At 32.1% G+C, this 144179-nt stretch overlaps 4 protein-coding genes across 15 annotated transcripts; 1 reads left to right on the top strand and 3 right to left on the bottom strand.

Annotated features, from left to right (window-relative positions):
* Positions 1-1900: 1900 nt before the first annotated feature.
* On the bottom strand, positions 1901-33173 carry LOC143228736 (embryonic polarity protein dorsal-like). Of its 6 annotated transcripts, none has more exons than XM_076460041.1 (11): positions 33035-33171; positions 17680-17771; positions 15783-15988; positions 13095-13249; positions 12416-12507; positions 12072-12215; positions 9115-9213; positions 7527-7757; positions 6798-6896; positions 6492-6563; positions 1901-4251 (listed from the first exon to the last, which is right to left on the bottom strand). In XM_076460041.1, the coding sequence occupies exons 2-11, from the start codon at positions 17732-17734 to the stop codon at positions 3641-3643; spliced, it is 1764 nt and encodes a 587-aa protein (XP_076316156.1). In that variant the 5' UTR covers positions 17735-17771; positions 33035-33171; the 3' UTR covers positions 1901-3640. The 6 variants fall into 6 exon arrangements, with proteins under 6 accessions (XP_076316156.1, XP_076316148.1, XP_076316172.1 ...); XM_076460033.1 differs by having other exon boundaries at positions 15783-15991; XM_076460057.1 differs by having other exon boundaries at positions 15783-15991; positions 17680-17721; positions 33035-33143.
* A 7550-nt stretch (positions 33174-40723) lies between these two features.
* lobo (coiled-coil domain-containing protein lost boys) lies at positions 40724-70305 on the bottom strand. Of its 4 annotated transcripts, none has more exons than XM_076460096.1 (14): positions 70165-70305; positions 68412-68566; positions 64290-64508; positions 59278-59385; positions 58531-58603; positions 57581-57709; positions 57022-57150; positions 56079-56299; positions 50686-50901; positions 49316-49426; positions 45615-45725; positions 45046-45240; positions 43629-43768; positions 40724-41083 (listed from the first exon to the last, which is right to left on the bottom strand). In XM_076460096.1, the coding sequence occupies exons 2-14, from the start codon at positions 68484-68486 to the stop codon at positions 41059-41061; spliced, it is 1752 nt and encodes a 583-aa protein (XP_076316211.1). In that variant the 5' UTR covers positions 68487-68566; positions 70165-70305; the 3' UTR covers positions 40724-41058. The 4 variants fall into 4 exon arrangements, with proteins under 4 accessions (XP_076316211.1, XP_076316202.1, XP_076316221.1 ...); XM_076460087.1 differs by having other exon boundaries at positions 40724-43037; XM_076460106.1 differs by lacking the exon at positions 49316-49426 and having other exon boundaries at positions 40724-43037.
* A 13208-nt stretch (positions 70306-83513) lies between these two features.
* On the bottom strand, positions 83514-85314 carry LOC143228776 (uncharacterized). The gene has a single exon (XM_076460129.1). It carries the CDS (start codon positions 85038-85040, stop codon positions 83856-83858), a length of 1185 nt encoding a protein of 394 aa, XP_076316244.1. The 5' UTR covers positions 85041-85314; the 3' UTR covers positions 83514-83855.
* A 3159-nt stretch (positions 85315-88473) lies between these two features.
* On the top strand, positions 88474-132164 carry Pli (E3 ubiquitin-protein ligase pellino). 4 transcript variants are annotated; one of them, XM_076460154.1, is made up of 12 exons: positions 89355-89450; positions 93612-93775; positions 99453-99525; positions 110206-110367; positions 112633-112762; positions 114452-114553; positions 115287-115481; positions 119157-119342; positions 121379-121477; positions 126310-126525; positions 130336-130451; positions 131107-132164. In XM_076460154.1, exons 3-12 carry the CDS (start codon positions 99506-99508, stop codon positions 131231-131233), a joined length of 1353 nt encoding a protein of 450 aa, XP_076316269.1. In that variant the 5' UTR covers positions 89355-89450; positions 93612-93775; positions 99453-99505; the 3' UTR covers positions 131234-132164. The 4 variants fall into 4 exon arrangements, with proteins under 4 accessions (XP_076316278.1, XP_076316261.1, XP_076316269.1 ...); XM_076460163.1 differs by lacking the exons at positions 89355-89450; positions 93612-93775 and adding an exon at positions 88474-88596; XM_076460146.1 differs by lacking the exon at positions 93612-93775 and having other exon boundaries at positions 89310-89450.
* The last annotated feature ends 12015 nt before the right edge of the window (positions 132165-144179 follow it).

The following is a 144179-nucleotide window of genomic DNA, read 5'->3' on the forward strand; positions in this document are numbered from 1 at the left end:
ACAATTTCTTATATGTTGAGGTTTGCACAGCTTTAATAGTTAAGTGAAATAACATTGTCTCTATAATTTAATTTACAATAAAAAAGTCATCTGAAAAAAATTTCTGTATGTATTTTTGATGCATAAAAACTAGTAAGCTCAATCATAGCCTACACTTATTTACTGAGACTAAACCACTACTGTATCAAACAATGATAAATTATAATTTATATATCTAACTACTCTCAGAGTTCTGTCCACTCATAAATACTAGATCATAAAAAAACGACAAAAAACAATTAAATTTGCATTTTTGTAAGTTAAGAAAAGTTAAACACTAACAAAAACAAAATATAAATGTAGTAAAAACTTATTTCAACAATAAATGAGCTGAACTTTATAACATGGTAATATAAATTTTATATACAGTATATTGTAACATACAACTTTTGTTCTTATGAGAATGTTATTCCAAGAAAGGGGACAACTTGTACAACAAATACAAAAATTGGAGGAAACTCTTCTTGATCAGCAATCTGGAGATGCCAAGAACACTCCTGAAACAGAGCCTTTCCTTGAAATTATATGAAATGACTTTATAAAGGTTGCAATGTGCTTTCCAGATGTTATTTTGGCAATATATTCAAACAGCTGAATGTCAAAATGCCTCCAAAACATACGAGATGCAAAGTAACTTGAGATACAAGAAATTTGCCAAAAAGATGAACTGTGCAGCAAGTGGGAAAATTGGCAAAAATAAAAAAATAGATTGATGAAAACAGATAGGGATGAATTCAAAGTGTGCTGCTTGGGGACTATAAACTGGTTTCTAGCCTGGACTGTAATCAGACCTCATGAAATGGATTGATAAAAACTGCAAGCCTGATCTGACTAACAAGAAATTAGAATATACTATAAGAAACAGCCAAAGAGGAGAAATATCTCTGACTTAACAGTAAATTTGAGTTGGTGTAGCCATTTCATGAAGCAGCAGAAATTGATCCTGCGAGAGAAAATGATGACTGTCCAATGAATTGGAATGATAATCCCATGAAGGAATACAATGTCCATGTGAATCCAGCAAATGAAAGTGATTCAATTAAGTTTTCGGCAATTCAGATTCTGATGAGAACTTCAGATTTTTTAAATTTTATTTTCAAAACTGTTTACAAATCTTCCTTTAGATATTCATCTGCCTTTAGAAATATATTTATAATATAGAGAGTTTGTATAATTTGAGGGTGGGGTAGACTTATACAAAGATCAAAGAGTTTTTTGGGCCTTGATTTAGATGGTTGACTTAAAAGAGTCTACTAATATGTTGCAACAGAGTAACATCAATATTATTATGACCTTGACACTTTTAATACACACCACAAAGTACATCAACTAGCATTATACATCTGGCTGAAATAAAAAAATGCAGCTGTATTTTTAGTTACAGGAAGAAAAAAAAAGAATCCAAATTTTTTCACTCGCAGTTAAATATTTTGAAAAACAAAGTGGGCAGAAGATTAAACAACAAACCTACTTGGAAACTGATAGCAAAAGAAAATATTGTAATTTTAGTAGCTAATGAAAAGGTATAAGTAATAAAGACTACCTGTCTAGAGGTGTGAACTTTCAAACACTGCAGTATTAAAATTATCTCCAATAACAACAACAAAAATCATGAATGATAAGTTAATGGATCGAACAAATTACTCAAATTTCCTCACTGAAAGTTTTTTTTTGAACGGCATTCCTGGAGAACATTTTATATTCAGAATAATATGCAAACTGATTTAGATTCACCTAACATTAACTATTTGTACTCCTGACCAGCCACTTTCATCACTGATGATTTAAGTCACACATCAGAGTGTTGATGACTGGAACAACTACAACAACTTCTGTGTCATGATAAAGAAATAATCAATGATTTCTACAATGAAACAAAAGCAAATGATATTTATTAATAACAAAAGCAAAGCAATAAGAAAAACCTATTCTGTTATTCATTTATATCCATTATATATTCATTTTCAATCTCACTCAAGATGATACATAAATGTTCACATAATAGCAAATATGATACTGAAATGCTTCACAATGTATGCAAGCCTTCAAGTTAGTAACTTCTTATAACATGAGAAAGTTTGTGAATCTCCACTGTACCACTTAAACAAATCAATCAGATCCCTTGTTCAGATCACTTAAGCAACATCTGATCATTTTAAAAATGAGGACAACTCAACTAAAGAACATTCAAATCACACAAGTACTTCTTTAAAACCAACCAACTGTACATCAGTAAAATTGTAAAATGTGCACAAATTTGAAGTAAACTGAAAAAAAAGGTACTAATACCCCACATGGATAATATTTTAAAAACATGTTATTTTGAAACTACACTTGAGCTTACCTGTATCATCAAGTCTTTTAGCATCATTTCTACAAATGATAAACATATTCCTCGTATGAATGTACTTTGAACATTTGCCATTTTATCAGTAAGAAAGATGATACTTATAATTACAAGTGACTTTAAATGGAGATTAAAGTATTTTTTACTAAATGAATATAATTCTAGTAAAGCATAACTAACAAAAGCTTTAAGCTTGAATATTACCAATTTTAATGTGAGCAAAACAATTTGTACATAAATCTACAATACAAAAAAAAACTTCATTTGTTTGAAACAGAAAAAGAATGTTATATCGAAGAGTTTTTTTAAAACAATTTTATTTCAAATATTACACACCATTCTAAACTTCAACTTAAGAGTAAAAAAAATGAACAATAATTAACTGAAGAAATCACATTTATTGACAATAGTTGTGACCTAATTAACTCTTGCATAAACTTAATACTCTATGAAATGCTATGAAGATCCAGGAAACAAAATTGCACAACTGTAACAGTTGTTAAAATCTTACAGCTTTCTTTGTTTTATTTATTTTTTTTTTTTTTATTAAGGAAAACAATACTTTAGTTATAAAGAAAATAAGTATAATATGAAGAAAACACAAAACAGTTAATGAATAGTTAGTTCACTTTGTGGAACATATTCCAAGTAACTAGGCACACTCGAGATTTGTGTGGAATGGAGTAAACGTTTTCATTTTATTATGAAAATATTTATTCAGTCACCATTTATAACCTTACTCGTGTAACTGTACAGAAGATTCTGATGCCATAAATGGTGTACATAATATACACAGTATTTAGTTGCAATTTGTATACCTTAGTCTATACAACTGTACACAACATTCTAATGGTATAAATGATGTACATACATACAATTTGTTCCATTGCAACCTGTATGCCTTACTTTATATAATTGTACAGAAGATTCCAATGCCATAAATGATGTACACACACAGTCTATTCAGTTGTAATTTGTATATCTTACTAAAGGTAACTGTACAGAAAATTCCAATTTAGTACATACATACATACACAATCTACAAAGTCTGCAACAACAGTAAGATTGTTCTAAACACACTTACTTAGTTTTTACTGCCTATATGCCAACCTGGAGGTAAACTTGTGCACCACTTGAGGCTGTTAAGCTAATAACTGCCTTAATGATAGCCCAATCAAATCACAGTTGTAGGAAGACTAGCTCCATGGCATCTAAAAAAAAATCCAAACATATTCTTCGAGCATCCAGTGGAGACTACGTTGATTCATTTGTCCTGGACTTGCACAGAACGTTCAACGTTTCCAATTCATTCTGCAAGAATGAGAAGCTGTTTGTTGAGGCATTCATATAATCTACACTGGTGGCCACTAGCATGTTACTTACAGGAAGATTATTTCCGCTATCAAATAGACTCTGTGAAAGATTGAGTGATATGTTTCCTGTTTCACCATAATCTAAAATGTTCTGTATGTCAAGTGGTTCTATCCCTAGATCAAGGCTATCCAGTTTTTCAGTAGTTTCCTCCAGAGACATTTCTGCACTCTGATGTCCTACAACACTTGATGGCTCAGACTTGGGAACAGAACTAACCTGCTTTGTAGCAATTGCCAAAATGTCCTGACTGCCAGCTGTAGCTAAAGTGGTGTTTGGATAAAAAGGTGAACAGAGACCAACTCTGTCCTGATGCTCAGCTACAGATGTAGCACTCAACCCTGAACAGGTAGTTAATGTAGATGTAACTCCTACTGTCAATACACCTCCACTTGTAGCACCTGCCCGCAGTTCTGGAGTGAAAACAGGAAGATGAGGCAACTGTGATGGTTGAAGAAACAGCTCAGGCATTGGATTACTTTTCCCTTCCAGTACTGAAATGAGAAGTAAAATAGAAAAAATAATGGTGCAATCTGATTATGTTTACAGAACTATGTAAATATTCCTCTAAGTATTTGCAAAACAATTAATTTCTGAAACCAATAGATTTTATTTATGTATCATTGGTACCATAAAATTACAAATTTAAACCCTAATTTATACACACAGACACAGGATCCCCATTATACATTGCAATGTTCTGTGTTGTTTCAATATTGGAGCAATCACCAATTGCTACCCATGTATCAAAAAATTATTGTTTTTTTTTTTTTTTTTACTATTAGAGCATTCTAACATTGTCAAATAATTTTCCAGGTGTAGCACTTACCATTTACTACCAATATTTTTCAAACAATGTTGCCTTGTTTCACTACTAGTGTGTTAAGACATTGTTGGACTTCTTTGTCAAGCTTATTGTTCACCAATTACTGTACTGTACTACTAACGTGTGTGTGTAAAGCAATGTTGTCGTGTTCCATTACTAGATTGTGCCAATGTTGCTGAACTAGTTTAGAGAGCAGTGTGATACATTGTCCACTGGACAAGATAGGGGAGGATGTATACACTTCACATATCCCATTGTCAGCTCCAGAAAACTTGCTTCCACCCTTCCAACATGGCTCCAAAGGAATTACCTAATGTAGTGGAAGTGCTCCTTGGCAGAAAGTCCAGTTAATTTTGGTACTAAACCATTTAATCCTGTAATGTTCTTAACATGCATATTTTGTATAGTACACTATAGTTAAAAAATATGTCATACCTTTTAAAGACCTTATTCCAGAGTGGAATAAATTTTTCAGGAATGCACCCTCTCTATTATATATGTAAAGATTGTGTTGCTTATTGACATTTCAGATGTACATCCTACTTTCCATGAATGCATCATGATATGTTGTGGGTATTCCCTGTACACATGTTACAAAAGTTCTTTTTCATCAAAGGGAAAATTGGAAACAGAATCTGTGGTGTAGAAGCCTAATGCATCCCTTTATTGAATGTACTCTCTGTTGCTATTTAAAGACTTAAGGGAATTTTGAGCCTTTGTTTTAATTCACCACACAATATAAAAGGCTTAATTGCATTTCTTTGGTCTACTAACCCAAGAAATGCTAAGTATTTAAATAGGCAAAACAGTCCACAGCAGAGTGTATAATCAATCAAGAAATGCTCTGCCTCTTTCCAATTTTACCTTTGGTAGAAAAGAAAACATAACTCACTTAACTGTTAGCCTGCTGTAAAATAAAGTTCATGAATTAGGCACAATGTTTTAACATCATTCACACACCTAAATGGATTCAAAACCCCCATAAAGAGCTCTAACTGATGGAAAATAAGAATGTCAGTCTCTTAATAATTATAAACTGAAAAGAAATGTAGAAATGACTTAATTTTGTTGTCTTTCTGCCAAATATTGCAGAATAAAAGAAACACATATCCATTATTTTTAAATGTTTAATGAATGGCTATTTGGAAGTATTTTTAAGACTTAAATTTCTGCACTGTCTATTTATTCTTGGCAATAGTTCTATATAAAGATGTCATTTATAATTTGTGTGTTTAGTGTTTTCCTTGTTCATTTTAATTTACTAAACATACTTTAGATATAAAACATTTGTCCTCTTTTGGTTTCGTCTTTGTTTTCTTGAGATACTTTGGTGTGATGGTTGTGGCCTGATGTGGCAATGTTTCATACTGGAACACATATACCTTTTATGTTGTGACTTATGGTTGATATTTTTTCTTGTTTTTACCCTTACTTTATATGTACCAACCAAGTTACCTGTTGTTTCTGCCTGTTTATTTTCAATTTCAAATATTGTGAGGATAGTGTCCTGACATGAAACTCCATTTCCTATGCTTTCTTGGATACACATTCTTGCTAGATTACTTTAATATCTATATCTTTCTGATGAAGCTAATATGGTTGTTCCAACACTTGAATGAACTAATTATTAGTATTATTTCTGAATTAAATGATATTTTACTCATCATCCCAAAAATATTTTGATTCTTCTTTAAGTAAAGCTCTTAAATTATAGCATTCTCAGGGTTGTTGTTACAATTTAACCCCAAAACAAATTTAAGATCGTGTAATGCTAAACCCACAAAATTCAAATAAAATATCTGAATATAATGGGTATGACTGTAATGATAGTGTGGGGTTAAAAACATGAACAATTTTGCCAAAACAGGAACTAGTGCCACTTATTTCAAATATTTTAAAATTTCTTACCAGTTTCTGGTTTCAAAACAGTTCTTGTTGCCTGCTTGATTGTTCTTGGAATGGTATGAGATGTCAGTGGACCTGTTTACAAAATATGTCCAGACAATTTAACAAAACTAAAAATTCATATTAACTGTAAATTTTAAGTATTTAGCAAGTGACCAAAATTCAATCAAAATGTGTTAATTGCTTTAATTATGAAATGCTTCATAAAAGATCAAATGTATAATTATACAAACAATTTGTTCTTCATGACCATTATTTCAATATCAAGTGAAATTACTTATTTAAAGAAACATTTGACTTCTTGCTCACCTCCTGCATCTCTAGCAGCACCAAAGATGTTTTCTTTCAGAAACCTGTCTAAACAGCCATCTTCTATTTTTTGACGTTTTCTGCTGAGACCTTCTGGATCTGAATTAATTTATTTCAATAATGAGCTAACTTCTCTTCACAATTTCAAGAACATCAACATCAAACAAATGCATTTTTAAAATTAGGTAATGTATGCTATGTAAGAATCAAAATAAGTGTTAATGCCAAGAGAAAATTCAAATAAATTTAAAGTTAGAAGAAAAAGTAAATAAACTTGACAATCTATCTAAAGTGGAGGAGGAGGGGGAGAGGGATATGTGAATAAACTTGACAATCTATCTAAAGTGGAGGAGGAGGGGGAGAGGGATATGTGAATAAACTTGACAATCTATCTAAAGTGGAGGAGGGGGAGAGGGATATGTGAATAAACTTGACAATCTATCTAAAGTGGAGGAGGGGGGGAGAGGGATATGTGAATAAACTTGACAATCTATCTAAAGTGGAGGAGGGGGGAGAGGGATATGTGAATAAACTTGACAATCTATCTAAAGTGGAGGAGGGGGGGAGAGGGATATGTGAATAAACTTGACAATCTATCTAAAGTGGAGGAGGGGGGGAGAGGGATATGTGAATAAACTTGACAATCTATCTAAAGTGGAGGAGGGGGGGAGGGATATGTGTTAAGCTGTTTCTAAAATTTGATTTTGAACTCGAGTAATTTCTTTTCACCTCTATTCACTGGTAGCAGCTGAAAAGGTCGAGGATCACTACTACTACCATCAGATGGCCTGTACAGCTGAATAAAGACAGGTATGGGCTGTTGAACATTTTCATCTCGATAGCGAGGAGTGCGAAAAGGAATTGCTACTTGCTTGTGTACTTCATTTGGATGGAACTCCCCAAAAGATTCCCATTCCACTCGTCCTGCTCTTTCTTCATAAAATCTTACTTTAATGTCATCTACGGTAAGAAAAGAAACAGACAGTGGCATATGAATTTTCAATCACGAGCTTAAAATGCTAAAATAAAAAAGTACACAAATGGTAATGAACAAAACACCCCAAGGCTGCAAAAATGTCGCAACAAAATCACCACAATACATGTTGAAAAATTTACCCAATAAACAGTTTCTCTCAAAAATGAAACCTAATTTTTTTTATTTTATTTTTTTAATACACACACACACACAAAATAATAATAAAAAAATCCTGAACTCAAATTAAGGCTTTGTAAAATAGTGTTCCCCTACTAAAATTTTTGTTTTGTTTTTGAATTTTGCACAAAGCTACTCGAGGGCTATCTGTGATAGCCGTCCCTAATTTAACAGTGTAAGACTAGAGGGAAGGCAGCTAGTCAACACCACCCACCGCCAACTCTTGGTCTACTCTTTTCCCAACGAATAGTGGGACTGACCGTCACATTATAACGCCCCCACGGCTGAAAGGGCGAGTATGTTTGGCGCAACGGAGATGCAAACCTGCGACCCTCAAATTACGAGTCGCACGCCTTAACACGCTTGGCCATGCCGGGTTCCCCTACTAAAATACAAGATGATTACCTCCAATCTTATATAAAACAAGATATTAACACCCTTTTGTGAAAAGAATATTTCTTAAGCTTTAAAATGCTTTATGCTCACCCATGTATAGGACCAGGTGGAAAAGTTTTTACATTTTATATTGGTTAGTTGAATAAAAACAAAACCTTTAATGCAGTGTTAGGGATTATCTTTGTTGAAACTCCAGTGGAGAAACTGTTATAAACTTGGTGATGACGAGAAAACCCACTTGTTAATAAATATAAATCAAACATTTAAGCATGCCCTCTACATTCCTACACTCAATTACACAACCCTCTTCAAACATGTGATCATGTGATGATGACCGAAGAAGGTCAAAACATTGTTCGCTCCTCTACATAAAAATTCTCAACCCAAACCAGCCATTTTTACATGCACATTGTTATAAACTTGAGTCTGTCATATTTGATCTTCAAATTTTTATGTATGTCACATTACACTTCATTAATTAACTAAAAGTTCCCTATAAAAACAATCATCAAAAATGTCTAGGGTTTCACATATCTTTTATCAGAATTATACCAGTGTTACTAGTTTTTGATTCTTTTAAGATCAACTTTAAACTGTGTATTTGAAATAACAAATAATGGAAAAATTCCTTTTTGAAGTGGAAATACTTCATATAATATAAATACAAAAGGTTTTACTTATAGAAAATTAACAGTGCTTTTCCTTTAAATACATATTTTTATATTACACTTCCTTAAAAACTGAAAAAATTTATTGAAAAGATTTTACCTTTAGCAACTTTATCACAAAGAAGAATGACTTCAGACCCTCCACAAACAGGTGCCGAGTAGTGACTCAACTTGTTTATTGTAAGTTCACAAATAGCTTCTAATAAGAAAACACAGATATACCAGTCAGCTGCAACTATTATTCTTAAAGACATTTAAAATTCTAAACAATTTTTTTCACAAGCAGAAATAACTACATATCAGCACATATATTTCAAATTATAAGATACCAACAGCAACATAAGATAACAGAAGTTCCATTTTAAGTAATCTATCGTAATCAGACTCTGGTTTTGTCTGTCCTAAAACATGCACTTTAATGCATGTTTAAGTATATTTGTTTCATACTAACAATAACATGGCTATCTCAAACACTGAATTGTAAAACATTACTTCAATGAAAACTACGTAACTTGTAATAGTTAAATAAATTTTGATGTATTGTATAAATAAACATCTTTCATTTTAGGAAAGAATATTTAAGAAATTGTATATGTTCAAACATGTTCCAATATATATTTTTCTGAAAGAGGTGAACTTAATCTGCCTCAGGCTACATGTTATTTTATTATTTTTCAACTCTACATAGTTCCAAATAATCATTTTTATGCTTACCAAAAGAAAGTTATAATTTACTGATTAACCCCAGGAATCAAGTAGCAAGAACAAAGATTATTTACAAGTTTTTCTACTGAAAAACAGCTTCAACACTCTGCAGCACAAGCACTTAATGTGATATAATTTTACATTTATAAGGAAAACAAATTAAATAATGAAATTACTTAGCCCTTAAACAGTGGGAATGTTGTAGGTCCTAGCATTGATTGACAATGTCTGCTGTTTGAGGGCTAAATACTAAATTTTGTCTATTGTACTGGACTTAAAGGTAACTTGGTTTTATATTACTGCATATACACAAGGTTGAGCTAACAAATGGAGCTCTCTGCAAAACATGATTATACTTAATCTACAATACAAATTATATATCCAACTTTTTGCATCTCAGAACAACTGTTATGGGTATTAACACTGTTATTGATAAGGAGAAAACAACGTTTTGACCTTCCTAGGTCATCTTCAGGTCAAAAAGAGAGAATTTGAATGTGACCATTGTCATACATCTTAAAGACGAGAATATAAATGAGTACTGGATTGTAAGAGGTGTTGCAGGTGGATGTTAGGTTATTACTTTATATTGGTTTAGTATTTATTTTAGTTGCTGTATTTATTTCCCTACTTAATATCTGGGTGTTTTTTATGGTTATGTTTATTTATTTGATTTGCAGTATTCAAAAACATGTGAAGGTGTTTTGGCCAGTTTTGATGTAATCTCTCTCTTCACAGAAGTCCCAACAACTGAAGCCTGTAAGATAGCTTTAGAACTTTATATCCAAGACCCCAACCCATTGATACACATCCTCAGCAACCAGTTAGCAACCCTCATAGAATTCACTACCACCAAAACCACCTACAAACAAATGGCCTAAGTATGGGGAATCCTGTGTTACCAGTTCTAGCCAACATTTTTATAACACAGATTGAATCACAAGCAATCAATTCAGCCTTATACCCATCATTGTACTGGTACAGGTTTGTTGATGATACAATTACTGGATTCACATGTACAGAACACACACTTTTTTTTCAATCATGTTAACTCGATACACCCAACATTAAGTTCACTTATGAACAGGAAAAACTAACCAAATAGCATTTATTAACCTCAAAATCACTAGAACTGATACACAATTCAAAACAGAAATCCAGATAAATTATATGCACACACCTTGACCAAGCAACAATAAATCCCAAGATACAACAAACTACAAAACCTCATACTGCTGCATATCTCATGTTGCCGACACCAGCAAAAAAAATAATCATCATTTGGAAAAAACTTAACACACAACATTCCAGTAAACACCAAATTTATTCAAAACCCAGGTACAAAACTAAAGTCCACACTATGTAAAAAACTACATTGACAAACACAACACCAACATGATTTATAAAATACAATACAACAACTGCCACAACTTCTATATTTGAGAAACAAGCAGAAAAATGGAAACTAGATCTAAAGAACACAAGAAAACACCTTTACACATTTTTGAATACTGCAAATCAAATAAACACAACATAATCATAGAAAACACCCAGATATTAAGTAGGGAAACAAATGCAAAATCAAAGAAGCCCTACTTATGCAACTAAAACCAAAATTAAACCAATATAAAGGAATACCTGCATACCTATACTAATTAATAACCTAACATCCACCTGCAACGCCCCCTACAATCTGGTAACCATTTATACTCTAGCCCCTAAGACGTGTACGTCAACAGTCACATTCAAATTCTCTTTCTTAACCTGAAAATGACCAAGGAAGGTAGAAACGTTGTTCTCTCCTTATCAATAGTAGTGTTAATACCCATAACAGCCCTTCTGAGATACATTTTTATTTCAAGTTGGTTTCTCATCATCAAGAATATCCAACTTTTGTTTGTATTAGACTGAAAAGAAGTATTTTACAACTCAAGAGATTCTGATGAAAATAATTTTATTTCACTCCTGGAAATTATAATAAAAGAGTATAAGTTTATGCAACATTTAGCTTCATTATCAGAAATAAAGGCTAGAGATATTAAGTTATAAAATGCCATAGCCTTCAATTTATTTGAATTATGACACTGGTTCTATTTTTAATACTGTACGTTTTGCAATATTTAAGACACTTTTAATAGACCTGAATGAACAAACAATACTAAACATCTGATTATTTTACATTTAAAAAAATAAGTGAAATTAAACCATGTTATGATTTGTAACTTCAAGTTCTCTAGAGAATTAGTAATTTGTTTGTATGTAGGGAAAACTATTATGTTTTTAAATGCAAGTTCTGAAACTGTAATTATTTTCAGACTTTGACAATCATAACAATGTTTAAGAAGAACCTACTTTTGTCAAAGATTGGGTCACTAACCACAGGGGGAAGAGGAACAGTATACTTTCCTTGTTGTGAACCTTCAATAAAAACTTGAAAGCACAACCTCACCACATTCAGGTCTATATTACTTGTCTGTAGCCTGTGGTCAAATCCAGCTGTTCATAAAGATGAAAGAAATCAATCAATAAGTGGGACAATTATTAACAGCAGATTACAAATCTGTCTTTTTTTTTCTGTTTGAATCATAATAAGAAAAACACTATACAAAATATTTACATTAAATCAAAATCTGAAATTAGTTTGAAATAATTCTGTCAATAACATAACAATGCTAACATATAACAAAATATCTTACTTCGATATGGATCAACTTTTATCATCTCTCTAAGTTTCAGAGATTCTTCAATATCCTTTCGTTTCACACACTGGATACCAAGACTTGAAAAGCTGTAGAGTTGTAAAACCACATCTTAAAAGATGAAACAATGTGAAAAGAAAAAAACAGGTTTTTTTTCTTTCTTATGATTGTATAATTTTTTAAGAACAATTTATTAATAAGAAGCAATATAAAATCAGTTAAAGCCTATGGTTTTATAAGGTTCATATTAAACAATTCAGAAATAATGACCTGATGGATGCTCAACCTCAGATGATCTTCAAGGATAAAAATCTCAGTTAAGAAAAGGATTTATCTGGTGTTTCAACAACATCAAGAAAATATACCATGAACAGCATTTAGATAATTTTAAAATAGCAAGAATTGAAAAGATACAAATAACACTTATGAAACTTAAACTACCACATTAAGTCTAATGAGCTGATGTCACAGAAGCATTTTATAGGTTTAAAAATACTTCAGTAAACAACTGAATGTATCAATAAGTTAAACTATGTAAATTAAAAGTGTTTAGGTCTTTCAACATGGCATTTCAAAGGCCAATGAGAATGAAAAATTGGATGAAAGTTAAAAGTAATGTTTAATTAAAATGATATAAACACAGTGAAGTACACTAGAAACCTTTCGTCCTACTAACCTACAGGTCATGTCATGATTATTGATAACCATAGTACAGATCCCCTTCTTGCAACCTTCTCGACCAACCAAGTTGTGAGGATGAGGCCTGAATGGTGGACCTTCCTTGGTTACACACGATACAACAACCACTGCTGAACCTTTGTAGTTAACTACCTGAAAATCAATCAGAAGGAACCATCTTTCATGATATGTGTGAACACAAAAGCACAAAAACCCTAAACTAACCATCTTTTTTAAAATGGTATGTGTGACAGCAACATGGAGTGGTGGAAGGTGACACATAAAAGTGCAAAAAACCTAAAACACAAAGTTATTATTATAATATAATTAAAAGAAACAAGACACCAAGACATAAACAAAAATATTACCACATATCTGACTACTGTCATCATAATTTTACTAATGAAAACTATCTCCAGGAAATTGATTGAGAATTGTCTGTTAGTGCATCTGTGTGGCTCTCTTTACTTTTACACCTCCTGACAGCTGAAAGTTGGAAGAAAATGACAACAGACTTTAAAACTCCTCACAACAGACAACCCTCAATACATTCCTGAATAAAAAAGTAGAATAACACTTGTCATTAAAAATTTAAATTGTTTCCTAAAAGCAGATAAACGGGTATAATATAAAAAGAAGGTAGCAATAACATGTTAAAAGCCAAAACATCTACAAGACAATTTTAAAATGAAAGAAAGAACTTAAAGACATAAAATAACATAACAGTAATTTTACACACAGTAGTCTCCAGTTATTACCTGCTGAAGCAATAATACAAAATTTTACGTAAGGATATTTAAAAGGTAACAACTAAAATAAACTAATCAGTTCACAACTAAAACTAAAAAGTATTTACCACACTGATATAAATAAACAGTACATGCTTTTTTTAAAAAAACTTTATTCCAGAATTGAGTTATCTTTCTAAACCAATGCAATTTATGAAATTTATTCTGAATCACTGTTTCAACTATTTCTTTTGTAGCAGTGTTTCTCAACTGAAAGGCCACAGCCCACTAGAGGGCCACAAAGCAATTTGAGATGGAATGCAAAAAAGGCTTAAGATTAGATATTTTAAAAATAAAACAAAACAGCAAATATATAATGTAAACTACATAATAGCATGCAAAGTGTTAAGTAAAAAATTAACACTTATTACAGATTTAGTGGAATCCATCCAGCTCATAACCACAAAAATATCTACAAGAGTAGTTATGATGTTTTATAATTATGCATCCAGTTAAAAATTTTTGTAAGTTATCGGTAAACAGTACAAGGCTTTCATTAACAAAATATCAGGTTTCTGAATTAAATAAGACATTTTAATTAAAATATTTTTATATTTTATTATAGAATGTTGACTATCCAACATGCAGAGTAATATTAATTTTAAATTCAAAAACACAAATGTTTAATCAAAATAGCTTAAATGTGATAAGGTTATACATGATAAGTATAAATATACTTATATATAAATATTTCTTATTATACTGACCTTTCACACACTGCACATGCATTTATTTTACCATTTACAGAAGTACAAAACTGACCTTTACAAAGTAACCTGTCTTGTTGGCTGTGTTTTAGTGGACTAGTATTTTGTAAAATAGTCAGTTTCAGTTACAATACATTACATATGCATATACATTACTACTATTTACAAATACATTTTTAACCTTGTTTTAAAACATAGAAAAGTAAAACAAACAATTATCTTTGTTACAACCTTTGTACTTGGCTGCTGCTTGTCAGAGTGCTAAGCTTTAAGAAATATCACACATGGAAGATATGTAACAATTTTTTTTTTTTTACTTTACACAGAAAAATTTGAATGACCAAAAAATCAAATTACTATATTAATACTATAGAATTCCATTATAGTTTATCAAGTTTAGTATAACTGAGCTGAGAGAATAACTGAGAGTATCAAACAGTCTAAAGACTCAACTTACCAGCGTGAAGGTTTGTCTTGATGTAGTTATATTTGGAAATGGCTGAGAAATCCACTTATGGGACATTGAGTTTGATTGGTTATTCACATGTTATATAAAATTAATTAAAAGGGTTTTTATTTCATACTCTAGCTTTTATATATTGGTAATTTCAATTCCTAATTCATACAAAATTATACCATTTTTATTTTAACATTACAAACATCTAATCTGAACCAGTGCTGCATTCCACATTCCATACAAAAATCAATGTTTATGTGTCTTTTAATGAACAACACTGCTATACATGTCATACTTATATTTTCTGTGGTAGGCTATACAATATTTCTTTAAATTTAGGTAGGCTGCAATACTGAAAAGGTTGAGAAACACTGTTCTATAGCTAACAGAATCCTAACTTGGTTTTAAAAAAAAAGCCAAAAACATTAAAACAAAAACAATGACAAATTTTGTTTTTCTTACATATAACAAGAGATTAACAAAATTGTTCAAGGATTAATTTTTACTGGATCAAATTTTCCATGGACTTAATTTATTTTCATCTGTGAATATTATTACTATCTTACAATAGTGCCTAAATGAAATGAAGTTTTATCAAAGTATCATCAAAATCTAACAGTATTTTTATTTTCATAAAAAAGATGACAAAACCAATTTACAAAAAAAAATTGTGTGCATCTTGCAGTGGTTATATCACCTGCATTGCGGGATACGTCTTGCAGTGGTTAACTCACCTGTATTGTGGGATAAGTCTTGCATTCTGCAGTACTATTTGCTCCAGGAATACTTCCAGCAGATCTACCTTCACACTCATATCTGAACCTCAATGCACGTGATGCAGGCTGCTCCACAAGTCTTACATAAGGGGTAGGATTTGTTGGCACCATTTTTGAAGTAACATGAGAAACGGATGGGTCCATGACCTGCTGGTAAATCACTTCTTCTGAAAAAGTATGATGCTTTAACTGAGTACATAACCTTACAAGTTCTTCACTATCATAAACCAAAAATTATGTTACAGGAGAAGCAACACTTTTGTAATAATTTGCTAGGACTTAACTATAACTCACAATTCTCACCCTCTCACTTTGTTCCAAAGTAGAACTAATCCACACCAACTTTTATTCCTATTGAATAACGTTTAAAGATTGCTCAAGGTGGTGGAAATTTTACCTTGTGCCTTGCATTATAGCTGCACATTTAGAATGATCCAGAATATTCAAATTTTGGAAGATTCTAGGTAATTCTTGAATGTTATTATGAAGTACTGTAGCACATTCAGAAGTATTCCAGAGTATTCTACATCATTCATGTTGTTCAACAACCTTCCATGTATAAATATTCAATGTTACAATTTTTCACTTCTGAAATACTGTACAACAGAACAATAATTTCTAAAGCAAGTTGATGAATTATGTTCTTTTATAGTCTGCCTGTAAAGAATTTGTTGGATGTCTACGGTATTGGTATTTCAATAAAAAAACTCATTGAATGGCATTCTTTGATTCAGCTGTATCCACAGACAAAATCACTAAGTTAGAATAAAGACAGATAAACCTCCATCATGCAGGTAGCTGAATACCAGGAAATCTGATGACATGCCAATTAAATATTCTGTTACAAAAAATACAAAAGAATTCAAGTGCCTAGAAATTCCATCTTTATTTACAGATTATAACTGCAAGGTACAAGAACTCAAATGACTATAGGGAGGCACTATAGACAGTTCAACAGTCAATTGTCATAAATGATAATGCTGAAAGGGTTATGGCTCTTATTGATAAAATCATCCTAACAAAAAAAACAAATCCTCCTTCGAGTTGTGCAGTATCACAGAAGAAACTTTCTTCAGAGCTAAAAGGAAACAATAACAATACAAAATTGAATAACCACACCAAAGGAGCAGGATTATGTAATTCTATTAATGTACATGCAAAAAATAATAGCATACTTTAGAAAATTATTTACACCACACAGTTTTATATAATACAGTAAAGGTGCCAGGTTACTGCAGTCTGGAATTATCAATGTCATTGAGCAACCTCTAAATACAATCCAAGAAGGATTAAGTTTCACACTCAATGTTTTTTCGTACATTAGAACAAAATTAGGAGCGAGACTTTAGAATTTTTAAAGTTAAAATCATACCTCTAAATAAGGACCACAAGTATATATTTACTAAAATACTGCTAATGATAAAGCAACATAAAGGTCCTTAACAAAAATTTACATACCTATGAAATTTTAGCATTAAAGAGCATGTTATAATTTGATGAAAAGTATAACCTACAACAAACCTGAAAATTGTAAATTAGAACTGTATATTGAATACAAACACACTCATATTAGTATTAGTGTGCAAACAATTTTCTGGAGAATTTTACTACTTACAAAGCTAGATAAAGGAACAAGCAATCATTTAGCTTGTTTCTCAAGTTTATATAAATTTACAAAAAGAAGTTAAATGGCTGAGCATATATGTCACAAACATCAAATAGCTACTCTAAGACTAATAGATTATTAGTTATTTTATGCAGAATAATGGTAAAACAAATGATCAGTTACTTCAAACTTCATGACATTGTGTCGTACAACTTAAAAAAGCATAGTTTATTTTAATGCCAGCCTTACCCACATCTTCAATGGTGAGAGAGTCTCGAGTAGGCTGAGCCCCTGTAGGAAACATGCCAGAGTATTCAAAATGTTGCAGAAATGCACAACACCTATAGCAGAACAATACATTCTATGTAACAAAGTTGGTTATAACCCCTTTAGATTTAAATATGCAATTTTTAGCAGGCATGCAAACATTTTGTTAAAGCACTAAATCCCCATGAAGGTAAAGCATTTAGTTTTGCAGTGAAACAAGAGCAGTACTACACCAGTAGTCGTGAAACACCATAAGCAGGAACTGTAGTAGTTTTAGAATGTTAATATTATGACAGTACTTAAAAAAAAAAAAATCCATCTTTTAATTAAACATTAGATAATCCATGATTTGTGTCAACACAAATGTCAACACAGGAAGTGACAAAGACCTTTGACCTTTAGGAACCAGTAATAGGAACCAGCCTGGATAGTATCTGAATCCAGTGAGACAAAAAAGAATCATCCTTGTCTTGCCTCAAAAAAGTTAACCAAATACTAAGTTACAGACATACAAATATATGCACTCTTCTTTTGTTGTAATCTTTTTATGCAATACACAAATATGTAAAGCCCATGAGAACTTGCAGCACCAACCATCTAAACCACGTCTGAGTAACTACAAGCTTCCTTTGTGATGTGTTTATCAGCTGCTGGTCAAAACTGTGCAGAGTACTGTTAACTTGGACTTCCTTTGTAGAATTTTAAGTTTAATGGTAATTTAAATATCATACCAATCTCTGTGGCCTTTAATCATATTGGTTACTATGTTAAAAAAACCATACAAGTGTACAGACAAAAACTAAATGGTAATATTTCAATAACACAATTGTTTATGATTATTGCTGCAATCATTATATCTATCTTTCTTCAAAATGCCCACCCTTTTAGCTGTAGGAGTCTTATAATGTGATAGTCAATCCCACTATTCATTGGTAAAAGAGTAGCCCAAGAGCTGGCAGTGGGTAATGATGACTAGCTGCCTTTTCTCTAAACACTACTAAATTAGGGACCACTAGTGCAAATAGCCCTTGTGCAACTTTGCACAAAATTAAAAAAATAAACAATCTTTCTTCAATACAAGTGTTAAGATATATTATCTTTTGTTAAATGTTTTTAATTTTACCCAAGCCAACTTGTGTACGTTGTAGTGTTTGATACATTTGCATCCACAATTAAACATGTTTGTGTTATATTAATTTGGTGGGCAAAAAAGTAAGGAGGAATATTAAGAGTATAAATATTATTTCAGTTATGTTGAAACACCCAGTAACATAAATGTTACATACTAAATTAATACTGCATTACTAGAATACAAATAAAGAGTACAATATATTAAATTTAGTCATGATCTTCATACTTGAACACCCTGTCAAATCAGAGAAAGCTACATGTAGCTCAGAGTTATAGAAGTCTCGATACATGTAACCTGTGCTGTGTACATTAGCTAAGCCAGCAGTTTCTCAATTTTCATTATAAATGTAGACTTACTGAACACATTTACAAACTAATCAGCTGATATTATTTCAATCTTACCTTTAACAGTATCTTTTACTACACTGTAATTTTTTTTTTTTTTTTTTGATTTGATGCTGCAAATGAAATTGTTATCAAAACACTATTCATGAACTGCACAATATGGAATTGGGTTTGTAACTATGGGACATTACACATACTGCCCTTCCACTAATTCACAAAAACAGGAAGTCCAGAGTATCAAATTCATAAGTTCATTGAATAACTTGAAGGTCTTGAAAAACTATACTTTATGCTAAATGTTGTTAAACCACATAATATTGTCACATTCTAACATAGTGAATATTATAAACCAGGTCATTTGAACTGGACATCCTTTTTACTGTGATCTATTGTTATGATCATCACTAGTGAGCTACAGAGATTCAAAAGGCAATTTAAATTTTATTTTAAAAACCTTAAAATACATCTTTAGGGTTTCAGCAATAAAATAGGATTGACTGGAAACTGAAAATAAAGGTACCAGTATATTACAAACGTTTCAAAGAGTTGCGACAACAGCAAAAAACAAGCCTCACAGTGCCAACAACAGATCAACTAACTGAAGTCACAATTTGCTTTCCTTCTGTAATCATTACCACTGAACTTCAAAGATTTAAAAACCAACTTATATTTCTAAACCCATATAAATTTAAAAAAACAAACACATTAAAGTTTTTGGATGTATATAACTAACAAGACCAAAATTAGCAGGAAGATTTAATGTGGCCTGTGTCCTTATACATGTGACAAACCCTGCCCCTTACAAAGGGGAATAAAATGCAGCTGGATGGTCACACAGATATCACCAGTTTAGGAGCAGGTTTGTAGAGTTCTGAATTTGAAAATATTGTTATAATTTGTGTTCCAAGTCCCCTAAAGATCTCAGCGAAACCTTTTTTTTTTTTTTTTTTTAATGTGTCGAAACTTGCAGATGCCAAGTTAAATAACACCAGCTCAGGTATTATATGGGCAGGTTTCCTAATGTTTTTATGGGTTTTTTTTTCCCCCAGGCATGAACTCCTCCAAGGATAGTCATAGAAGTAAGTGGTTATAATATAGGAATTTGACTGGGCCCCTATGATTCACAAAGTGTTTTTGCAATCCACAGTAAAGCATGGGTATTTTATACTGATGGAATAAAAGCATGGATAATAAGAGACTTACAAAATTTGAATTTTCTCACTATCGAAAAGGAAATTTATAGGCATATAATATGCTGAGACATCCATTAACAGAAGCCTTATTTACAAAAGTTGCATGAAAAGGCATACACTTTGATAAATTTTGTTTAAAATCTAAAGAGAATGACAGTCTACAAAATAAATTATGTAATTTAAAAAAAAACCAAAAACTTGCTAGTTTATCCTTGGTTATCCTGCAAAAAATTCAAACTTTGTTGACAACAGAAACTCATGCAGTATTTTAGCCCATGTGCAGTCTATAAAAAGTGTATTGGCCAATGTTACTAGTACTAGCCACAGCTTCACCATATCATTTATCAAGAGTAACTAAGATGCTTCTGCTTGCACAAACTATTACAAAATAAAGTATACCTCAAATAAATAAAACAAATGGTGTTTTATCATGGCAATGTGGGCATCTTATCCTAGTGATAATAGCATCAAAATTTCTACTCTGCCTACACTGTACTTTCTTATTTTCTTCTAATACTATTGGCTGGAGATAAGCGTTTTTTTGTTGTTTTTGTACAGTATAAAACTACCTCCAGCTATCTGATATTAAGGATACAAGTTTGTTTTTCTAATAATAATTTTAAACATGTAAGTGTAATGCTATTCCAACACTATCATTCATGCAATTCACTTAAAAATATTTTAATAGTTGTTTTTTGCACAGTCAATAACACTTTTTTGTACTTTGAGTTAAAAAAACCTAAGATGGTACGTGTTACATTCAAACACATACTAGTTAAAATAATTAATCCTATAGTTGAATGAAACTTTTAACAATTTATGGTATTTACTTCACCCAACATAAATCTTACCTTACATCTCTTCTATTCTCAAGATAAAGGATAAAAACAATGTTTGAAGATTTAACAATACGTCAAAATCTCACAGGCAAACTTTAGTATTTACAACTGTGTTTGACTGCTAGTATACCTAACTATTACATACATTATCTAGTTTCTCTTTGTTAAAAACCTGATGCTGGCAACAACTGCTTTGGCCGTTTTTGTTCTATTATCAGAACTTTGTAAGCACAGTGGTACGATCACAGTACAGTCTTCCACCGATAGTTAACATCACAAATTAAATTAATTATTGCAGACTGAATCTCCAACTATCAAAGTTCTGTTGAAGTAGTAATAAGTTTAACTATTTATTCCAAATACCATTTTTTAAGAATACATCAAAACACTAGCAAACTCAGCTACTATATACCCACTTTCAACAGTTATTGATATATCCTTAATAGAAACCATGACAGTTTTTATCTTCATCACACACAACCTCCTATGAAACTATTACAAATTATTCTAGACTAAACAAAACACAAAAAACTTAAAATTATATTTCACCTCTATATAAAATTTCACAAAAACACGAGCACATTCCTGATGACCAGGTTCATACTGGTTTGTTTTGTTTGCTTGTTATGTGTATTTCATAAGATATTTTAATAAAGCATGTGAACATTACAGATTAAATAAAAGAAGTCATGCCCATTACTGTAAATTTTACATGACTCTAAACATCAGCAAACAACATAACGATACATACTTTTTATTTTCAGACACTAATCCTCATTCAGCAAATCATATCTCCCTCAAGTGAATCTATTTGTATCTAATAGAAGGCTTACAGATAGTCAGGAAGCTATGAACTTGACATTTTATAATATATATACAAATAATTACATTGACAATTTATTTATATGGCACTATACAGCTCAAACAAAAATACAAAAGTTTATCTTTTAGAAATTAAGCCCAATCATTCATCTCAAAATCAGCAACAAGGTAAATTTGATCTCATTTTACACAAAATTATCTTTTTGACACCTTATTTATAAAGCAATGTCTGGATGCTGTAATGTTAGTCTCACTATCTATGTCATTTTTTCCAATTATTCCATACAAATTCTCCGAGATTCTTGCATCAACTCTCACTAATAACCAACACACAAACATTAATAGTTTAAACTTATATTTTCTCAAATTATCTACCATACAAAATCCTCCATTATGATTACCTGTTTACTCAGAAGTTAACTCTACCTTTTTATCTATGTACTGTTGGCTTGTACCATTTATATGTAAATACAAAATGTAGTCTAAACACCACTATACATTAAAACAATGATGCAATCAGATTCTCAGTGCACTATGAACTCATGACTTCTCTCACTTGAATGTTGTCCAAAAATCTTTTCTACAGTCAAGCTGTAAGCATTCACAGTTTAATTCTAAAAGCAACAAAATACATATTGGAATTCACATGCTGTATTTCCATTTTTTATCAAATTTAACTGAATGCACCCATTGATGGACTTAATGAACCTTGTTTCCAGTAAAAAGTCTGACTTAACATATTGGAATGTGACCTGCAGCAGCCAAATTTACCACACAGAACTACAAAGAAAAATAATCTGTTACTTTTACTATAAAACAATTTATAAAGTAATATTAACATTATGTAGTATTATTCATCATCCAAAATGTGAAGGGAAATCTAAGATTCTAATTCCTAAACATAATTTCAAATAGAAAACACGTTTGAGTGACACACATACATATCTGAAGAGTTCATTAAGCTACTGCAGATTGTAGAACTTTCATGTGTCTACTATTATCTACCCAAACTCGTATAAAATTAAAAAATAAAAGGCTGAATGATTATTGTGTCATAGCTTCTAAGCCTGCTTTGAAGACCAATTCAGCAAATGCTGGCCTATTACTTATAAACCATCTATACTAAATTATTTTTCTCAAAACAAACATACATTGGTGTTCTTTTCATTAAAAAAAACACCAAAAAAACTATTACTGCCTGACATTAAAAATAAAGACCACTGAAATATCCAATATACATAATGATACCAGATGTACAAGTAGCTTACACATCTGAATCATCCATTACTTGGATCTGGAGTTTTTGTATAATTTTTACTCTAAATACTGCTGAAGAAGAAAATAACACAATAAAGACAACTGGAAACTGGATTCTATCATCATGGATATGCATCCTTGTACCTTGTGTACACAATTCTCAATCCTTTTGTCAGAGGTAAGAGACCATGTTATTGTATTTATAGACTTGCATTCAAAATTTCATTGAACTACTATTTTACAAATTTATGTCAATGAGTTTAAAATCAAACTGTAGATTATAATTCAAACTTTAATGTTATATTTAAGTTAATTTCTTAATTTAAAAGTAAATATTAAAAGAACCCACCTAAATATAGATTTTAGTGAATCACTTCAGTACACTGAATGCAGTACTGGTTAATATTAGATGTTTGTGATGTCCAAGTACCAAGTCTCTAGTTTTGTATAAATTAGGAACTTAAACAAACACAGTGGCCCTGTGAAAAGGGTCCCTTATATACTCTTACTACAATAAAGACATGTGAAGACCAACTGACAGCTCAGTATGTCCCCCCCCCCTTAATAGTTTTCTCAGCCATTTTAATCTGTGAAAAAGACTAGCAGGTTCTTTCGATCCAAGATTTCAAAGAGATAGTTTGGGTTTTTAGTCTACTCGAAGTTTCATACTATTTTTTAGACCTAAATACAGCTTAGTTAGTAAGCTTAATAAATTGTAGTGGAAAGCTATAGTATTGGTACAGTTATGATTTTGGTTATTCAAATGTATATATAAACTGTTAAAAAAAATTTTTTTGATTGACATCCTCCAAGTGCAAAATTTTAAGACTTAGCAGTCTATGTCCAGCAGTGAAGGAGTTCAAAGGTCATAGATAAAATTATTTGCTTTACTTTATTGTTCTATATTTTAAGAAAAATATGTTTCATAACAATTACACAACCCCCTTCAAAAATGTGATCAGCTATCAGTTAGTTACCTCTTTCATTCTTTGTAAACCTGAAGATGACCGAAGAAGGTCAAAACGTTGTTCCCTCCTCTACATAGAATTTTCTCAACCCATACCAGCCGTTTTTACATATAGATTTTTCTCTATAAGTGGATTTTCTCGTCATCATAGTTTCATAACTTGTTGTAAACAGTAATAATCTATATGTACAGACACACAGAGTAAAATTTAAATTATTATACATTAATGCAAAATACTAGTCCACTAAAACACAGCCAAGACTGGATCAGTTTTGTATTACTGGATATCATAAAATGAGTGTACATGCACCATATCAATGCAAGTTATGTAATGTTAGCTAAGAACAACTACAAAGTCAATATACCATATTACTTCAAATTTAAGACAACCTTTTTCATGTTTTGTTTTAAACTGAAAATTACAGTGTATCTTAAATTCGAGGTACTATTTTTCGTTCTTCAAAAGTCTTGGAACATGAATTTCCTCGAACAGCAGAGATTTAAAAAAAAATCCTGCATTAATGAACAGATGAGACTATATTTTAAAAACAACTTAGCTTAGAAAGACTAAACAAAACATGTACACAACTTCAAATTTACTGATGTCAACACCTCTACCAGTGTAGTTGGATATTACCATCCTCAGTCTCTGTCCGACTTTCCTGTTGTTCAGACACTATTTTATTATATTTTATACCCATGGAAAAGTGTTTCACACGTGATGCCGAATTTAACAGAAAGTTATTTTGTGCCCCGAACATATTGGGAATCATGCGGCCAGTAAAAAGTATACAGTGAGTGAGGCAAATGCACATCTTTGACGTGGTACGAGAACCAAGTTGTTTTCTTGCAAGAAAATTATAAAATCATTTTCTGGCCCCTGAAATTGATGTTACTATTTTAATATCTTTCAGAGAGTTACAAAATAAAGGACTGCCTGTAACAAGAGAAGTCTTAACGTTAAAAGCAAAAGAATGTGCAGGAAATAGTGGTATTTCTTTCAAGGCTTGTTGTGGCTGGTGTGAGAAATTTATGAAAAGAGAAGGTTTATCATTATGGTGAAGGACAACAATTAGTCGGAAATTGCTGTCAAAATTTGAAACAAAACTTATTGAATATAAACCTTACATTAACGGTCTATGTCAAAGGAATCAATATTCCCGATACCAAATCTGTAATGCAGATGAAACGGCAGTATTTTTTCCAACATGCTGCACAACTACAGTTTAAATGCCAAAGGAGAAAAACAGATGACAATCAAAACCACTGATTACAAAAAATTAAGAGTTAGTGTCATGCTACATGTTCTGTGCATGGAAATAAGTTACCACAATATGTCATTAAAACAGAAAAACACTGACAAAAGAAAATATTTGTAAATATGTAATAGTTCATGCACAGAAAATGGATGGATGACAGCATTAATGAAAGAGTGGTTGGGATGTGTATGGAAACATCAGCCTGGAGCATTATTAGAGCAGTGGAGCATGTATGTAATGGATGCGTCTCATGGTCATCTCTTCAATAAAATCAAGAGTAGGTTAAGGAACAAAAACAGTGATCTGGTGATAATTCCTGATGGAATGACAGGTCAGTTACAACCTTCTTATGTGACCATTAACAAGTTATTCAAAGATTGTATTTGTAAGCATTATGATGCTTGGCTGAATAAAAACAGTCATACTTTGACACCGAGTGGTATAATAAAATGAGCATCAGCAACAGTAATAGTGGAATAGATTTCCAAAGCTTGGAAAGAACTGTTGGATAATATTAAAAAATTGTTTTTAAAATGATGTTTCTCCAATGTGGAAGATGGAATGCAACAGACATTCTTTGTGAGGATAATGAATCAAGCAATAAAGATGCTATAAGTTCAGAATATAACAGAGAGTCAAAGAAACATCGGAGTAGCATTCTGATTAAATAAAGAAAGCAGGAAGAAACAATATTGTAATGAACATTTTAAAATTTCTTGTATATTTTATATATTTTTTATTATATGTCATTTTAAGTACATTACTAACATTTTTGATTCATTAATAAAAACTCTTTAGACATATTCACTCCTTTCTAATCATCATCCAATTTTCACTAACTTCCCTTTTTAAAAGCAGGGTGCATTTTAAATTTGAAACAGTGATAAAAATAAATATATATCATTATGAGACTTAAGCTACTTCAATTAAAAATTTGTATTTGTGTGTTAAATATAAACAGAATGGCTACATATAATTTCCTAATTCTTTATGATGGTTACAAGGTTGGTCAATTTACAGACCAAAAAGTGTTTAAAAAAATAACAAAATAGTTTTACTGAAAAAAAAATGTCTGAAATGTATTGAGGTTTTAAAAATTAAAAAGAGAGATTTTTGGGACAAAATTTTTAATCATGACATGAAAAACACTTTGCATTTGGACTAATAACAAAACAGACTCAATATTTTTATAAATATTTAGTAAAAATACTTCATTAAAGAAAATGAATTTGTATACAAAAGGCTTGGAATCATTATTAAACATCAAACAGATTTTGTAAAGATACACATACAGCATTAAAAGTTTCAGCAAAAATACTTAACATGTGCAAATATACATATAAATTAATGTATTTTACATGCAACCCACCGTAAAATGGTCAGTCATTACAGTAACCTTGATAATCATTCTACCTTGACTTAAATAAAATTAAATATATATTAATAATAAACAATACACCACATTAAGAAATCATGATGCAAACGTCTTGGAAACCTTGATATACTTATAAAAAGAAATTTTGGCTCTGCTAATCTTAAAATAGTTTTAAAATTCTACTTTTGATTACAGTAAACTGCTAAATAGCTAATTACCTTTGCTATATTTAATTTTAAAATGAAAGACTGGAGAGAAAAAGCAGTTTGTCCAAAGTTCTAACTACAATTTCTTGGGACACTCATGTCTAATAAATAAAAATACTTGATCATCACCATTATAAACATACACGTGTATCTTTTTACCACAAGATGAGCGAACGCTTGATCCATAAATTTACGTAATTAGTAGATATAAAGCAATCGCATGTTTAATTTATACTGACACAAATAATCCAATCAACAATATACATTGTGCCAATTTCCACGTGGCTGCTTGTGACAGTAATTACTAAATTGTAGCATTCATATCTCATTGAAAAAAAAATGCATTTTTCTAAAAAAGAATTTTCTTTCTGGGAAATACTGCACAAGAAAATAGTTCAGATTGTTCTATTTATAGTTGTATGCAATTAATTGTATCAGAACAATTCAACATGTTCAGAAATTTTAATATAATCTTCAATGTTTTTTGTATTAAAAATGTCACCATTTTTTGAAAAAAATAGTTTACAAAACCCAGCTTCCCAGTACTACATTTAAAAAATAAAACCAATAAAGATATAATCAAACCCACACACACAGTTCTAGAGAAAAGTTATGTTTTTGTAAGAAGAGTACTTTTATTTCAAATTTTATCATAACGAAATGATTGCTATACATACCACAGTTAAATTTTTAACTGTTTGAATCTTCAGTACCTAAAGTGTGAAATATTTTATGGATTGTTTTGGATATGGAGTTATTCAATATATGACAGAGGAGTTCTGGTTGCATACATAGATACTGACATACACGCTACATTCAGTATAGTAAGAAGATTAAATATGGTCCATTTTCCAAACTTGTTCAGATTATCTTTTTTTGGTGCAATCTTTCTACTTCTGTAAAATATTCCTTGTGGGTTAACCATACATGACAATGCTGGCTACAAGGTCATTAATTATAAAGTGTCACAAAAATAAATAAACACTAGCATAACTGTTTTTGAAAGTGGGGAAGACATTTCTATATTTGAAGTATACATGGAGGTATTCTGTCACTAACAAAAACAGTTTAAGCTGTGATGCAAATGATACATTTTGTTTCCATTCTTCAAAGCAAGGGAAATTTCTCACCATACACACCCTGAAAGCTAATCCTATGAAAAACACCATCAGTATCAAAGTCACAAACTATTGCTAGGGTGACTGGAATAACCCTATGTATTTTGTATAGAAAACAGTTAAAACATTAAAATGAAAGCACACCTAATATTAGTAGTTTTAACACAGAAAATTTCATTCACAACTTCTCTGCATTCATAATGTGCAATTACAAACCCAAAAGTTAAGTGGAATTTCTTTTTATCAACAATGTTTAAATTACACAGTCCTATTGTATCTAACAGGGTCTATACCATACTCAAAATGAAACAATAAAATACCTTGTTTCAACCCGTCATTAATAAAGGATCAAGAGAGATTCAAAGTATCTCTAAGTTAGACATCTATTGTCATTTGACCCTGTATTTTTAGCAATAAAATGTTATTGTTTGCCAGACAAATAAAACCTTTATTCTGCTTATATATAATATATATTTAGATATTATATACAGATGATTTAAATTATTAATAATTGTGATTGGAATGTGGTGAAATTGGAACTAAAACTTCTGCATATAATGTTGATCTAAAAAGAGTACTGAAAAATTAAATTATACACTGCTTATGCCATTTGCAAGAAAGTACATTTAAAACAATAACATGAAAAGGTTGTTGTTTACCTTCTACAAAAGTAATTATATTTGCAAACCATATATTTAGATTTTTAAAAAAGTGTGATATACTGAAAAAATATTCTTAAAAGTTATAAAAATGCAGATATTTCTTACAAGGAATGTGGAAGAAAAATAACTTAATCTTTAAATCACATTTATTTTTTAATATTTTGCCAGCTTTTGGTGTTTAAGTCCTAACTATTAAAATTTCATTCAAGCCTTACATTTATATATAGACTTTTTCTATTTTTTTTTCTTTTACCATTATTTAGTAGTCAGAATGGCCTAATCTGAAGCATAAACTATTCAACATTGTAAGTTTATCTAAAGTTCATTTCCATATTACAAATTTGTTTTCACAACAACCACTGTCAGATCAGGATGTAATAAAGTGCAAGTTCTGAACCTTCCAAATTTAGCATAATTAAAAGTATTAAAAAATATATTGTCTAAATTTCTAAGAAAAAAGCAAATTTCTCTTAATAGGCCTGTTTGTCACACTTCACTGACAGAACAAAATAATGATGAATCAAACACATAACTAACCTATCATAATTACTCCAAACATATATTCAGGATTATTTAATTTTAATGGGTTATCCTTCAACAACACAGTTAATAATAATATTTAAAAATGCATTTCTCTCTATTTCCAAAGCAGAAATAACTTAATAAATGTGATGCAACAGCGTGTCATTAATTCATTATATTTTGTTATGTGACAGCATGTCATTTTGATGTTTGTCATTATTTGTAACTTATGTTTTTCAGAACAGCTGGTACAAGTATCAACACATTTACTAATAAAGCAGAGAACAACATTTTGACCTTCTTCAGTCATCTTCGGGTTAACCTGAATTTGGAGAATACTTACAATGGGGATTAGCAAGCACAAAAAAAACAAAAAACAACTTCAAATCATAAATGGTGCAAATTGTCACCTGAATAATTTTTTATTTACTGTTCTATGTTTTAAGAAAAATAAAATCTAAATTTTTATTTGTAATTAATAATATATGGTAAAATAGGAAACAGGATGTTCATATGTACATTCACACCTCATGACCATTAAATACTAACCATCAAAGTTTATTAAATCAGATACAACTTTCCACAGATCCACAAATATTTTATTTCCCTTTTATATAGTACTTTAGACAGTTCTTATTACAACTACTGTACTGTGTAAACTTGCCAATAAATCCTACTCCACTGCGTTTTCAGAGCGAGAATTTGAATAGACTGTAGGAAATATTCAATTATTAACCAAAATTCAAATACCTACCAACTTTATAGGATCGGTCAAAATTTTTTTCAAACACGACATAAGCATTTTATAATACTTTAAACAATTTTTGTAATAACCATTATACTATCAACAAGTTGATAAATCCTACTGCAGTGTGTTTTCAAAGCAGAGAAAATTCTGGAAATTGCTTTGCAAAAGTTTATTTGATACAGATGGTGTCAAAGTACAATAACATCTAAACAGGAACAGTGATTCGTTACTTAATATTCAGCAACTTCTTACTTCAGCCACTAAGAGTAGAAAAAACATAGGAACTAGGTACAAAAAGATTAACAGATATTCTCAAGAGATGTATTTAGCTTTGTTGTTCATACTGAAAAGGACAGAATACTGTTCATTTTGGAGAGAAAATATAAGTACTTCAAACATTTGTGATAAGTACTGACAATAATGGAATTTTACTTTGCATTTTCAACTCTTGTTTTCATTATACTATGATTACTTATTTACAAACTGGAGAACTAAGTGTAATTTCACAGTAAACAAAGCTTTTCTTACAATAAAAATAAAAATGTTTGGTATTTAATTATGAATGTTTTTCAATAATTATTATAAAAGTAACTAAAACAAATTGAAAATTACTAGGTAAGATAATGAAAGAAAAATAATCTTCATGGAGTATCGCACTAGCTATTCAATATAGGCACCATCTTGTAGCAATTTTGTGCTTGTTTTTTGTTTTAACTCTAATTAGTAAGTGTATGTTCAACAAATTTGGCAGACTATCAGTAAATGTTATAATGCTTTCCTATGCAAAATATCAGATATTTTTTTCTCTTATCAAGTCTTAAAGTTTGTTAAACAATGTTTTTCTCAAGCCCCATTATTTTGCATGTTGGAATCTTTTCATTTTAAGGTTTAAAATATTTTTATGTATCAGAAACATTTCAAATTTCACATGTGAAATCCTTGTAATATCCAAATAGCTACAATCTCCCACCACATATGCTACCTGTAGAATTGTATACAATATTGAATATGTTATCAGAACGTACATGCACGACCATCATATAATAATAGTATGAAAACAACATGACTATATTAAAACAAGAAAGCTACAGTTTAAGACTAAATGTATGACCATTCTTAAATGCTATGCATGTCCCTAACTTGCAATAAGGCAAATTATATACGAAAGTCTTTTCTACTGTAATAAAACCTTTTCTGTGGTCATTTAAGTTAGCAAAGCTCTTGCAAACAATTAAATGAAACCTAACATAGATGACACAGAAAAATGCATACACACACACATATATACTGGATGCCCATCAAGTGTATCTTCTGATCAATAGATATTTTACAATTGGAGTTGTTAAAAAGCGACTTAGTATTAACTGCTAGGGGAAGTCAATCCTTTAATTCAATTGGTAAAACACTTTCCTGATCCATAACAAGTCTTGCCAGGCATATGATAATGATGGTATTTCTACAATAATTTTAACCAAATGCAAGATCAATATAACAAATGGTCACAATATACAGTAATTTTGTCATTTCATTAGATTTAAAACACCTCAGTCTTATTATAATTATGGATCTGCCAAATAATAATAACAGTTCTTGAAGCAAAGACTTTTTGCAGTTCAACAAAAACATATGCAATATAAGAGTTACTATAATAAAAGCTGATATAGACATCAACAACTGTTAAGTACTGAACTACTTCATCACATGATCTATTGTTTCCACATGTTTGTGCATTATGATGACAAAATTATAATCTCCTTTGCACAATGTTGTAAAATTAGTGCACTGTTGGATCAGCATAGCTGACAAGACATGAAGGCAAGCATCTGAATTATTTCTAAAATGTAAGTAAAATACTATAATAGTGTCAAATGAAAACTTTCAACAACAAAGCAAATATGAAAGAATAATCATAGCAATAAATATTGTATTTTCTGGAAAGCAGAATTAAGAAAACATGACAGTGAGTTCTGTCAAGCAGTAAAGCACAGGATTGTGATAGTACAGTACCCTGCACAGGTTAACTTGATGTCATAGTTCATGTGAAACAAACAAAACCTTCAACTGATATATTCTTAACAATTTGAACTGTGTAATATTCTTTTACAAAATGAAAAAATAATAAATTTCAATATGATACTTTCATATTTTAGATTTGGCAACACTGTGGCTTGTGTTCAATTTCAAATAAGAGGCAAATGTAAATGAATACAATTACCACACTGTCACCTGATGTGAAGCAATATCATGACCCTGAAGACTTAATTTGTTTGTAAAAACAGAAGAATGTAGTGGTTTCATTTGTCAAAAAGTAACTCACTAGTTAATGCCAGAGGGTTAATATTTACGCTTGGTTGGTAATCACTAACCTGAAGTGTGACCTTGACCTCTTTTAACTACACATCTATATCAATTCAATATTTTAATGCTTTCTTTCTTCCAAACAGAAACCTTGACTCCACCTTATTTTTTTTATAACTACCCAGTTCTATAATTTTTAATTATATTTCCAATCTCTACATTTTTTTCCAAAAGGAAAAGGTAGAGCTGATTTTTCAACAACCAAAATTTAGAATTACCGAACAGAAAGTAGAACCTCTATCGAACCTCTCCGAGTATAACCCTTTCGAAAACTATAAATTATAGTATAGTAATCTGCTATACATTACTTAATTACGATTTACTAAGTAACATTTTCAATTTTATTTTCTAAAATAATTCAATAACTTGAATAAGTCAATTAGTTACCGGTAGTTAAGCCTAAAGTATCAATTTATAAATTATGATAGATAATCAAATACGAATCTTACTATTACACGTGAATAAAAAGTCTGATATTCTACGGATTTTAAACAGTAAACTTAAAATCAATAAATGTTGTATTAGTTGTCATTACCTCTTCAAAATTCAAATATGTTTCCTCCGAGTTCTACCCATGTAAAGAATAACTAACTCTGATATAAAAATTGACTTTCCAGATAGTGACTCACGCTACTTCACATAGAAATTCCTTTTCCCAGAATTTTAGCTCACCTTATATTTTCATTGGTGGAATTAATAGCACGTCACTACAATACTACAGGCAACATTTCAGCAAAACACATAACAGCGGAATATCAAACGAATAAAATTTAATAATCATCTGTGAAAACCACAGTAAGCTACTATTTTAATAAAAAAAATAATTAACTTTTACCAATCAATATATTATGCAAGTTGTCCAATAATGTCATAAAGCAGAGCGGTGAGAGAAGACCTCAATTCAAACTCTACAATCACCTAAACTTTCTTAATGAAAGCAATCGGTAAAAAAACAAAAAAACAAAACGGGGGGGGAGGATGATTATTAAAATATAAAGCATACGTCTGGAAAATTTAGAGTAACTCTTAAACATCACACTGAGCAACCGCTCCCAGTGGTACAGTAGTAGTTCTAAAAGCGTATAACGCTAAAGACCAGGTTTCGATACACGAGTTTGGAATAACACACATGGTCTGGCATAGTCTGGTGGTTAAGGTATTCAATTTGTAGCCTGTGGGTTTAAATTCCCGTCACCAAGCATGTTCGATCTTTTCACCGTGAGGTAAATAATGTAACGATCATTCCCACTATTCGTTGATAAAATAATAGCTCAAGAATTGGTGTTGGCGAGTGTTGACTCCTGTCTATCATTGCTAAATTGGAAACAGATAGCGTTTGAGTAACTTTGCACGAAATGTCAAGCAAGTCAGTCACACTGAACAACTAGTCTTATTAATCAGTGATGACGAGAAAATCCCCTTGTAAAGAAAAATATATATGTAAAAACAGCTCGTTTTTCTTTCTTTAATTTATTTTGAATTTCGCGCAAAGCTACTCTAGGGCTATCTGCGTTAGTCGTCCCTAATTCAGCAGTGTAGGACCAGAGGGGAGTCAGCTAATCATCACCACCCACCGCTAACTCTTGGGCTATTCTTTTACCAACGAATAGTGGAATTGGCCGTTACATTATAACACTTCCACGGCCGAAATGGCGAGCATGTTTGGTGCAACGGGGATGCGAACCCGCGACCCTTAGATTACGAGTCGAGTACCTTAACCACCTGGCCATGCCAGGCCTTTTTTTACTTATTTATATCAGCTCTTAAAAATAGTAGTTGTATATTTACCAATATCATTTACGAATATGAATTAGTCAATCACATAAGATAAGGTTGAAGATAAACGAGAAAGTTGATGAAACATATAAGAAAAATAATCTTTTTCTTTCAACTTATTTATAACTAAGAACCTGAAAAGAAGAATAAAATAGGTATTAATAGTTATATATTTTCGGAAATTACAAGCATGATTTGTTGTCGCTCATTTTTTATTTTTTTGTAGTAAAGTACAAGACTACATGGGTATCAAAAACTACTTTCTGGCGTTCTTAGTTCACAGACATGCCGCTGTGCAATTTGGAGACACTTTGGGCAAGACTTTTAATTGAGCGCAAAGATACAAAAGAACTTTCTGCATGTTGTCTTTTCTAATTTGGAATTGATAGACTGCAGTAGAGGTTCTAAAACGTAAGTAAGCTGAGAACTCCTTTTAATTCAATTTTTTTTCCTGGACCTCCAAACCTATCAATGTTTTTGAAAAATAAAATAAAATTCCATGTACGTGAGAGTATCTATTCCAAAACCAAACGTTTTAATTAATGTAATTTAGCCTCCTAGTGGCACAGCGGCATGTCTGCAGACATATGACGCTAGAATCCAGGTTTTGATATCCGTTGTGGGCAGAGCACGGATAGCCCATTGTGTTGCTTTGTGTTTAACTACAAAACAAAAAAATGGAATTTAACATTACGAAATACATTTCTTTCTGTGATCCATATTTTGAATATTTATTCAAAGATCCGCAAAATACTTACGCAGTTTTTATGTTCTTGCTCGAATTTTCCTTATTTTATCACTTTACACACGGCATTTAAGCAACATTATTTTTCAGGTATTATGTGTTACATCTATATATCCTTGTCTGTTTGATAAATATCTTAATCAATTCGTTTGAACTTGTTTATTTATTTGTAATGTAAGAATAAAGCTATACATTGGGCTGTCTTAGCTTTGCCCGCCATGGGTATCTAAAACCTGGTTTCTAGCGCTGTATTTTAGACCTAAATAAGTCTATAAAGCCCATAACAATTGTATTTGTTGTCATATTATTTTTTAAAGGAAAGTGTGCTTCAGTGTCATTTGTAGGAACAAAATGTGCAAATAAAAAATAAAGTTGAAGTTGAAGCCAGTCGTCACGCGATGACAACGACACTGTGCAATCTTGTTTCATACTCGTTGTATTGTGTATGTGTGTGTTTTCTCACTGCAAAGTCACATCGGGCTATCTGCTGAGCCAACCGAGAGGAATTGAACCCCTGATTTTAGTGTTGTAAATCCGTAGACTTACCGCTGTACAAGTCGGGGGCTCGTTACATTGAAAAGTTTGACTGAGAAAAAGAGATAAGGTGATCCTAAATGTTGAAGCCAATATGCAGTCTGGACTCCTCAGTTAAAGCCCTCTTTAGTGAAATAAGATTTATAGTGCTTGATCGAGAAATTTATGAAAATAGTTCTGGACAGATAAACAACAAATGGAAGTGTAGTATTTATATAGATGCTTAGGAAATTTGGAATATGATCCATGAACTCCAGGTTGAAAAACGATGCACTGGAGCTTTAGTTATTTGCTTCAGAGTAAAACCGCATTGAGCTATCTTTTGTGTCCACGCGAGGAATCGAACCTCGAACTGTAGCGTTGAAAGTTCGTAAATTTGCTGCTGTCTCACTAGGGTACAAACTAGATCTAGTCAATAGCACAACACTGATAACTCTTGGGCTGCTCTTATCTGACAGAATAGTGGGAGTAGCCTGTCACTGTTACACCGTGCCCGTGATTCCACTGCGCAGACTCAGTTTATCTATCAACCGGGTACGTTAACTAATAGTAATCTAGATCTATCAAGTTCTAAACTGGATTTTTAAAATGCATAAACATATGTTCTCTATATCAAAATACGATATAAAAGAGTGAGATATGTGCAGACAACAGTCTCGTTTCCTTTATTTAACTGCTGACGCTCACATGCTAAAGATATTGTAAATTATACTTGAAATGAACTACAGTCTTCAGTTAACTGGACATAACATGGGAGAATATAATTTGATAGCGCATTGAAAGAGTATGTACTCTAGACTTACAGGTACATTGAAAGACATCATCAAACAAGGTACATATAAGAACGAAGACAAGACCCCTAAACATGTGAAAACCACTGGTGAATCCAGGGAAGCAAATGAAAGGAAATTTCGCCATAGTAGTTTAGTTTCAAATGGTGTGTGTGTGTGTATGTTTTCGTATTGCAAAGCCACATCGGGCTATCTGCTGAGCCCACTGAGGGAAATCGAACCCCTAATTTTAGCGTTGTAAATCCATAGTTTTACCGCTGTACTAGCAGGGGGACAAGTTTCGAAGGATTGTAATCTTTCTCAATATCCCCTTCGTCCCGCTCGCGGTAGAATATTTTCCTTTTAGTTTGGATTTGTTTTGTTATGCTCAGTTGATATTTGAGACTGTAGTTGTTTCAAAGAAGTGCGAGTAGAAGAGTCCAGTCGGATCAAGGTGGCCGAGGAAAGCAATCAAGGCTGGTAGCCTGACGATGTTGGTGTATTGTCGGTGGCATGACTTGACGGAAGAACAAAAGGGAACAGGAAGCAAGGCGAGGAACATCCATCAAACGCCCCGTGATCAGGGTCACGGATTGACTGGGATCAATAAATCCAAGTGCCTCAGAATTTGCTGTGGGGGGAGGGGGGTATTCCGAGAAAACACACTTTCACAAGACAGGCGCCGAATGTTTTACCTGTCCTGTGATCATGAATTCAAGTGTGTAAAGAGGGCCCGAAATATATGTGTGTGTGTGTTTGGTGTGAGCGTTCTTAGGGTAAAATGGATAGAACTGAAGAAAGGCCAATCAAACAGAGATTTCGTCATGAAGGTCTCTTTGAAAAATATTTTTCACCCTATTTTCGTACGTGTCGACTCGGCATGGTCAGGTGGGTTAAGGCGTGCGACTCGTAATCTGAGGGTCACGGGTTCAAATCCCTGTCGTACCAAACATGTTCGCCCTTTCAGCCATGGGAGCATTATAATATGACGGTCAATCCCACTATTCGTTGGTAAAAGAGTAGCCCAAGAGTTGGCGGTGGGTGGTGATGACCAGCTGCCTTCCCTGTAGTCTTACACTGCTAAATTAGCGCAGATAGCCCTCGAGTAGTTTTGCGCGAAATTCAAAAACCAAACAAACAAATCGTACGTGTCAATATGGAATGACTGGTTGTTGTTTAACCTGGAGACCAAGTACCTAGTTCTCAACTATCACGATAAACAACTCTTGACCAAGGATTTCCATACTAAGCGTCAAGACACACTAGTGTACATGACAGTAGAAGTGTCACGCAAATCACAGTAAATGGGTTAGGGTGTCGTCAGTGAAATAAATTTGGAAACCACTTCTCTGGACTAAGTGACACAAAATAATTGATAAAAAATTGTGAACTCGAAATAAAATTGTACAAATAAACTACAACAGTAATACATTAACAATATGAAGCGCGTGTGGAGTGTGGGATTACCTGTTCTTTGTCATATCCATTACTTTACAAGCTAACAGCCATTCTCTCGACTCCAATAAGTTTACTAGTGATCCCCAAACCCAAACTAACGTGGCAGGGGTTTAGTTTAGAGAGAGAGAAATCAGAAGAGTTCTCTCTCCAACTGGGGTGTTCAGGAACGTTGTGGTTCCTCTTCGTCCCCTTTCGTGAATTGTTATTAGGAATAAGTTGTTTTTTTGTTTTTTATTTAATTATTATTATTATTTTTAACTCTTTGGGTGGAGGATGTCTCTCTAAATGTTGTCTTGGGTGGAGGCAAAGGCAGCACCGGAAAGAAAGTCCGAGACCTGTCCCTAAAGGAAGAAGTCAAGCAAATGTCAACATGAATAGAATTCAAATCAAATCAAACGGCGCGATTCAGGGTCTGGCAATAAAGTTGCCTGGGATCTATAAATCCAATGCCTAAGTTTTTTGCTGTGAGGGGAAACGGGAAACCAATATAAAAAATACTAGTGATCGAAATTCAATCCTTGTTTTATTGACTTGATATGTGTATGTTTTAAGGGTATCAATAATGGTAAGACAGCATATCAAAGCTGTACTTTATTATATTCTGTCCTACAACAGAAACTTGAAATAATTTCCAAATTTATGGTTTAAAAATTCTTAAATGTTTTTTTTTTTTGTTAAGACTATATCTTCTCGTCTTTTCAATAATGACAGTATACAACTGACAAAGTCAGCTTTCTAGAGCATACTATGTCCAATGCAGTAACCATATTTAGGTTCACTGGTGTCTGACGGTAAAGCCAAAAGATTCCACAAGAAGCGCAGGATATTTAAGGTAGAATTGACTAAACGTTGAATTTGTTTGTTTGTTTTGAATTTCGCGCAAAGCTACCTGAAGGCTATCTGTGCTAGCCGTCCCTAATTTAACAGTGTAAGACTAGAGGGAAGTCAGCTAGTCATCACCACCCACTGCCAACTCTTGGGCTACTCTTTTCCCAACGAATAGTGGGATTGACCATCACATTATAACGCCCCCACGGCTGAAAGGACAAGCATGTTTGGTGCGACCGGAATTCGAACCTGCAACCCTCAGATTACGAGTCGAACGCCTTAACACGCTTGGCCATGCCGGTCCAAAATTAATAGTATTTTCTTAATTTGTGCATAAACTACTTTCAGACGTTTCAGTTATTTAATACATTTTTTTCAATTAATATGGTTTTTATAAATACTTATATTATAACAGGAAACATAAGCATAAACAAAGAGTGTATCTTTCGGTTAGTAGGATTTTTAAAGCGCAATGGGAGATTACTCGTATTATGGAAGTTTTCAATTGCAGACTTTAGCATATTGTCCTGCCATCTATGGGCATACAAGACAATTACCAGTGACACAATATAAAATGCTAGTTATTTTGAGCACAAGTGTAATGCTGTCGGAGCATAGTTACGGCACCTGAAATATGTATGCAAAATGCAGGTTACTCGGTGTCCTTAGTAAGTAAACCTCCAGAGTTTCGAAGAACACTCTCGCTCTGTATGATTCTCCGTGTCTACTGGTAAAGCTCTCTCAGACCATCCGGCACATATACTCTGTCACTCTTCTCCCAGAAGCTGGCATCAGGCATCAAGCGACCACTCTAATTGAAGAGCAAGTGTCAGAACATTAAAATAACGAGTTGTTTGTGTCATACGTCACGTAATTATTACGACGCACGAATATAGTAATAAAACATATATTAAGTTAAATTTTATAATTATATTGTGTGTTTAAAACGTACTTATTTTTAAAAGGATTATTATTCATATAATATACAATGAAGGTCGCTTTTTTTAGTCATTTGAGTTGGCAGGACAAGAGGTATGAAAAGCATTGTGAGTCAAAATTGTTAATTCTGTGGCGCATTTAGAAATATAGTAAGGTAATAAAATATGAGTTTTTAAAACTTACTTAAAAATAAATATTTTTTACATAATTAATTCATTGTAAAAATGTTCCTTTTTCCTTTACTCGAAAATAGCGTATCTGTGGTCGCGCCACCTTTCGTATTTTTTAAATTGTTACTGAGATCTCCTTGAATGTATCTTAACAGCTATAACTGAAAAAAAAAGGCATCTTGAACTTTGCATAAGTCTTCAATAAGTCGGTGTAATGTGTCACTACTGTAGCTCTGAATAATGGTTCTTCGTTTTTTACTTACTGCTTAATTTAAAATAAGTTGAGTTGCTTGTTTTCTCTAAGTAATATATGCATATTCAAGTCATTACTTATATAAGAAGATCAAAGAAGTCGTAGACGATTCGCGATGCAAGTATTTTCTGTTTCAAAATGGAGTTATAAAAATGGAAGTCAGGTTTTGAATATGAGATCATTATACGTTATACTAATGATGAAGTCACACGTCTGGCATATTTTAGCTAGACTGGCACTGTAACATTTAGTTCTGTACTGCATATGTACATTGGGCCACTATAGCTGTAAGAAGAAAGGACCTACAAACCTGAAATTTTGCACTCATACTAAGTGGACCCTGAGAGTGTGCACTCGATTATTATTATTTATCTATATACCCATTTTTATGATACACGCTAGCAAAAAGCCACATAGAAAAGAAATGGTTCTTTGTATTGCAAATAGAAATCACAGACTGGTATTCATGCACATGCATGCACTTCATGTAATGAGGCAAGCTAAGAGAAAGCCAGTGCATTATTGTAACAATGCATTCCAACAGAGAATTGTACATAATGCTGCTTATCAAGAAAAGTATATAGGTTATACTTTTATGCTGAAATGAGTTTAAAATACATGTACTGACATAGTCATCTGGAATACATAAACCGAGTGAAGTCAGGTACTTACACTAGTATACAGATATATGTGTCATCAACTTCCAAGAACAATAACTGTTACAGTGTGAAAAAGAATACACAAGTGAGCTGTAATTATTACAAATTTTATTTAAGTCATTACAAACCAGACGTTTAAGTTAAGAATTAGTAATCCAACATTACATACACTAATATAATTTCAGACTTTCTAACTGTTATCCAGTTTTCTACTTCTTTAAATCAAGTAGCTAATAGGGAATATTATATTAAGAAATCCACATTACTTCCTTTTAACCATTTGCCTTACAACTAAACAAACCATAAAAAAGACAACTCTGTTGATTGCAGTTATCTATCTATCACTCTCAGTTGTAACAGTTTAAAGCTTAACACTGTTGCTGTGCATCTAAGTCACACCAGCATTGGCTTTTCTGCCTCTGGGTCATCATAGGCAGCTGGAGATGGTCCAACTAGACAAAACATAAGTAGTTACCGAGTGCGATTTCAAATGTTTTACTCTCTACATTTTGATCAATCTAATTTATTAAAGGCTCATCAGTGGTTTACAATTTCAGTTTAAACATATGTCCCATGAACTCTTATATGTCGTGAGATGCTGAATATTTCATTTTGATATAATTATTCAATGAAGTATACAACATAGTCCTACAGAACCAAATCTAGGAGGTTTGCATGTCTTTGTTTCTAATCAGAACTACACTCCATCTGCTCACACAAACTGCTTTATTTATTTATTACTAACTTGTCATATGTTATATCTAGGCTGAATACCAAGTTTGTTGGAAGTAAAAAAACGTGAGCATCAAATATTGGTGATCTCAATTACTTTACATATTCTTGCAAACATTCCAACAAACCCATAGCTGTTGTAGGTTCATGCTTAAGATCTGCCGTGGACATTATATACTTGGAGAATGTTGCTTTACTGCCATATGGTTTGTCACAATTACTTATGCAAAGTGATCCTCCCAAACTGAATTCACAAATGTGGAAAGCTTAGACTTTACAGTTTGGATGGCCATAACGTGGCAAATACTGGCTATTATTGTCTACTCCTTTATCAATACAAAACTCCTCTGGTGCTCCTAAGCAAGTTATCATTGTTCAGTTTATACATTGGTGATTTTTTTAAATGCTGATATATCCACTAATGTATCAACTTCAGTTCAATATCATAAATAGTCTATTGCCACCAGTATGCAATTATTAATCATAATCACTGATGGATTTGGAAAGGGGCCTGGTAAGCATTCAGAGATGTCCTTTACAATGGAAACCTATAACCCTCTATATTTGTTTTGGAACACAGCCTTAAAAGTTTCTCTGCAGGTTTGTTGTAGTGTGAAAATCTTCCTGGTGTCCTCTAATGTATGCATCATGTAATATTCAGATAATCTTTGGTTGAAGGAACTATGAAGTTATTAGATGCATCACTGGCCAGGTACCATGCTTATGTGGGTTATGGTGATGATATAACATTTCTTTCTACACTTCAATTGTTCAGATAACTGCCAGAGACTATGTGCTTCTATGGTAAACTTATTAATTCATCATAGTAAAATTTTACCTTGCTGCACAGCATGTTTTGCCCAAATTATAACTGGTTCATTCACTTGCTTCTCTTGAATTTTCTCTATCATCATATTTAACATTTATTCTTCATTGGAATCCTAACTATTTGCATGTCTCATCAGTATAACTGATATTTTGTTTTCTTAGTAGTACTGTGTTTTGAACTTGAACATTTGATAAATGGACAAGCTTACACTTGCTGTTGAGAATTCTATTTGAATGTTCGTGCTTCCAGCTTACTTAGTATTATGTGGTGAAATTCTACCAGTGCAACGTTGTTATCCAATGAGTGATAATAATCTTCTGGCTCTCTAGGTATCATGAGCCATTTTGTTGATATATAATACAGCATTCTAATAGTGGTAAAAGTGCTTAACAAGTAATATAACTGTACAAGTTAACAATAGTGTCTCAATAGTTTTAGCAAAGTAAAAGTTCACTCATGTTTTTGATATATAATTTACTCTTGTAAGAAAAAAACATTTCTGCCAATAATCTGTTGTAATTTTTCACAAATGTTTATTGTAATAATATAAGTAATAATAGCAATAATATTCATGTATATACAGGAATGTCTATTCAAATTCTATTACGCACATCCAGATGCAAAATTTTGAATAAATGTTTAAGTTGGATTTTAAGATAATTGTTTTACACATTAAAACATTTTAAGTTAACAGAAAATTCTTACAATTATTTTTTTAATTAGAAAATAAGCATGTTTTGTTTTGATAAATTGAGAAAAATGAATGCTATGATATTCCAAGCCGTGAATCTGAGTCTAATTTTTTCTCAACTGCTTGATATCTTAAAGGAGCCATTTCTTTGTGTCTGTGAAGAAAAAAATGACAAAAATAACTAATTAATAGTAAATGTATTACTGTATAAAAACATATTATTAATTACTAATTTAATAAAACATACGTTTCTCTCAAGATATAAAAGCTTCTGATTGTAAAAAACTTTTGAAAAAAAAATCTTATGCTAAATGAAAACATACCAAAGAAAAGAAATTAGAATTTGTTACAAAAAACACAATATAAACTTTGAAATGTTGAGTACTTTTCAGCTTTGCATTTGAGCAATGGGCTATCTGCATTGTGAGAATCAAACCACAAATGTTTGTGTTATAAGTTCTGCTTGTTTGTAATTAAGCATAAAGCTACACAATGGCTTTTGTGTTCTGGCAATCACAGGTATCAAAACCTGGTTTCTAGCATTGGAAGTCTACAGACATACCACTGAGCCACCAAGGGGGCTATAAGTTTTGAAGCTTACCATTGGGAAACTAATTATAAAATACTGTCAGAAGTTTCTTAAAGTATAAAACTGTTATAAACATTTGTAAAATAAATTCATAAATAAAACAATAGAATGTGTGTTTTTTACATATATTAATTTTTCGTCTTTTTCACACATTACCTGTTCAGGTGTAAGTCTAAGACATGAAGCTGGAACATTGTCTCATTGATGAAAGTTCTGTGTTTTTCTTCCTCTTCTTTTGTAAGAGACATTTGATGTTCTTGAAACCAATTACGTTCTTTCTCCAACTCTCCCATTTTCTAAATAAATGATGTCATTAGACACAAAATAATGATTGATTTCCCATTAATAAATTCAGTTACAAATTTTATCTGTTAGCTACATAAATTACACCAAACACATAAAACGAATTAAATACAAGAATTCTCAAAACATAACCATGAACTATTTCCTTTAGGACTTTAAAATTCCTTAGATAGTTTATACACATACCATAACAACTCACAATAAAACTATAAAAGATTATAAACTTTTCTCATAAATGGAGTCATTTATAAAAAAAAGTAATTTAAAGTTTGAAACATTGTACTCAGAGAGTTTGTGTTTATCTACTTATACATGTTTTCTAATTTTACGTATGTTAACTTCTTTCCATCTTACATGATTCTAACATCTCTAGTTTTGTTTTGCCTGTCTCCAAAGTGACTCCTTTGTTTTCAAACCAAGTAACAGGTTTTTTTCTATATTTTTGACTGTTTAGTTAATAATGAAACTCTGAGTCAAGTGGACCAAAACTTATATAACATTTGGTAACAAAGGAGAGTTGTCACAAGATTTCAATTAAGGATCTATAGAGCTTGATCTAAGGGCCCATTTGCTGTGACTTTTTCTATGGATATGGTAGTAATAGTTTTATTTGTATAATGGTATTCTATCTTACCACTCTATTTATGGCTGTCCTTTTATTTCCATGATTCTGTAAATATACTTAGTCTGTAGGCAGACATGGTTGTCTCTGGCTATTTGGTATTTTTACTAGCACCAATGGAAATTCTTACCTGGCTTCTTTCACTGTTTTCTTCCTCTACAGTTGGTATCTTATCATTATCATATTCACATCTGCTTCACTGCTGCAAATAAACTTTGATCCTAATGCTTCTGATATCTGTCTTCTTAGATATGTGCAATCTTGACAGAAAATATATTACTTTTTCTTACAGTTCCTGATAATTATTGACTTTTTTAGAGTCTCTTTCTCTGTCTATGTATGTTGTGTTAGAAGAACTTCATGATCTTAGGTAAAGTTTAGTATACATGTCTTTGTCTTTCAAAAACCAAAACCATCACACCATCTCATGCTTGTTTAAGGTTTTCAGTTGAAAAGTACTGTTGTGTTTCTCAAATTGCTGTATATTCTAGAGACTGTGCACGAAAGTTGTGAAAATAATGGGTGTGTGCTGCCCACAGGTGAAATACTGTACGTAGTTTGAGTGACTCTGTGATTATTTGTTAATTGTAAAGAAATCTACAAATTACTATGAGTTCAATACAGATAATTCCTCAATAAACTGCTTACCTGATCAAAAAGAGACTGAATGCCATTTGCAGTGTTAACTAATCGTTGTCTGAAGTCCTGTAAACACTTCTGCTTTATCTCCTGAGCTTCTTGTTTAGTCATTTGACCAGTTATGCCTTTTTGAGCTAGGTAAGGGCCTAACAGATCTACTACAACTTCTTGTGACTGACATCTGGCTGCTTCTTTTTGTTTTTGCTGATACATGTTGCAGTCAAATAAAAATTTACATCACAATAAATTTAAAAATTCCAATTAATGATTGAATAACAATATTTTTACTTAATTTTTGTTGATTGAACATAAAACTTCTCTAATGTACAGTCTACAAAATTCAATCAAATGAACCAGTAAAAACTATTTATATCTTTAAAGTTTATATTAACAGCAACTTATAATTCAAGTGTAATAACCTGGTGTTAAATAATATGATTATAAAATTACTCTTTATTTGTAAAATTATGAATACTCAGTTATTACGATCAACAACTTCTAGAATTAAAATAAAAATAATAGTTAATGTATATAAAGATTGCCAAGTTTAATTTCATCTGTTTTAATAAAGAACCAACCAAGTATTGGCGTTTCTTCAGAGCTTTTTCATTCTTTAGGATATTATAGACAGAAGCATAAAGTTCTGAGTGGGCTTCTTCCCAAGTTCGATTATTAAGAAAGGCAATGACCTGAATAATGAGATGAATATTAAACGTTAATATTAAGCCTATTTTACCCAAAGAAAGTTTTGAGTTATTAAATGAAGAATACTTTTTTATATATAGCTGGCCAAGATAAATTATTGACTGAAACAACTAACCTCTTTCACTAGTTGACCTGTTTGAAAACCAAAATCAAGGATTTTTTTGTTAAAAATCTACTAGATATACTAATGTTCAGTAGGACGCCATACGTTTCTACATTAAAGCAGGTTCTAAAAATGTGTTGAATAGAATAACTTGAAGACAGAGAGCAAAGAAAAGATAAGTATGTACAAATTAACAAACAAAGCATATCTTTATTCACAATAATGTGTCTATTTTCAACACTAAATTAGCCAGCCTTTTACTTTTTTCTTGTGATTTCAGCTGGTGCTGAGGTAAGAGAGCATTTTAATACTATGCCTGCACAAAATAAAGAGTGGTAAAATAATCATCAACTCAGGAAGGAAAATGTTATAGTGCACTTACAATTTAGACAGATGGTTCATAGTGCAGTATCACTTACTTCATAAATAACATAGGTCAACAACTATTACAAATGAAATTATAACAACTTATATAAACTTATATGCAAAAACGGCTCGTTTGGGTTGAGAAAATATTTTACATAGAAGAGCGAACAATGTTTCGACCTTCTTCGGTCATCGTCAGGTTCACAAAGAAAAACATAACTGACGGAAGCTGACCACATGTTACACAAGGGGTTGTCAAACTGTGGTCAGAAATGTAGAGGTCAGTTACCTCTTTCTTTGTGAACCTGACGATGACCAAGAAGGTCAAACATTGTTCGCTCTTCTATGTAAAATATTTTCTCAACCCAAACGAGCCGTTTTTGCATATAAATTTCTCAACAAGTGGGTTTCTCGACATCACTGATTATATAAACTTGGTTCTTTCTCTATGAACATCCTCTGAGACAGAACAATTTCTTCTCAAAGAATGGAACAGATATTTGTACAAATTGATATGAGTTTTTGTATGTGTAATATTTTTGCGAAGTAAAAAATTAGTACAGGTTTACAACCTTTCCACATTAAATTAATAAACATATCATTAACATATACTTAAAAAATTACAATGGTGCAACAACAAAGAAACAGTCATTAATTTTACCAAAGCCACAGTCGCATCATGCACATTCAACAACAGACTGTGTTACACATGGATAAATACAAGTAAATATATGGAGTGACCTTTGACAAACAACTTCTCTAACCATGCTAACACCATGATAACTACTATTACCAAAGGCATCAGTGCATTTAAAAGAATGTTGCTGCAGGAAATAGGGCTGAAGAATATCATATTTTTATGATCTACCACGGTCTTTCCCACTGCATCCTAGGTTATGGCACATGTAAAACATATGATCTAGATTTGCTAACACAGTTAAATAAGGTAAAAAAAATGTACTTTAACTACCCAACTCCAAGCAGCATGCTGCTGCTAGTGGTAAGACAAATGGCATATTTAGGTTGTATCTATAGAATTAATAAATACAAATCTAAAGAGGCTATAATTTCATTGTATAGGTCACTATTTAGACTACATTTGGAGTATTATGTTCAGTCTTGGGTTCTTTACCTTAGAAAGACATTGAATTGTTGGAAATTGTTCAGAGGAGGACAGTTACTATAATGGTGCTTGAAAAGGAGAGTCTGGCAAGTTAAGATCTCCGACTGTTTTCTCTTAGAAGTGTTAGGAAAACCTGATTGAGGTGTTTAAGATTGTTAAGAGTATTGATATTGTTGATACATTACCTTTTTACATACTTATTGGTGAGAATGGTGGACTAGGGAACACAAATATAAATTATAGCTGGGTAAGAGCCATCTTCAGCTAAGACAGTTTTATTTTTCTAATAGGGCAGTTGACTTTTATAATGGTTTGCTGTCTGATGTTGTGGTGGTAGTAAATTTAAATGAGTTTGAGAGAAAGTTTGATAACTAAATGAATGATAAGAGCTGATTTTGTTCTTTTTGTTTTTTAAATAGCTTTGGTGTAGTTTATAGGCTGGGACAATCTGGATGGATGGCTCGATCCCTTACTGTCCCTAAATATTATGTTATTTCTAGTTTCATCTTGCCCATCACATATCTATGTATATTCAAAACATCTTACTGATTGACCTTATGCTTAGTTACAAGTAGAACTTTATAATCTCAACTCTAAAGCACTGAAAGAGATAATGATTCCAAACATAACAATATCTAAATTTAAAAAAATATGAGACAAATCCTGTGAAAAATTATGTAGGTATGGTAAACACTGAACCAAACAGACACTTTAATATTCATTATGCTGATACCCAAGAGTTAACTTTTTTTTCTTTAACACAAACTCAAGACTGTTATTTGAAAAATAAATCAAACACAGACAGCAAAGGAAAACAAATACACTACAGTGAGTAGAAAAACAAAAGCATTATTTTGTGTATAGAGTTTTGTATTATCTCTATACAACTGTATAAGTCTTAACTTATTAACTTACTAGCTGATGACATAAGAGGAATTTTTTCTAAAACGTCCACGTAGAACAACATACAGAAATAATAATATTATATAGCAGTTTTAAACCAGATAATGGGTTAAAGTATGATGTTTCCTAATCCTAAATTACACATGTTACTGACTGTTTTGAGCAACATATATATCTCTGAGATAGTTGTGCAAACATGGGCACAGGGCCAAAAGTGATACAAGTTTCCAGCATCATTCTATGTAACCTCTGCCTAAGTAAATGGCCTTGCACGTGTTTAAATCTTGTTAATAATAATCATAACTACATGCAGGACATCAACTCAAAAATTAAAAAAAGTTCCTGAATTTATTTAAATAGATATATTCTATACAACTTAGAGAAGTGTGAAATGAGTAGCTGCTTGAGCTACAACAAAAATAGTTACTGTTTTGCTTGACTAAAGAAATAAAAAAAGAGAGATATAAAAACTTCAGTTTGTAATTTCAAATAAAACAAAGATCAGAGACAAAGAAATAAATGCAAAAATACATACAATAAAAGAAGCAATCACCACAACAGCAAAGTAATGTGATCTTGCATCAGCTATAAACTAAACAATAGAATATTTAGTAGGGTTCTATGTCTTTTAAAAATTGAGAAAACAAAATAGACTGATTTTGAAATCTAACCATTACTAAACACTGTATAGAACTAGATATGTTTTACAAATTTCTGTCATAAATTACTTAATTTTAATAGGATTTTGGATGTTTTAGGAATAGAAATATGCAATAATTATTGATATAATTGTATTCTTATTCATATTTATAGCTACAAATGTGCATTTCTGTATTTTTTATATTATTATTATTACTAATTAATATTCTTCTAACAACATAGGTTCTTGCCCATCAATTAGGCTACAGTAATAATTTACAAAAACATGTACAAGAATGTAACTAGTTACTTGAAATAAAAAAAATATTCTTACAGATTTTCATAATGACAAAATAATATTATGTACTAGAAGTTTAATTTCATCAAATTAATCATCAAATACACAGAATTAATATTAAGATTTTTTACGCCTTACATACTTCATCTTCTGATTGACGAATCTTGACTACCACTTGCTTCTCTTCCTCCATCAGTTGAGAAAACTTTAAATATAGGTCTAGATGGGTGTATGGTGCAGCCATGTAGTCTGCCTATAAATATTAACTGTTGGTTTGTGTAACATTTAAAGATACAAAGAAGTCATCTACAGCATAGTTTTGCATATTTGTTTCATGACATTTTATAATATTATTGTAAGACAGACCTTTAAAAATCTTTAAAATATTTCTACATGTGCAGTACTTTGTTATGGAGCACAGCAAATGTTATGCCACTTTGTTGGGATCTAATGCAAATAGATTAAGGTATTTTGAAAACACCTAAATATCTAATTCTGATAAGTATAGCTAGTGACAAAGGTTTAACACTAAACAATATAATGTATACTGATGTACTGAAAATTAATTTCTTAAATTAATATCATCACTTAAGAGTACAAATATGAAATATACAAAGTTTTAAGCACATTATATGAAAATTACTTTAAAAAAGCAAATCACCAAGTCACATGACCACCACAGTCAATATAAGGTCACAATAGAACAGCATATATGAAAACTGCATTTTAACATTACTTGGTGTTTTGTAAGTAGTATGACACCACCAAAAAGCTGGTTACTTTTAGGAATGTTACTTAACTATTTTTTTCAAAGCAAGATATTCATACACACAATTCATAGAGATGTTCAGATTGGGAGTTTAGATTTCCCAAGATGGAGATATCCCTTGTACTCACTGGGATTGGTAAACAAAAAAACACAGATCACCTCAGTGCACCAGAACCATCACGAAAGAGACCTACAACAAGTTATATCACATCTGTGGCAAGCAAAGTCTAATAATAGATAAGAATCCAGAAACACAAAAGGTCAATGATGAAACCTGTCTGTGTGTTCCAGACAAAGTAACACAGATTAATTACACAAATTTCTTCTTCAATATTTCTTTTCAGCTGTCACTTAATTCAAACAGCCAAAGAATAAACGGGTATTCACAGTATTTCATACTGAAACATACTGGACAAGTTTTTAGGCACAACACTTATTGACTTCTGTGTGATCAGACTATTTGTTGAAATAGGGGTTAAGAAACTATTTTTCTCATACATTTTATATGATATGGAAAGTATACATGGTGGAGTAGTGTGGTTTGGAAATGACAACTTCAGAACAGAACTTTTTTGAAACTGGAGGTCTACTGTCAAGATATATGGTTTTCAGAGAGAACATGATAGGACATAGTAACATGGAGATTAACAAAACAGTGAGGTTCCAAAATAATTTTAATATAGTGTACTCATTCTGTGCACATACAATAATGAATAGTTGAATCATACAAATGATAAAATTACTTTGTAACTGTTCCACATATCTGGCTTCAGTGTGAACCCTTGAACTTTATCATCCTCTTCTGATGGCTTGAAAAATTCTATGAAAGATCCAGTTATAAAACGTTTGCCTCTATGGAATTTGATGTAAATGCAATTTTCAGCTAGGTTGAAAATTCTTGTCTCAATGTCAGCATATGCTTCAAGGTTTTCATTTCGTCTAAAACGTTCTATCACTTTCTGGAATAGGAAATTCAGAAGATAGACTCAGTGTAGTTTTATAACATCAAAAGCAGACAAAAATAGTACATATGAGTCAATAAAAACAGCAATACATATGCATATATGTCTTATTTGTACTGAGATACACTACAACATAAAAAAACACAACAGAAAATTACTGTAATACACCAGAACTTCAACATATACAAGATATATGGACCATATTAATGTTATCAATACCACTGACTTATTAAATTAGTTTAAGTCCCATACACAAGGCTCACTATCCTGAGTAAAATAGTTATTCCTCTAACACATGGAGCACTAGCTAACTTTGCACTGATGACTTGTACATAATACTCCACCTAATTATAAAAAATACTTTAATGAACCAGATGATTATTTGGTTACCCGAGCCTTGAAGCCCTAGTAGCTTAGTCAGTAGAATACAGTATCAAAACCTAGTGTAAACCCTGGGTTGATGTACTACTCAGAGAAGATTATGTTTTGTATGCCTAATATATATATATATCTGTTGAATATGGTGATTAGAAAGTATATAAAATGTTAGTTTTCCATAATTAGTAAATAACATATATATTTATTAGTTATATTCTGATATATTTTTCTAACTTTTCACATCCTTATAAACCAAATGTACAAAAGTCATTGTTGTCTATGCCTTATAATAACTTGATTCTGTTTCTGTGTTATACCCTCTTGAGTTGAAATCTTGCTATTTTGAGGTGTGATACATTGATTTATACAAAGCAGTGAGAGTTGGAGTTTATCTCTTCTTCAATATGTATAATAGAAACGACTGTTGACATAAGGATTGTGGGATACTACACTAAATCCTTGATTTATTTTTTGTTTGTTTTTTAATTTTGTGCAAACCTATGCAAGGGTTATCTGTGCTAGCTGTCCCTAATTTAGCAGTGTAAGACTTGAAGAAAAGTAGCTGGTCATCACCACATACCACTAACTCTTGGGCTACTCTTTTACCAATGAATAGTGGAACTGACCATCACATTATGATGCCCTCATGGCTTAAAGGGCAGGCAAGTTTGGTAAGACTGGGATTTGGACCAATGACCGTCAGATTACGAGTGCCCTAACCACCTGGCCATGTCAGCCTTTCAAGACCTTGATCTGACCTAGCTAACAAGTCAGAGCTTACATTATTAGTGAATAGATATTTTTGTTTTATTTGTTAAGTTGTGTTTACTTGCTTTTCTTTGCTGTTGGTTCATTTTATTCTACACAAAATTTTACATTTTAGAAAATTGATTTATTAATGCCACTTTTAACTTTCTATTGAACACCACCTAACAACAGATCAAAGATTTTTTATGCATTACTCTTAAGTATTCCACTTGAAATCAGAAGTGTATGTCAATTAGTCTATTGTCTCACCCCTTTTTAGCATTTAACATTACAACATTAATACAATATTAAATATTGCTTTTAAGTTATTTAAAAATCATTAACTTGGTTGCACACAACTTTAATTTCTTAAGCAAAAAAAGTAACACAGTTGTTTGATTTATCAACAGATAAGTTCGGATATGTTGAAATTGGATCTACTATCAGATGTACCTTAGTGTTTTTTTTTAAACTACAAAGACCTCAAACTCCAAGCAAGTAGTCATCCACTGAATCTTTATATAATCCCTTCAATTACTGCTATATTGATTAAAGTAGGCATGAATGTTATATTTAAAATTATAATTTTGTTTCTTTATCCTTTGCTACTGAACATGCTAAGTTTGTTCCTTGCTTGATATTTTTTATCCTGCATTTTGTGTTTTTTTTTGTGAATATCAATGGATGATTTGAATGCTACAATATAGAGGACACCCTTGTCCTAACTAGTCTCTAAATACTATTTGGAAACAAATGATTAAATGGATTCATTACCATGCAGTTAGATGTGAATACATACATACATCTACAGAGTGGTTGTAAATAAACTTCTACAGTTCATTGTATTACATTTATCAAACTACATGATACAGAAAGGTGAAATTACACAGAATGTAAGGGACATAATTTGGGTGTGAACACCACAGTTGTCACATATTGCCATCAAGGTTTCACTGTGGCTTCTTCTGCATATTTCCTATGAGTATAAATAGACCTTCTGATTGTAGTACAACTCATTCACCCAACATGAACCTGAAAAATATGCAAAGAGGTGAACCAGTGAAATCTTATCACATTAAAATATAAACTTCTGAGGCAGCACTCAGGTATCACCATACAGTGCACAGCATCTGCAAGAGGCTCTGTTCCAGTATTGTTATGTGCAAATTCATAAAAAAACATTTGAGAAGAAAAGTTGCTCTTGTGATAAGTCATGTACAGGCAGACGACATGTTTTGGAGATATGGTACGTTGAACTGTAGAACCTTTGTTACAATCACCCTGTATTTTAAATGACAAGTATTTCTACTCATTATTATGATTTTTGAATAATTCATTTTCTGTGTTTTACTTATTTATGGAGCACATCCAACATTTCATTATAAGGTGTATATATCAAAGGCCTCCTGTTGTAACAATTAACTTGAAAGTGATGAAAAGTAATATTCTAACAGAAGCTTAAACCTAATTCATAATAGCATTCTAAGCCTGATATATTTTACTAGCTGAGCTACCACATATTACAACCTGTAACTTGAATTTGTCTTTGAGATTATAATAGTGCACTTATGTGATAGTAGTTTACTACCTGTAATTGAATTCATGTGGGTGTATTGAGTAAGTGCTTTATAAACATTAATTTAAAATGTGAGAACATGTGTGTATACCAAAATACCAGATGTCTTATTATATTTAAATATAAGATTGTGGGTCTAGAGATGACGTACACTTGGATAAATGTATGATGCACTAAATTATTAAGTAAATGGGAACACACATTGGATTTAAAGAAATAATCTTGTCACAGAATTACTTCTTTTTGTAAAGTTGCCAAATGATTGACCATGAATTTTCATGTGACTTTGTATTACATTTGCTATGATCTAGAGTAAATAGTAAAAAAATTTACTTTATAGTTTCCCATTGTTATACATCTGGCACAAGTTCTCTGATATTTGCATTTTATGAGAGATAGGTGATCATAAATACCAACAAGTTAAAAAACAATTTCTAATGTATATTACAGTTTCTGTATTAGAATGTATATTTTCTATTTGTTTCAGATATGTTTCACACATTTTGTGAATTAATCAATGATTAAATATAGCAGAAACTGTTATATTGTTAAACAAACCACATCTAAAGATACAACACTTTGAAAGTATAAAACTAGAATAGATACTGATACTACCACATTTTAACAGGTTAACTCTGAAATGTAACTGAATTTGTATTTTTATTTTACACTTATGCCAAAGCTACTAAGGTTATCTCACTATTACTGAACTACTGACCAGTCAGAACACTACTACTACCAACCATCCATACTGCAGAACTGACTTGTTGTCACTCTTATAACACTGTCATAACCTAAAATGGGAGGGAATACTTTGTGGTATTGCACATAGTGCAACCAAGCTGTGAAATCCTGAGGTCTATCACAGGGTAAGCCCAAGCCTAAATAACTAAATACTAGGATTTTTATTTCAATGTTTTTCATGATGAGAAGCCACAAATAAAAGCAAAAACTATTCTCCAATATACTAAGTTCAAAATACTGAATTCTGTACAAAGGTCACAAAATAATCATTATTCCCACCTATTGTTTTTTGACATAAAATATTTTTCTTACAAATAAATTATTACTATATTTAAATTCAAAGATACATACTTTGTAAAATATTGTAAAAATATTTTGTGAAAGAAACATAAATGCAGTAGTAACATGTATGTCCACTCATATTTTACTGAGAGAGAGACCAATGACTTTAACAGTGAAATAAAACGTATCACATATTCTTATCAGTGGTGGCTCCAAGATATTTTCGTTCAGGGGGTGGTGGCTGAGGTAAACTGTGGAGGGGCTTCCCAAAATGCCACCAATATGAAGTATAGATGGTAAATTATAATAATGTAACTACCAAGTTACACTTCAGAAAGGTGTGCTATTTTGAACTGCAATTATTATTACAAATTAGAAATAATCTGTTTATGAAAATATGCACATATGTAAAAGAGGAAGCTCACCTAAATTCCACCCAAAGTAATACATAATAATAAAGAAAATCAAGATTAGCCTAGATTGAACATTTAATATACCATTAAGGGTAAAGCTACAAATCAAAATAAATATAACATAAAGACATAGTTTACATAGCAGAAACGAATTATCCCATGTAAAGTTAATACACTGTGAGGAAAAGTAAGGTCACTATCAGGCTAACTATCTTTCATCATGTTGTGTTTATAGTCAATATTACTTCAAAACAATGCACCTGTTCTGGTGATTGGCAGCAAATTTTGGATGGCTGATACACAATGCAAAATGATCTCACAATGGACACAACACTGGCTAAATGCTTCATAGTTTTGACCTATACACAATACACTTGTACATGCATGCTATGTTTTACTTTTCAATAAAAGATAAATGAAATTAATGGGTATATACCTGTGACACCTTTGGTTTATCAAGTAAAATCCCTGATGATCTGTTGTAACTTGAAATCAACATGGTCGTCTAATCTTTGTCATAGCTCAAGATAAAATGGCATTACACAAGGAACAGCAATACAGCGCATGAGTTTCAGTACATTCAGTACGTTGCTATGGGACACGACACATACTTCTGTCTTAATGAAGACGTTGAGTTCTACAGATCTATGTCTCTTTGATGTTAATTGTTAAGCAACAACGACAATTGTGTTTTTCATATTTTATGAATATATGTAGCTAACAATATGTAGGGGGGCTCAAGCATTCCCAAGCCCTCCCTTGATGTCGCCACTGATTCTTATTTAAACTAGTGATCCTTCCTGTCAACATTCCTTATGACTGTCAGTAATATAATAAAACAAAATAATGAGCTATTATAAATTTTCTAAAAAAACATATTTTGAATTCACTAGCTTTGCACAAAATTTTGAAATTATAAGTCTAGTAATTAATTTGACCTCAATAATACACAAATCAATTTATGTGTACTGAAGTTTTGCAGTCAAATCATGCAAAGGAAACCTAGTTGACTACATAATTACCACAATGTTTACCTCTATTGTTCTGCAAGAGTCTTCTACTGGTCCAAATTTTTTTTCTTTAGCACCAAACTTAGTGGTTCTATGTTCTAGAAAGTCTTCTCTCTTGTCAAATGCCTCCTCCAACAATGTTTGTCCTGATTTTCTCCACTTAAGTCCATCGGGTCGAGAATGAGAATAGAAGATGATCAGTCTCTCCGAATGTGGTCCATGATCGTATGCTTTGTACTTGTGTTCTATGTTCAAAATGCATCATTATGTCTAACAATAAATATACACTAAGACAGAGACATAATACTAAGTTAGACTGTTTGTAAACTTTTCTCTGCAACTTATATTAAAGTATCATCTAAATATATACATGTGTGTGTGTGTGTGAGTGTATATACCTAATGTCCTTATGCACTGAAATTTGCCCATATATTCAATCTATTGTAAAATAACAGTCACATATAATTTTTGCAATATGTTGTCAGATATAAGGATCATGCGTTTTATCAACATAAAATACAGAATACAATAAGATTACAAAACAATGTGTGTATTTAGAAATAACAATTTGGAATATGTTTTTCAATATATCTCTTATACATTGAGAAAAAATATACAACAAAATAATTAATTTCATATTTTTGAGCTTGGTTTTAAAGTTTAAAGGAAGATCTTTTCTTGATTAATAATGTTGTATGTCTGATTGGAACAAAAAAAATTAATATAATTTGATAGCAATGGTTATGGTCAAAGTTGAATTTTTGCATTTGCAAAATCCTTTTTACACTTTTTTTTTTATGAAGTGTAGAACGTTTCTGTCATAGGCTTCCAATTAAACTTTTCAAGTGTTAAATGTCAACAAGGTGGAATTAATACGTGAGAATTTTTAGAAATATACTGAGTTAGAAAACAAGTATTCATATATCTACATTAATTTCTGATAAAGTTTAAGAATGAAACTAAATACCGGCTAAGCTATCTGTTCTTCCTGAATTAAAACGTTCTATCACATTTTCTGTCAGTATGTTGGTAATGCGAAGGCAAATGTGATCCAGTCTGTTCATAAAATATTCTCTTACCTCTGCTAGTTGTGTATCTGTAAAAAAATAAAAAAGGTTCAATTTTCTTTTTTATACTTACATGCTAAGAAAGACTGTTTAAAAGCAAAATTAGAAGGGCTTAAATTATTAAATTTTCAGATTAATTTTCAACCAATCAAATACAGGGGCCTTATAAGAAATAATAAATACTATTCATTTATACTGATGACGATAACCCTTGTTTATAAGTCAGTTTTGATTCCATCTTTTTATGTCTTAATCATCTTATACTTTCATCCCTAATGATTTATCTTCCTTTAGATTAGATAAATTAAAAATGATTAAATCCACTGTTTATTTATTTACTGCATGGCCACAGCTTAAAATATTATTATAGTAAACAAATGATTTGAAACTTATGTAAGCTAGTCCATATTTAACACAAAAAGACTTAGTCACAAATATTTTCATTACAGGATTGCTTACATTTTAGGTCTGAATAAACTGATAACCTTCTGACAAGACCATCTTTCAACATAAATGGAGCATAATGTTCTATCTTTGCATGTTTATAAAGCATTACTTTCTTCCCATAAGGAAATCTTTTCTGGAAATCTGCAAAATTATGTATATTTAGTTACTGTGCTAGAACAATGTACCATAAATCCAAGTGTTCAATACAAAATTATCGATCTAACAATATCAAACACAATGTTTTCTTACTGAAATACTGAACAAAAGAAGTTTTTAAACTGAATATTTACTTTAACAGTTTAAAATCTGAAACATAGTCTGCAAGTTCTCTATTATAATAGCAAATGTTTATTAACTGCAAGGGGTTTACTTATTCTGAGAATTGTTTACGTTATCACTTAATCTAGAAAAGGGTGTAATATGAAGAGTACAGACTGAGTTAAAATTCACCAAGCTAGCTACAATATAAAATATGGGCCACAATATCACAAATATCACCACTAGATGGCACTATATGTGACTTGAACTCTATTCAGAAGCAGAAGCTGATGTACTATTTGTACTTCAAAAAAATGTGTGTCTAATTTAAAAGAATGAATCTACAGGAAGAAATGGCTTAAATGAAGTCCTAAGATCAATTAGGAAACAGTGTTATGCCATCCTGCAGTAACTTACTTTTAGTAATTGTATCTGTATGATGGTCAATTCTCACTTGGCCTATAAACTACAACTCAACTGTTATGGTCACGTTTGAGTACATTTCACTGAACTCAGAGCAGGACTTTATAAATATCCTATATTAGTGTACTTTGAAACATATTAATGACTGATGAATCTTGTTGCTCATATAAAATAAAAATAATACTTATTTTGTTAAATTACTATTTTCTACCATTCTTTGCACGACAATCAAAGTTCAGCGAATGAAAATTCTTTCTCTAAGCTAGGTTAGTATATCATACCTTCTACTGATACACTCAAGTGGTTAACCCAAGACAATGGAATTTCTGGGATTTCAGGATCTTCAACAAAACTCTAATTTCAAAAGCAAAAATTTAAAGGTAATTTCTGATAAAATATTAATTAAAACTATTTTTTTAATGTTATATCCAAAACTTTCCCATTTACCACTAAATTAAGTTTAGAATATTTTACTTTCTTATTATTGAAATATCAGTAGATAAACTTATTTTTAAATACTTACTCCATACCTAAGTAAGACTTACTTATTTTAGCTCACTTAGAGTAACCAGTAAAGTAAATGTTAATGAATACAAGTTTTAAAACTAAATCATTAACAGTGAGTGAGTTTGTATATGGAGGATTTAATTTTTGATTTATTCTTATTTATAGAGGACAAAAAAAGTATTTCAGAGTTTGAGCTTTAAAACTAAACAGTCATTACTGATTAGTTTTGAAGTATTTTACTGGCTTATTATTTAACATTATTCAAAGTTAAGTCAATATATAAATTACTTTTAATAAACCTTAGTCAAATTCACTGTTGAAAAGAAAATGTTGCAATTGGTTAATCTATAAGTTCAGATTTAGTTTTAGCATAGAAGCAGAAAGTTCATATTCCTAACAATAGTTTAAAATTAATGAAACTTAATAAACCATATTAACTTGTTATAAAGGAGATAGAAAAGCCAAAAATATTAGCAAACAAGTATACAGTTGTTTCAATAAATTTCTAGATGTGAACATACCTCATCAGATGGGCCGTCTTTTACTCCAGGAAACATACTCATAGGCTTGGTTTTCATGGGAAGAAAACTTTCCCAGTGATTACAGTCACCAAGATCATAAAATAGCCCCTAATTAAAATGCTGAAAATCAACTGTACATATCTTTCACACATCAATGGAGTAAAAAAGATACACAAATGTTTTAAAATCTTAAATCTGAAAAAACAACAACAAATGCATTAGAACCATCTTATATTTCACACTTTTAAGAGATATCTGCTATGGTTTTCTTTCAGTACATGATTTTGTGCAATGTTGAGTGAGCCTTTACTGGGATTTGAATATTATTAACGATTATATTAATAACAAGATAGAACCAGATAACTGATGCTGATCAGGTTGATTCTGTAATGGTTCCTCAGTGTTTGTATAAACTAATTATAAGAGTTACATTATAGCATATTTCTTCTTTATTTCAGGTTATCACCCAAACTGTATCTGTTTCCTTAATTTTTTTTAACTTCATGTGTTTATCACAAGGTTTTCGTAAGCAACAGTTTGTGAAAATTAAGTAAATAGCAGAGGAAAGGAGTACTTATAGCTTTTAGAAGTATGTATTAAGATGTCTCTTTTGCATTAAATCACCCAAAAGCAACAATATATTTTTGAAAAACAAATAACAGAACCCAATACAATGGCCATACATTCCCCCATCTGCTCTATTTTTGGACTGTCAGGAAAATTTTGTTACATTATTCGACTAGTCAACTTTATAAAAGTTATGTACATTTCTTAACAAATCAGGCTCCCTGCAACTCTCAATAGTGGAGTATTGAGACACTTAATATGTCTGTTGAGATACAGTGCAAAACTTCTTGTGTACATAAGCATTTGCTTTTTTCATTTGTGTTTCTCTTTTCAGCAATTTTCCCATGTATTTATATATGTATATATAATGTAAGGATTAAAATGGACCTATTGGTTTATCTAGGCAAGGCACTTTATCTAGTAAACTAAACTTTATATTGAAAATAAAATACTCATAGGCAGTTCTTATGATTCAAGTATTTATCAAGCCTTCCCTTAAGTTAACTTCATCAACCATATCTGAAAACAATCCATTTCAAAATCCACCCACCCTATTAAAAAAATAAAGCCATCTCAGCTGAAGATGACCCCATCCTGCCAAAAATTATATTTGGTCCACAAATCCTACCATTCTCAACGTTAATACATCAACATTATCAGTTCCTCCAACAATCTTAAACATCTCAAATACATCTCCTCTAACAATTTGTTTTTTAAGAAAAACAATTTATAACCTGTCTTTGTATGACAAAGTTTCCATCCCACGTATCATCTTAGTAGCCTTGCTTTAAACCCTTTCCAACAATTCAATGTCCTTTTAAGGTGAAGCACCCAATACTGAAAAGACAACACAATATTCCACACAGAGACTAATCTGTGACTAATACAATTTTCAAGTTCTTTAGGCTAGTTTTTCAATATTCCTGTAGATACAACCTAAATGCTATTTGCTTTTCTGCTACAGCAACAGCATATTGCTTGGATGGCATAAGTAACACCAAGATCCTTTCCTCATAACACTGCTAATATTCCAAACAAAATTATATTCAAAATTCAAATTATTATATCCACATGTTTCACCTTTCATTTATTATAATTAAAAACCATTGGTCATTTATTCACTTAACTCACCAAGTAATTCAAATTTTTGATTATGTAAAGCAACAGCATCCTCATTACAGCCAGTAACATCCAAAACCTCAATTTTGTTAGTAAATTTAACTTATTGACCATTCCTTCACCAATGTCACTTATGTAAATCAAAAAGAGCAAAGGTTCTAATACTGAGTCCTGAGGTACTCCACTTATGATATTAATCCAGCTTGATTAAACTTCATTTATGATAACCCTCCACTTTCTTCCATCTAGTCAGTCAATTTCTATCCAATGAGCTAACTTGCTCCCACACCCACAGAGATTATTAATGTATGGACATGCCTTTTATGTAGCACCTTGTCACATATTTTCTGAAAATCCAGATACACCAAATCTACATCAATACTCTCATCTGCATCAGCAGAAACATTTTCAAAGAATCTCAAAAGTTTAATGAGGCCAGAGAGTTTTTTAGCCTAGTCAAACTATGCTACCAAACAACATTTCAACCAACTACTGCAACTTGGGCATATATTTCCAAGTGCACTGCAGTGAAAAGGTTAAACTTTGTTAAATCATTTTGCAAAACATTACTTATCAGAATTACAAAAACCTTTACCCACTAATTATGTAAGTCTCATAGGCTTTTAATTACTGGGACAATTTTTTATCACATTCCTAGCAAATAGGAGTAACATTAGCCAACTTCCATTCTTCTGGCACTTGACAACAATTCATGAATACAAAAAATATAATAGCATGTCGCTCACATACCCAATCTTTAACTTTCTTTTGGATAATTATTATCTGGTTCAAAAGCTTTAACATTTTTAAACAACCAGTAAAAAAGCTAAAATAACAGTGAAAGTACTATAAAGTGTAAAGTGAAATTAAGTTAAAACAAAAACAGTAGCCCATCATTGAATAAAAACTTAAATAAAATTAAAAAGAACAATGATCCTTAAAAAATAAAAAGATATGTAAGATCAACAGTGTCACCATTGCCAATAACACTTTCTAATGTCAGAGGTAAATCCCTGGTAAAAACATGTCTAAAATAGTGCTGTCACTCACTGTCATAATGTCATCATAACAGTAAAATGCACATTAATCAAACAGGCATCTTCCTATATCATTCTTCAAAGATCATACTCCCATCTTACCCTTAATAAATTTAAAGAAATCCTTACTATTTTCACATTTTCAGCTTTAATTTTATCCTTTGAACCCTTTGTGAGTTAACCTGATTTTTCATATACAGACACCCTTTTTTAAAAACAAGAAACGTGCCTATCTTGAACATATAAAAATTCAATTTAAAAGTTTTCCATGTCTAATCAGTTGTTCAATTCACAAAAGATAATTCTTGTATCCTCTTCAAAATTTGCTTTTTTGAAATCTGGAACCAGAATCTCATCACTTCTTATATCCATATCAAAACCTTATTCATTTGCTCCCAAATGTTCCCCAAACTCAACCACTTCTATATTAAATATTAACACTAAACCTAAAATAGCATTGTTCCCAGTAAATTCCTGACCAACTGGAAAGAAAAGAAACAGCATCCTGATCAGTTTCTAAAAACCAATATCCATCATGAGTTGACTTTGAAATTTCTGAAACTATATGCCTGAAATTACCATCTTATAATAATGATCTTATTAACATGCGAGTTCTTTATTCCCAATGTATACATATATATATATATATATATATATATATATATACATAGAATGTCTCATTAATTTCACCAGTTTTATTTGATGGTCTGCAACAAATTCCAAATAAAGTCCTTCTCTTTCTAGAACCACAAACAAATTCAATACTATTACCTTTGATATCCTCAACCTGAGCAAAATTTAAATCAAGTTTTACATCAAAGGCCTCTCCTTACCTTCTTTCCCTAATAAATAACCTATAAATCTTGCTGTGTTTCAAAAAATTCCTGTCATCAGAACTGTATAATTTAACCAGGTTTTAGGTATTTCTATGTCATCAAAATATTCTTTTATAGCTAGTGCTCTAAAGTAATTTTATTTCTTATATTTCTAGCATTACAACACTTTAGCCTTCATTGAAAAGTACTTCTATAGTTTGTTTCTATATACTTTTCTCCATGTCTGTTTTTTTCTTCTGATCCTCACTAGTGTTTAGCCCTTGTTTAAAGTTTCTTTTACAGTTGAATTAATAGCCCTTGCAAACATGTCAAACATTACCCTACTATATGTAAATGATCCATTTAAAAAAAAACAAAACTCCCGTTTTCCCCTGAACTTATCTCACAAATCTAACCAGCCAATCCGCTTGCCCTTGCATATTAGCCTAAGCCTAAAAATTCAGTCACAATTAAATCTTTCCATGGTAAAACTAAATTATTACTGTCCATTTCTTTAAATGCTTTTATCAATCCCTTAAACTTATCAATTATCTCCTCTGACTCTCTTTTCCCTGTGTCATTAATGCCTTTTCACACTACAAAGATTATACTGATTATTTGGACAGTTTTAGCCATAATCCATGCTACTCGATAGCAGACTCTAAATTATTTCCTCTATACCTCTAACAGGATATCCCATCCATGTACTGTATTACAGAGTTACCTATAACTATAATCTCCTTATATTTCTCATTACCCTCTTCACAGCCCTTTTGTTCTCTTTCCTTACCATAGTTCCTCAAAAATCTGTGCCAAGACATCAAGGAATTCGACTTGTAACATTTTAAGTCATCAGAAACACAATGCAGTATTTGACTAGAAATCATTGTGATGCTTTATATTGTATTATTTGTTAATAAGTAGTTTTTAGTGTTTAGTTTTATTTTAATTGTTGTTTGCAATTAGTGTAACATTCACATTTAAAGTATAAAAAATTAGCATAATAAATATATGATCAAGTTTAATATTGTAATTCAGATTGACATTCAGCTTAATTTTGTGTGCTTGTCTGGGGAATATTTCATTTTTATCAAAAACTAGCAGGGTATGATGTTGTAGATCAGTTTCAAGTACATTTTGTGTAAACTTGCTCTCTGTTTGGTTGTGACCTTATTCTGAAATAAACTATGTGCAACAAGTGTAAACAACCACCAACTATTACAGGGTTAATCTGGTTCATTGTAGCCTATTGAATCTACACATGATTTAATTACAAAGAAACATTTGGACACATCTAATGATGGTACAGCTCAGAAGAAAATATAGGATCTTAGGAATGAAATAAGAATTTAATGTGGTTAAAAATAGGAAGAAAAATGATGCAGCTGCAGTTTTGAAGACCTCAATGTTTATTTACCAATAAATGTTCACTTACTGAAAACAGCTTGATGTTCAGTACGTGATGCATAATTACCTTACAACCTTCATAATGGGGCTGCATGTTAATCCAGATGTTGGTATTATTCCAGACTTGTTCAATACCTAAGTATTGAGCATCATCTAAAGCTCGAATTTCTCCCAACAAAGGTTCAATAAAGAAAGTCTCTGAAACCTCACGATTTCCTGGCAACACAAGAACCCAAAAGTGAAACCGGAAACCATGCAAATTATCTGGTGGTAGTTTTACTAGCTCCTAAAAATATAGAAACATATGTATAGGCAAACAAAAAGGAGCCATATGAAAAAAAAAAGAGTCAACATCATTTTCAGTATTTTGTGATAAAATTATTTAATAAATGTGCACAAAAAAGCTTGGGTTGAGATTATTTAATTATTTTTCACTATAATAATTAACAGATACTGAAAACTACTTAGATACAAATATATATATATAAATATATACATACACAGAGGGAAAGAGAGAATTAAAAGAATAAGATTATTATGTACTATTATTTTAAATATATAAATTTTTATAAATTTCAATGAATACCAAAAGTATCAAAATAAAAATAAATTAAGGTCACTACATCAGTACACAAAATTGCACAACTATGTTCATGTGTGTTTTGTCTAAAGCTGATACAATGTTTAAAAGAAAATTTAGTATTTGAAGGTATATAGTGCAGTTAGTTTTAGAGTTTTTTGTGTTTTTTAATCCATTATTACAACAAATTAGTGCTACACCTTAGCAGGTTTGCTTTCATTACATGTTAGAAACTGAATAAGTTAGAGCTTTTAATCAACTTACCCATCAGTAAAGTCTTCATTCAAAAGGAAACTAAAAACTTAATTACATGTAACATGTGGGAAGATATTTTAATATGTTTCAACTCATTTATGTGAAAATGTATTTAAGATAGATATTTACCTCTCTACATCATTAAAATTTGTTATGTTGCATCCAACTACAGAATTTCCTGCACATGCCACAAGCCATCCCTATAGATGTCTATGTGTATTGTTTCAGCTTATGACATCATCTTCACAAAACTGTAGCCTTCCACTACTTGAAGGGCAATACAAACCTATGAACAGTAATCCCTGTGAGAACCAGAACATGATCATTATTCTTTACAAAGCAAACAAAATGTACCAGAAGTGAGGAGGAAGGGTGATAGACAATGCAGATATTTAAGTATCTGTGTGTGTTTTCTTATAGCAAAGCCACATTGGCTATCTGCTGTGTCGACCTCGAGGAATCAAACCACTGATTATTAGTGTTATAAATCCAAAGACTTATCACAATCCCAGTGGAGGAAGTTAAGTATCTACCTGAAATGTTACTTACTACCTCTCTGCATTATTAAAAGCAAAAATCCAAATACTGAAGATGCTGTAAAAGCTGGTACTGATCAATTACAGAGACAAACTTCTATCTGAAACAGTAACAGAAAAGTAAAGCCCATAGGGTGCGACTTCTATTGACAGTGTGGATTGCTAGGTGGAGCGGCACCAGGTTTTACTGTTAAAATACTGTGAGAGTTGAGAAAAGGATACTAGGAAAGCCAGTGCTGGTGGTCACATGTTGTCAAGGTGGATATAAAATTAGAATAAGTAATGTGGCTGGGGTTTTGTGGCTGTTCCTTCTCAGTCAAATGCTTATGTGAGACAAGACTATAAAGAAAGGTAGAGGGAGGAGGATCCCTCAGCTGTGTCCTGAAACTAATTCAAGCCCCATCCAGCTGGACATACCTATCTATACTACACTTCCAGTTTACATTTAACATTCTAGTCTTTACATCTTAAATGAAGAGAAGGTTCAACTTGCTTCTAACCAGTTCACATAAGAAAGAACACTGGTAAAAGTATGCAGTGACCACTGCCATCAGGTACAATCATCTTAAATTGGTTCCCAACCAAAAGAAAGTGCAATGAGTTATTATTTGTAGCTATGTAAGGGTGCAATCTGGGTGAATAACCAACAAAGAGCTTCAACTGGACACAAAATGCAATAATAAACAAAACAATGGCATAAGAGTAGAAATAAAGAGAGATAGGAGAAAAACAATCACTGACCTTCCTTGACAGTCCAAGACTTCAGACAAAAGGAATGGTCAAGTAATAGATCAGCTGGTCTTTAAGACATAGAGGACAAGAAGCAGCAAAAGTGTGAATGCCTAAATAATGATCACCACAAGTGAGTAGAAGAGAAAAAAATTGAAAGAAAGGGAATAGTACCAGCCAAGAGGTGAAAGGTGTACATATTGCCATTCGGTAACCATCACTCACTGAAATGGATAGGCTAACATAAAAGGAAAAGCATAGTTCCCAAAAGAGGATGTCTTCCTGGCATGTAATAAAAGGAATGAGATAACTAAATAAGAAAAACTGAAACTTTTGACAAGTTGACAAAAAGCTGCAGACATCACCATAATGTTAATAAGCAGAGGTTGATTCACTAGAGGCTAAAATCCAGAGAGATAAGTGGAGGTGTTAAGAACTGTCTCCCTCCAAGCCAAAGAGAAAGGTGTCAGTGTAGAGATACAAGCTGGGTGGAGGGAGTGAAATGGATTACCCTGGATCATATTGGAGTGATTGAGCCACTAGTATAGAGGAGGAAGTGAAGATGGATGAAGAACACAAGCAAAGGTAAAGGATTACAAGACATATGTCACAGATCCCTCTTAGCTCATCAAAGGGTATGCCTGGTAAGAAAGAAGCCAGCATCTCCAAAAGTGAGAGAACCTCTCACAGAGGAAGAGAAGGAAAGTCAAGAGCCTTTGAAAGTAAAGTATACATGGAATGAAAAGGCAAGGGAGATGGTTAGGACTATCCTACATGGGAATCAAACAACATCCGGGAAAATGTTTAAAACATCAAAGATCAGAGGACAGATGAGAGGAATAAGGAAAAGAAGAGGTGAAGTACAAAAAAGAAGACAGATTTTAGAAATGAGTTTGCACAACCCAAAAATTTCCAGTGAAGAAAGCCCTAATAGTTCCTTCCATAGCTAAGAAACATAGCTATGGAAGAATAACCATTAACAGTCTTAATGTCCCATCTTGTAAGAGGTAAAATGTTGAGTAAAAGTGCTAAGATGATGAATAACAGAGAGGGTAGCCCCACAGGAGTCCCAAGGTTAGTTACCCAACTGAGATATTTATAGTCTAATGAGACAAAATGTGGTAACTAGGGAAAGTAATGTAGCCCGAATAAAGGAAACTAACTAAAGCAAACAGAAACTCATAAAAGAATTGGAAGAAGAAACACCTGAATACAGGCATTTCTGAAGAAAGAATGAGCTAATAATCATGTGTTTGTGCTCACGGGGATTACTGAATATGGAGGTTGTGTCACAGGTCAGTGTGATACTTATAACATGTGTAGGGGTAGGTGTTTATTCCATACTTGTGGCTTACATATGAAAATCCACAGTAATTGTTCATGAGGTGATAGCTCTTACTTGTGGAGAGAGACAAGTAATGTTTCAAAAGATAAAAGCGTTAAACTGATTTTTCTTAAAATAAAACACACAATTCCCTGATTTTCAGAATAGTATACCTTGTGAACTTTGAAATAGAATGCAAGCTACACAAGCTATATTTAAAAACATGGACATAATATTTTAATCCATTATCCATGATTGATTTTGGTACTCAAATTCAATGCTTCATGGGTAAGATGTAATGTTGAATAGTATTACACATAGCACAACTCAGTTGAAAAGATGCACTTTATTTCTCGAACCAACATCTTCATACAGCACACATTTAGAAATTTCTCTATTTTAGCAAATATCTTAAAAAATGAGGAAATGTAGCCTGCATTTGTTTCAAATTTGGTTTACAAAAGGAATAGAGATGCAATGTTTTTTACCAATTAAGGCACATTACTTTTAGTTTGAAAACAGAGGTGTGGATTTAATTTAGTTTCTTTTCAACCATGGTGCATATTATTATGAAATTACACACACATACTGAATGAAAAATCTATTTATCTACAAAACTAGATGAAGTGCTTAACTAACTAAGGGAGCTCTAAATGTTTAATTTTTTTAAGTTAAGAAACCTATATTACATACTATATATTAGTTTTAATTTAAAGCCAAATTTCTCTGATGTAATCTGTTGATTACATGATGTTAAAAACTCACAGCAGATTTTTCTTCTTCTTTTCTCCTTTTCTCCATATCAGCATGCTCTGCCTGTAGTTTTCTTTCTTCAATCATCTGTTCATATTTACTTCTTAAGTCCTTAGGGGTTTAACGGCATACTTTTTCTCAGTTTCCCTCTTTTCTTCTGAGCTCTCCTGTGTACATATTTTACATTGTTATAATACAGAAAATTCTGGGTAACTGTTATCAATATTTTAAAATATTAATCTTCAAGAATGAGAAACAAGAATAAATTATATAGCTCTTTTAAAAAAGGTTCTTGCACAAATTACAAAACAAAGAAATGGAAACTGAATCACATCTGTAGCATAATATTCTACATTTATTTATCATAAGTAAAACAAATTATTTTGATTTCACATAGGTTTCTAGTTTCTTTCAAGTAAATATAATACAAAAAATAAAAATCAATTTTCATATATATATATATATATCCACAAAATATATATTTCATATATATATATACTCTTCAAAAAAAGAAAAGCAAAAGGCAAAATTTGAGGCATATTGTTAACAAGTTTATTCCGGGTAGTTCTGTATGACATGTGTGAAACTTTGCACATTCACTGCTGAACATCCAAAGTCTGCAAAGGCGAAGTCCACGCTCACTAGTTGAAGTTTAACGTCACTCAACGTCAATAATGAGTATGACCCCGTGAGCATCAATAACTGCTTGGCATCTCCTGCCCATGGAAGCGATGAGATGACGAATCACATCCTGTGGAATGGCTGTCCACTCAGCCTGCAAAGCTGCTGCAAGCTGAGGTTGAGTCTGCGGTTGAGGTTGTCGCCATCGCAGACGTCTGTCCAACTCGTCCCAAAGATGTTCGATGGGGTTTAAATCTGGTGATCTGGAGGGCCAGGGAAGAACGTTGATGTTGTGGTGTCTAAAGAAGACAGTGGTGAGTCGGGCTGTGTGAGGATGGGCATTGTCATGTTGAAAAACGTCGTTGATGTTCACCATGATGGGTTGCAGATGAGGCCTAAGAATCTCGTTGACGGTTGCGTACGGTCTGATTGGAAATCCTATGCAGCCCTGGTATGGTTGAGGCAGTAGACGTTGCAGTGGTGGTCCTATCCTGAAGGTGACGTAACCGGATGTAGCAATCTTGTGCGGGCGTGGTCACACGAGGTCTGCCAGATCGTGGACGGTCACGAGTTGATCCATGTTGTTGGTGACGATTCCATAGCCTTGTAATGGTGCTTTGGTGGACATTTACAGCTCTGACAACATCTGATCAAGATTTGCCTGCTTCCAAGCGACCAATGGCTTTGTTGCGTTGTGCTTCAGTCAGTCTTGGTGTAACTGTATTGCGTGTCGGTGGCTTAACACTGAGCTATGGAAACCGAAAACCCGTCACTTTTATAGGGATTTTGCACATGTTGCACTTGCAGAACATGCAGATCTCTCAAACAAATTTATTGGACACAAATGCGTTTTGGTGAAAAATCCGATGTTTTCCTTCGTTTTCAAAGTACACAACTTTTATTGTCATTTTGGTCTGACAATCAGTGCCTTAACACGTGTAACATCACATACTCTGAGCTTGTAACGTTATTACATATATTTCTCTTTAAAATAACAAAAATATCCCTTTTGTGTTTCTTGTTTTGAAGAGTATATATATACACACACACATAAGTATGTATCCACAAATTACTTATTTCCATATACAGACATATTTCATAATTATGACCAACAAAAAATATATACAGTATATGGTATTTTTACCACTTCATCATCTTGCAGATAGGGACAATTTTTCATGCTGGTATCCATTAAACATACTTCTTTTGTGGCATATCCACAAACAACATAAGCATCATAGCCTACACCCAGAAGTAAGGAACATAACAGGATACTATAGTCTAGACTGTTTCCTTCACGGCATTTTAAAAGATACCATGGACAAACCACACACTTTGGCTGAAAAACAATAAAATTTTCATAGTTGTAACATATTTTCATACTGAGAGAAAAATTGTAACCCAAAATATGACTTGTCTTTGTTGGATATACAAGACTGGTTCAGCAATAAGTCTACGGATTTACAATGCTACATCGGAGGATCAATTCCCCTCAGTGGACACAGCAGATAGCCCAACGTGGCTTTGCTATAAGAAAACACACACACATACAAGATTGTTTAGTGTAAGAGTTACTGTTTAGTTAATTCAGTGATTTAATATATAATGATTATTTGTTTAAAAGTAATTATCTTAAAGGTGATATTTATGACAAATTTAATTACTTAACTTTGTAAGAGTTGTACATCATATACGCAGTTTAATTATTGTAGTACTGTTGATGTCATCTTTTTCAAAACCTCTAATTTTTCTTCACTGTGTATGGAGTATTGTTACATCATAACATTTCACAGTTTGTAGAAAGTTCCATGTCTCAGTTGGGTAATGTTAGTGAATTACTTATTAATACTATTGTAATGAGAGTAGAGAAAAAAATCTTATCAACTGGTTTCAAAAGTAACTGAATCAGCCTGTGTAGACTTTTGACAAGAAAAGAGAATTATTTAGAGTTTTAGATAAAACTGTGGTTTCCTATAGTGTAAATAATTTTTGTAAATATAGTTGAGTTGTTTTGAATATATATATTATTTTAAAGCAAGTGGATTGTGTGTTGTCTGATTATTGTTCAAATTTATCACCTACAAGTCACAGACACCCACTGTAGTAGAATACTAGCCCACTTATATTTAAAACTCTGACAATCTTTACCCCTCATGTACTAATTCTTTCTTAAGGATATTGAGTCATGAAAAGAAATGCCTTATCAAATTTTATCACATGATATGTTGAAGAAATACAAATTTGCTTCAGCCCCAACTGTAACACAACGACTGACAGCAAACAAACTTAATAAATCATGCATAAAATTTGAGGCATTAAATACTCAATATTTACAAAATATACTTAGTTTATCTATTTTTAAGTATATTTATATTCAATAATTATTTCATATACAACTTGCTAATTTCACAACATAAGGTGTAAAAGAAGTGGTATACCTTTAACATATGTTGAAGAGGTCAATATAATGTCACAGAATAATTGTCTCCTTTTTTTATTACATTCCTATAAATTTATGTTTATACATTTGTGCTATTTGATTACAACTAATTATATTCCAATTTACTGAGACCAAAATAAGTTGTATCTAGACTCTAAAACATTTGATTACACATAAAATATTCTTAAAAGTATTGTTGTAATGTTATTCTTTCATTGGGTGAATTATTTTAAATTATGCTGGGGAAATACTTTTGAAGTGCAGCTCGGATAATAATAAAAATTGGTTTATTTCTTCCTTAACATTCCTAGTACAAGTTGCTTTCACTTGTACCTTGTATACCAAAGTAACTTTACAATGACACTCATTTGGAAATAACATGACTAAAGTAAAAATATGCTTACTTGGTACAATATTTTATGACCAATTTACTGAGTAATTGAATATACACAATAATTAACTAATAATGATTCAAATACTTAACTAACTGACTGACCCTCTACCAATTCAATATACATTCACTGTTCAGTGCTCACCCATTAACTGGAAGCAAAAAAAAACAACTAATTTGCTGATTCTTGAATTTGTAATATAATCTCTCTCTCAATACTCTTTGAACTTACTATATTTTCAAAACATCAAACTTAAAGCTTACTATGCCTACCCCCATAAACTTACTTGATCTTAATGCCATATATTTTCTTGTAAAGATTCAAATTAAAACACTGAAAATACAATAGTATCATTAGTGAAGTGAACTGCTTGATTTAATTAATGAGAAGCGAGCTTAATAAAATAATAAACACCTTACTTTTTCTGCTGGTGGATCAAGCGGCTTAAACAAAAGGAAATCAGCAACAAAACCAGCACAACCAGCCCATGTGTAGAGTTCGGCATAAGGCAAAATAGTGGGGCATAATGTGGTGCAAATAAGTTTCTAAAAACAGTAGAACAGTATCTACAAATTTATAACAGCATAAATGTATAACTACACAACTTTAATTGTATTAAACACAATTTACATAAATTATTGCAATTATAATAAATATTATTTATCTTTTTCAAATAAGAACATCCAATAAATAATAATTTGAGTTATACGTATTTAAAAATCACTATAGTACCTAAGAATTCAAAATATTACAATAAATAAAACAATTTTGGACTAAATTAGTTGCCACAACCCTTTTATGTAAAGCTTTTTAATTAAAGCATTTATATGTTTATACAAAGCATAAAAATCTGTGTGTCTGCTATCTAACTACACCTAGTTGTTGAGCCAATCTCAGCCACACTTTATTGGATGATAGTTTGGAACAAGAGGCACATTAATAAGAGATTAGCAACCTTTCCATCCCCCATTATTGCTGTTATTGAGCATTTATCATCTTTGACATAAAGTAATGTTAACTACATTCATAGATAGTACCATATTCTTACACACACAAAAAATAATTAAATTTCCTATAACACAACATATACAAAGTGTAGGGGGAAGGCATACAAATATCTAATATATGTCAGAGAATGCACTAACATTCTTCATGAAGGAGTGCAGTGAAAGAAATAGGCTGCTGTCATTGTAATAATATATAAACTCAGTTAAAGTTTCTACTCCAATAGCTACCATAATGTTGGTATGAAGAATCATTTTTTTGAATTATACCCAGATCCTATTTTGACTCATGATGTTTTAGCTTTAGTCCATATGACACTACTGTGGTCACTGACTGTCAATTAGTTAATCATGTGAAACACTGCAAAGGAGCATTAAGATGTCGGTTATGAAAGCTGGTAAGAGAAAACACCTTTACTACCACAACTTTAGCTGTTACCTCTTAATACAAAGCCACCCTGGTCACTGTACAGTGTACCATGTTTTAAGTATATACATATTGACTTCTTAAACTTCATATAAAATTTTTGATGAAGTAATAATAAATACTGTAATAATATGTTATGTTACAAATAAACTGTGTGAAAGTTAGCAGTTTTGTGTTATATATCATAGCAACTACCCACACACTTTTTTAACACTCCTACGAAAAGTGGGGCCTAATAGGCCCCAGAGCAACTTGAAAGGTTATTAATATTAGGCTAATAATTTTGTATTTAAATGAAATTGCCATTTAAATCCATTAATGAATGGATTAACGAGATTCCCACTGTCCCTATCTACTATCTAGCAAAACCACAGCCAGGGGAACGGGCTTGGAGAAATCAGGACTAGAAACATCTTTTTGTAGGAGTGTTAAATTCCTAACCTTGACAAAGGACAGGAACCTCAGCTTGTATATTATAATCTATAAATTATTTCTTTACTTTCTTATTTATGAATGACATATTTTCTATCTTTTCAGTAAGCCATGAAGTTGTTCAAAACCTAAATGATGCTAGCCTAATAAAGTTTTAATGAATAAGCAACTCGAACTTTCTAACCAATTCACAGAGTCAGTAAAACAGTACAGTTAATAAGTTTCTATTTTAGTGAATAAGTAAAAACAGGCTTTCATTCCAATTCAAAGAGTCAGTAAAACAGCAAACAAGTTTCTATTTTAGCAAAACATAAAAACAGGCTTTCTGATCAATTCACAGATTCAATAAAACAGTCAGTAAGACAATACAGATTTACTTTACTCTCAGCCTATTTTGGTTTATTTCCCAGTCTATATCCCCATACACACATTCATGTATATGTGATTTAATGAGTACAGTATGTGCATATTGCTTAACCCACAGTCACAGTAATTCTAAATTAACTACAGGTCAAAATACCAATAAAGAGTAGTAAGTGAGAGTCCACGATGAACTATGTACCTTACTGCTTCTGAATATAAAAACTCATTTTTGTGTTCTGGATCCTTCAGCAGATAACTTAATGAATGAGACAATAAGTTTCAGTAGCATAGACTCTTATTATTATCAGGAAGTTAAGTAAATCTACCAGCAAACAACCCAATCCAGTTCATTGGTTTATGAGTTGTATTAACATTTTAGCTGTATAGGTATCTAAAATAAGTTATTAATTTCATATATTTTAAACAAATCTATGTGAACTTTGTCAATATAGAGTTGAAAACACAGTAAACAGTAATGTCATACCTGAATACCACATTCATTATATGGAAACAGAAGTGGAGGGCTTCGATCCTGATACAGTAAACAAAACTGTTGTCTAAATTTTTCTGCATACTCTAGAATATTTTCTTCTTTTGGAGTTGTAGTTTTGTGAGATACAGGAACTTCTTCTAAATTTCTATGCAGTTTAAAACCAAATATTTATCCAAATAAAATTTCAACAACTGAATCACAATAATCAGCATGTATTAACTGTTATGTAATGTAAACGTCTTGTACAAACTGCACAAAATTTTAAAAAATTATCACAGAAAGTTTTTCTGTAATTTTATCACTATTTCTTACTCTTCTTGTAATAAAAAAAATAAATCAGAAACTCCTGATGAAAAAAAAATCCTTTGCTTATTACAAGAAAATCAAAAGGTTAATCTCTACAGTTTTTTTTTGTAGCTGCTATAGAGAGTTTGTTTTGAATTTCAATAAAAATGTACTACTTTCTGTAGATATAGTTATTTTATGGAACATATCATATTCTGGTATATGAAAATACCATATATTCCTAACACCTTATAATACTAAAATACTTATTCTGAATTTATTAGTCATTCTATACATGTGCAGGTTTCACATAACAACTGGTCAAGAGAGCTGTTAGACTCATTTCATGTTAGTTGCCTTTGTTCCTTTGTCATTTTCTGATGTTATTACCTTATATAGATGTGTTTCTTTCTTTTGGTGCAGGGATGTTGACAGCACTGTCCTTCAATTGTAGGTCTGTTTGTTTGTTGTTGTTTTTTATTTTGCACAAAGCTCTCGAGGGCTATCTGTGCTAGCCGTCCCTAATTTAGCAGTGTAAGACTAGAGGAAAGGCAGCTAGTCATCACCACCCACAGCCAACTCTTGGGCTACTCTTTCACCAACGAATAGTGGGATTGACCATCACATTATATCTCCCCCACGACTGAAAGGGCGAGCATGTTTGGTGCGACCTGGATTTGAACCCGAGACCCTCGGATCACGAGTCTAATGCCTTAACATGCTTGACCATGATGGGCCCAATTGTAGGTCACATGATATTTCAAGACTACGACTCCCCTCATATTTCAACAGGATTGACCAACAGTGACATCAGTGGAACTTATATTCTTAGTTATCTCTCAAACTCAAGCCCTCAGTTTGTCCTTTCTTCATAAATAGTACATTCTTCTAAAATTTAATATGCAAATTAGCTAATTAATTCTTATAAATTATCTCTACAAGTGGTTAAATGAGTATAAGAAATTAACTATTCAGTAAAGACACTTTTTTGTCCTGCATAAATTATTTTTATTGTGCTTTTGAATACAAAAATTGTTTTCATTGTGTTCAATCCCTGTCTTTCTCAAAGTCAGAAAACTCAAAATAACTTCTGAATAGATATCTTATTGAACCCTCTGTTATTTTGTATAAATATATCTTTGCTCTGATGCAACTTCAGTTTTACTGGAACATATTATGAAAAGCATAGGATGTTGAAAATGTTGTTGCTATTACAAAAGATAACTCATTGCAGAGTTTTCTGCAGTATGAGTATGTACTGCCTTTTATTCCTGCTCTTGTGTGATATAGCTTTTAAAAGAGTTCTTAGTTATGGAGATGGAAATTTCCAGAACTAGAAGGATTTATAATCATGAGGAAAAGTTGGTCACTGTAGGAAAACAATTGTCTGAGAGAGTTTTCAGGAAATTAATACTACATGGGTCTATAACTTCTTTCTCACTGCTATTACACTCTCAGGAAGGAGAACTTCCAGAGTATATTGCACTCAAAACAGCTGATAAGTTTCTCCACTTGAGAGTTGACCTCAGTGCGAGGGAAGCATGGACAAGTGAGGATCATTTTGATGGTGTGGTTTGTAGCAACACTGATATTGAATAGGGAGTTCTGTACAGAACTACCAGGACTTTGCTAGCCAGAGTAATTCAACCCGAGCCTTATTCAAAACCATTCAAGACTAGTCAAGAGGAAATGGAGGTGCCATTAGTCAACATCTGTCACTAGGATCTGTATCACCTGCTGGTGAGACAGTGGTTACTAAATGGCAAAGTAAGTGGACTATAGATCAGTGGTGCACCTCTCTAATTCAGATGGTATACTGCAAAAACAACCACAAATAACAAAACTTTTTTTCAGTTGTGCAGAGCTAACAGGTAAGTTACTAAATAAGCTTCATCATTCTTATATTATAGAACAGAGGTCTATCATTTACCAGAGTGTCAGGGTCTCAAGCACTCTCACCACACATTACCACCAGTGCTTACAAGAACTGAGTCTGGTGTTTGCCAAGTATTCATGGAAGAAAAGAGTAAGGTCTTCACAGATCCCTGTGATTAAGGCTTTGCAGATTTCTCCCTAAACTGGTAAGTGTACAAGCAAGGAAAGTTTACATCACTTCTTTAATAATTTCTGATGAGTTACAATGAAGAATCAGAAGATTTATAGACTAGTAGTGCAATACTTCATACTGACTCTGTATATTTTAATGCTTGATTTAATCAAGTATTTTGGTAAAGAGAAAACAGCTGAGAGTACTTATTTGGTTGTTCACAGCAAGCCAGAAGTAGTAGTTCTGGAACTAGAGGCAAGAGACAGCTCTGACAGTTCACCGAGCATTAAGCCTGATCATCAACATCTAGGAAAGCCATTGACTGAAGGATCAGAAAAGAAGTTGCACTACTCTATATGATTTTCAGTTCACCACCATGAAGTTAAGATGTAATACCCAGTGCATCAATAGTTTGCACAAATTAAGATGATAGCTAGAAGTTTAACAATTCAGTTAAAACATTGTTGCAACACTTTCTTCCAGAACTATCAGTTGGTATTGTAAGGTACAGTGTAGTTTCTACACTGTGTGACTACCACTCCATTACTTGAAGTTAAGACAATTTCTTGATAACTAGTTGAATGGGACCAAAAAACTATTGCAACCAATATTCAAGCTATCAAACATGGTTTCATTATAAGAAATATCCAAAGGATGATAGTTGTTTGATTCAAACAGTTTAGGATGACTAGTAGCAGTACATATGACAGCTTAACTAAAAAATGATAACTCAGAGTTTGAAAATTCAATAGAAAGGACTTTGTGACCCTTGCTTTAGCAGCTATCAAGACATTTTTCCAAGATGAAATGTCTGAGATGTTTTGCAAAAAGTATTCACCTGACCTATCTGAGTGGTGAGAACTCTATAAAGAATGCCACATGATCCACATGTGGTGAGGGAGTTGTGTTTTGCTTAAGTGTTACTATAGTAACAGAATAATTGTTGATCATAACTTACGATAGGTTCAGCTATAAAGTTTTAACTTAGCAGAATTCTTTCAGTGATAATTTATTTTGTGACGCCTGAAGAGAAAATGATTTTGACGGAGCACGGTTGGCAGCACTTTACGAGAAAACAACTACTGAATGTTAGCATTGAAAAGAAATTCAAGATTGTTACGAAATAATCTGCATGAGGGATGGAGGCAGTCTGTTGTAGGCTACTAGTGTATCTGATAACGTGTATTGGAGCTATATGTATCTAAATAAAATAGATGTGTATGAACAATGAATGAAATTATTCATGAGTGTTATTTAACATAAATGGGCAATTATATAATAAAACAAGCATCAAGCCACATATACGGATGGATGTAAAGGTCTTAATCTAGATGTTAAGCTCTTGTGATACAAAGTTAACTGTTATTATCGACCTATGAAGTATTATTGAACATACATTGCATGGTATTTTTATTTCTAATTGTGAGAGAATATTTCAATTTGGACACTGAAATGATTGGCATGAAATGAGATTTTCACAGAAGGATAGGCATAATACAGAGACTCATACCACACCCCAGAGAAAACACAGTTTTACCTGTTGTGTTTAGTTAAGAATGGTGCATGGTATTTTGCCTGGATCAGTAGTATATGGAATTCATAAACAGTAGCATGAATATCACAACAAATATAAATCTGGTACACCCAGTGTTTTATTTCATCGTGATGAAATATTTTCAATTATTCATTGAAGTAAACAATTTTCTAAACACTTTTATACATTGTTGCACTAAGTGCAGTATGTATAAGATCTATTTTTATAATCTCAATCCCATTTCTTTCTGACTGGACTCGGGAACTGTTTATGTAACAAAGAGATGGTAGTGGAAAGAATACATCTGGGTTGATGGGTAAGCATATTAGCCCCTGTTGTAGAAATAGCAACAGATGGTAGCAATGCTAATAAGGAATTGATCAGGTAGATACTCTATAAAGCCTGTTGAGACAGGCATAAAGGTTTTATGGGTGATTATAGCATGAGCAACTGTAAACCTCATAGAAATGCAAAGTGACTAATCTGCTATGACTTTTTGTTCAATCAACAAACCTTGTTTACCTTTCTTTCATATCAAGAAGATTCATCTGACTTTGCATCTTCAGTCCAAACTTTTGTTATTTACAACCAAATTACTGACCATTTTGGAAACCTTAACAATGTTTACCAGTGTGACAGAGCTTTGTTTTTCCATTTTCTGTCCTGTATCTTTGTTGGATAGTTTTGGACACTCTTCTATTTTAAAAGATATTTTTATCAAGTTAAAATTTTGATCATGTGTTACATGTCTTAATTTTAGGATTGTGGTGTCTTTGTGGCATATTTTCATGGATAATAGAAAGTTAGCATGCTTATTGAACAGAGCATAACTTTAATGTTTCAAATAAGCTTGAAGTAGGTAAGAGAATGGTGTGGTATATGAAAATACCACAAGTTTTTAATTTCTTATAATATTACTGTATTTATTCTATCTAAACAGAGGTTTCACATATGCACGGTTGAGAAAGTCATTAAGTTAATTTCATTCTAGTTGTTTTTGCTCCTGGATGGTATCACTATAATCCTTTATAATGTCCAAGCATTGCTCTCCAATGGTTAAGTTATGATATTTCAAGGCTATGATCTTTTTCTATACTTAAATCTGATTAAGCAATAATGACATACATGGCATATGCATTATAAGAATATAATGTTATAGATATCAGTATAAAAAAACTGTGGTTTCTCTGGTTTACTGCCAAAAACACCCAACTAAAACTTAATAAGTTTTGCATAAAAATAATTTACCTTTTGAATATCTACAGCCATGGTTAGTGCGTTTCACACCAGGTCAAACACCAATATATATACATATCCCTCCCCCTCATATGGACATAAGAGTGTCTTTCCCAAACTATTTTAAAATTTGTTGTAATGTGAAATATAAGTCCTTTCTTCATAAATAGTAAACTCTTCTGAAGACTAACCTGTAAGTGTTCAACTGATTATTGTTGAGCATCATTATAAGTTGTTTGAAGAGTACAGAAAGTTAACTATACAAAAAAAGACATTTAATTCACCCTGTGCACATTATTTTGATTGTGTTTTTGAGTAGAAATAAATATTGTTTTTACAATGTATCTTACACTGTATCCAGTCTCTGGATATATCACAGTATGGTAATAGAAACGTACATGGCATTGCATAAGAACAATGAGCCATGACTCCACATAAATATATATCAGTATTCCATATTGCAAGTTTCAATTTCAGGGTAATTACAAAAAATAAAGGAACCGTTTGATGTCTCCAGTTTCTGTCACCCATCAAATTCAAACATTAACATTGGAAATTAGAAACAGTAAAAGTACTGTGAGAGAACCTTTAGTATTTAATGAGAAAAATACTTAAACAATTTGAATTAAGTGAAAATGAAACATCCTGTATTGGTTTTGTTTTTAAGAAACACATTCAGAATTCAGAAAGATTTTTAATTAAACCTGTGGCAAAAGTTTAATAAGTATATTAAGTAGAGATGTTGATCATTTTATTGGACTTATAGTTTTTACTATTTCTTTAAAATACCGTAATATGTAAGAGATGCATTAACACTTTTATAATATTGTCAAAACAGATTTTTTCAACGTTTGTTAATTATCCAGGACCTTGCTGGTAATTTTAATAAACTTTTTGAACAGCTAAGTTGTATATAATAGTTTAATATATGTTTTTAGATAATACTGAATGTGAAATGGAAGTTAAAAGCAAAATAAATTCAAAGATTAGTAACAATGTGAAACTTTTATTAACAAAATGGATGGAAACACATCTTGTGTTATTTAGAAAAATTATAGGTTAATTATCATAATATGTATTGTGTAATAGACGGATATGTGTGCTTAAAAGGCATCAAAATAGAAAACTTTGATTTATGATGTTTGACACAGATGGATCTCAAAAATGTCAGACAACCATAAAAATAATCCAAACTTGTACAAGCATTTAATAAAACACAGTTTTCTCTGTCCAGAAACTATCCATTTTAGGTATAAATATTACTGAAGTTAAAGGCACATATTATCTTGTTTAAGAAATTAAAACATTCTGTACAGAAATAAATCTCAACCAAAGCATTTTACAGCTTCTAACAATAACTTTTACAATTCAAGTCAGTCTTTCTATCAAATTCTTCTATGACTTATTGAGGATTATTACACACTTTGAGCATTGATTGTTCCAAAAATATTAACACCTTGCCTAAGTTTTTGCTTATTCATTTTTTTTTTTTTTTTGCAAAATTTTAGATTCAATTATTTACAGTAACTTTTAGCCTTGAATACATTTATGTTCACTTCCTCCAAAAGCCAAAATTGCATTACCTGGAAATACTAGTAAAATTTATAGTTACCACTACAAATGTGTTTCCAAAAATGTTTTATGATTAGAGCTTTCAATTGTGTGAAAGATTTTCTTTCACTTTTGTAACTTTGACAAGTATACTGGCATCGCCATATCAGTAAAAACCTCATAAAAGCCACTTACACATGTGGTGATTCTTCATGAACAGATCCACTGTACAAGTCTAATTCCTTGAAGTGTTTCATATTCTGGCTGGGTGCATCATTTTTTTCCATAATGATTATCATCTATGTTTTCATATCTACTGCTGCAATTATCAATTCACATTCTTTAGTACTGTCACTTTTTCAGACACAGTTTCAATCTTAGTGTACTCATTTTACCCTTTGCTTCATTTTATCTGTAGGCCAAGAGAAATCTGCATTTTAATGGAATATAATCCAAACTGGAGATTTCTTACCTATGAAAATAAACTACAATTTATACTAGTGAAAACAGTGAAAGCTTGACTCTTTTAGCAATAACTATATTAAACTAAACAAAATCAAATTTCTAAAATTAAAATGTAATAAAACAACAGTTCATTTGCCCACAATAACACTTTTGTTTTTTTCTCTCATAAAAGAACCATACACATCATACTTTCAAGAAAACAGACTTCAAACTTAAGTTAAAAACAAAACATATCTTAAGGATTTCATATATACCTTCTATTAAAATTACATGACTAAATACTTAAGAAATTTGTATTAAATGATACTATAGAAGAATTTGGTAAACATATGAAAGAGTATTTACTAATCCTGTGTGCACATTCCACAAGCTTTTACAGAATGCCATTTAACATGTTATATATGTGATGTCAAAATTATCAAATATTCATATTACCCTATACTGCTGATTTAGAAACAATTCAAAGTTGAGTAAAGTAAATACCAGACACAGTATTCAGGTATACTGGAAAAACTGTAGACATGCATTTCAGAGGTTCTAGAGATTATATAAGTGTAACACATAAGCTAAACAATGAACAAAAGAATATTTATCCTTCACATTACTGTCACCTTGTACTCTGACTTGTCAGGTTGATACTACCAATTTATAAACATATCTGGTGTAGAACTATGTAAGACATCTGATTTTTTATGTACAATAGACTTGTACATTTGACTGAAAGCTATCAACATTTTGTGAAGACATACATAGTAAATTTAGAATTACAGTCAACATCCCTTCTCCAATACTCATTCTATCCAATAAACTGACCAAGTGCATATTTGGTTAAGGTAAAAGTATGCCATATAACCCATCAAAGCCAATCACCTATCTATCCATCAATATAACCAATTAAAATAACCAAACTAAATTAAATGACAAATGCATTTCTTCACACTCAAAATATATCCATTCAAAACCTTTTTTAATTTAAAAGAATCTAACCACATAAACCACTACCTGTCTTTATAATTTTTTTGAACTATCTAATGTTACTGTTACATAAAATATATGTCACGATCAATGCTTTAAAAATTCTCCATAAAGGTCAATCAGGTTTACAAGCACAACTTTATTTAGTCTGTTTGGAGTATGAAGAGGCATGCTTATATTTCGTCAGAAACTGGTGTAGGCTATATCAATTTTAATTTGAACTTCAAATCGCTATTAATAATCACATGTCAACTTCCTATTACTGTCATATCCTGTGACAATGGCATCCGCTTACGAGGCCTTTTGCACAAGGATTCTTTAAGCCGACTTGGATAAAACAGACATTAATAATGGTAGTGAAGCTATTTATATTAGGAAATTAAATAATAACAACACATAACAATTTAGTATTAGGAAATGTATCATTAGTTTTATCAGTTTTCACAAAGATCGAAAATAATGAGAATAAATGTACATAGCTAATGATGTAAAATTAAATAAGTCTCATAGATAACATAAGTCGTATTTAAAACTAATAAAAATGATATGCACAATTAATAAGCACCTGAAAAACGACAAACAAATAAATTGCTAAAATAGCAAACACATGTGTTTATAACACCGTAATAAGAATAACGGATGCATTTTTATATACATACACATATATAGCAAAAAATATTTTCTACCTAGACGTTTCAAATTGCTGCTTTTGAGTTTTATGAAGTTTGAAGGTGATGCTACTGTTAATGTTGTTGTTATAACAACATTAAAATATAACCCAAACGTGTTAACGCTATAAAATGTGATTTACAAATTTATATAACTATAGTAAAACACTGACGTCAATGGTTAAACAAAATTATTTTATTTTCCACGTCAACAACATGTAATATGAACATAAAAATTCTTGTGAAATTGACAGGTAAAAAATAAACTAACATATACCTTGTAAGAAATGTATCCAAAATGAGTAAAACTAAGTTGATTTTTTAACATATTTGAATAAAATTTTAATTTAATGTTTGACAGGTTCGCTTATTATTTGTAATAGTTTCAAAAAATATTTGGTGTTTTTATGTAGTCCATATCAGAAACATATTGTATATTTCTAAACGTATAATTTAGAGCAATTATATAATTACTGACTTAAATTTGTCATAATTTAATTAATGTAAGAGATTTAAACACAGTTCATTTTTCAGTCTTTGGATCGGGGGATGGAGTTCTTCCATTCTCCTTCATGAACCAATCAAGTAAATGACATTCCGATACAAGAAGTGATTTTGGACTCAATCTCTTAAGCATTGAATAGGATCGATTGTGTATTGCTTCCAAGGTAAGTTTTGGTACACGATTTGGAAATTGTGTGCTTATTATCAATTGTTTCAATTCTGATGAATAAATGTTACGTAGTTCTCCTGACATGCATCGTTGAAGAAATACATAACGAGTCTGAGGCAAGTCTAGCGGGTACAAGAATGCAGAATTTCCAAAGCTTGTAGTTGCCAATTTACAAAGAACTTGTCCAAAATACCAAATTGCTTTTGTTTCTAAACTTTCACGGTTTGAATGAGTCAGTGAATTTTTAAAGTTAGAGTTTTTCTTTTTGGTTCCTTTTGTGGTTATCTGTCGTGCACTGGTATTACCTTGTCGAAATATGGACCCTCGTCCTGACTCAATGCGAGATTTTCGGGTAAGTTCATTTTCCAAAACAACGATGTTTCCAACCATAAAGATGTTATCTAAACCAAATGGTCCATAGTGAAGTCCGCAAGATAATATGTGAAGCAGTATCGAACTTAGTTGATAAGATAACTCCCATAACTGACCTTCAGGGATAGTCAAGCCACAACTGAACATCAGGGCATGCACGTGCTCAAGGGTTGCTTGTGGGACGTCTAATAGAAAGAAATTATTACCTGTTGATTCATCAGTGATTTCAGCATAAACACACATAAGATGTTTGTGGAATATTTTAATCCAACGTTGTCTTTCCTCATCATAAGTTTCATTAAGTTGTTGAAAAGCAGTCCCGTAAGCAGCGAGATATTCTTGACCATCCAAGCGACATCTAACACGATACGTTAAGGCTCGATGGTAGAAGTTCAAGTTGAATAAATCAGTAAATGGAGCACATTCAATTTCTTCAAAATCATCGGTCGTAAAACTCGATAGATATTGCACTAGGAACGCCGGTAAATGTATTTGATCTTTATGGTACTTTAGTTTTCGTAACGAAGAAATTTTAACAATTGCCACTTTACATAGCTTCTGCAGATTTTGTGGTTTATACAAGTTTTCTGATTCTAAATATCTATGCTGAAATGGTCGGTAGCTGTGCACACCAGAACCTAAAGCTCGAACTAAATTATCCATTCTCGAATATTAGTCAATAAGATCTTGTCAAGACATTATATCTATTCACTTCAGTTTTGTTCACCTAAACTATTTCATTCACCCAATGTCTCGTTGCCAGAGTATGACCGAAAAGTAATACAAGAAAATCATGTTGTGTTCACAACAATTCACCACCAACATTTAAAATGTCGTTACAAAAATTTCGGAGATCATGAAACGTTGAGTCAGCGCTACTGATATACAAGCCAGCTATAAAGTGACTGACTGACGTAAAACTTCTTTTAGGAAAGTCAAAAATAACTTTTGCGTCGTTGGCAAAACTATCAGGGAAAAACAAATCTACGGAAGACTCGTGCTTTCTTTCTCAAGGATGCTACTTTAGGCCCTTTACCTTCATCAAGTTATTCGTAATCTAATAAAACAAAAATAAAATGGTAGCACATACACTTCTTTAGAAAAAAAGCATTTTTCAGAAATCCTTCAAAAATTATTAAATTTGAAAAATCGTTAATTAACAAGTACGGTTATATTAAGAACAAGTAAGATATTTAAACTTTCGATATTAAAAATATTCATTTATGTATTTTTAATTGGTGTTTTTATTAATCAAACCCATAAACAATTGAAAAAAAAAATCATAATGTTTGGTATCCAGAAAATTTTAAAGTGTGTTACATTCAACCCAATCTTTTTCTCGTACAGCCGCGATGAATGTTCGAAAACAAATAAAATAATAAAAACCAACAACACTATCAGCTGTTGGCAACGTGACAACTACGCATACGCTTGGAAATAGTACTGGTATCAACGTGTTTAGTGTCATTCCAACGTTTGTTTGAGTCTCAGTCTGTTCATTATGGCATACAGAGCGCGAAAGAAGTTTTAAAAAAAACCACACAACTTGGAAAGTGCCACATGTGAAATGTTGTTAGTTTAAACAGCTGTTCATGATTATGTAAACGGTTAAAATCAAAAAAGAGAAAGAGGGAGAGATTTCACCGTTCTGTCGAAATCATTTAAAGTGTTTCATCATCTTGTACTATTTAATTTTGGAAACAAGAACAAGCATTTTTAGACATAAATTATGTTCAAAATTATGCCCCATAAAAACATATGAAATATCATGCTTATAATAAGTTATCATTTATATTTTTGTATATAAATACATATTTACTGAATCTCTTCATAAATTTTAACAAACTCTAATTTTGCATGGTTTATCTCTTTGTTTTTGAATTTCACGCAAAGCTACACGAGGGCTATCTGCGCTAGCTGCCCCTAATTTAGTAGTGTTTGTTTGTTTTTGAATTTCACGCAAACCTACTCAAGGGCTATCTTTGATAGCTGTCCCTAATTTAGCGGTGTAAGACTAGAGGGAAGGCAGCTAGCCATCACCACCCACCGCCAACTCTTGGGCTATCTTTTACCAACAAACAGTGGGATTGACCATCACGGCTGAAGGGGCGAGCATGTTTGGTGCGACGGGGATTCGAACCCGCGATCGTCGGATTACGAGCCGAACGCCTTAACCCACCTGGTCATGTCGGGCCCTATGTATACATATATATATGTTAGTCAAACATGCAGAAAATTTGTAAGGGCTTATGAAATGATAAATTTGTTGGCTAATTACTATTTTAAAGATGCCGTAACATATAGGAACATGAGAATTGGGCTGAAGAAAAGTACCTATACATCCTCAAAGAAATGCACACAGTTTTATTTGGGACTAGAATCTATCAAAGTCATGAACAAATAGCTGAAAACGCAATCTCAAAGTTGCAGGATGTTCAGATCTAATAATATCGAAGCATTAACTCTTACTGATAATAGTTTAGAATAATGAAAATAATTGGTTCGACAACGGGTTGTATGGAATTATTGAAATAAGTAAGATAATACCTTGAAATAACATATAATCACAAATTTCAGACAAAATTTTGCACAAAATAAGAACTTCTTTTGAAAGTTGAAGAGCGAGTGAAGTAATGTGTCAAAGTTGGCCATTACAGCCAATATTGTAAGAAAACAACACCTGGTATGAAGTCAAGAAGATGATACTCTGAGGATATATGTTTGAACTCAACCAGATTAAAAGAGAACGACACAAAACTAATGAGAAACCAAAAAGACAAGAACTAATTCGTTTTATGAGATAAAACACAGTTGGGAATCTTCTGCCTACTACAACTGATAAAAGAATTATTACTTGAATAAAACCGTCCCCAAGTCCTTGGTTTTATTGATGGAAACCTTGCATTACGTTGGTCAGCACTAATTCCCTGGTACAGCATGGCCAGATGGTTAAGGCACTCGACTAGTAACCTGAGAGTCGTGGGTTCAAATCCCCGTCACACCAAACATGTTCGCCCTTTCAGCCATGGGGGCGTTATAATGTAACATTCAGTCCCACTATTTGTTGGTAAAAGAGTTGGCGGTTGGTGGTGATGACTAGCTGCCTTCCCTTTAGTCTTAGACTTGTAAATTATGAACGGCTAGTGTAGATAGCCCTCGGGTAGCTTTGCGCGAAATTCAAAACAAACCACTAGTTTTCTATCTACAAACATTTCACCCAGTTTGAGAGATTGGTTCCAGGGATTGAGAAAGAAGAAGTGACCCAGATAGTAAGTGGACATAAAGTTTTGGCAAGAGAAAAATTAGAAGTTACCTTTACTTTAAAATCTTCTCTATATCTCATGATGTGTGAGTAACTGGCGAAGAACACATATTGGAGTTGATTTTATGCTGACATAGATACAAAGCAAAGCTCACTTAAGATAACTTCACACTATGACAAGAAAATCCCTGTTTACTACATGCATTTACTGCACAAGATGTTGAAATTCAAGTGGAAACAGAGATAATGGTTATTGCACTACCATGAAGTAAAATATCAAAAATAGGAATTATTAACAATAATTGTACATATAGTATTTTCTGAGGAATGGGTGGTTTAAAAAAATCATGTTAGATGTAAAGAATAAAAATACCAGGCTTGTCTTTAACCAAGGACGACTTAAATCACCTTGTAATAAAATGAAAGGTCACTATGATGCTATTGCTAATAAAAATGGATTTTGTCAAGATGATACAGCATGGATCAACAGTTCTCGTCGCAAGAAAGGACAAACTTCAAGGTTAAGTAGTCGTTCAGGAGAGCCTTATATCGTACAGAAAAGAATCAAGAATGTTGATAACAGAATCTAGTAGTATAGGAAATTCAAGTTAAAGGTCGTCCACTCTGAACGTATCTGTATGTACATCTATGAAAAAATAGTCAAATGAGTAACTCCAAAAAATAACTTGTTAGTGGAATCTCAACCTGCAGAGAAGTCTGGAACTTCTGTCGAAACTATTTCAAGGTCACCAAGGATGAAGTTGTCAGTAAATTCACTCGACCACTTAGCAAGAATAAATTATTCTAGCTATGACAAGATGCCATACCATTCGTTTACCATGGGACTAGAAAGAGAAATACCCCAAAATGAGTTAGTGAACAGACAGTTCAGTGTAATGTTTTAGTTTTGTACTAGTATTGTTAAAAGACTTCCCAGTCCGGGAAGGGGACACTGCAGTAAGTTTTTTTTTCTTTTTAGTAATGTTGTAATTTATTTGTTAATCATAGGAGGAAGACGCGGGTTGCAATGATGAGGCGTTAACGTATAAAAGTTTTAATAATATAGGCGTAAATATTGTTCTAAGGATTTAAATCAAGTTTCAAATAAATTCGATAGTGGATTATAAATACGAAGTTCGAAAGAGATAGTTCAAAAGATAGAGTTATTTCTAGTGAGTAGAGTGAATTAGTCGGAAAGCGTTTTTGTTTTAAAAAAAAAAAATTCAGTTAGAAGTGAATCAGTAACTACGTTTTGTTTTCAGTTACCGGCCTTATCAGCCAATAAATTGTACAAGTAAGTTTTTTTTTACGTGAGTAGTGTACAGTGGTTAGAAAATAGCTACAGTGTTTACATTTGTAGAAAAGTTAAAGAAGGAAATAAATTAATTGGTTAATGTTAGATAAACCGAACATTGAATTCTTCCTCAAGGTATGTTAAAATAACCTGACAATGAAATAAAAAGTAACAACTACTTACACGATTCTTTGATGTTTTCGTTTGGAAAAGTCTCTTTAAGTATAATAATTTCTGAAAGTATTTGTCAAATTTAGAATTATAAAAAAATACAATATCCAAAGAACGTTTTAAAAAAGTTAATTAATACTTGCATAATATCATAAATATTCCAAGAAATATCACTTTGTGTCTAAATTCACCAGTTGAGAAAAGTCTATGATATTTTTATTAACAACTTAAATTCCGCTAGGGATAAATTAAACGATTCTATTTTGGTATTCTCGAGTTTCGAAACTTGTCGTTGAAGTTAAATTAACGAATTTTATGGTAAAAACATGCCAGATAATCAGAAAGAGTGAGTCTGTATTTTAGTAAAGATATTAAAGATGTATAGTATTATCTTTGTGATTTTGCAGTCTTATATATTTCTTTAGATTAGTCCTTATACAGTTAGTCTTCTTAGGCCTAAGGTAGACATCTGTCACTGATACTGACTGATACAGTGATGGTGATGTTTATCCTACTGTTTCCAGTGTTAGAATTCCTAATTTTTTTATTCGTTAAATTCATTAAAACGTAAAGCAAATGAGAAGGGAATACTGTAATCATTGTCATGAACAACCTAACATATTTGGTAGTGGACTTTTATTTCCGAACATTTGTTACTATATTTACAGATTTAGAACCTAATACTATTATTACTACTGCTAGGAATAGTAATTTAGCAGTTGCTATAATAATCATTAGATAAATTATATCACTATAGATATTTGCTTTACATTAATTACATGTAAATTATGGGTATCAAATCATTATATGCATAACAGCTTTTCATTGAAAGTTTTGAAAATTAAAGGAGTTTTCTCACTGCATGATTTGTAAGCACTTTGAGCTACACATATATAATTTGTTTAAAAAAATTTCTGACGTATTTTACTAAGGATTATAAAATGTGTTATTTGTATTATAATTGTTTTATGTTATATAGTTCATTGCACACATACACACATATGTATATCAGTGACTTGAATAGGTTTTTGAAAAATTATGTATTATACCTAAAGGGGTTTTGCATTCTTAAGTTATAAAGAACATGTGGCTGATGCCATTACTGTAAGTTGTGTTCTTGGAGTATGATAAAATTCTAACACCTGTGGCAGAGTAGATAGCTATTATAATAAAAGCCAGGTACAGATTTATATGGAAGCTAGCTTTTACAGTATACGAGTACTATTGTGACAAGTGTTTCATATTTATAGTCTTATGACTAATTCCAGTAATTAGGAAATGATAAAAACACTACTGGATTGTATTTGTATTGTTGTATATGACCCTGATTGAAATGCTGTATGCCAACATGAAGTTACTGTATTAACCACTCATATTGGGAGGGGGGTAAACATGCAAATAAAACAAAATATCTGAGCATACAAAATGTCAACATTCATTAACTAGTTGAAATATATATAAAAGTCAGTTGTCTTTTGTTAATGTTTCCTTCTTTGATGTTGCTAAACAACAAAATTGTAACTTAATATTGTTTTCTTAAAATCTAAATCATGAATTTTTATAAATAGTTAATTATTTGAAAGGGCTTGGGTTGTGAGTCTTTCTTTTGAATTTTATTAAGCATTCTCCAAACTCTTTAGTGTCTCAATGGGATGGTCTGTTTTGAGGGCAAACTTGTACCATTTAACCAAAAGAATATTATAGAAAATATATTACTAGTTGTTTTTCCACATATTGAAGAAATAAAATACTTAAAGTTGAAATTCAATCTTAAAGAGTTGTAATTATTTAATTTTATGCATACAAAAAATCACAAATTTTGATTTGAGTTGTTTTTAGCGAGTTCCCATTAAAATCATTAGTGTTTCTGAACCACATGAATTTTTATATGGTATTTGTAAATCATATTAGTTTTGAACAAAATAGTGCAAGTTTGTTTGTGCAACCTTAAAAAAAGATATGTAATTTTATTGATTTTTAGCCAGTCATTGTTTCTCAACATCAGTTGTCATGGTGGAGGTACTTGTATGTATCTCATTATTGAGAAGTCATAGCTTATCTTGACGGTATATTGCCAGAAGGAAAGTTTTTTTGTAAACAACTTCCACTACAGTTAGTCTCTTGATTTCAACATTTTGTAGTGCATTTTAATTATGATGTTGAAATACAATAAATACAATTGTTTTATGGAAGAAGTTGAGGTAGGCTTAGTTAAGTCATTTTACCATCAATCATATCTAGTTTCATTTTGCTGATAAGGCCCTTTGTTAGACCTGTTTGTATTAGACCATATTAGCCTTTGTAATTGTTTGAATGGGCAGAGAAACAAAATAAATAAGCAAGGGGTTTAAAATATATTTTGTGTATTAAACAAAATCTTCTAATTAAAAATAGAAGTTAATTTAATTTTAAAAAATTAAAATAATTAAAAATGCTGATTAGCTTTATAACTTTGTTGTGATAAAGTTATTAGAAACCAGTAATTATAAACATGTTGAAATTGCATGGCTTAATTTTCAAATCAAAACAGAGATAAAAAATTTATTTTAGGAAGTAAACTTTATTGGAAAGTTTTGAAACAATGTTTATTAAAAACATATCACTATGAAATCTTTTCAAATTGACAAATTTTATATATAAAAAATAAGATATTATTTGCAGAAGGTACATAATTTTCAGGAATTCTGAAGTGTTGAACTATTTCACTTAACAGGTGTTTTTTAGTAAAACAACTATATAACTAATGTATTAAAGCATCACATCTGGATCTTATAGAATTAAATTATTGTAGATTTAGTGCATCCACCATCTCTAAAGGTAACCCATTTCAAAGACCAACCACCATGGTAGAAAAGAAAAAACTATCTGAGCTTTTACTCTCCAGAAACTTATAATTGTGTCCCCATTTATCTCAATATTAAATGCAAAAATAGATTATGCATTGGTGTTTTCACTACCTTAATAATCTTAAACACCCCAGTTAGATCTCCTTTAACACTTCTTTTTTTCAAAGAATGTGTCGGAGATTCAATCCTTATTCATATGGCAACCCTTCTGTTGCAGGTATCCTTATAGTGATCCTTGTTTGAACCCTTTACAACAATTCAAGAAATCCAAGACTGAACATATTACTGCAAATGGGGTCCACACAGTAGAATAATAACCTGTATTGATTTATATTTAATATTTCTATAAATACAACCCCAAATACTATTTGTTATTCAACCACTATCCAACTGCACTCTGCTTAATTGGCTTAAGAAACTGATCAACCAAAACATCAGGATCCTTTTCATACATGAAACTGTTAGTTATTCCCATCTTGCACTTATTAACACTCCTACGAAAAGACGTTTCTAGTCCTGATTTCTCCAAGCCCGTTCCCCTGGCTGTGGTTTCGCTAGATAGTAGATAGGGACAGTGGGAATCTCGTTAATCCATTCATTAATGGATTTAAATGGCAATTTCATTTAAATACAAAATTATTAGCCTAATATTAATAACCTTTCAAGTTGCTCTGGGGCCTATTAGGCCCCACTTTTCGTAGGAGTGTTAAAAGCCTGTGTTACTTATCTAATATGCCATATGATCTAAACCCTTTTTGTAAAGCAGCAAGCATCATTCCCCTCACAACCAGCAACACTGAAGATTTTAATAAGATTAAATTCATTAAAATGTATGTATGAATAAACTTCTACTTTCATATTATTTTGTTTACTACTTCTAAACAGCTTTTCACCATATGTGAAATTTGTCTGCAGAAATTTAGCTTTTATTCATTCTTATGCACTACAAAATACAACCAGTAGAAATGTTCATAGTTAATATAAAAGTGTGTGTGCACTGCTTTGTGAAGTAAGACTTTTAATAAATAAAATGCCTATATTTAAAACTTTAAATAATAGTCTATTAGAAAATTAATTGGTTTCCCACTGGAATTATTGTCATCTTTGGATAACTGGAAAGAGATATTTCTTTTTTCAGAAAGGAGAAGCAAAATTTCCTTTTAGAGCTCAAAGTATTCAAAATAAGAATGCTGGTAGTGGATTCCTACTGCAGTTAAAATCCAGGTTGTTTTATAAAAATTGAGCTCGTAAAATAAAGTGACTAGGTTCTAGCTACAAGTAAAGGCTTTGCTTTATGTATGATTCAAGTGAATGCTAAACGTTATTGCCTCTTATTAAATATGCTTACATAATGGTTTATTGTGTTTAGCTTTTAAATGATTCCATTTCTTCTTCTAAATTTAAAAGTAATAAATACATAAGAAGAAAAATGGTAATTTTTAATTATTGTAAATGCCAAAAATTGTTTTAAATTTTATTTTAATCAAATTCTTATTGCAGAAGAAGGCCCAAGAAAATGTGTTTACTTCATACTTACATGGTTTGGATGAATAGATAACTTATTTAGATGTTAACTTGTATTAAAAAATTTAGCCAAGTTAATTTTAAATCTCATTCAGGGATAAAAGCAATATTAAGAAATTGTATTTTTCATTTCTAAGGGTTACCAAGGGGTGTTTGGCCTAACTAGGCTATTCTCTCTTCTTCTGCCACCCTCATCCGAACTACATGGAGAAAACTGGTTTCTAAGTTACTTATTCATTTTTATCTTAAACTCCTTTAATCCTGCTTCCTCAAACACACCCAAAGACAAACTATTTTATAGGCCAGTCTTTCAATTATGACACTAACACTGTCCTAATTATAATTGTCTAAATTTTCCATATCTTAAATTTGTGTCCTTTAATCTTACACCACCTTGATTTATGAATTCCAAACTTTAGTATTCTTAAAAGTTTTAACCATGTTCTTTTAAGTTACTTTCCTTTTAAGCAGAAATATATCAAAAAGTTTTAACTGTACCCCAATAGAACAACAACCCTCTTCAAACCTGGAATCATTCTGGTAACTATTCTCTGATAATTCTTCAAAAATTCAATAACTCCTTAAATGAGGTGAGAAAGACATCAGAATTAAAGTTACTGAATGTAATATTTAATATTTCTGTACTGAAAAGATCCTTCAACTTATATTTCTGTATATACAACCTAAACTTGATCTAAAATGTTTTGAGATGGTTTGATCAGGTAATGAAAAAAATTATTATAAATGTATTATGTTTTGACAATATTTTTAAATACCTAGTCAGACTGTTCAAAACTTTTTTTTAGAAATGAGTTCTTTATAATCAAGTTTCAAACTTGTAATCTTGTTTGTCTTGTTACTAGCTAATGTACATTGTTTAGAGGGTGTAGTAGCTATGTTCAGGTCTTTTTCTTCATCAGCTCACCTAGAGTTTTTTTCTTCAAGACAATAAGCCTAGTTTGTGTTAATTGATTTTTTTAGTAACTTTCAACTATTTGCTGAAATTTTGGTACATGCTCTTTATGCAAACGTGGTTTACTATGAGCTCAAATTTCTAGATTTATCAAATGTTGTATCTATCTTGAATGTTTAAGCTCAACAGACACTACTACTGAGCTAGTAAAATGTAAAAGTGAAAAGTGTGACAGACCTCTTTTTCTGTAGCAAAGACTAATATTTATTTACAGTCTTAATAATAAAGAGAATAGTTCTGAAAACGTAAATGCCATTAGATTATTAATTTTATCTTTTGCTACTTTTAATTTTTCACTGTAAGAAATATTTTCTATTTCTTAGTGACAAATTTTGTAAATTTAATATGCAAAAGTAGAACTATTGATATAATGAACATTTTTTTTCCATAAATTTTGAGTAATGAACACTTAAGTAAAATTAGGACAAGTCTGCAATAATAATAAGACATTTCTGATACAGTGCATTCTGTGTCACTTAAATATCTAATCCCACTCAGTGTTAAGCTCAATATGCAGAACATTTTTCTTACACATGCTACAAGCCTGTTTTCTCCCCTCTATTGAAATTAACTTATTCTAAGGCATCTCTCAATAAGTGTGTGACATACACTTATTATGCATATGACTCTCTCTGTTTATTTCTGCCTCTCACTTCTGTTTGACAGTAATCGTGTTTAGACGTGTTTTTCTTTTTTAACTTTTTGGTACTTTTGGTGTGTTTTGTGCTTGTAAATTTAATAGTTTCACTTGAGTGTGATTTCTTCATCATTTTTGTTCCATTATATTGAAGACCCCTTTTACTTTAATGTAACTTTCCAATTTTTCTTTTTTCTTTCACATTTGCATTTGTATATCAAACATTTTTGCTTGATTCGTGTTTCTAAAATGAATTTTAAGGTTCATGCTACCACTTTGGGTATCATACTTTCTATAAATACTCTTTAACAGGCTACAGTTGGGCATGACCCATTGTTGGATTTATTAGCAATTATCTGCTGAGAGATTGATTGTTACATGGATCAACCACCTTCTCCTGAACAAGCTGAACCTGTATGAGCTTATGAAGATTTTTATAGTCTTTTTCCACCATTGAGTTTTCAGACCTGATATCCCAGGTTTGTGATGTTTTATCCATTCCTTCAATTTCCTATAATCCTTGTCTTTCATCGTTGCATGATAGTTCTTTATCTCTGTATTTAGGTTTTCCACCCTCACTGGATATTAGGATTGATGCTGAGCAATTTGCTTCAAAATTGATTGGAGTGCCAGAATGCTTCACCCTCCATGGGCTATGGATCAGTTTGTTTTGGCTTATCATAAAGTTGACTGTCAGTTTCTCAACTCTCAACAGTTGTGGTCTATTTTAGCTGTGTGTGTGGGCATCCCTGATGTTCTTGTGTTTTTAACCCATGTCCAATTTTCATGCATTTTTGTTTTACCCTTACTTCACATCTACAGTATTAATCTACCATACATCTCCTTCATGAAGTGATACACTAAAATCTTGAAGATTTCTTAAGGAATGGCCTCCTTTATTACCTCCACATTGGCTTGTTTGTTGTCTTTAGCTCTTGCTTTACATACATGGTTTCTTTATTGTTGAGATCTTCTGGGTCCCATGCAGCCTTTTGTCAGATTTCTTTGTCATGTACTTATCTAAGAGATTTATGTGTGGCCCTTTTTCTTCAGGAGCATGTTTTTGACTATGTACTTGAGACTTTGAAATTACCCTTTTATCTTTGTTAACCTGTTTGTTGTAGTCGGAACCATGACAAGCCCATTTTCCTGTTTCCTGTCCTAGTCCTTCTTTGTCCTTACCTGTTTTTTTCTTTCAGGGATACCTCATCTCATTTTATTCAATGTAGATAGGCATGGTGCCAACAGTACTGGTGACTACCCAATGGGTTCCACTTCAGTGAGAGCTTAACTTTGAGAATTTTCTCCTCTTTGATGATCTGTTGTCACAAATCAATAAGTAATTTGTCTTCAAATTCCCCCCCCCCTCCACTTGTTTTAGGTACCCCTTTTTTTCCCTATGCCCTGAGATCTTATCTGTCAGAAGCAGTACAAAACCTTTTGTCTTAACAGGTCATCATACCTGTTCATCATCTTTCTCCATACTTTTATTCAAGGCTGTTTGTTGTTTCCAAGAAAACTGGAGAATGACAGTCTGCAATAGATTTATCCCACATTTATTAGTTTCTTGATCTACTCTGTTTTACCATAAAATCATTTTTTGCCCTCGGTTTGTTTTTTCTTCATGTTTGTGGATGACCATGATGGATGTCATGAATGCTTACTTGTATATCCTAATATCTACTCCCACATGAACATCAGTTCCCAGTGATCTTGATTTAGGATTATAGTTGACTTACTGATGGTATGATCATTTTCCCTATTTCCACATGGATGTCAGTGCTTAGGTGTTAGGTTTTGTTTGTAGTTGACTTTTTGATGGCATGATCTTTGTCCTATCCCCACGTGGATGTTGGTTCTCAGTGGCATGGGTTTTGGATATAGATGACTGTGTGTACCACTCTACACCTAGGGGCACTTCATTTCCATTACTCACTTTTATAATATATGGAACTGAGTTGCATAAATATTGCATGGTTTAGATCACATTCTGACAATAGTTCTCTTCCAGTTGGATGTGTGTGCTCCTCTATTTTCTGCCCATAGGTGCAATATATTTTCTGTGATGGGTGAAGAGTATACCTGGTCCAGATGTTGTGCAGTCTCTTTGACCAGATCTTAAAGTGTGACTATCTTATTTTAGGGGGTGTCCTTTGGATGCTTTTAAAGGATATTTGTTTCTTGCTCTGGTCCCTCCACCAATTGGGCTTGGCATGGCCAGGTGGGTTAAGGCGTTTGACTCATAATCTGAGGATTGAGGGTTTGAATCCTGTTTGCACCAAACATGCTCACCCTTTCTGTCATGGGAGCATTATATTGTGATGGTCAATCCCATTATTCGTCAGTAAAAGAGTAGCCCAAGAGTGGGCAGTGGGTGGTGATGACTAGCTGCCTTTCCTCTAGTCTTACACTGCTAAATTAGGAATGGCTATCCCAGATAGCCCTTGAGTTGCTTTGCGCAAAATAAAAAAAACAAAAAAACAACAAACCCTCCACCTATTTACTATGGGATACTAGTTGTTTGTATGAAAGGAGGTAACGTATCATTTTGCAATTTATAATTTTCCTATACTGAAAATGTATTTTACAGTTAGTATTTACTTCCTTTCACACTTCGTACTCTTCCTTCACATTGGAAACCAGTGCTTCATTTTTATGCCAAAACTCAAAATAATATTTAGGTAGAATTGAATAGGAGGAGTCACATATGTAATGAGATTCTGTCACACGTTTTATTGGTGGAGGGTTTTCGTATAGGAGATGCATTGGAATTGGTTAATTCCAATGGAGGGGAGAAAAAAGGCTTGTGGCATGTGCAAAAAAAGTTCTTGCATGTGAAAGGCAACACTGAACTAGAATATATTTATGTGAGAAGAGATAAGTGCACATTAGATATAAATTTTCAGTATAGGAAAATTATAACTTCAAGTTAAAATAAAATTACTAAATACTGAAGTTTATTAAAAATATGTTTAAAATATTTAACCGAATTTAAATTTTGGTGTCAAGTAGTGAAAAATTATAAACTCTGAAGTATATATTTTAATTTAAATGCAATATATATATATAAATTAACCAGTACATTACGGTAAATTGAAATTCAAGTAAAGGAACAAAGATACACACACAATATAAAAGTTAGAGTAAATTGTTTTTGGTTATAAACCCGACAAACAATATTGCAAAAAGACAAACTGTTATTGCAGTGATTATGCATAAGTGTCAAGCTACTGTATGTGTGGAATTAAAAGTTTATAAAACTGATTACAAATTTAGCAACTTGTAATGTTGCTTCCCAGATAGTACAAAAAATAAACTAAAAGTGAACACCAATGTAGTAACTCTTCCTCCAATTTTTTTATGGTGTGTGATTGAACTAAAAGTGAAACACTGTGTTCTTATAGCATTAGAATAATGTAATTTACAGGCATTCAGCAAAACTGATCTGGTTTCAGCTTTACTGGTATATATAACAACTTAATCTAGGCAGATTTTTTATCATAAAATCCAGTTTGATGTTTTTTGTAAAACCATAGCAGTGGTGTATTTGATGTTTCTTAAATTTTCTCTCTAGTCTCACTACAGGAAGCTATGTAGCTTTTGAGTGCTCACAATAAGGTTATAGTGATTGAATGTTAATCATTGTTCTGGTTACTATATAATCACATAAGGGTCAGAATTATTAACTAATTAATAATCAATTGTTGGTGATTATATATTTTACTAACCATGACAACAAACAGTAAAGCCCTTTTTTCTTTTATTATAGCAAATTAAATTTTTGCATGTAACCATTTTTATTATGTCCTGCATAGTCACAGTTTAGTCTACATGTTATCAGAAATTCTTGAATGACTGTCACAGACTTTGTAATTTTTATCAAGCACTAGCCAAACACCTTTGACAATCTTATTTCTTATCCAAATAACTTATTTCTGAATGGATAACCAGTTTAAAAAAACAACAACAAAATGTTACCTTAATAATTTTAGTACATACTTTAAAATGAATGTTACATGGTTTGATAACAGCAGACGTGTTTCTGAGAAATGAATATTGAGTGATAATCCGAGACTTTAAAAGTGTTGTTGGGAGAAAATAGTATTTGTGATCACTTCCAAAGTATGAGAGAAAGTGAATGTAAAAAAATGTATTCAGATTTTATATTAATAGGAAAAGCATGACTAAGCATATACATAGAGAAAGAATAAAGTTGTAACAGTATAAACTATTATATATATGTAGAAATATCATATTCTTGAAGATAATTAAAGCACAAAGCTTAAGGGTAAGATATAAATTCTAAAGGTTGATCTTTTGTTTATTTTTTCATTAGAAAAAATAATATAATTTTGTTAATCTTTATAGGACTGAAGACATCATATGACTCAAACTGGTTAGATGTGTACAAGATAAATGGAATGGTTTGCCTGAAGATGTGGTGTGTACTATTAATTTGAATGGTTTTAAGATTTGTTTGTAAATAACAGATTTAAGTTGGTTTAAAAAGTTTTCTTATGTGACTTACAGGTGACTTTTATGACCTAGTAAATGACCTTCTGTCATCTTGAATTTTCCTGTTTAAGTACAAATACTTCGTGAAATCCCCCAAACATAAAGAAATAGCTAACTATGTAGTAAACAAAACTGCATATATCAAGTTTGCTTAATGTTCCCTTTTCTTAATAATATTTATAGCAGTGTCATGTATTTCATTAATTACTATTCTCTTGTTTCATGAGGTTGAAACTGTGTTTTTTGTTACACCTTTAACAGTATTTTATTGCTAGTATTCTGTACTGACAAAACATTTTTTTTTGTAATTAATGATTTGAAATAATAGAAAATGAAGACTTGTTAGAAAAGTTAAGCAGTTTATTCTATAAAAGTGAATATCTGGAACACTACAGCTAGGTGATGTGTTTAGAAAGGTGTGATTAGTTTTTACATCAAATGTAGTAGGTCATAGGCTAATATTTACCATATGAGTGTTCTTTGAGATATGGTATGATGATGTTTTTGTTAAAATATTGTTGAATCAATGTACAATGAAAATTTATAAATATTTATAGGGAAGTACACTATTTGGTAAATATAACATTAATGAAAGCCAGTTTTGACAAAGACATTGTGTTATTTTGTTAGTAATAACTGAGAACTTTGTAAGGAAGTATATTTCTTCTTTTTTTTGTATGAAGAGTATATAAAAGTTGTTTTTTGAGTCTTCTTGTGTTTCTGCAGTAGTTATAAACCTTTTATTTACCAAAATGTGTAGTATATTTTTAGTTGGTCCCTCAGTCTTTTAAAAATGTGTTAACAGTTATTCTTCAGTGTGAGTGACTGAATTCTTTTTAGCTTAGTCTTGAAATCATAACTACAATACAAGTTTTTCTTTGTTTCAATAATTTTTCAACATATTAAGCTTACACAATTTTAAAGTAATTTTTACTACAAGTAAATTTGGATGTGTACTTGAATAATATATATCAACATGATTTTATAAGGAATGCAATTCTTTCTTTTTATGTTATACCTCAGTGGTTAAGTAATGACTTTATTAAAGAAAAAATTATATTTTCAGATACACTACTCATTTTCCACAGAATGTACAACTACTACCATGTATCATTGTCAAAAAAGGTTTTTATGTGTGAGGCAATTCTCACTTCTACTTGTATTAAAATGAACTGTTCTAACTTATGATGTGGTCATCATTAAACTAAAGTTCTCCACTGATAGGAAGGTGATATTTTCTTCATGTTCAGTAAATTTTATGAGTAATAGTATTTCGACAAAAGATCATTTTTTTCCTTTTGTTTCTCAGAATTATGGGATTTTTATATAGTTCTTTTTACTTTAACTTTTAACAAAAAACTATTGGACTTATATCTCTTACTTATACTGAAGTTAAATACATATTCTTTCCTATTGTAAGGTTTTTATAAGGCCAGATTTTTTACAGTAAGTGTCAGTCATTTCTTGGTGATAAATTTGAACAATAAACAGACAGCACACAATCCACTTCTTTTGAAATAATATTCAAAACAAGTGAAATGTATTTATAAAAATTATTTACACAATAAGATATTGCAGTTGTAACTAAAATGTAGAATAATATTCTTCTCATAAGTCCACACAGACTGATTTAATTACTTTACAATCCAATTTCCAAGATAATTATTTTTCTCTACACTGTTTCTTATTTTACAGTCTGTGATAATTTTCCCTGTGGGTTACCACAGTTGTATCTAGAAATTTGAATAATTATCTGCTTTTCATCAAAGTCAGCACAGGCCAGTTCGATTACTTTAGAACACCCTTTGACAAGACAAATTATTTCACCTTATCTCTGCCAAACTGTAAAATTCATTTTAAATATTGCCTGTTATGGCTGAATGAACAATCACATTGTCTAACATCACTAACACTAGCATAAATTTTTGATATGGTACTTCCCTCTTTTTACAAGATTAACTATTTTCATCTAGTGCTGACCTCTTTATGCAACTTTTGTCTTCACACATGTCACAAACCTTCTGCTCCCACCTATTGGAATTGAGTGATTCCAACATATCTCTTATGGAAATCATTTTGTGTCTCTTTTCTATCAACAGGAACATAACATAACATATGTCATGTTCCTACAGAACTATCACTTTTTGTTTGGAAGTGCTTGTGCTCAAATATGTTTTGTTTGTTTAAAGTTTTATGTTCATTGTTCGTTTATTCATGAAATAATCTTTGTTTCTTTTCACATCTGATTTCTATTAAGACTGTTTCTTAACTTCACTCTAATTTCAGTTTATTACATTCACATTGTTATTTATACTTTTGGTTATTAGTTAACTCTTCCTTATATGGATTGTGAAATTCATCTTACCACTCTGAGGGTCATTTATCTGTGACTAGCACTGTCTCAGGCCTTAGGTGTGGGTGACTTGGAAGGAGTTTTATCCATGTTTATTTGCCAGAAGATTGAACATTAACTCAGTCAACCTATCTTTTTGGACCTTGCCCCACTTTCTCATTAACAAGCTGAGCCTTTTCTGGCAGAAGAGTACTTGGATTGCCTAACCTTACCTTCCCTGCCTAAGAAGGTAGTTAGGCCTAATATGGTCTTTTTAGATTTCATTTCTCAAGCATATGGTGTTTTATCCCTTTTCTTTGATTCTTATGAACTGCATCCTTTCTTACTGCATGTTGACTGATTTGCTTCATGATTAAGTAAAGAGATTAACGTGCCCCCCCTTCATGGGCTTTGAATCAGTCTACTTTTGCAATTGTCATGCAGACTGTCCTTTTCTGGACTAGCAGTTGTTAGGTTCCATTTTGTCTGTTTGGGATACAGTCCCTGATTCTCCTTTAAATCTGACCCATGCATTTGTTTTATCATAACTCCTTTACTGTATACCTGTACCATCTATCTCCTCACTGAATCTCTCCATCTAAATCTTAAGGGGTTTTCTGAGGATACACCCTCTTTTTTTCCTCCACATTGGCTCATTTGTAATCTTCAGCTCTGGTTTTAGTATATAGTATGTTTTATTGTTTAGAACTTGTAAGTCATGAAGTAACCTTCATTTTCATCTGTTGACCATAATCTTATCTTTGGAATATATGTGTATGGCCTTATTTCCGTGGTGGTATGTCTTTGACCTGATCTTTGAGTCTTTGGAATCATGAGTTGCTTAGCAAAACAACAGTCTACCATTTCCAACCTTATTGCTCATTTGTCTCGGTTGGAGTGCAATGATACCTGTTACCACTTCCTGTGTCTTCCTTTTCCAACCCTTATCTGTCCATTCTTCCTTGGGTAACTCTTATTGTCATTTTCTTTGAAGCATATCATGTTATCAACACTGTTGGAGACTACCTGGTGGGTTCTGATCCAGTGGGAGCTTGGCTTACCAATTTTATTCATCACTGGCATCTTTTGGTCAAGGATCATAGAATTCATCAAATTTTATCAGAAGGATTTGTGATTCCACTTTTTTTCCCAACTCCTGTGTCTCCTATATGTATTTTCTTCCCTTCGCCTCAGGATTCCATGATTAGCCCATCAAATAGCTCGGAACCAGGACTGCAAAGGCCAACTTCAGGTAATTGATGGTTCTTTTTGTACCTGTTAGTCTTCCTGGTGAGTTATGATAATTACAGTTATGCTCCAGAAAGTCCTTTACAACTTGAAATACTGTAGTTTTTCTCTTAACGTTGTAGACTAGATGTAAATGTTGGTTTTATGCTATTTATGTTGTTTTTTTTAAGTTTGTTTTACCTTAATTTCCTTTTATGAATTTTACTAAATTTACTTTTAACGTTTTACCAGATGTTTTGGCACAGATAGCCTAGCTGCTTTGTGCCATAAAACACTAAATCAACCAACCAACCAACCAATCCATGATTAGCCAACATCCATTGGAGGTAGTTCAGGAACTACTATTTCAGCAGGCTATCAAAACTGTTCAGTATCCTTCACCAGGTTTTTATTCCAGACTCTTTGTTGTACCAAAGAAAACCAGAAATTTGAGGTCTGTCATTAATTTGTACCAGCTCAATCACTTTGTTCAACTACCTCATTTTATTATGGAGTTATTTCTCTCCTTACAGTAAGCATTTTTTCTGGACCTTTGGGTTACTGAGATGGATGTCGCAAATTCTTAAGCCCACACTTTTATACTGCCATGGTCTTGTCCATATCTTTAATTCATCAACTATGGGGTGGTTTATCATTTTTGCACTCTACCATATACTTCTGCCCATAGGTTTTCTATCAGGTGGTCAGAGCTTTTGCTCACCATCTTCATGCTTTGAGATTGTGAACTGAGGTTCTTCTGAACTGGAGTCAGCAAGTTATACTCATTAATTCTTTCTAATAGTTGTTCATTTGGGCTGGTTAATCAAGTTAGGAAAGTTCTTCCTCCAACCTAACCAATATCTCACCTACTTGAGGAATCGTTTTAGATATTCATCTCAGTTAGGCCCAACCTTCTCCTCTATGACTTCGTTCCATGGAATTAATAGCTTTCTTGTAAAGCTCTGTTGCTTTTGGGAATGTGTTCTTCAATGACAACACTGGTCTCCCTTAGTCATGCACATATGTCATCCCTTCAGGTGCTCTTCACGATCAATGGGATCTTTCTCATGGTCCCTTGTGAGCTGTCATTACCCTTCCTCCTACCCTGATGGATAATCTGTATTGGTGGTTGGACTAAGCCCATATGTTGGTGGATTTCCTGCATTTTATTCTTTGTCTAAATTTACCTCTTTTTCATGAGTGCATCCCTTTAGGTCTGGGATGCATGGGTTAATCACCAGGAGACTTCAAGTTGTTGGTTTTGCATAACAACATGCTTAAGCTTCTCATGATCCTTCAGGCTTTACGTCATTTCCTTCCTCTCATTAGACATTGTTTGGTGATGATTCATTCTGACAGCTCTACAGTGGTAGCACATATCAATCAAAAAAGGGCATCTAGTTAAGATCTTTGTTTTTGAAAATTGGATCTACTGTATTGGGTTTGCACACACCACATACATCTGCATTGAGTAGGAGATAACATACTGTGTTCAGCCTGCCTCTTCCTGCTCATTTTCCACTGTGGACTGTGGAGGTAGCATTTTCTAGAAGATTACTTTCTAGGCCATACCTTAGAAGGTAAAAAAAGAATGGACAGTGGCAGATGTGATCCTACTCTCACACATAACTAGAATATATCTATCAGTATGTGTTCTTATGCAGGTGTTATTATTTCTGTTTGGCCCGGGAACCTCTTTGGCATTTTCCCAACAGTAAACTCTTTTTTCACATTTTATTCTATTGGAGTGAAAGGAGAAACCTTGCTTCCCCAATCCCTAATTGCTGGAGAGGTTAATGTGGAGAGTTCACATTTGGCTTGGTGTAATGCCACTGGTATGAAACCAAGTGAATGCACTTTTAATTGGGAGTTGGGTTGGAGGTAGATCTAAGATGATTCTTCCATGTTCATTTTAGTAAATATTTCTTTACTGCTGTGTGGCTTAACATGTTGCCACTGACTGTGTAAGATATAAAGGCTGGTTGAGCATTCTTACATTTTGTTACGTGTACGAAACTTTAGAACCACATAGAAAGTTTTTTGACAGTTTCATTTGCTACACTACCTCTTTTGGACACAGAGTATTTCTGCATATGAGAGATGCAGTCTCCATCTGAATAATGTGATGTGAGACCCCACATTGTCAGTAAGTAATACTCTCCATGAGTTTGCATTTTCTGATGCTATAATTTCAGAAATGAGCTTATGTTTTAATTTCATTCTGTACGTTGGTCCATTCACAGTGTGGTTGTTAGTTATTTTTTGTTTTAGAAGTGAGTAGTGTTTGTAAATTTAACATTTTTTTTTTACCTGAAAATATATTCAAGATAGAATACAGAAACCTTTTCTCCCAACTCAAGAATCTTTATTGCACATGGAAGATGTGTCACCCTTCTATTGGTGGAGGGATATAATCTAATGATGATGACATGAAAAACCTGATGTAGTATGTGTTAATACATGTAGGGGTGGGGGTTTCTTTCAAGGTTTGTAGCATATGAAAAAACCTATTTTTAGCAGTAGTGTGAGGTAGTAGCTGTCCTTTCTGTGGAAGGCTGAGTATTTACCTGAAATAAATTTAAAAATAAGGTAAATGTTAACTGTTATACTTTTATATAACTATGTTGCTTTTGAGAAAAGACTGACCTTTGTTTTAAAGCATGTGAGGCTGACCCAAATGTACTTCTGTTTCAAGATACTGTGATACTCAGTAAATATGTTTTTACATCATGGAAGCTTGAAATAGTTTTCAAGTCTATTAAAAAAAACATTAAATAGATTAGAAATATTTGAGAATGTTTATTAAAATATTTAGAGAAAACACTGGGATAGAAATGATTAATAGATGCACATACAGCAATTATGTTTGTAATCTGAGTATTGCAGTTTAGCAAAGCTCTACACATGCACAATTTTTCAGAAAATAATGCACAGTGCCTATGTGAAAGATCCTATCTTTCAAGAGTCATAATGTAATATGCTCTTTATTTTGTAATAAAAAGAAATCGGTAGTTCAAATTTTTATGGTCTATTTTGCAGGACTACTTAGAAAAACTAATTTTTCTTTAGATAAAAAGTAGCTATGTGTAGCCTGAGAAAATGGTTCTATTAATCTGTCCAAAATGGTTCTATTATCAGTAACTGTGTAATCGGTGCATTTTTTAAAAATAATCTTTAGTTACAAAACTCTGTTTTTCTCTGTGAATTAGTTTAAAAAACATTAAGTTTATTTTGAATAGCTGCTGTGATGCATTATTTGTAACTGAATACAAAGGAGTGTATAAGGAAAATATTATGCTTCTGCACATCTCTAATTATTTTTCACTAGAATAAAAGAACTTAACTGTTTTATTATTTCTTACTGTTTGTGATGCAAGGTAAATATTTATGTACATATGTTTCATTCAATCCTTTTTACACATTCATGAATGTATAAATGATTGTAACTATGTTACAATGATACATTTAAGTGGAAAGTGTGTCAGCACTAGAATAGGTTTATTAATCAATTAATAGTCAAACTTATTATTCAGTTCCACTCTAATTGATTACACTGCACAACAGTTCTTTTGAAACGTTTTGTTTCCTGAAAAGTGTTTGCTGACTGTGACAGGTACCTGGTGGGAATGCACAAATATAGTTTTGGTTTTGCTTCATCGCGTAAGAACTCTGAGAAATAGACATTAAACTGTTTACTGGCAATAGCGTATTTAATTACATTTATGTTTCTAATACACTATTAAGTTCAACATAATTAAAAGTGTTTTGCTCCTGATTTTGTTTGTATTCAATGTCCGGTGCATCACGTTGCAGTGTCCAACAGTAGTCAGCAAGCATTGATGGATTCCAGTTGCCCTGATATCGTTTTTCCATTGTAGCAAACTTGAAGGTTTCGATGAAATGGTATGTGATGGGCAAATTTGGATGTGATTTTCGTGATCAGCAGCCAAAAATCTATAAGGAACACCCAACAGTGTTGAAGAAGCAAAAACTTTGTTGTGCAGTATTATTTTCACAGGAGTTTTGAATTATTGTAGTATCTGAAAATGGTAATAGAAATATTTAATTTGAAAAATTGACTATTTGTGTGATGCGTGACACGTTACTATTTGTGTGATGCGTGACACGTTACTATTTGTGTGATGCGTGACACGCGTTACTATTTGTGTGATGCGTGACACGTTGTGACTACTTGTGTGGCTCGTTGTGACGACTTGTGTGGCTATTTGTGATGACTTGTGTGGCTCGTTGTGACTACTTGTGTGACTCGTGACACAATGATTAAGCTCGACTACCTTGAACTAATCAAAAATAATAATGAGAAATAAAAATGGTAATGTTTCACTCACTGGATAGTTGAAACAATTAAAACTTTAACCATGTGACATAAAGTTTGAGTAGGATATTATTTTTTGTGTTATTAATTGAAGGAATCATAATTTATATTAATCAGTTATTTCCTATGACAGTTATTGATATAATCAATCATTCTAGGTCATTGGATTGATTGGCCAGCTGCAATTAGAATAGTGACAAGTTTTTTTTGTGTTAAAATTTCTTAAAACACTTTTAGTCTGCCATATAATACGTTTTTTTGTTTAGTGTAGAATGCTTGTTTTATCCTTCTTCTGACATATAAGAATTGTTTTAATTGACAGAACATTTGGATAAGTTCAAGTCATAATTTGTTTTCTTATGGTGTCAGTATCTACTTTTCTCTTATGCAGGATGATTAATTTCTATTGTATCAGTATATGTGTATCCACTTTATTAAAGATGTGTATACATTGCCACACATATCTAATATTACTTGTTTACTGACATATATTAAAAAATATATTTTGACATTCACAATGTTGGGAAAAGTTTCACTGGTGTATGAACTTGAGTCGTAAGACAGCTTTGTTTAAAATTTTTACAAATGTATAAACTTCAAGTCTATTTTGGTTTTAACTTTGAATTAGTGGTTCATATTTTATATTGCCATTAAAATGTACTGTGCCAGGTATGACAACATTGGTTTTTATTTATGCTCTCTGTTTCATCAGTAAACTTGTCTCATTTATAGAAGTAAATATTTATTTTTTTGAAGTGATTCAGTAATATTTTGAGTTTTCATAAGAAATTTTTTTTGTACATTAAATTGTACAGATATTCTGAGAAAAAAGAGGTTTACATTACAAGTTCTGTTAACAGATGTTAACATTCTTTTATACCCTATGAATCAATAACTTGTTGTTTTTACTTCAGTATTTGTAAGTATTTAGTTAGAATATAAACTGGTTTTGTGTTTGTTTGTATATTGAGCAATAAAATGAACCCTGTAGAAGTGACCAGTTGTTTTTCTAAGCCATGTGGACATTGCTAATTTAATTACAAAATAAGAAGACCACATGTGAAATGTATTTTCTTCATTTTTCTCTTGTTCCTTATCATAAAGTATTAGTTACAGTAATATGAATGTGAAGTCTAATCTAACCTTGTAAATAGTATTTGTTTGCTATTCAAAACCTGACTTTCGTTTTGGCTGGTTGAAACTCTCATTATTATCTATTTGGTTGTCTTCATTCTATCCATCATACTGTTAAATTATCAAAATCAACCATTGCAAACCACCCTGGTAGTGATCTGTGTTTAGGAAATGATTAAAGAGATGAAAACAGTACATACATTACATTGTTTTGATCTATTATAACATCAAGCAAATTATTAATTAAAATAACTACTGGTTAGGTCTTCCTAGCAGCTAAGTACTAGAAAATTGTACCCAGTTAACATATTGAGTAAACATTATCATCTGTGTTTCAGAAAAGTTAAATAGTTAATTCTATATGTGGTAGTGTGTATAATTCAGAGAAACTATTACATTTTGGAAGTAAATGTCATTGGAGTAATAGACCAGTTTTAACACATTTTTGAATAATACTTTAGCATTTGTCTGCCTGGAATGTTTTGCTCAAACTTCCTAATCAAACCTTCTAAAAATCATTATATCATTAGAAAGACCTTTGCCCAAAGAGTCTGGATTGCATATTGGCTTTTCCATTCAGAATCATTTTACTTGTGCTTTTTTCCTTTAATCAAATTTTTTTAATGCAGGAAAAATAAATATGTCTATGTAAGTAACATGCTTGTATTTGTTTGTCTGGAACTCTTCTCACAAACTTTTCAATCATATGTTACAAATTTCATATTATAATGGCTTTTGTCTGAGTAGTCCAAATTGCATACTGGATTTTCAATTTAGAATTTTTTATCAATTTTTTTTGTCCAACTTTTCAGTGTATTTACATGGTATGTTATATTACAGCATCATTGTCATCATGTGATGACTGGCTTTGACTTAGTTCTTTATTTTATTTGCAAATTATTTCACAAACTACACTTAACCTACCCCTTAAAAGTGAACGCTACACTAAATACAATTGATATGGGCTTTGTCAACTTATTTAAGTGTAAAATGTGTAGTTCATTAAAAACCCAATGCTTATCATTTTGTATGTGTTGAGATGTTTCTGCATAATCAGCTAAGTTTGCCTTCATTCAAAATTACATTTACTTCGCTTTGTAAGAATTTAGCTTTGGTTTGTTTTATAGACTGATATAAAACCTTTTAGCCACTTTTTTATTTACTGTAGGTTTTATTTTTTGTTCTTGTGGGTTTCTTTGTTTTAGTTCATAAAATAGTGTGGTACACAGAATGTTTGTAACTGTTTCACACTCTGTACACTATTAGAAATACCTTTATTGTTTATTTTACATGTAGTAGTTTTTATTAAATAATTGTAAGTCTGCATGAGGTTGTTTGTATAATCTTGTAAAATGTTTTCAAATAGACCAGGATTTATCAGTCTAATTCATAATACCTGCAAGAAAGCATAGATTTAAGTGGCATGTATGAAGATGATGTGATAATAAATTCAAGAGAAGGGCATTACAAATGTCTTTTGGGTCATGACTAATTCAGTAAGACATTTTCAAGATAATTTGTTTTACATAGATCATTATGAGTGAACAACAGATTGAAATAGTTACAATCATCAACAGGTCTGAGACAAGTCCAAGCCAATCCAAGCCTCACATTGGATCTTCTTCTGTGGATAAATCTAGTGGAAGCTCTGGTCCTTCTACCCCACATCATAGTCACAGTGAGGTTGATCCTTCAACCAATGGTCAGGCCTGTAAATATGGAGAACTGGTTATCCTTGGGTAAGTTATGCTATCAAAATGTTTATTGGTTTTCTAGAGGTATTAATATTTTGTATTGGTGATGTCAGATGTGTTGTAGATACATTAATGATTGTAGAAATAATCACAAAGCTTCTGTAATCTTGTGTTTATTGATGTAACAAACTTTTCTGATGTCTATTTAATTACCATTTTAATATAAGTTATTTTCATTTTAAAATAAATTTGCCAGCATTTAATTGGGTGTGCCTAACTAATAATTTCAATAATTTATATGTATAGTTAAATTTTGTAATATTGGTATATAATGAGTCCTTAGTCTGTCGTAGAAAATACTGCATCAATTTAATGCATGTCTTATGAATATTATGTATCTTAGACATGATGAAAGTCTGATATGTTTATGAATGAGTAATATATGATAAATATGTGTAATTATTATAGTTCTGTAATTGCTTTTCTCTTTTTATTTATAATGAAAATAACTAAGTTGGCTATGTGTATTAATAGTCTGATTTTTAAATGTGTATATTTATATATATTTATTTAAGACATCTAATTTAACAAGTATTTATGAACAAAAGAGAAATTGTGTTTACTTGGCTTTCTTTAGCTATAACAAACAACAAAAATAAACTCAACATAAGTTACATGAAATGTACCTGTGTATTTTGTTAAAAATTCTATAGTTTAGTACCATAAAAAATTTAGTATTAAACCATGAAATAAATGTATCTGAAAGTTTGGGTGATTTTCTCATAAGGCAATTATACAGCAATGTAAAATGCTATATATGGTTTTATTACATCATGTTATTAATAGTATTCAAAACTTAAGGCCAGTCTTCACTGGCCATGTGAAGTTTTTTCACATTAATCAATAATAAAAAATAAGGTATGAATCATGTGAAAGATAGTTATTTACTGTAGGATGTGTTTTAGTATTTGTTCTCACTTTGTCATGAATCATTAAAAGAAGGAACCAGGTTGAAGAATATTTTTATATCAATTAATTACAGTTACAATGTACATTGATATAAATAGTAAACCTGTATTGTGTGATGTAGCTTGAAAGCCTTAGTTGCATGCTGTGTTATTGCATGTAAGATGAGACTTGACACAGTTTAAGAATCAAGTGAAAACGTATAAATTTATACAAGTGTAAAAAATCTGTCATTATACAAATCCATTTCAATCAGAGTGTAGTTTGAGGCCATAATAAGAAAGTAAATTATTGTTATATTACCTGTACCATTATTCTTTATTTCTTATATTAATCACACAGGTGTGCTGGACATGGCCTAGTAGTTAGCTAGCATGACTGTAGGTTTAAAGGCCTGTGATTCTCCTTCTGTTGCCACACAATTGCACTATGTGGCTGCAGGTGATTGCATGAGTGTTTAAATCTCACTTTTTTATTGGAGAAGCAAAAGAGTTGGTGATGAGTGTTTTTTGAGTAGCTGTAGTTTGTAAGTTCAATATTAGGGTTGTACAAATATCCAAAAAAATGCATCCACAGGTGTTATAGTTCTACTCCAAATGTGGGTTTAAATAGCAATTTTATGTGAGTCATATGCTAGTATCATTTAACAAATGTTATATTGATGAAGATGGCATGGTTTATACATTTTGTAAACTGCAATGCAGAAGGTACAGAATAACTTTAATGTTGTAATTGATTGTAAATAATCATTTACATTATTATGAGCACATAATGACTTTCAAAATTGATTGTAGACAGGAACTAAACCTGTGTAATCACAGATCTAAGTTCTAATTAGTTTTGATTTTCATTTCTTTAGCAGAGCTTATAAACACCCTAGGAGGATGCACCACATATGATACTTTTTTGACAATTTCTAGTGCTGAATACAACTTTTAAATTGAAAGCTAACATTTTAAGTATTGTATATGGCATAAATATTAATTAACACAGTGAGATAAATGTTGTGTTTTCTTAATGAACTGTTTGAATTTTTTTATTATTTATCTCTCTATTTCAAAGTTTTTCTATAGTGTATAACGGGCAAAAAATTTTTGGAAGGTAAAGGTACATAAAATAAACACATTTTAAAATCTATATTCACTGTTTAAGTCACACTGTTATACTAATATGCTATGAAAACAAGGAATGCTGTAGAATGCACATTGAATAAGAACTTCATGTATCAGATAAAAGTTTGGTATTTTTTTATTTTAAAATTTCTAAAGTCTTCACTGAAGGTATTAATGTAGGTAACATTAATGCATATATATAATGAAATTGGTTTATTAATTTTTTTTTCAGGTATAATGGTTCTTTACCACAGGGTGAGAAAGGTAGACGGAGAAGTAAATTTGTCCTGTGTAAACGGCCAGTACCTAATGGAGTTAAAAAGTCTAAACATTATGTGGTTAAACAACCTCAGTCTTCAAAGGTAAACAGACTTGATAATTTTCTAACTGTATAAATTACTAGAGTAAGGCATCACAGTTCATTTAAGAATGTTGGCACAGGAACTCAAACTTGTAGGACCACTGTATGATTGGGTTTAGACCTAAGATTTGTAAGTACTAGTTTTTCTTTATTTCTTGTTAGATAGCTGTGTCAGTGAGATTACGCAGAGAACAACAGTACAAGCGTTTTAGTTTTGTATATTTAATGAAGTTAGGTAGAGGACAATTACCATGGATAGGAAACAAAATGATATTGTCTTATCTATAGATATTACTAAATGGCACTGCAGTCTTGTTCCATACTGGTTTTACACCTTACAGTATAAGTTAATCTCAAATTAGCCAGGAGTTTCGTTTTTATGAACTACCGTACTATTGTGATTTAGGCTATATGTTGGAAGTCTAAAACCTGCAGAGTTGAATGTTAGCCTAGTGTTATGCATTATTAGGTCTACATACATGCATTATTGAACAGATATATAACTTACTTTCTGTTTGTCTTATAAATGTAGTGACAATATTCATTTGTGGTTGTACATATTGTACTATGTGAAATAATATGTATAGATTAGATACATCTTTAAATGTAATGTTAAATTTAAGATCATTCATCAGCTTGTTGTGATATCTTCATTAAATATATGGGCTCCCTGCTAAGACAATTTAACTTAATATAAATGTGTACAAACCTTAAATAGCATTATGTTGATTTGTATAAGTCTCATGGTGCCATAAAAAACATGTTGTTGGATTTAGTACTTCATCATGAATGTGATCTTGTTTTATGATCATTTTATTGTTTTAAAATATCAGTTATTAGTTGTGAAATTATTTTAGTGCTTTCTGAAAAAATGCAACTAATGAAATTGTTTCATTTTTATGTATTGTTTTTGAAATGATTTATAAAGAGAGAACTTTATTTTATAAAGTAATGTAAGACATTTTTTTACTAAGAAAAAAACTCAAGACAGAGCAAAGTTTTTCTTGAAATTAGTGACATATTGTCAATAACTTTTGACCAAAGCAGTTTACATTCATAGGTCAAAACTAAAGACCAACTGAATAATTGATATAGCTAATTTAATATATGATTAAAGATAACCCTATATTGATCAGAATGCACTGATTCATCAGTTGGGAACTTTTCCTGTTGCCAATATATTTGTATGTAGTTCTACTAATATCATGTGAAGTTTGGCCACATTACATTGATAAGTCTGTTTTGGAAGAATCTCTTGATGCAACATTTCTTTATATTGTTCAGTTTATTGGATGAAAAGATTGTTATTTGTAGATGCTTGTATGTTAAAATGTTTTAATGCTGAGATAGCTTCTAAAGCCCAGTTTTTATTTCTAGATTCACATATATATGTTGAATTGAAATATTTGTGGAGGAATATTGTGAGATGAAAAAGTAGTAGTTGTAATAATTTCTAAGTATGTTGTATGTAAATTTCTCAGTTGTATGATGTGTTTGTCATAATAGCACTTTAAAAATATCTTCCTAAGATGCAGCTTTTATAGTTTTTATCTTAGGTAAAAATATTAACTGGGTTTTGTATGTGTAAATATTTTTAATGGATATCATTTAAATGGTTTTTCAGAATGCTCTTATAGCAGCTTCGTATCCTAAGATACAAAGATGTATTTATTATCTCTTTGTTTTACAGGCAATATTAGATAGTATGCAACACTCCATATCGTATACGTTATCTCGGAATCAAGCTGTGATTGTGGAGTACATGCTAGATGATGAAACTGATATGTTCCAGGTGAGCAGTCAGACGAAACATTAAAAGTTTAAAGAAGATCAAATTAAGTAAAAAAATCTATTAGTCAGTGGTAATCATGTCATTGCAAGAACCTTTGTGATGACAAGAAACCCACTTGAAGTAAAAATGTATTCTCAAGATGGCAGGTATGGGTATTAAATCTTTAATTGAAATAAAATATGGAACAAAAATGTAACCCAGCAGCTTGTATGGGTATTAACACTTTTATTGTTAAGGAGAGAGCAACCTGGAAATGACCTAGGTAGGTTGAAACGTTGTTCTCTCCTTAACAATAAGTATCAATAACCATACCAGCTGTTATAAGATGCATTTTTATTTCAAGTTGGGTTTGTCATCATCAAGAAAGTACAGAACAACATTTCAACCTTAGGTCATTTTTGTTAACCTGAAGATGACCTAATGAGGTTGAAATGTTCTGTACTTTTTAGTGTTAGTACCTGTATCAGCTGTTTTGAGAATACATTGTAAGAACCTTACTCTGCTATACTTATATAAACTTCACTTTGTATAGTGGCATTTGCCTTTTTCGTAATTGGTCTTGTACAGTTATATGTCTTGTTACTAACTACTAAGCATGAAACAATGGTGTTTTTTATCAACAGTTTGTTCTAGGTTAATTTAAAGATTTTTAAGAGCATAAAACACATTCAATTCACATTTTTTGTTTTTAATTTTGAAGTTGACAAATAATCTTGTTTCCTTGATCTAACAGATTGGAAGGTCATCAGAAATTCCAATTGACTTTGTGGTGATGGATACAATTCCAGGTGATAAAGGTGGAGACTGTAAAGTAACACAGAGCACAATCTCAAGGTTTGCCTGTCGGTTTCTTGTAGAAAGAAACGAAACTCAAACTGCGAGGGTTTATGCTGCTGGTTTTGATTCTTCCAGAAACATTTTTTTGGGGGTAAATGCAAAGCTTATGTTTTCAACATTCAGAAACACAGTTTTAACTGTTAATAATTGATACTTTGTTGTTGTTGAAATAATATCAACATGTTTGAAATGTAAATGATATTTTTAGTTGAAGAGGTTTCTACGTAAGTAAAATTTAAAGATTATTTTTGGCTGAAAGAGTTACTACATTTTTGAAGCTTAAAGGTTATTTTTGGCTGAAAGAATTGCTACATTTTTGAAGCTTAAAGGTTATATTTGGTTGAAAGAGTTGCTACATTTTTGAAGCTTAAAGGTTATTATTTTCCATTTAAATAGCATGTGCATGTTTAAAACTTAACCTTTCTACCCCAGGTATCCTTTACAATACATTACAGAATGTTTTAGTGTCTTACATTCAAAGTTTTATTAGACTACTTTTATGTATGCTATATCTATTAATATAGTTTAAACATTTAGCTAATAATCCTTATTTTAATAGTATACAAGTTTTTAATTCTATAAGGAAATAAAACAAATTGTGAGCTTTGTCTAGTAGTTTTACACAGTAACACATTTCTCTAGGCTCTTCCACTCTATATTTTATCCATCATCCCTTCAATATGTACAAAATTAAACATAAATTACTCCCTGTAATATCATTGTTACACGGACAAACCATAATTTTTATGGCCATCAATGTTGTTTGGTTACAGAGCTATAAATAGAAAAATCACACCCCTCGTCACATCCTATCTTTCAGGCTCTACTAACAGTTATCATTTATGATTAATTACATATTGCCTATAACTGTTAGAAAGTCAATGTTTTCATTATAAAATGTCGTTTTTATAACATTGTGTTCTGAACAGATAAGCATCAGTTTCATTTAGAGTACAAGCTTCATTCCTATGGGAAAGATAATGAATAGCTTGGGTGAATTTGTCATGGCTCTAGTTGCATAGTTAGAAAGCCAGAAAATTCTTGAGAGTTAGAGGAAATTGTCTAGCTTTTGAATGCTATTATTCTGTGTTCTTTCCAGTGCATTATTTAATGCACTACTAACATTAGTATAAATTATGTAGGCTTAAGTACAATCTACAGCAAGAAAAAAAAAAAGATTAGGTTAGTAATTTATATCATGTTTATTCCTCGTTTATTAATGTGAAAGTAATTAAAATGTAAAAATAGGGATTTGTTTAAGTTTATTGGGATCAGATTAGGTAAAATAAATAAAAATGTTTTATGAGGCATGCATGTTAGCAGCACATGGGTAATGTAATCTAATAGCGTAATATGAAGCATGAACCGCACATACTACAAGTGATTTGCAACTTATTATGGTGTGGATAGGAGTTAAACATTTTTCCAAAGGGCAATAAAACAATAAAATTTAATTATAAATCAATATATACTGTTTACAAGCTTAAATCTAGCTAGGACAAACTAATGTAGTTTTATGTTACAATTTGAAGTCATTCTAGAGAGAAAACAAAGGCTAATTTGGATTTAGTTTGATTTTTTTTTTTTTGGTGGTTACAGGGTTGGTCAAATTGATTGATCCAATTTTGAGTTAGGATAGGAAAATAACAGATGAAATTTATGTAACATTTTACTGGAAAAAAATGTTTGAAATGTATTTACAAGGTTTTACAGATTACATAAAAGTAATTTGAGAATTTTGAGGTGGAATCAAAATGTTTTTAATTTTAACACAAAAATTACTTTGCACATGGACTGTTCAAAACAAATACTCAGTATATTTGTGATCAAATTTATATTTTAGTTTATTAAAAGTGCTTTACTAAAATTATATTTTTGTATATGAAAGACTTTACCTCTTTCAAGATGGGTTCAGTCCATGGGACTGACCTTGTTAACCACATTGTGTTTGTTATAGTTTTTGTGCTATAACTTTTGAATTAGTAAGCTTATGCTTACAAAATTTGGCAGATTATCAGAAAACATTATGATGTTTGCATATGCAAAATATCAGTTGTTTTATTATCAAGTCTTAAGGTTCGTTAAACAATGTTTTTTTAATGTTTTTTTCATTTTGTATGTTGTCTATCCAACATGTAAAGTAATTTTCATTTTAAGATTAAAAATACTTTTATGCATTAGAAAAATTTCAAATTTCACATGCAAAAGCATTATAATATCCAGATAGTTATTATGTTTCTTAAAAAACCCTTTTGTTATTTTCATTAATGAATCTCTGTATGGGTTCAGTCAATTTGACCAATCTTCTAACCACCATAACAATTAAGAAACAAATATAAATCATGCCTTTTTCTTTCTAGAATGACTACAAATTATAAAATGAAAACACAAATGTTTAAATAGATTAAATCTAATAACATTATACATTTATCATTTTTATTATACTGACCTTTTATCTGTGCCCAGCTAAACAATACAGAAGTTACAACGTGCATCTGCACTCATATTACCATATCTAATAATGTACAAATGACCTTTAGTCTTTACAAGGTGACCTGTCTTGTTGGCTGTGTTCTATTGGACTAGTATTTTGTAAAATAGCCACATTCCAGTTATTATAGGATTATTACTATTTATCAATAAATTCTTAAACATTTTTCTTAAAACATGGAGCATTAAATAAGGAAGTAAATTAGACAATTATCTCTTCTTGTTGTGGCATTTGGTTTATTTGCTTCTTGTCATAGGTTGTTTTGTCTTATAAAATTTTACATGTGGAGTTGGAGGACATGAAACGAAATAACTTTTTTTTAAGTTTTTATGTGTACATGTAAAATAATCAAAAATTATAAATTACTCTATGGATAAGAATTTCACCATAATTTATTGAGCTTACTAACAAAGCTGTATTTCATTCTCACAAAATTTATGAAATTTTGAGCAGACTAAAGACTTAACTTACCACCACCAGTTTTGTGTTTAAAGAATGAGATGATATGATGAAACTTGAAAATGGTTTAGAAACCACTGGGGGGGCATTCTTAGGTTTTAATGGTTATTTACATGTCATAGACAGAAGTAAATATCTATAAGGAAGTATTTCCAAAAATGGAAAGAGGTGAGAAGGTTGTATTGTATTTTATTAGATACACAACTTATATCTCAGCAAATAGAAAAGATAGTTGGTTCTTATTTTATATTCTAATATGTCAGTATGAGTATCTGACTTCCTAATTTATACAAAACTAGTTGTTTATTTTTTGGTATCACTAACATCTAATTTGAACCAGTGCTGCTTTCAGTATTATCAAGTGATGCACAAAAATTTTTTATTTAGGTCTGTTTTTTAATATTGTTAAATTAAATTATGTATAATACTAATGGTTTAATTATCGTCTACAGTTTAATACCATATTTAATGACACAAATTCATAAAACAATAGTTCAATAAAATTTTGAATGCAAGTTAACAAACATAATGACATGGCCTTTGACCTATGACTCATGTGGTTCTTTTGATTGAAATGGTTCTTAAATGTATAAACGTAAAGGTTATTAGTATTTAAATGCTACCAGTGTCTGAAAATTAAATGGTATTATTTTTAGTTAATACAGTATATGTTTAAAACCTGAAGGATGTATTTGGTCAAAACAGTATATATACATTTAAAACTTAAGAGGTATTATTTCTTTTATTTCAATCTGAAGTTTGTGCCTATAGTGAAACAAATCATTGCATGGTGTGTGATTAATATTTTTCCACCAGGAAAAGGCCACAAAATGGCAGCATAATGGAGAAATTGATGGGCTTACAACAAATGGAATTTTAATCCTGCATCCACGTGGATCCTTCTGTGGTGGATCCCTGCCTGGAATATGGAGAGAAATCTCAGTTGGAGGAGGAGTGTATTCTCTTCGAGAATCCCGCTCAACACCACAGAAAGGAACCAAAGTAAAATTGCTGCCTTATAGTTCTGATTAAAAGTTCTTTTTTAACCCTGTGGCAATACAGCTTAAAGAAAAGTAACACCTATGCTACTGCCTTTAGGATTCAGTAAAATTTATAGATAAATGTATTTCAGATTTTGTTTGAAAAATACATTTTCCTCTCTTTGTAACTTTTTAACCTTTTCTCTTTTTGTGAAATAATGAAATATTCTGAAAAAACAAAAGTCAGTTGAGTTTTGTTTATTTTGATCAAACTGTTAGTTTATTTGCAGTGCAGTTTTTAGATCTTGCTCTGTTCCAGCCTTGCAACTGATTTGCATTGTCATGTAGTAAAATGATACATTATTCTAAGTGTTATAGAACTGGAGTTATAAGTTCTTGGCTTGTTTGTTTTTTATCTGTTATTTAACATCTCAGGTTTATACAGTGAATTAGAGAAAAGAATTATGTCCTATTCTTTGTAATAGCAGTGTAGCCTTGGAGATTCCTCTCCATCTACTTTATATGTTTTTACAAGATCAAAGCTTCTACTGTAAGTTTATCTGAACTGTTTAAGTGGATTTATAAATGAAAGTATGGTTGTAAATACAAGAATACAAGAGCATAAATACTTTTAAGAGATTGGTTTTAATTTGAAATAAGTATGGATGAACAGACCCTGCACAATATTTTTTTCTTGTTTATATCAGATATTATAAATTTGCTTTTTATTTTTTTTACTTGTTAAGCCCCAAAAGAATTGATAATTATTAATTGAACACTATCCTGTTAGTTCCTGATTTCTACATATGTTTAACTATATTTTGTAATTTAATGTGGCCAGTATCAAGAGATGTAATATAATAATTATGTAGTTTTTTTTGCAGATGCATGAGAGTTGTAGTGGCAAGAAAAAATTGAATATAAAGGATGTGTTGCAAAGTTTAAGTGAATAACATTCACAACCTTTTTACTGACACATCTTGCAAAATTAAGTTTTTAAAATAGAAAAGGTTAAAAAGAAACGTTGATATAACCAATGGATAAAAATCTGCCATGTGCTTTGACATAGTCCAGTATCTTCCTCACTTATTAATTTTTATTATGGAAAATTATTTTTGTTTACTCGGCTATGAGCCATGAATTTTACTTTTTTATAGAGGAAGTATAGAAATGAATATTATGACTTTTATGTAAATAAACGAGAAAATATATTCTCTTGATTTATGTGTACTTAAATTATAAATGCTACTGGTTTGATGTGTGTTTTTAAACATTCCAAGTATACACATATTATCAAAAGTTATCTTTGTATTAAACTGCACAGAATCAGTTAGATTTAACAAGTTCACCCCAAGTGTGGGTGGAAGTCTTAAAAACTAAGGAAAAAATTATATATAGCAAAAGAAATTTAAAATGTTTGCCAAAACCTGTTTATAAATCAAAAAAACATTCAATAACTTGAGGGTTTTTAGAAGGTGAATTATACCCTCTTTAAGGATGAATGGGTATGCTGTTTAGATTTAAAATTTAGGGTTTAGGAAATCTAGGTTTAGATTATTCCTCTAAAAACTTTGCAGTTATCATATTCATAAGTTACTTGTATGTTTCAAAACTCCTTCTGATGCTTTGTTTACTCGTTTTATCGTTGTTTTGCTAATGTAAAGGTCAAGCAATAATAATTGAAAGCAGGTGACGTTTGAAACAAGAAAAAGACTGAACTCTAGTACTTTAAGATTATTAAAAAAGTACACTAAAGGGAAAATAAAATCCATAGTATAGAGAATAAAAAAATTGTTAAAATTTTGTATTTGAGTTTGAAAGAGGCAGAACAAAGAAAATATTTTAAATATTTAACAATAAAGCTGTTTCATTATTAATTAGGAAATGTCTTGAACCAAATAATAAATTAAGAAAGATTAGAATATATTTTTTTCATGAGTTGAAATTATTTGAATTTATTGACATTTAATAAGTGGGGAAAAAAAACCATAGTCAAAATAAGTTCAGTATATTTTGCTTTGTTTGTTTTAAAATGTTTCAGTTTTATTACCTCTGCAGATTGAAGATGAAATGAATGACCTACAAGATGGAACATTAATTGATCTTTGTGGAGCTACTTTGTTATGGCGATCTGCAGATGGGTTAAATAAATCTCCTGTGAGTATTGATAGTAACAGGTGTCATAACTTCTGAACTCCCAGTATCTAAGTATGACTTATGACCTTTTTATATAATATATTCAGGCAAAGCATGTGATATTCACATTGTAAGACAGAGAGTGTATTTTTTAAGAGAATACCTTTTTATGATAAATGTTATGGAGTCTTTATTTTAAGCTTAAAACATTTTATTAAAATGGGCTATTGCTGTATGGATTCAAAGAGCTTTTAACATAGTACAACAGAAATTTTCAAAACATATCTCCACTCACACTTTAGGTTTATTCCAACAACATTTCTTTGTCCATCTGAGTAATGGTATAAATTCTACTTCACTTGCACCAGTTTTTATAACCCCTTAGTAGTTTTAATCTTGTGACTCTTTTCACCTGTGTCACTGTACCATCTATTCCCAATCCACTGATCTATGTATAATTTCCCTGCTATTCTTTCTTAACAGCAAAAAATTACAAAGATGGTCTTATGTGTTTACTGCTGGTTTCTCTTCAGCACTAATGCCACATTTGCAAGTTTTTCCTGTGGAATATATTAGAAGATTTTTGTGGAGCTTGAGAAATTGGTTTTCTTACTTGATTGTACAGAAAAAAAAATTTGGATATTTTTGTTTTGAATGTGAATACTAACATTTTTGTTTGAGACACACAATGGCCTGATGCTCCTCCTCTACCAACTTACACCTCGAGTGGGGTTGGGGGCACTTCATATTGAGGACATAGTTCCATACACATAGAATGGTAGAGTCTTGCATACAGTCTGATGGTTTTTCTTCTGTTGGCTTAGAGGCTAAGTTTGTAGGAGATGAATGGTAGACTAGTGAGAATTGAGATTCTATTCTTCTAGCACATTACTTTGTTCAGACAGCTAACCATGAATTTAGGACAGACCTTCTGTCTCTTGTACCTTTTTTGTCAATATAATATTCATGTTTGTCACATTTTGAATAATTATCTTATGGCTTCTGAATTTCAACTTTTTTATTGGGAGATACTAGTACTTTTGTCTCTGCCAAACATTGCAGTGCATACAAGAAGATTTTAAATCATTTGAGGGAGGGTGGTTTGCCATGCTTTGTCCTCCTAATTTGTTGGATTATAATGCCTTAGGTTTCCATTGTCTGGTGAACCCTTATGTGTTGAAACCATTACTTCTTATTTAGGGCTTTAGACAAGATTCCTCTGTTTGCTTTAAACACTTAAATTTCCAGAATTTTTCTGACACTTACAACAGTTTTTCAGTTTTTTCATTTTTGCAACTGCTTTCTGAGACCTCTTTTGAGAGCTTTTATTCTTGGCTGTTTGTAGTACTGAAAAAGACAATAGATTGTGACCACTTATTGACCTTTTTCATCCCAGTTTCTTCCTCCAGCCTCCTCATTTTACAATGGAGTTATGTCTTCTCTTCAGTAGCTCTTTTCATGTGGACAATGAATGAAAAAGTATGATGTTACAGATGTCTGCCTTCATCTCCAGGCTGTCAAGTCTTCAAAATGTTATGTCCACTTTTTATCTGCCACCCAAGTTTTCCAGTTTTGTGTTCTACCATTCAGCTTCATTTCTGTTGTATGTGCTTTTTTTTCCAGATAATAAGATTTTTTCACATCATCTACACTCATTTAGCATTCATGCTCACCAATACATGGATGACTATCTTCTTCTCACCCTTTCATGCCATTTGCCAGAATTACACACTCAAACTCTGGTATCAGCAGCTGCAAGAACTGGCTGTCTTATCGAGAAAAGAGTAGTCTGTTCTTACTTCCACTCAGCATCTCATACAGTTAGAGGTATTTTCAGTTCCAGGCTTGGCTAGATCCAATCTTCTCTACTCCTCTAGGGCATGAAACAGGCAGCACTCCTCCACTAGCATGTACAGTTCTATCTCTTTTGAGGATGTGACAGCATTGTAATCATTCATTCCTTCAGATCAAGTCTTCTTGAGGGCTCTTCATTGATTGTTACAAGACCAGTAGAAGATTTGCACAGATGCATTAAATTGTTTAGTGAAACTGTTAGTTTCCAGTGTGCTGGATCTCAAGTGGTGGTTGAGCAGGGACAACCCAACTGTGGGTGTTCCTCTGCCATTTTCATGGCCAGAGATACATCTGTTTATAGATGATTCTCTTCAGGGCTGAGTACGTGTATAGACAATATGGAATTCAAGGACTTTGACTGTAGAGGAAGCTTACTGTCCACATTCAGTCTCTTAGAACTTTTAGCAGTTCAGTGAGCTGTTACTCACTGTCTATAATTGTTGTAATTTCATCCTTTTAAAGCAAGAGGCATTTGTTCTAAATCTTTTTGTTTTAAGCAGTTGATATTTTCCTTTGATCACACAAACACCTGGTTATTCTCCTTTGTTGTCATGTATCAGGTGTAATTAATCCAGTGGCTGACTAGTTATTGCACCCCCAACAGATGTTTTCTATGGAATAAATTCTTTTTTTTAAGCTTTTTTGTTTGATCTACTTTCATACTGAGACACTGCATATTAGAATGTTTAGCTCCCATCCTTCTGGTCTCCAGTACCTCATCCTCTGGATTTGGAAATGAAGGCTCTCAGCCAGGATTGAATAACTTTTTATCCTTATGCATTCCCTCAGATTTGTCTGCTCTACAAGTTTCTGGCACTGATTCTCTCCATGTCTGGTTGTTCATTTCTGGTAGTACCACATTGGCTGGGTCTGCCATGGTTTCCACTCCTCCAGTATCTTCAGGAGTGTCCACCTTTTCCCCATCCTCCCTTGTAATCTCTCTTATGTCAGCCTTGGTTGGACAGTTTTCATCTAGCAATCTGTGTTATTTGACTTCATGCTTGGACCCTTACTTCCACCCTTACTGTGTTTATAAACACAGTCAGTTTATAAACTGACTTTTATAGAGTCAGTTGCATGACATCAGGGACTGACATCTTGAGTGACCACCTTGTAGACATATTACATTTGACATTCTTCTTTGAAGTTTATCAAAGGAAATGATTTACTTATTGTCAGTGGTCTCTCATGCATGGGAGTAAACTCTTGTGTTCCATTGTGCAATACATTTCTCAATTTTTTGGTTTGGTTGTTTGACAAAGGTTTGGCACCTTTGTCTGTTGCTATTTGTAAGGCTACTTTATCCTTTTTGTTTTTCTGTGCAAAGAACTGTTTTGAGTTCCTGATTTTGTCATTACTTTTTAAATAATTTTATTCATCCTTTCCAAATTCTTAACTGAGATATTACAGTGGTTCTCCATGGAGTCATGTTCACTGTATTATATTTTACTTAAAACATTTTTTTTTCTGTTATTGTCTAGTGGGGTTGAAGTTCAGTTGTGTTTACACACCATGCTTATGGGAAATTGTACCATTTTAAGTGTTTTCTGTTGTATCCAGACAACGTCCCCCGCTAGTACAGAGGAAAGCCTATGGATTTACAACGCTAAAATCAGGGGTTTGGTTCCCCTTGGTGGGCTCAGCAGATAACCCGATGTGGCTTTGCTATAAGAAAACACACACATGTATTCAGACAAGGTTCTTTCTAGTCAAAATTGCACCAGTTGAGTTTCCTTCATATCATATTCTTTCATACAGTCACATCATGTTGTGACTCTCGTACCCCCTAGCCATTACATCTTGGATTTGAGTCCACATATCTTTGTTGAAATGATAGGTTTGTGGACTCAAATCCAGTTAGCCTTTACTGCCCTTGTTTATATTTCACTTTATCTAGATGAAGAGCAAACCTGGTTCAGAAGTAGTGCATACCTCTGCTAGTATACTTTTATTTTATCTCAAATTTGCACACTTTTTTTTATACACAGACATTTTCTGTGTAGATCTTGCACACACTGACTACTGTAACTGGTCAGTGTTGGTCTTTAGCTAAAGTGTTAGTGAAGGTAAGCATGTTTTGGAAGTGTCCATTTTTGTGAACTGAAAATGTATTTTCTATCACACTGTGTATTTCCCCTCACACTATCCTGTCCTTCCTTCTTATGGCACCTGGTGTTTGGGTCTGATGATTTTGTCAGTATAGAAAAGTGAGTAATAAAGAATAACAGGAAGCTTGTATATGGATCAGGTATAGAGGGTGCATTGACATAGGTGGAGAGAGTTACAAGATTAATAGGGGTTTTATATATGAGTATGAAGACTGAAGCAAGCTATGTGGAATTCATCCCAATGTTTAGATGGACAAAGAAAAGAACCTTTGGTTGGATTAAAACTAAAGTCTGAGGAAGGATAAGTATTGTTGAAAATACATTTGTAGTTACAGGTAAATATAAACTTTCAAAATATGTGTTTTTCTTCTCTATCTATAACCAAATAATACAAGAATTAAACCTAATATATACTTCATACTTACATACACACAAAATTAACATTAAATGATCTTATTATTGAAACTTGTTTATTAAATACTGTTTTTATGAGCATTTAGAAGACCTATTTAAATAGGTATTGGTCATTTTAATACATGCGTGAGTTTTCTTGGCTTTGGTGTTATGCAAATATTGAACTTACAATTATTGTTATACTTTAGTCTTTGAAGACCAGTTTGCTTGTGTTTGAGAAGTTAAATTTATTCTTTAGCAGAGAATAGAATCATTGTGGGCTTTATAAATTTTGGGTTAACTGTAATCAATTCTTAATTAAATGTACTAATAAAATAAGGCATCATTGTTCCTATTCAGTAAAACGAAAACTGGGGAAAAAAGAAACAAAGAGGCTTAGTTTTATATGTATTCTTTATTTAAATATAGTGTGTTTAGTACATTTTTTCTACTTATGAAAACCTCAGTGAAGTTTTGTTATTGGGCATTTATGTCTAGACTAAGAAACACTTAGAAGAAATGATTGATGAGCTTAATGCTGGAAGACCTCAATGTCCAGTAGGGCTGAATACACTGGTCATTCCTCGCAAGTCTACCATATCATTCAGTGAAAAACAACCGTATGTGTACCTGAAATGTGGACATGTTCAAGGGCTTCATGACTGGGGACTGGACAAGAACTCGGATAGTAGAACATGTCCAATGTGTTTAAAAGTAAGTTTTAAGAACTTCAAAAGGGATGAGGAAACTTATAGGATAAAATAAGTATAGTTGATGAGGAAGTAAAACAGAATATTAAGATATTTACTGTAGTTCTAACTCTTATGCATAGTGCTTTAAGGTGATTCATTTTTACACAGACATTTCAGCACTATGGTAATGTTTCACTGATCCTTGTTGATGAATGAATGAATGACCAAGGTGAGAATGCTAGTCATTCTGTAAACTTCCCACATACTTGTACCAAGGGCATGTCATAAGGGTTGTGCTTGAATGAACATACCAACCAAGTTTAGGGTCTGAAATAACTCATGGTATCCCATGCAGTGTCTTAACTATATAGAAAGAAGTCAGCATGGAGCTAGTATATGGTACTGGTATATGCTAAAAAAAATCAATATAATAGCACTCCACAAATAAACCTTGTTAAAAACTGCTTAATGCTAAAAAAAATCAATATAATAGCACTCCACAAATAAACCTTGTTAAAAACTGCTTAATGCTATGTTTTAAATTCTGTTGTTGTGCCACATCCCAAAAGTGCATAGAGAATTGTCATTAGAGAAGAGAATTTACATAAAAGCTTTATGTGATGTTGGTTGGAATTTTTGATAAATTGCTGCAGACTTGAAATGCTCCCCAAACACTGTCAAGTACATCCTACATGTTGAGATAAAGACAGGTAAATTTGAAACTAGGAAAGGAAGAGGCAGAACACCTAAACTTAATTATACTGATGTTAAGTATCTTTGTTTATACAGCCTTCTGGACAGAAGGAAGATTGTTACTGATCTCAAGCATGAGATAAATTACCATGTACCAAATAACACAAAAGTGTCCAGATCTGCAGTATCAAGAATGGAATGTTTGGTTGTGTATCAGTTATAATAAAACCTTTGCTTTGATCTGCAGGTATTTTCAAGAGATTGAAATTTGAAAACTGAACTGTTGATGATTGGAAAAGGAGTGTTATGGATGGATGAGTCCAACTTTGAAAAATTTGGTTCAAAGTGTAGGTTGTACATATGGTGGAAGATACCTGAGTATCACCTACCATGAAATATGGGGGAGGCAGTGTGATGTGTTAGGAGTATTTTTCTGTTAAGGTGACATGAGATATTTACAAAATACATGGAGTAATGGACCAACACAAGTACACTAATCTAGGATTGTTAAGGTGACATGAGATATTTACAAAATAGATGGAGTAATGGACCATCACAAGTACACTGATCTAGGATTGTACATCCAGTGGTTTGTGTATTGTTGATAAAGGATTCTACCGCAGAGACGATAATGAGTCAAAATGCTCATCCAACCTGTGCTAAAGTTAATTAGCAAAGAAAAAATCTGCTGGGGTTATTCAAATGATGCAGTAACCTCACAGAGCACCAATCTCGGCCCAGTTGAGCATATTTGGGATTTGATGGATCAAAAAAGAGACAAATCAAAAGTTGCTTGCAAAACAACTTTATGGGGAGAGTATTAGAGGACACTTTGATGAAGTATGTTGTAACAATGTCTGAAAACAAAGACTGTCTGCAGTTATTAAACCAAAAGGGAGATACATGTTTGTTGAACTGAAGCACTTCCACTGAGTTTCTGTTGTACTAAATATGAAGGCTAATAAAAGTTTGTTGTTTCACCTTCATTGTTCTTTGAAAATGGCCCAAAATCTAATCTTTGACTTTGTCCTAACACTTTAGCACAGTACTGTGTGTTATATCTCCTTCCTTTTGTATAGGCCCGGCATAGCCAGGTGGGTTAAGGCATTCGACTCATAATCTGATGGTTTTGGGTTTGAATCCTTGTTGCACCAAACATGCTTGCCCTTTCAGCTGTGGGGGCATTATAATGTGATGGTCAATCCCACTATTCATTAGTAAAAGAGTAGCCCATTGGCAGTGGGTGGTGATGACTAGCTGCCTTCCCTCTTGTCTTACATTGCTAAATTAGGGACTACTAGTGGAGATAGCTCTCATGTAGCTTTGCTCAAAAATTCAAAAACAAACAGACAAGCAAACAATCCTTTTTGTAGTTGAGGAAAGCACTTTCCCAATTTATAACTTCTCCCCCCAAAAAAAAACAACACAAAAAAACAAACAACAGGTTAATTCTCTCCGAGTTGAAAATTGCTGCAGAATGTGAAATACATTTGTCAAGATATGTAACAGTCTATTTCCCTAACTAATAACTGCAACTTTAATAATTTTATTCTAGTGCAATCAAATTATTCAGATTTATTTGAGGGGTCTTTGTTTCAATCAACATTATTTACATTTCTTTCACTGGAAAATTATGGTGCTATTCAAAATGGATATTAAAATTTCACACATTTTTGTTGTAAATGTTAAAGTCATCACTCTTTAACCATCGAAAAACACATTCCTATACAGTCTAACATTTTTCTTCTATTTAACTGGTTTAACTGATATAAATGTACTTATCATTTTATGATTTGCAGTTTCACCTCTGGTTCAGTACATGTGGTAGTTCCCTTTTTTGACACTATACCATCATGTTAAACTAAAGGTATTCTTAGAATTCTTACTGTTTTTTTTATTCAGATTATTAATTTATGATTAAAACATTTAACTCACATTTAGCTTAATTTTAACAGTAATGTCAGTTACAATTCATTTCTTTGAAACATTACTGATTGACATTTCCACATTGAAGTCTTTAAAATTACACCTACACTTTCTGAACTTGTTTGATAATTCCCTAAATGCTAAATATTTCAAATTCAGGTATTATTAATAAGATATCATTGCCAGCAACATTGCACAGTATGTAGAGATTTTCTTTTATGTTGAAAAGAATAGTTCAACATGAATGTGGTTTATGTGATACAATGGAATAAAATGTTAAGTTCTTATCAGTAAAGTGAAAGTTGTGGCTACAGTTAAGAATTCTCTCTCTGACCCAAAAGAATCTGTTGTTAACAAAGTTGGCTAAATTGTTTGGTACCATTAATAAGAGAATACAAATTTGAAATTAACAAAGCCTCACAAGCTTTCACATGTCATAGGTAACTTTTTTTCTCCTGAGAAAGAAGGCCTCAGCTTCCTCAGCCACACTTAAGAAGAGGTTCTGTGGGATGTTTATCAGGATGTGCTCTCTGATGTTGGTCTCTTTGTTCTTTGTAGTAGCTTGTGATGTCGAATTCTGTGGTATTTGGTAATAGTGTGTAATCATGTATGTGTGTATAATGGAGATGGAAGAAATAGTTCCAAGGGCTGCATGAGAGCTTCAACGTTATTCTTTTAAAGTGTGATTAACCTCAGTTATTAAGAAACTAAGTAAATCAAGTTCCATGGAATAAGTATCTGTGCTGTGCTCAATTCATCTGGTGGATAATTTGGTTAGGGGAATAAGAAGTTTTCTTATCAAGATATAATCTTGTGCATACTAAAACATATTTATATAAAGTAAGTACAAATTGTATAAATTAGCATCTTTGTGATAAAGTTTCAGAAACGTGGATGAGGTTAAAATGTTAAAACAGGTGTTAATTGAAGACTTTTGTTCAAAAGGTTATTTATGTGCTTAATTTTTTTCTTTCTTGTGTTGTTTTTTTATTATGATAAATTTTGTTCATGAAAGAATTCTGATGTCCTAAGCTAGCATGGCATCTTTCACTAATGCGATCCTCTGGTGCACGAGTAGTGACCTGTACATGACAAGTGATATACTGGCAAAGAATTTTTTTATTCATCTGTGAAGTTTACTGCAGTAATTTTAATTGGATGTGCTACATATATTAGTTATTTTTTAAATTATTGTAATTGTTTTAAATTTCAGGTTGGACCTATTGTTAAACTGTGTATGGGTATTGAACCTGCCTTCTATGTGGATAGTGGTCCTCCAACATTTGCCTTCAATCCATGTGGACATATGGCATCAGAACAAACTGTGAAGTAAGATTTCATAATTTAAATGTTGAATTCATTTAATCACAAAATGATAACAATTACATAACTTTAGAGAATAAAGGCTTTCATTGTGTGTGATTATTTATAAAACTACTGCATATTTATCAGAGATGAAATATTTTACTATAGAAGGTTAACCTGAAGATGACCTAAGTTGTTGTCTACTTTATTTTAATAAAGGTTTTAATATACATACCACTCATCTTGAGATACATTTTTACTTCAAATAGGTTTCTCACCACCATGACTAATACCAGAAGACCTTTAGCATTCTCCACATACCTGTAATACATTATCTACAATTGTAATTGTGATGTAATAAGTATAGATTAACTAGCTGATGAACCTTGTATTCTTTTTATTAAATTAAAAGTGGTATACAACTTTTCCCATTGATAAAAGTGTGTAAATTCCATTATTAAACATTTTTTATAACTTTTACAGTTTAGTATCTATGTCTAATGGAATGAACAGTTGCTTTTTTTAACTATTGTTGCCTGTTCTAGCAACATCTAGCATTATTAACCATTATACTTTGATGTTTTGTTATTGCAGTGCATAATAATTAGTATAAGTTGTAATTAGCAGGTTCATATTGGGCTAAAGAAGTGATAATAATACAAAGGATAATATCTTGTAGGTATTGGGCCTCTGTTCCCATTCCACATGGCACCAATGGTTTCCAGGCCACATGTCCGTTCTGTGCCACTCCTCTGTTTGGTGATCCAGGCTATGTGAGACTAATTTTTCAGGACCATGTAGACTGACAACATGTGTTTCAAAAACTCTTTCTTACTGTGAACAAACTTGAGGCTGTTTTCCAGTGTGCCAGTTTCACAACAGGAACGTGAAGGCCTTGCGGGTCATTTCGGGTTCACTCAGTGATTGATGAAATCTTCCAGCTTGTGTTGACTCAGTGATTATGTACTTGCATCCAATGTGCTTCCCCCACAACTGTGAGGGAGGCCAGAACCATGAGAGAGCTTGTTTCAAGATGTACCTGATGCTTAAATTCAGTATCTTTGTATAAATTGCCATTTATGGTCTCAGTGTACAGGTTGTGTTGTTTTTTGAAACTGTGTAGAAAAAAAATTGTATTTTTTGAAAGCCATAAGTTGACCTGGTGGTATTGTATAATATGTAAATCTTGTATTTTTATTTCTTCTGTTAACTAGTTGAAATGTTTTTTTTCCCCTCTCAGTTCATGCTCTATTTTATTTTGTTTTTGTTTTTAGAGAGAAGTTGGCAGATGTAGTAAGAGCAGCTGGCTGTGTCACTAGAATCACAACCAGTGAAGTGAACATTTGCAAAATATTGCTGGTTGCTCTAATTATCTGTCCCAGAAAGGCTTCATGTATCAAAATAAAAGAAATATTTCTTTATCTATATATACATGTACAGTGTTGTTGTTATAGAACTTACACATAATAACTTGAAATGATTTCAGTTAGTAAAGTCGTAAGTGTATACCTTCTGCCTTGTGGTTTTATCAAGATAATATCTTAGTCCTGCTGAGAACTTCAATGAGACGACTGTTTCATATTTTCATGTTAGAGGAAAAGGTTTTGTACGTGAAAATGTAATGATTTAACTGTTGATGAAAAATATATTTGAAGCTCTTGAAGTTACTAATAATAAAGTAGACAGTTGTAGGAGGGATATGTTCTGTTGAGACAAAATTAAAAATTTGTTTCTTTATTTTGTTTCACTGTCACTGAAGTGGTAGAAAATCATCAATGAACCTAGAATATGTAAATTTTATGTAGAATACTGGAATAGATTACTTTCATAGATAGATGTTATATTCAAAATATTAGTGATAGCGTTGTTTTATTTAAGTAATAATTGAAAAGGTTTAGCTACAGTGATTACTCAGGAACTTTGTGAAATGTAACAGAAACATGGGATCCACTGTTTACCAGCTACATTTTTGCTATTATTTAATTATCTATGTTTATGTACTTTTGATAACTGGTTTTCTGATGAAAGTAAGTGAATACGTAGGGTATTTAATCAAAGGTAAAACTGATGAATTTCGGCTGCAGTTAGTCAGGTTCATTACTGGTATAATAAGTATCTCTCTGTACAGTGTTAAAGTTTCGTTGACAAGGTGGCCCATATTCCAGTTAATTTTTTATGTATGTAATCTATAACTCCGATATTAATAATGTATCACTACCGTATTAAGATTGATACATTTGTATCTCGCTCTGGTAAAGTTAGGGTTATCTGTGTAGCTTGTCTTTAACCTGTTGTTCCACGTTACTTGTACGCGAAGTTTTCATGTGTAATAACTTCCCGAGTTATATTGATGAGACCAGTTCATCGTAAAATGGCTGTAAGGCAATATAAAAAAAAAGAAAATTATTTATAAAAATGTACCTTCACAAAATAATTATTGTTTGTTTTTAACGTAATAACAAATCTGTTACGTGATGTGGTAAGGAAGTGAATCCACGATTTGTGTCATTTTGTGCAAGAAGTGGGCGCTAAAAGTTAAATATAATTAGTATCCAGCGTAACGCTAGTATACAAAACTTGCGTGCACTTAACATGAGCATTATCTGGTGAATGTTTTATATCACATTACTTCAATGTTAGAAGGTTAACAATACACAATTTATTCATTTCCTAAGTAATCGTCTTATACACACTGGAAATCTTTATGAAATCTTTCATTTTCTGTGTAACAAACTTGACTTTACACAGGTAAAACGAATAATTTTTCATTAAACACAACAATGTAATATAGGAGTATATTGTAATCTAGGGGTGAATGTTTTAATGCATATTACGGAGTATGTGTACCGACTTAAAGGCCGTGTCGATATTTTTTAAAAGCGATCCAACGTTTAAAAAACGAAGTAGAAAGTTTATATTTAGAGTGTACTGTCGGTAGTAGAGGTTTCCATGGAGATTTTGGTAACACGTCAACCATTCTTGAAAACATTTGGCAAGGTTACGTTAACTGATTATAGAAAGCAAAAATAAAATAATGAAGAAAGCAAGGCCACAACCATTTTATGTTATGTCGTAAATATTAAAAGGTGTTTTATTATTAATACTTCGAGTTGATATAAATACGTCAACATCACGCGAACAGGTCGTAATAGCATAGTTGTTAACTAACTCATTCTACGCTGTTTGTAGTTATTTCTCTTGTTAAATGTATCGTTTAGGATGAAACAGACAAGATGTATTTTGTCGGTTACATCACTGTGCATTTAGCAACACTTGTTTTTGTCATTACGTTAAATACCGTACACAGTCTGGTTAAAAAACAACAACATACCCTTCATTGTGATCTAATCTATTCGTGCTGTTTTGTATAAGATGAGTATTTAAGGTTGTGATTAACCCGTTGAAAATATCCACACAATATTGATCTTGGAACGTTGTTCCTGTCACTGAGAGTAGGGTAAGAATCATAAGTGGCACTGTTAGAAAGATTGTAAGTACATGACGTATTATTGTTCTAACTGTGTTAATTCTTAAAGCAGAAGGTAGCCAATTTGATAGTTTGCTGGAGTGAAGATCTCGAAATCCGAGCCCTCTGTGGTCGCGTTATAAAAAGTTTTGTAATTTGTTTACAAATTGCCATGCAGACAACGCGTTCTGCTGGGAAGCTACTTCCCCACATTTAATCCGTTCAAAATAAGGGATGGCATATTTAGATATTTATTATTGGACCGTTTAGACCACGTGTCACACGGTGACGTTCAGGTTGGAAATACATTTCCAGAATCTGTATTTTAAGCGACTTGGAAAGTTGTAGTTGATAAATGCTGGCAAAGAGGAAATTTTTATCCACACAACTTGCATCGAGTGCTGTCCATTCTAACATACAGCGTTTCAATGGCTGATATTGCTCAAGGAAAAGTTTTATTAGATCATTTCCACAGGACGATTGAAATTATGCTAATTTACATTTAAATCTTTAAATCGTCGCTACTTGTTTGTTCTCTTTCATTTTCGCTCTTTCAACTTCCCTTTTACAGCAACTTTAAACGAAACCAGCAATTGTCGTCCCACCACGCGAAAGATATTTTTCAAAACAATTTATGTGTTGTTCATACAAATACATCTTAAACCAACTGGCAATCTGAAAAACATAATTAGAATAGAAGACAAAATTATGATTGGTTTAAAAACGTGGTAACCTCAATGTAAAAAAACAAAGAATCATTTCAAGGAGTACATCTATAGACATGTTGGACTAGGATCCTCGGATATCTTCTGAAGCGAACGTTTCTTTCCAAATGTAAAAGTGTATGGTTGGAATTCAAGGCAGAAGATAACCTGTATGGTTAGTGTGTGGAATCTTTGGTTCCAATATTGTTTAAACTGATCACGATGGGCCTTACCTTGATTATGCGTCTTATGAAATTTAAAGGAAAAGTCATTTGTTTTATGCTTTAATCAAATAAGAATCACAATTTTAAGACTATTTAAAATCGCCCATTTTGTTAAACTAGTGTTTAAAAAAACTAAACGTGTCTTGTGTCAGGTCTAATCGAAAGGCCAATCAATATCTCCGATATTTCAATCAAATAAGAATCGGAACCTAACAAACAGTTAATGCGATTATTCTGATATTGACAAATCTTGCTAAAATGAGTGAGTTATTATGAAACAGAAACAAATTAAAACTTTGTTGTTTTTTTTAAATGAATGGTTGAGAATTTCTTATCCGTATCCATAGACGGTTTATTAAAGTATACGAAATGTTAATTTTTGGTTTTTTTAAATGCTCAAATTCGGAAATAATGTTTGTTTGTTTTTTGAATTTTGCGCAAAGCTACTCAAGGACTATCTGCGCTAGCCGTCCCTAATTTAGCAGTGTAAGACTAGAGGGAAGGCAGCTAGTCATCACCACCCACCGCCAACTCATGGGCTACTCTTTTACCAACGAATAGTGGGATTGACGGCAACATTATAACGCCCTCATGGTTAAAAGGGTGAGCATGTTTGATGCGACGGGGATGCGAGCCCGCGACCCTCAGATTACGAGTCGCACGCCTCAACCCACCTGGCCATGCCGGGCCCGGAAATAACGTGTAGGTGATGATAAACGCCATTTGTACAAAATCTATAGTTGCCACGTGCAGCCTGTAACGAAAACTAAAATATAGCAGTGAGAGTGTTGTTTTAAATAACGATAATTTGTTTTTAAAAGTACAATGGTTTGTTTGTTTTTGGAATTTCGCACAAAGCTACTCGAGGGCTATCTGTGCTAGCCGTCCCTAATTTAGCAGTGTAAGACTAGAGGGAAGGCAGCTAGTCATCACCATCCACCGCCAACTCTTGGGCTACTCTTTTACCAACGAATAGTGGGATTGACCGTCACATTATACGCCCCCACGGCTGGGAGGGCGAGCATGTTTAGCGCGACGCGGGCGCGAACCTACGACCCTCGGATTACGAGTCGCACGCCTTACGCGCTTGGCCATGCCAGGCCTCAAGTACAATGGAAAAAAATCATAAACACATAAGTACAGTGAAGTAAAAGTACTTGTTTTATATCTTGTATAAACGCAATGTAATAGTAAGAAAGTATTTTTAGAGGCTAAGTCCAAGCTTAGGTCATCTATTCATAAAAATCAAATACCCTGTTATAAAAGGTCAAAGTTGAACTTGTGACTAATTTTCTCAAGTAAACAAATAGCTACGTTTTATTATTTCTGGAATATTTGTTAATTTTTGATATTTTAAAACGCTTATAACCGTAAATAGGAGAAGACTGGTTTACTTTAGTATGGCAGCCTTACGAAGGAACCCTTTACAAGGAAAATTACGTAGCAAGGCTATTGCGAAGATTTACTGTCGTCGGAGAGAGCACAACCAGGCATAAATAAGTGAAGAAACTCCAGAATCGTTTTATTATAACGTGCTTAACCTCTGTATGTTTCACAAATGAATTGTTAGTTTTAGTACTTACTACGTCACGTGATGGTTCTTGACGAATAAATCCTAAACCTTGTAAATATTTCAATACATGCATGAAACATGTTTTTATTAAGTAATATTAATCTCGACTAGTTTCACCCTAAAACGTTTCTTAAAAGCTACAGCCTCAAGTTGTTGTGAATAATTAAAACTTTAAGTATGTATATTTTATTTAACACACTTAAGGCTCAAGGTAACAACGGTGAGTCTGGTATAATTCTGCTTTGGAAGGATTACGCGTGAACGTTTTCGAGATCGACCAAGAAAATGCCAGTAATGCTTAATGTTTCTGTGCGGCACAAGGTAGCGCAGGAGCACGTGAGTTAAAGATGCCGCGAACAATAAGTTTAATAAAAAAAGGCTAAAGAAAAAGAAATCTACCAGAAATTAAAAACATTGCCCAGGCAGTATGGATTTCTAAGGAAACGTTTCTAACAAATACTTTTATTTACAGGTCCATCAAGTAAGTAAGTTTTTGAATGTTACCAAATCAGAAAATAAAACACTTATTAATATAATACAATTAATAAAATTGAAATCACACTTTAAGCTCTGCTGTTATTTCGACACACAAAAAAAGTTTAACATAATAGGTGAATTTTTTATATCGTTTTCAAATTCACATAAATACCCCTAACGTTGTTCAATCAAAGTGCTATCCACGAATTTATTAGAAAATGACAAGTGATGCTTAATTTTTTAGGCATTATAATATATGATTTTATTTTACAGATGTTTGTTGTTGCCTTGCTGGGACTTAACAGCATTTTCTAACTACTTATCAAATACTTGTTTTTGTTTTCTGAATTTCGCGCAAAGCTACACGAGGGCAATCTGTGCTAGCCGTCCCTAATTTAGTAGTGTAAGACTAGAGGGAAGGCAGCTTGTCATCACCACTACCCGCCAACTCTTGAGCTACTCTTTTACCAACGAATAATGGGATTGAATGTCACATTATAACGCCCCGATAGCTGAAAGGGCGAGCGTGTTTGATGTGATAGGAATTCGAACCTGTGACCCTTAAGATTACGAATTGAGTGCCTTAACCACTTGACCATACCGGACCTTTAAAATATTAAGATATTTGTAAAAATAATTTTGTAAAACACCATGTACTCAATTTACACTTGAATAAAGTCTGTAATTTTTTTTATTATCATCTTTTAGTTTGTAAGTTTCTTGTTTATCTTCGTTCATGCAAAATACAGTAAAAACTTCCCAACTCCTGTATCTATTGAATTATTTTTTTTAGTAGAGTTACATATATTTTACGGGATTAAGATCTATCCCGTACCTATCTTGTTTATCTTCGTTCATGCAAAATACAGTAAAAACTTCCCAACTCCTGTATCTATTGAATTATTTTTTTAGTAGAGTTACATATATTTTACGGGATTAAGATCTAACAATTAATTATGTAAACATAACATCTGCGGACTTACATCGCTAAAAACCGGGTTTCGATACCCTTAGTGGGCAGAGCACGGATAGCCCATTATGTAGCTCTGTGTTTAATTCCAAACAAACAAAATATCTTCAGTATCACATATTTATTTAATGAACAAGTATATAATTCGTTTGTTTGTGTTTAAGCTCAAACCTACACAGTGTTCCATATACACTCTTCTCGTCAGGGGCATAAAAACCCGGTTTATAGCATATAAGCCCGTTGATGTACTAATATGAGGAGCAATAAATATTATACAGAACTGAAGCGTAGACATTGATTTTACGAAATATTCTTCGTGATGTCGAGAAACCCACTTGTTGAGAAATTTATATGCAAAAACGGCTCGTTTGGGTTGAGAACTGTTCGCTCTTCTATGTAAAATATTTTCTCAACCCAAACGAGCCGTTTTTGCATAGAAATATTCTTCGGTTTTATATAAATTTTGCAAATGTGCTGTATTTTAAGAAGTCATATGCGATTCGTGAAATTAAGGTACAGTTCATATTGATAGACATAAAATAGCTGAAATAAATTATTTATTTATTAGTAATTATTAAGCACCCTTTTTGAAACCGGGTTTTTTAAAAACACAGTTGTATCCTTTTAACCGGAAGTATTAAGTTTTCACTCTTGACAGTTTTAAAGTTTCACGACATGGCCAGATGGTTTCGGCATTTGAATCGAAATCTGAGAATCTCAGGTTCGAAATCCCGTCCTACCAAAGATGCTCGCTCTTTCACCTGTGGAGACGTTGTAATATGACGCTCAATCCCACTATTCGTTAGAAAAAGATTAGCCTAAGAGTTCGCTCTCGACTTTCACTGTTAAATCTGGACGGCAAATATTCATCGTGCAGCTTTGCGCGAAATTCAAAACAAACACAAGTTTCATCATTTAGAGTTGGTCAAAGCCAGAAATAACTTCGTAACTAACTGTCGAAGTTAATGAGGTTCGATTAGTTATTTAGTTACAAATTTGACAGAAACTTAAATACTTCAGCGTTATCAGTAACCTGAAATATCTGAATAATAATAGTAATAAAAAAAAGGTACACTATGATCTTTACAAAATGTTTTAGCAAAGGGAACAAAGAACAAACTTCGTTAGATATGAATCAATTGCTTGAATTTTGCGCAAAGATAATCGACGGCTACTCTTTTACCAATGAATAGGAGGATTGACCGTTACATTATAACGCCCCCAAGGCTAAAACGGCGAGCATGTTTGGTGCGATGGGGATTCAAACCCGCGACCCTCGGATTACGAGTCGAACGCCTTAATACACTTGGCTATACCGGGATAATTGGTTGAAGATTACAGAAATTTGTTTTGATTTCGATGTTTGTTTTGGAATTTCGCACAAAGCTACTCGAGGGCTATCTGTGCTAGCCGTCCCTAATTTAGCAGTGTAAGACTAGAGGGAAGGCAGCTAGTCATCACCACCCACCGCCAACTCTTGGGCTACTCTTTTACCAACGAATAGTGGGATTGACCGTCACATTATACACCCCCACGGCTGGGAGGGCGAGCATGTTTAGCGCGACGGGGGCGCGAACCCGCGACCCTCGGATTACGAGTCGTACGCCTTACGCGCTAGGCCATGCCAGGCCCCATTTGATTTCGAATAAGAAGCAGCATAAATTTTCTTCTTTTCACTTCTTATTTTATTTTTATTCATTTTTCGAAACTATTTTCTCTGTCTTCCTTGTTAGAGTTCATTAATCGAACGTTTTAACCCACTTGGCCATGCCGAGCCAGTAACAAGAGACATACGTTAATTTTGTAAACTTTATAATAAGAAACAGTACAGAAAAAAAGGCAATCCATTTTCACTCGCCCAAAAACGTCACTTACGTTTCTTCACATAATAATAAAGCTCTGATCCACAGATATCGTTCTGGTGTATCTTTTAAATAAATTCTAAAAACTTTCAGACGTTACATGCCCCAGATTATTTTATCAATATGATCACGGTTAAGTTGAAACTTTAGGTTTAATACAATAAATAACGGCCCGGCATGGCCACGTGGCTAAGGCACTCGACACGTAATCTAATGATCTCAGGTTTGAATCCCCATAATTCTAAACAAGCTCGCCCTTTCAACCGTGGGGACGTTATAAAGTCACGGTCAATCTCACTATTCACTGGTATAAGAGTAGCTCAAGGGTTAGCGATGGGTGGTGATGACTAGTTGTCTTCCCTCTAGTTTTACACTGTTAAATTAGGGACGGCTAGCACAGATAGCCCTCGTGTAGCTTTGCGCGAAATTTATAATAACCGATTCACATGAATAATTACAAAATTTTGTGCTCAGACACCTTCAATTAGTTTTTAAACTTCCCATGGTGCGTTAATCACACACAGTCTTTCCCCAGATATCCGTGTTTAGATATTTCATAATGGGACTTTCCATCTATTGATAGCAGACACTGTTTTCACTTCTTGTCTTTTCTTGTGGAAAATGTTTTTATCTTGCATTATCAAACTATTCATGGATATTTCTTAGTACAAAAATACTAATCCAGTTATAAACGTTTCTAATTAGTGCTGTATTTTAACACAGGTGTGCTTTCTTATAACAAACCCACATCGGGCTATCTGCTGAGGCCACCAAGGGGAATCGAACCGCTGATTTTAGCGTTATAAATCCGTAAACTTACTGTTGTAGCAGCGGGGGACATTTAATACAACTAAAATTTTCTTTATGTTATTTTACGTAATGCGTCGTCGCCCCCCGCCAGTACAGCGGTATGTCTCCGGATTTACAACGCTAAAATCAGGGGTTCGATTCCCCTCGGTTGGCTGAGCAGATAGCCCTTTGTGGCTTTGCTATACGAAAAACACACACACAAACACACACACGCGTCGTCTTCAGTACGATATTCGGATCTATGTATCTAATATTACTGTTATATGATTTCATAATATTTAGAACTCCTTGAATCTAATGACACACTGCATTGTTATTGTCACGTTATCCACTATTCATTTAATTAAAGGTTATAGATTTATTAGTTTACAGTATTGTTTTCGTACTTGTAACTTTAGTAATTAGTATGCAAAGAAATACACATTACTCCATAAAGGCTTCAGTAAGACAATTGAAAACTTTCAGTCAAAAGAAAATGATTTGAAATATTGAGAACAGTTTTTGAATGTTTGACATAAAATTTGCAATAATATTATGTCCGTGTTGTTAAGACCCTCAGTGGCTCAGCGGTATGGCTGCGAACTTTGAGCGCCATAAACTGGGTGTGTGTGTGTTTTCCTATAGTAAAGCCACATCGGGCTATCTGCTATGACCATCGTAACAGGGTTTCGATATCCGTGGTGGGCAGAACACAGATAACCCATGGTGTACCCTGGTGCTTAACTGCAAATAAATAAATAAACGCGTTGTTAAATTATACTATGAACTGTGTGTTCTCAGTGTCGAACTGTGCAGTCAGGTTCATGGAAAATAAAGAAGATTGTTTGTTTGTTTTTTGAATTTCGCACAAAGCTACTCGAGGGCTATCTGTGCTAGCCGTCCCTAATTTAGTAGTGTAAGACTAGAGGGAAGGCAGCTAGTCATTACCACCCACCGCCAACTCTTGGGCTACTCTTTTACCAACGAATAGTGGGATTGACCGTCACATTATAACGCCCCCAAGACTGTGAGGGCGAGCATTTTTGGCGCGACGGGGATGCGAACCCGCGATTCTCAGATTACGAGTCGCACGCCTAAACACGCTTGGCCATGCCGGGTCCAATAAAGAAGACAGCGGTAGTACTTGTTTCAGGGTGATGAAGTCACCATTCAGTGTGGTTGGTGTAGACAAACTTTGTCTTGAGTTAAAAAACCCAGGTGAAAAAAACATTGTCTAGAGTTAAAAAAACCCAGGTGAGAAAAACGTTGTCTTGAGTTAAAAATCCCAGGTGAGAAAAACTTTGTCTAGAGTTAAAAAATCCAGGTGAGAGAAACTTTGTCTAGCGTTAAAAAATCCAGGTGAGAAAAATTTTGTCTAGAGTTAAAAAATCCAGGTGAGAAAAACTTTGTCTAGAGTTAAAAAAACCCAGTGAGAAAACCTTTGTGTAGAATTAAAAAATCCCAGGAGAGAAAAACATTATCTAGAGTTAAAAAACCTAGTGAGAAAAACTTTGTGTAGAATTAAAAAACCCAGAAGAGAAAAACATTGTCTAGAGTTAAAAAACAGGTGATAAATACATTGTCTAGAGTTAAAAATCACAAATACCAGGTCAGAGAAATATTGAGAACAGAAAAGCATTCGACAAACAGCTGATCGCAAATGTTAGAAGCAAACTGGTGTGTAATTTGGTTCTGGGGTTTCAGACTGTACTCAAACACGCACAGGAAACGATAAGTCGGTCAATGCTCACACTGAAGGTCAATTAAATTTTTCTGTTTTTGAATGTTTCATGTTGGCGTGTCTCCGCACGTGTAAGCATTAATTCTCTGTGTGACGTGTCAACTCTATATTTGGTTTACGATAAATCCTAGACCAATTAGCAGTGTAATGTCACCTCGTGTGCCCTTGGAGCTGTAAGCATATACAAAATCATTTTGATAAAGAAATATTAATATGGTGAGATTGTTTATCGATATATAAAACCAAAGGTTTCGAATAAATCATTCAAAAATATTTTTTCAATGTTCTCAGGAAGCCTAAAAAACTTGCACACAAAAGAGTATTGAGTAACAATGGACTCCGAAACAAAGTTGTCATCAACAAACTATAGGCGTTTGTTACGAACGAGAAACTTTCTAACCACATTTCTAGAACAAAATTCACTGCATTGAAGCTTTCTACACTTCGTCGTATAGTAGTAAAATTATAAACAAAGATTAGAAGTCGGTGAAGCATTGGAAACTTCCAACCACACCTAAAAATTACAGAAATTTTACTTTATCTCAAACATGCCAGGAATCATGATACAGCTTCAATGGATCTTTGGTGGCTTTGTGGTACGTTAGAGAGTGTACAGTTCTAAAAGTTATGGTTAAGTACACGCGATTGCCAGAGAACATACAGCCCGTCGTGTAGCTTTACGCTTAACAACAAACAAGCAAAGGTAGTTGCAAAGGCCTTTTATACTTTAAGTCCATTTAACCATGGTACTGAAAGCCGACATCCACTTACAGTGGAGTATGTATGGATAGTTTCCCCAGATATATGTTCTAAGATTGACGTCGCTGTCCTTCACTTGTTACAGTAGACATTACGATGCTGAACAGTAGTACATAATCCTAGCTACCAGGCTGTGCAGTAAAAGTAAACTTCTCTCTCTCGGTGTTTGGGTAAGATATGTTCATACCCTGGAGGATCAGGTTCTCTTTGACCTCTTCCTTCATGCACTAAAAGAGAGAGTGGTTTGTTTGTCTTTGAATTTCGCGCAAAGCCACACGAGCGCTATTTGTGCTAGCCGTCCCTAATTTAGCAGTGTAAGACTAGAGGGAAGGCAGCTAGTCATCATCACCCACCGCCAACTCTTGGGCTACTCTTTTACCAAAGAATAGTGGGATTGACCATCACATTATAAGACCCCTACAGCTAAAAGGACGAGCATGTTTGGTGCGACGGGGATTAGAGACCGCGACCCTCAGAGAGTACTTATTTACAAGGGCAACACGGGACATTGATTTTACAAACTACAATTAACCTCACTAAATTTCTTATACTCGTTTCAGGCTTAGAACAAAATGTTTGTTCACTTAGTGTCATTCATTAAATTACTTACTCTTTCTTCGTGCGTAATGTTAGACTACATTGCAAAGTTTTGCAGTTAATCACTTGAAAGTTTTATAACAAATTCGGTTACTCTTGGCAATTTGTAAGTTGATTATATTAGAGAAACATTTAGATATAACATAATTCAATTGAAAGAGAATAAGTGCCTTACGCATAGAAGAAAGTAGGCTATGTTGTTTACTACATACAATCGATGTAATAGAAATAAAAGACAAAAACAAAAACATTATTTTCTTTCGTCCTATATACAGCAGTATGTATTATTTATGTTAAGCCTGTGTGTCTGATAAGACGCGCGGAACGTCAATGGAACAAGTAATTCTACTTGTACGGATGGATCAGTAAGTGACAAAAAATAAATATTTCTCGTTTTAAACTTAAAGCTTGTTGTTTTATGTTTTGTAAGATACGCCTCCATTTTTGATATCTATTCAACACGAACGTGTCTTTGGTTTTAAAATAACTTTGAATGTTTTGTCTTATGAGACATACTGTACCAAATGATTAAAAGTCTTAAATTTATAACGTGCCAATCGTGGAAAGGTTGCCATTGCCATAAAAAGTTG

This window comes from Tachypleus tridentatus, chromosome 1 (assembly GCF_004210375.1).
Source record: "Tachypleus tridentatus isolate NWPU-2018 chromosome 1, ASM421037v1, whole genome shotgun sequence".
Taxonomy (NCBI): Eukaryota; Metazoa; Arthropoda; class Merostomata; order Xiphosura; family Limulidae; genus Tachypleus; species Tachypleus tridentatus.

Bases quoted from the DNA above. Each gene is read 5' to 3' on its own strand.
- LOC143228736 (XM_076460033.1), bottom strand. From the start codon at position 17,734: ATGTTTCCTACAGGGGCTCAGCCTACTCGAGACTCTCTCACCATTGAA. The intron at 12,216-12,415 runs GTAAGATATTTT...CTTTATGAACAG, and splicing joins AAAAGTTGATCCATATCGAA to CTGGATTTGACCACAGGCTA. The intron at 6,564-6,797 runs GTGAGCAAGAAG...TTTTGTAAACAG, and splicing joins TGCTGCTAGAGATGCAGGAG to GTCCACTGACATCTCATACC.
- lobo (XM_076460087.1), bottom strand. From the start codon at position 68,486: ATGATTGAAGAAAGAAAACTACAGGCAGAGCATGCTGATATGGAGAAA. The intron at 64,509-68,411 runs GTGAGTTTTTAA...CTATATTTTTAG, and splicing joins AAGAAGAAGAAAAATCTGCT to GAGCTAGTAAAACTACCACC. The intron at 59,386-64,289 runs GTAATTATGCAT...CATTTTAATTAG, and splicing joins CCCATTATGAAGGTTGTAAG to GGGCTATTTTATGATCTTGG.
- LOC143228776 (XM_076460129.1), bottom strand. From the start codon at position 85,040: ATGGATAATTTAGTTCGAGCTTTAGGTTCTGGTGTGCACAGCTACCGA.
- Pli (XM_076460140.1), top strand. From the start codon at position 89,681: ATGAGAAGGGAATACTGTAATCATTGTCATGAACAACCTAACATATTT. The intron at 89,730-99,452 runs GTAGTGGACTTT...TAATCTTTATAG, and splicing joins TGAACAACCTAACATATTTG to GACTGAAGACATCATATGAC. The intron at 114,554-115,286 runs GTGAGCAGTCAG...TTGATCTAACAG, and splicing joins ATGAAACTGATATGTTCCAG to ATTGGAAGGTCATCAGAAAT.